The sequence below is a fragment of the Varanus komodoensis genome, unplaced genomic scaffold, assembly GCF_004798865.1.
Source record: "Varanus komodoensis strain SLA01 unplaced genomic scaffold, ASM479886v1 scaffold13_1, whole genome shotgun sequence".
NCBI classification, from domain to species: domain Eukaryota; kingdom Metazoa; phylum Chordata; class Lepidosauria; order Squamata; family Varanidae; genus Varanus; species Varanus komodoensis.
The window spans coordinates 12513947-12658125 of record NW_025335408.1 but is presented as its reverse complement, the minus strand read 5'-3'; the positions used below and the strand labels follow the sequence as shown (position 1 = coordinate 12658125).

The window sequence follows — 144179 nt, the reverse complement described above, 5'->3', positions numbered from 1 at the left end:
TGCTATTCTTGGGTCAGCATAAAATCAATAAGGAGAGCACACACACTGCTGAGAAAGGGGGTGGGGAAGATTGCTATACTGCAGAGGCTGACAATGAGGTGTGCAGAATGATACAAATATTTTAAAGGAACACAGTTCCTAAAAAGGTACACTGCAGAGGCTGAAGATATCAGAGATGTGCAGGCATGTTTATGATTTTGGAAAAAAATGGCATATACATTGTCATATTTTTATGCAACAGCCTTAGTTTTTTTATGGCCAAAGTTGTTCACAATTCTGGAAAGCTTGAAAAATGGTCTGCTAGCTTGCAGGATCTGCATCACTCTGAAAAGCCAGTTTTCCATGGATTCCACTGGATAGATTGATAGAAATTTGGTGTCATTTTGATCTGTTGAAGACATTCTTGTACACATGGTGGTAAGTGTTAACACAGAGTATCATGTTACAGTACTTAAAAAAATGCAGGAAGCAATTTTATTGCATGCCCCCATATGCAGGGGTGTTTCTTCCCCACAAAATGCATGAGGAGCAGCTGGGTCTAGAGAAGAAACAGTCGATCCTTCCTTTTGTTCCTGCCAAACTGCTGAATTTTCTCAGAATTATTATTAAATATATTTTTGAAGGGGGCAAGGAATGAAGAGCTTTAAGAGAGCTGGTGGAGATTCCCACAGGTGACATGGAGTCCATGGGTTCCATGTTGGGCACTCCTGGTGTGCAGTGTGACACAGTCAGCTTGGCAAGGGTACTGACCAATGCAACACTTGTGCCCATTATCTGCTACTGTCTCAGGTTTGCAGGATGCTAGTGTTGCATGGCCACATTAAAGCATGCCACTTTTCCAAGGCATCAACAACCTGTTAAAAATGTAAATTCATAAACATTAAAATTGCCTGCTAAGTGAAAGTTCACTGACTGAAGGATGACCCAAAGTAGTGGGTGGGGCCAAAGGAAAAAGGGGACAGGCTTAAAATACCAGCCTATTTTTGGTTAGAGTTCTTGTTGCCAGTAGCTAAGCCTTGAAAGAGAGATTTCAAGTTCTTAGAATGGAAAAAAGAGCGCATAAAAGCCAGGAAACCATCAACAATTGGTGGACAGAGAAAAGGCAGCAGTGCCTTACAAAGTGGGTGAAAACATCTCAGGAACCCTGGAGGGCTGGTCTGGGACCCCAGATGGACCAGAGTTGGCTTCTGAGCCTGAGCTTCTGCATCCTTGGCAACTAGTCCAATTAAAACCGAAATGTATCAATCAATAAAGCATTCTGAAAGCAATTCTGAGAGATATGCAGGCATGTTTATCCATGTCCAAGTGTTTGATGTGACTTACTTCCTAGCAAGTATGCTTAGGACTATAGTCTGTTAATGTAATTATCTGTCATGATGCAATACAAATGAAAAGGTCATTTCCAAGGGGGAGTTCCTAAAGATGGAGTGCTGTGTGATTAAATAAATACATAAATAAATATATTTAAAGATGCAGGTCTGAGTGTTCAAAACAGTGCTAGGAATGTAAAGTCGAGTTGCCATTAAAAATGCTGTGAGGTTTTTGCAAAGTTTTTCAAATTCTTTGGGTATTTTGGCACAGATATGGGATAATTTGGTCATCTGTGAAAACAGCCAGGATTCAGCATTCTTTTTATAACAAAAATGTTCTTTTCCAGTTACACTGGGCCAAAATGCCACGATCAGAATTTGTGGTTCATCCAATTTCCAAGCAGAGTTGTACAAAATATGATGCAGTATCTCCAGGTGCACATGGCTATTTAACAAATATTTCTGTTCCAAAATTATTTATTTGCATTATATTATAGTATATCCAGGTCTATTAATCAATCTATAGTTTGTTAAGTGATAGTTGAAGATAGATGTGACCTACATGATAATGTTACCAACAAACAGACAGGCAGACCTTTCTAGAAGCTTGATCATACCATAGAAAGTGGGCACCTATATTCCATCAAACAGAATCAGAAGCACTGGAGTACATGGTGAATAAGCTCCATCTCCACCTTCTTGCTCCATCTCCATCAGCTGCCATGATTCCACTGTCATCTCACCCGGCCAAGGCTGGAAAATGCTTTGCCCTTTATAGTCACAGTGACCGTGGAGTAGACATGTCACTTGGACAATACATAACTTCCACCACCATTTTGACAGTCCTCACTGTGAATTAACACCCTCTCCAGATGTTTTGTTTTGTTCAAGAAGGACAATGTGATTGACAAAGGACCGAAAGCAGCCTTCAACATCTTTTAGGCTGTTAAGCTGTGGCTACATAAATATTTCTGTGCACCTATCCATGCATTATATACCTATCTCTACATCTACATCTATAGGTTTACAATGCAAATTCTTGGCACCACATTTTGTGATGCTATTTATCCTACCTATCCTAGCGGCATGCTTCATTATAGCAAACCTATGTGCTAGCGGCGAAAGCCTTTGGACTGTGAAACAAAAGCTCTTCAAAGAATGGGAAGATTAGGACTTACTGCTCTAAACACGAGGGATGCAGAACTCCAGGGTCGAGGTCCAGTAAGACCCCACAGAGGTCCTAAGCCAGCCCTGGGGAGTTCCCCAGAAGTCCTGTCCACCCCAGTGGTCTACAACCTTTCCATCAACTGCTAATAATTGGGCAGTCTCCTAGCTGTTCTGATTTTTTCCCCCAATTCTAAAAGGTAGAAATGCCTTTCCTAAGGCTTAGCTCCTGGTGGTACAAGTTTTGAGCCAAAATATGCAATTTCATATTTTTGGTTCCATTCCTTTTGTCTTTGGCCCCACACTGCACTGAAAGGTGGCCCAAAGAACTTTTTCACCATGGAATTCAGCCTTTGGGCAGAAAGAGGTTTGGCTTCACTGTTAAATATTTGCATTTCTTTAGTTATTATCCTGCCTTTTTCCTTTTACACATAACCCAAAGCAGCTTATAATATTCTCCCTCTCCATTTTATCCATATAACAGCCCCGTGAGGTTGTTTAGGCTGAGAACCAGTGACTGGCTTAAAGTCACCCAGTGGTCAAGTGGAGGCTAGAACCTGGACCTCCTGAATCCCAGATCACTTCAACTGTAGCACTCCTACAGTTTCTAGCAGAGATATCTACTTAGTATGAATCACATTGAAATGCTTGAAAAATTAAAGATTCAGCTGACAGTTTTCCTTTCAGGATCAATATATAATCTATGTGAAGTCAGAATGGTATTTCCTCTGTGACACAGATTTGACTGTTCGCACTATCTCCCAATCTCTTTATTTCCCTCATTCCTTCTTCTGTTACTCAAGTGACCCATTCCCCAGCCCAAACCCTTTTGCAGGCATTAGACAGAAGCAGGAAAAGCCCAGTTGTCTCTTCTCAAGCTTAAACATACCCAGTTTCTAGTCCCCTGATCATCTGTGTTGCCTTTCTTTTAACTTGTTCCAATTTATCTGAATCCTGCTGAAAGTGTGGTATTTATAACTGCACAAAGTATACAAGGTAAGGTCTGACCACAGAGAGTAGAACAGAACTATTACATCCTGTGATTTTGGAATAATACTTCTGTTGGTGCAGGCTAAAGTCACATTTGCCTTTTTTGCAGCTTCTTCACACAGAAGTCACATATTCAGCTTGTGCTTAACTGCAATTCCACCAAAGCAGGAATTCCCTATTTTATACCTATGCATTTGATTTTTCCTAATCTCCATTAGTTTCTATTAATTCCACTCTGTAATTTTCTGCTTAGTTTTCTAAACTATCAAGGTCATTTTGACTTTGTTTCTAAGTTCCAAAGTATTAGCTTTCTCACACAATTCTGTGTCATCTACAAATTTGATAAGCGTTTCTCCACTTCTTCCTCCAAGTCATTAATAAAAATATTGACAAGGACCCAGGACCAGATCCTGCAACATTCCAATGGATACCTCCCTCCAGGCTGATAAGGAATCCATTTATGTACATACTTTGAGTATGATTCTATAACCAGTTGTGGATCCACCTATTGCATCATCCAACTCCACTGTTAAACAGCTTCTTAACTCGGATATCATGGGACACCCTGTTGAGTGCCTTGCTGAAGTCAAGATACAGTATGTCCACACCACTACTAAAGAAATTATGGGATCAAAAAAGTGAAATCAGATTAGTCTAGCAGGACTTGCTGTTGACAAATCCAGGCTGGCATCCAGGGATCATTGCATCAGTGTCAAGGTGCCTATAGATCATGTACTTTATAATCTGGTCTGGGGTTGTCATAGGTATTGATCTCAGACTGACTGGTCCATTACTCTCTGAATCTTCTTTTTCTCCCTTTTTAAAGACAGGTACGATGGCTGGGTTTGGATGATCACTAGGACAAAATAAGGCACAATTGCCCTTGCAGGTGCAGGTTCCCATATCACCCTAGAACCCTACAAGAAGCCATATGGTTTGGAATGCCTTTGAAGCCATACACACTACACACCTGTGTTCAAAAGTACTTGAAGCCATGTACCACAAAAGTAATTCCCGCAATCACATGGGTCTGAGATTTCATTCCAACTAATGTTAAACATAAATATCGATCAGATTATGGATGTTTTTCTCCTGTGCATCAGATCCACAGCTCTTCCATTAACTCTATAATTCCCTAATATAGTGCCACACTGGGGTATATAAATGCAGATTTAATAATGGTATTCAGTTGGGAATAGAAATTTCAGGATGAGATAATCTAGCCAAACTTCATCCACTTATTTAGCCACTTAGAGTCTCAATCTCTGGGAAAAGCTGGGATATAGGTTTTTTTTTTTTTCAATTTAAACCCAAGAAAGTCAAGGCAGTGTACATGTTTCTCCTCTTTGCCTTGTATCTTCTCAACAACTGCATGAAGAAAACTAGATTGGGAGGCTACAATTTTCTCAAAGTCAATCAGTGAGCTTCCTGGCTGAATGGGTATTGGTAGCCAGATCTTTCCAGTCGCAGATTAATACACTCACCACTGCAACACATTGGTATGGTGGAATTCCATGTTTTGTTCTCTAGAATAATAACAGTACAAGATAACTGATTGTATCTGCTATTTATTGTACAACGAATCTAAAAATTATATAACATTAGATAACACATAAATATATATGCATGTTTTCACAATCATGTATGCTTTGTTAATGTTACCTCCATGTAACAGGAAGCATTTAGACTAACTGTAGCTCCTTACCAATTCTGTGCGTCTTAAAAAATGTCACATGCATTGTTCTTCTAGGGGCACCTAGGCATCCTAGGGGCACTACGTCTACCTGAATTTGACTTATGACTATTTTTAGTATTTATATAATACTTAATAGGTGAAAGCACAGCTTAAACCAGGCTTTCCAGATATGGCACCCTGCAATTGTTTTGGACTGCAACTTCCAGAATTCCTGATTATTAGCCAAACTAGCCTGGCTGAATTGACATCTGGAGGGTAGCTGCCTGCCCTAAAAACTCTGACAGATGACAGAAGTCCACTTTTTCCAAACCTTAGGAATCAACTTTAGATTCTTCTTTTTTTTAAATTATCAGTCTATTACTAACAGTAGCAGGATCTAATAGCATTGCATCAAATCTATCAGAAAAACAGTTATCCAAAGACTGAACTATAAAACTATAGAACCAGGGTTTCCATGTGACACTATGGTGAAAACAGTCTAGATCAGAGGCATGGATTTGTATGACTGCTCATGGTATTTTCATGAGAAAAATACCCCAAATCAGCTCACAATTCTATGGTCTACACTGCATCACAGATCCAAATTTATATTATTAGCTCAATCATAATGGATGGCTAATTGTGATTTTTTTTATTTAACATTTATTTTTTTTATTTTTATTTTTATTTAAACACCCCAATCTCCACCTCTGCTCTAGGTGTTTGTGTTATGGAAAGGTGTATTTTTTCATGATGCACTCCTAGACTATGGAGATAAGCAGTAATTAGATGGCATATAGGTGGCATCTGTGCATGGATCTATGTTTTTGCACTGCACAATACTTTTCTTCATAAATGTTTATAATGCATTTTGTACACATTCATGATGGCTTTGATTAGAGGTCAGAATTATGTTTTTAATTTCTGTGATGTGGTATAGGTCTTTGTTTTTGTTGTGTACAGACATAACACAAAAGCATCAGATTCCTGCATTGTTTTAATGCAGCAGTGTATGGATATTGTTGTGATTCAACACAGCTGTGATTTGACAGTAGTCATGAGGTGTATTTTTGTAAAACTCATGTGTTCTGCGGATCAGATCAATGACTTTCCATGCTATTGTGATGCAACAAAGCTCTTTATATGTGGTTTTTCTTATTTAAGACCACTCAGAGTCATGAGCTGAGTCTTGATGCATTTGGTACTAAAGCCGCATAAAACCTGGTAGCACTGGATCTGCAAATCCAAGACCATGGGTGCAATCCATGGCACAATGGCAGACTTGGTGTTTCTCCATGAGAATCCCCACTTCACAGGATTTTGTGCACCACAAAGCCTTGTAGCCATTTTGCACATTGTGGATTATACACATACTGTGTATATGCCTAATTTTGCAGTAATATCCGTTGGCATAGCTCATCGGCTGCTTTTCGTTGGAGGGCCCGACCTATATAGTGACTTTCCTAGCAGGCAACTCCATCCTCTCTCTGGAAAATAATCGTCCTCTGACAACAAGCCCCAGGAATCAGGCTTTACTGGCCCGACCGGTACGTAAGCGCGGAAGGCCGCAAGCAGCGCCGCTCTCTGGCTCTCCCGCGCCGGCCCCAGTGTACCGGGGATCCGCGGCAGTCCCCGTGGCAGCGCAACTGCGTCTGCGGAAAACTTCCTCTCCCTCCACCTCCAGACCGGCGGAGAACCGGGAGGCGAAAGAACGGGAGCGCGGCGCGGGATGGCCCTTGGGCTCGAGCGCCGTCCTCCCCTCTCCGCCGCCTTTCTTGGACTCGTCCGCGCCTCACTCCCTGCCATGTTGGATTGCACGGCCGGAGCCGGGGAGAAGTTGGAAGTTTAGTGCTTGTCGGGAAAGCGAAAAAAGAGGAGGAGGAGGAAGGGAGAAGAGGAGGAAGAAGCTTTCCCGCCCCACCTCCTTCGCCCGAGCCTGCCGGGAGCGGCCTACTGAGCTAGCCCCCAGCCCAGCCCTGCCCTGCCTCCGGTTGCCGCCCCGATGCTGCCGCAGTAGTGAGGGGAGGCTGCCCCGCCGCCGCCGCCCTCTGAAGGGAAGCGGGGCCCGACCCCGGGACGAGGCCGCCGCGCAGGCGAGCCGCAGCCGGCAGTAGGAGCGGCCGGCGGAGGACGACGACGAGGAGGTGGAGGCGGAGGTCCCGGCCGGGCCTCGCCGGTGGCCGCCGCCGCCGCGATGAGCAACAACCAGCAGCCCCCGCCGCCGCGGCGGGTCACCAACGTGGGCTCCATGCTGCTCACGCCGCAGGAGAACGAGAGCCTCTTCGGCTTCCTCGGCAAGAAATGCGTGGTGAGTGAAAGAGGCTTCGCCGGGCCGGCTGGGCCTGCCTTGCCTGCCTGATTGAGAGGGGTGGGTCGGTGGGAGGCCAAGGCAAGCCCTGTCACTGGGCACGGAGGGACTCGGAGGCAGCAGAAGGGCAACATTGGCGCCTGCTGTGTGTGTGAATACTCCTGCAGAGGGCTAAAACCCCGATTTGAGTCATACCCAAGAGTAAACCTATTGGACCCTATAGGACTGCGTTTACTATGGCTGCGGCTCCATGGATTTCAGTGGATCTCTTCTGGAGTGTGACTCAGTGGGAAGCCAGACCCGAATGTCCAGGAACAGGAGTAATAAGGCAGAGTGCGAGTAAGGGTTTGGGGTACTATGTATGAATTCTGGGGATTGCAGTCTTTTGTGCAGATCCCGGGAAGCAAGTTTTGTTGACCTCTGCGGGACTTACTACTGAGTAAAATAGGTTCAGGATCGGACTGTGATTTGCATTTGTTTTTGGAAAAACGGAGGCGGCGGTTGATGGAAGGCTTCACGGCCAGGTTTCTAAGGGGGATAACTGCAGCTTTTCTAACCCGTTCTCTTTCTCTGTGGGGAATTCCTTGCTGGCATACCCTCGTTCGGAGAGTGAAGAATGTCCTTTGCCAAGCCTTTCCCACGTAACAGCTGTTTGCTTCCTTTTTTCTCACCCCATACCCTGGTGGGTTCCCCATTGTGGAAGTGGGAAATGAGCCAGGAAAGAGCAGTGATAAAGGGGCTTGGTGGGAAGGGAGGAGAACCCGTGTTGCTTCAGCTCATTCCGGAGAGCTGGGGTTAAGCATGCCATCAGCTTCCTTGCTTTTCAGCTTTGAGAGTGGGAGAAATGCTTGGGCATATATGAGTGCTTCAGTTCGATGAATCCTGTTAGAAAAGGAAGAGCAATCAATACCATGATTTCTTTCCCTGTCAGTAATTTCTGCCATGTACTCCTCTCTGGAGATGCATCTTTTGCAGGTGTATAATGCTAACATGTGGTTTCACACCTGTGAGTTTCGCCAGGCTGTTCAGCTGTTGCTAGGTCTCTGAAAAGATTATTCTTTTTTCCTTCTTCCGCTTCCTCTTTGCTTCTATCCGACAGGTATATTTCAGGAGAGACTATCCCAGTAATGCTCTTAGCTTTGCAATATGAGTGTGCCAACAATAGAGCTGTTGCAACACTTTTGTGCAAAAGGCCAGCAAGTTCTAGCCAGCCTAAATAGATATGCCTGAATTGCACCTGTAAGATTCTGTGAGCTTTCAGGAAATGAAGTGGCATGATCTGGACAGTGTTTTGTTTCCATTGGCACAATAGATTCACATGGTACATGCAGAGTTCCCCATGTACACATACTTCAGTGGAAAATCAGAAAGTACTATAAAAAGACTGAAAATCTTGTTAGAGTTTATTTTTTGAAAGGGGTACTTTTTAGTATCCTGTTACATACAAATATATGCAGACTTGAGAGTTCTGTATCGAGATATTTTTCAGATTTCTTTTTTTGATAGAACCAAACCTAAAATCATCACTTTAGTGTTTTGACCTGGGTTATCTTCTGAACTGATCTTTACAAAAAGATATTCTAAAATGTAAATATAAGGCAAGAATTCATTCATGGTTCTAAGTAAACCACTGCAGAGATGTACTGATTTCAGTACTGATTTCCTTACTGATACAGTACTGATTTAATCTTATTGGTTAGGAAGACTCACTGTAACTAGGCATTGATTAGATAAAAGGCAAATTTGAAAAATTGTACTAGAAGTAAGGAGTTGTTTAGGCCATCAGAACAGTGATTTGGATTGCTTAAAACTTGTGGTAAGCCATATTAATTGAACTTGCGTATTCCAGAAAGGATTACAGTAGCACTGGAATCTGTGGAGAGGCTGCTTGCTTGCTTGCTTGGATAGCTAAAGTTTACTGCAGATCATCTTCCATCTTCACCAGTGTCTCAGTAAATAATATGCTCTGAATATATTTTGTTTGTTTTGTTTGTGGTAATAAGTGAAGACTTAACTTTGTTTATTTCTTTTACAGTACAAAGTATTCAGAATCTGAATTTTGTTTTCCATCTTATCCCATTAAATAGAATATACTAGTACGTAGTCACTTTATCACATGAATTCCATCATTTTTTCATATTGTTCCTATAACTTTTGTAGTCATAGGTTCTAGGTATAGGTCATGCTGAGAGGATTTTTTTTCCTAAATCTGTATGATAAATGTAACTGAGCAGGAATTTTATTCTGTGGCTCCTTCTAACACCAACTTAGTCCAGGCACTGTAATGATCCCAACTTTCATAAACTTTCAACCTTCATATTTCTACAGATTTGCATGATGTAATGTCAAACTAACAAGTTTTAGACCTTTAAATTTTCAATAGCAGAAGAGACATATTGGTAAATCTTTCAGTTGTTTTCTTTCCTTCTCAGTACTTTGTGTACAGTACCTTAGAAGCATTAAACGTTAAAAAGACTTTAAAGTATTTTCTGAATAACTCTGACATTGGTAATGCACTAACTTTCCCTGGAGGAGTGCAGAGTTGCTGGTAAATTTCTGTTGGGTGCCAGGCAGTATTTACCTTATCTGGGCCAAGTGCAGAACATCAGCTTACTTGCTAGTTAATGGAGGAAAGGTATGCCTCACCATTGTGTTAATAATGCTGTTGGCAGTCCTCACCTTTTACAAGGTCAGTACTTTAGACTGAGGGTTCGATAGCTAAACTAATGACTAAGAGTTAGCAGTAATTATTATTCTGACTTCAGGCTTTAAAACAAATTGGGAACAAACAGGCACTGTTTGTTTGTTTTTTAATATGGTAGCCACTGCATTAGATTCTATTGGTAAAGAGAACATACATTTCTTGTAGGAAACAAGGACTGTAGTGTTCAGCTCACTCAATTGGCTTTAAAAAGATAACCTAATTTAATTGGCAACAGATCTTTTGTGGAAGTAACTACTTAAAAATACTACAACTAAATGTGGTCGTAGACACCATCTTCAAACCTCCCCTCCCCCAAAGGGTTGTACTTTTTCATCCCCCACTCAAAGTTAATTTCCTGTCAAGGCAGTGTAAGACTGGGAATGACGCCTGTCTGAAATGCTGGAGAGCTAAACCTGTCACAGTCTATACCAGCCTTCCCCAACTTGATGCACTCCAGATGAGTTGAACTGCTAGCTGGGGAATGATGGCAGTTATGGTCCAACCTGTTTCGAGGGCAGCAGGTTGGCAAAGGCTGGCATGATAGTGCTTAGCTATCCTGGTAACTTGTGTGACTTAGTGCAGAGTGGAAAAACTTCTTCTCCAAACTTCAGGCTTGCCTTAATTTTCTTTTTCTTCAGAAAAACTGTTTCATTTTTATGTAAATTTAATCAATGAATAAAATATCAGTCAATTAGGTGAATGCATTACAGAAAACCAAAATAGATTGTGTGGTTAACTGCAGGAAAAAATATTCAGGCTACCTGAAGCTCTTTCAAAAACATGTTAAGAAGAGTAATTTTAGAGCTAATATAGGCAACAATTTAACTATGCAAGTTAAGTATTCATAAAATGTTTTATATTGGGGAAAATATTTCAAATTCTTGGTCTCTGTCCTTCAGTGGTCTGAAAGTATATTGCAGATTCTAGGCAACTCAACTGACATGGCATTTGGGAGTTTTCCAGTCCTGCATCATATTCAAGAAACTGAAGAAATCTTTTTAAAAACTGGTGTTATTGACAACTGTATATTTTGATAGGAATCTTGAGAATCACAACTTAATTTTCTTCATATTTCCTAATAGCACCACTGTAAACTTGGGTCTTTTTAGTTGCTTAATTTATGCCTTTATTCTGTCCAAGTATAAATAAATGTTTATTCAGTATTTTATAGCAGCTGGGCCATAAAACATACAATCTATCTGTTCTGTAGTGTTACCACTATAAATGTTAGTATGCAAACTGGTATAAGTGCAGCTGGTATTCTGCATATTCTCCATGCAGAATATGGAGACAGACAATAGTCCAATAGCAAGTAATATGCTTGGCATGCAGAAGTTTGTGTGTTCAGTGCCTGGCACCTCAAGTGAAAAAGAGCAAGGAGCAGATAATAGAGAAGGACTTCCTGAGTCCTTGGGCAGACTGGTCTGGATGTACAGATAGTTTGATCTGTGTTCCAAATTAAGAATGCCATATACAAACGCTCAAATTTCTGTTAAACCATCACGAATTATATGTAGACAAATAAAGAAAGTTCATCTTTCAGCTCAGTACAAGCATCTGTTAACATTTGCCTTTTCCCTTTTTAACCTATTTCATTTTCATTCAGCTGTCTTCATTCCAAATTTTAATTAAGTATTGTCAAGTATGGATTCCTTTTATGCTGCCACTGCCATGCAAGTGTGTTCCAGGATTATTTCAAGGCAATGCTTCCACATGCTTGAATTTTATCAAAGCAAAGGCCATTTCTAGGTAGTCCACCTTCTTCTATTTTTTATTGCATGCAGTGCTACCACTATTGCTAAACACAGTACATTGGTATAAGATTCCATTTTAATTTCACAACTGAAACTATTAAAATATGCTCAATTTATTATGATAAAGTCAGTTGAAAGATGTCAGAAGGCTTTAGATTCTGAATGAGAATAATGGTGATTGCTTCATTCTGCAGGTGAATACAAACGTGTATTTGTAGAATATGCATGTGATAGGCAACATGCACATCCCAAGGCCTTGTTCCCAAGACCCCTAAGGCCTTGTTCTGTGGTCCTCTTGGTGCTCGGAGTCCCCCTGTCCCCGCAATCTGGATCTCAGCAATGGCACAGGCATGATTGTGGCGAGGTCTTGTGAGGCCGCTGGCCCATCCCTCCATGGAAAAAGAGCTCCTGTGTGCCCTTGCACTCGTCAGTTGGAGAGGAATGAGACATGCTGGGGAAAACTCATTGGCTCAAGTACAAGAAGTTCAGTGCACCAGTTCCAAGAAGGAAGGAGGGACTGGGGGTTGCTGGGTGAGAGAAACAGGGAAGAAAAAGAAGGAAGAGGAGCAGTCATTGGGCTTGGACTATGCTCAGGGAAGGAGCTGCCAGTGATCTGTGCAGAGATCACAGGCCAACAAAGTGTTATTTTTCATTCATGAATGTAATTTTCATGATTTTGTGGCCCCTGGGTTCCATGTTGAAGTCCTCATTTGGCCCTCAAGGTACAAAGAGCTGGATCGACCTGGGCTATATTGTTTAAGTGCTCTTCAAAAAAAAAAAAAAAGTATTGTATAGCCATGTCATTTTTATACCCTTCACTTGTCCACTGCTGACAATTCTGTCTATGATCTGCCCTTGTGACGTAGACTTAACAGACCTTTCTTTTCTAGCTCTAGTGAGATTCATCATCTGCAGCCAAGGTGAATAAAAATCAATGCTTTTTGAGGAAAAATCCATCTAAAGATAGTTTATCGTATATTATAGTCTAAAGGTTATTCATCATGAAATAAGAATTAGTTTTTAATTCTGTAGCATGAAGCTTTATATTCATGCAATATTTAGATTTTCTGGTAAATGAATTCCATTAATCCATTCACAATGTCATGCTTTTCCAGAAGTTTCTGTAAGATTATTGGGCAGGTTTTTCTATCTAGCAGATACTATCATAGAAGCTTGGTTTTACAGTTCTCAGAACTACAAATTTGTGTCTGCAGATGCCCCCTTTTACAGCAAAAATGCTATAAAATAAACATACTGAGTTGAGAAAAAGACCTTAACCGCATTGTTCTTTTGCAAATGTATGTACACAAAATCAGCTCCTTACCTCTTAAGTGCTAAGTTCCAAAAAATTCAATGAATAAAAGATTTTTGGAAGTGAAATAGATCTGCACAAGAAGCTAAGTGTGAGGAGGGAAGGACAAGCAATAAACATGAAAGTGAAACCTTTTGAGCAGAATACCACACAAGTCTTTGGATCTTTTTGTGTATAGCCTGAGATTTATCATATTATTTTTCCCTGGATAAGAAAAATGATATGACAGCAAGTCTTAAAAAAGACCCAGTTTGGGAATATTTTAATGAAGTTCCTCTACCTATGGGTAAGGCAGGCATACATGCAAATTATGTAGAAAAGCATGATTTATATCTAGTCTTACTAGTGAGACTATAAGTGAGTGAGACTTAACTATGTCTAGTCTTACCCTGCCTGCAACACTATGCTTTGTATTGTTTGCATTTTGATCCTTATATATTTTCCAAATGCTTAACTCCTCATACTTTGACAGTGTTCCTTTACTCCCCCAACTCCATCCTGCTATGCTGTGCAGATTTCATATAATCAAATATGTCTGGGTTCTACTGTTAATGAGATCTGTTGCCTAGACCTGGTGTTGGAAGCTGACATTTAAGACAGACTGTCAGTTTCAAAGCCAGCAAAATGTTCTTCATTGTTACATGAGCAGGCCCAAGATACATTTTTGTCAGTTCTACTGGTTTTATTGAATATGCATTGAGCTCTTTAGAGAAAAGGTAAATGGGTGGAAGTAGTTTAATAGTTATTATTTTCAAGCATGGAACATGGTCCCAGAACAATAGTAGCACACAGATTTGTGTAGTGGGAAAGGCAATTTGGATTCTTATCACATCATCTTAATATTCTACCAGCGATTTACACTAGCAACTAAGCTACAAAAGTATATGTGCTGTTTCTATTACTAGTAAAAATAAAAAGGCTTAAAGCTTTGTTTCTTTGGGATCTGTGCATTTTATTGTTAATGAACTGTTCTTTGAACAAATAGAAACAAATTTTGTCTCCTCTATAGCTTCTATAGCTAATAGAACACCTTTGTAGAACTAAGCATGTAGAACTAAATAAATGCATAGTACTTGAAACTTAGCAGGAGGTGTCTATTATTTATACTCTTTCAGTATTTACATTGTGTGTAGGTTGGCATTACTTTCAAAATACTTTCTTATACTTGCCTCTTTTCCATACATTAAATAAAAGAGTGAGACAAGGATGAGAAGGTTGGATAGATTGTCTTATTTCTCAGGAAGCCTGTAGTGAGTCCATTCAGCTGTTTTTTTTTTTAATTAATCCAAGTCTTGTTATTAACAGTTTATACTCAGAACACAGAAATTTTGGGAAACCTTAAATTGAGCCCCCGGAGGATGGTGGAGGACAGGAAGGCCTAGAGGAATGTTCTCCATGGGGTTGTGATGGGTCAGACGTGACTTCGCAACTAGCAACAACAAAATTGATCCCACTTGTACGTTGGCCCATGATAGGGTTGTTAATTAGAATTATTAACAATTAGTTTGGAATGAGTATGTGTTCAGTAACTCTGTGTGCTTTGTAGAGAGGCACCTAACCTGCCCTTTGTCAAAAATGAATGTTGAGAAACAAGGTGCGAATATCTCATCCTGGGAGTTTGAAGAGTTGGGTTGAAGAACAATGGCAAATGTGGACAGTACAGAGTCACATATTAAGCACTTTCAAAAGTTCCTTGAGCTAATAGTGTAGGTAACACTTCTTAGAAACAGCCTACGTCTTTGGTTTAGGAAGGATAGACATATAAGTACAATATCCAGTATTTGGAGTGCCTGCATGCTGACAACCAAAATATCAGTTGACTGAAAATTTTGGTACAGGCTAAGATGGTGGTATGCCTGAGCAATATATGTGAGAGGGAGAGCTCAAATCAATGTAAAATCTAATATTTAAATATAATATTAAATGAACAAACAAAGGTAGGATTAAGATCTGTGGGAGTAAAGTTGTCTTCTTCCCACGTATGCATGGTATTTGTAGCATTTCAGTGCTGCTTCATGGAAATCTTGAATAATGTTATTGTGGAGGTAGGATTCTTTTGAATACTTCTGCTGAAGTCCTACATTCATTTACAAGCATGGAGCCAAATTTTTTGGCCTTAATGACAAACCAGAATTTCTTTACCACTGTTGCATCTGCAGAATGTCCACCTGTGTCCTTCTAGTAAGGAAGAGAGACCCCTCAGAAGCTTGCTGTGTCCAATTTGTATTATATTTCATGGGCAAAATTACTTGAATTTACTTTGATTTGAATACCATAGTTCAGACAAAGTTGGAGATGGATGGAATTGAGACATGTTCTAGTCAAGGTATGATAAATATTTTCAGCTTGTATAGCCTGAGGATGTGGGTAGGATCTTGAGGATTAAGGCCTTGCCCTTTGGATCTATGTCCTTCCTGGCTTTTTAACGTTGCCCAGTTACAGCTTGATACCTGAAGCTCTTACTGCCTTTGAAAAATCAGTGTTAACTTCTTATTTAAAAATGCAGATTGGATCATCTGCTGCTGAATAACTATTTAATTTTACGAGTGTCATTGTTTAGTACGATACTGGCAAAGGTGGCTACCAGTTATCCCCACATAGTATTGGTTTATTTGAATTCATTTACGTCCAGCTTTCAACCTGCCTTGAAACAGAAGTGGCCTTAGCTAACTTGAAAGTTGATTTATGTCAGGGAATGGACAGTTAGAGTGCATGTCTCTTATTTCTTCTGGATCTCTCAGTGGCTTTCAGTCTCATTGACAATGGTTTCTTTATAGGTTCCCTGGCTGGTATGGGACTGGGGGGCATGGAGTTACAGTGGATTTTTCACAGAGGGGAGGGCCCAGAAAGTGTTGCTAGGGAATCATATTCCACTCCACAGCCTTTGATTTGTTGAACGTTCCAGGGTTTGTTCTTATTCCTGGTAGTTTTCAACACCTGCATGAAGTTACTGGGAGAAGTCACCCAGAGGTTTGACATAAAGTGTCATCGGTATGCTGATGGTAAAGCTTTACCTCGTATTTCCACCTCCGAATTCCAGTGAGGCTGTAGAATACTTGAATAGGTGTTTGGAGGCATTTCTGGACTGGATAGAGCTAAGAGTTGGAGCTTAACTCAGACAAAATGCTTATGGGAAACTCTGGAAAGAAACCAAGCATTCATGTTGGGTAGCCTTAATTCAGTGTTACTGCTGGAATGTCAGGTGGCATTGATAGACAGGAGTGCATTTCATCAGTGTCATCTGATTCACCAACTACATCTGGATCTGGAGAAAGCAATTTTTATGTAGTTATCCATGTTGTAACTTGTCTAAGACTGTTCATAAGCTTCCATTGATAAAGAATGCAGCTGAAGATGCAACACCAAGTATCTGCTGTATGACTTCCAGTGCCTTTTTGTGCCACATTCAAATCCTAAATAGCTTTGGACCAGGATATTTGAAGGACTGGCAGCAATCATAAAAAAGAAGGGAGGTCCCCTTATGGATCAGTAACTGGTTAAAAAACATAAAGAAGATTATTTCAGTGAATGTATATAAACAGTATGGTCCTGTAGAGAACTGTATTGGGACCAGTGCTTTTCAATTTAATCATAAAAGAGCTGGAAAGAGGAGTGAGGTGGCCAAGTTTATTAATGACATCAGGGCAGTTAAAGGGATTGTGGAAAAATCCAGAAATCCAAATTTTTCCAAACTAAAGAATGGGCATCAAAATGCAGCTCAGTGTAAGCAAATGTAAAGTAATACACATTGAACAAAAGATTTCAAGTAATTTCAACTTTCATCTTCAGGAAGTAGTTGATTGGTAGGCTGATGAAGATTTTGACTCAGTGTCTAGGTGTTGTGAAAAGGCAAACTCTGTGTTAGGTATAATTTGGAAAAGAGTTGAAAATAAAATGGCCAATACATACTGCCCTTATCTGTGGTATGACTGCAGTTAGAAACTGTAGATTTCTGGTTGCTGCACCTGAAAAAAGCTACTGTAGCGGTGAAAGGGGGGCAAATAAAATGATCAAGGCACAGGAGCAATTTCCCTATGGGAAAAGCTCAAATTGTTTAGATTACAAAACAGGCAAAGAGGAATGAGATGGGAGTGTACAGAATTATACATGATGTGGAGAAAGTGGGTAAGGAGACATAGCAGAGTTATCCCATGAAACTGATGGGTGGAAGACAAAGAACAAACAAACGAAAGTATTTTTCCACATAGCACATAAAGAAACTATGTAAAAACTATGTATGGCTTTAAAAGGAGATGGGATAAATTTGTAAAAGAGAAGACTATCAATGGCTTCTAGTCTTGATGACTGTGTGCCAGTATTGGAGGCAGTGTACTTACATACGCCAGTTCTGGGAATACTGGATTGGATGGGTGCTTGCATTCCTCTATCGAACCCTTCTCTGCCATTAAGATTAACCTTGAAAGCCCCACTCCCCAATGTACAGTTTAAAAGCCATTAGGCTGGTAGAGACAAAAGAGAGGTTTTTGCAGTGGCCCTACAGCTGTGGAACTCTACCAGAGGAAAATATGTTTTGTCCCCTTGCTGTGTGTGTTTTAAATAGATTTTAAAGAACTTTTTGTTTACAACTGCTTTTAGGGATTAATTTAATACTGGTTCAGGATCTTAAAAGGAGCTTTTTCCATTATTGCTCCTTTTAATATCTAATTATAGAATTTATGATTTTGTATTGTATTTATGATAAGTTTGTTTCTATTGGGAAGTGTTACTGCCTCATTTGGGCAAGGTTTCCATTTTCTGAAGGATGCCTTCTTGCCTCTAATAACTTCCTTCAATAATTTCATAAATAGTCTTCCAGTACTATATAAAAGAAACCACACATGACTTCTCCTTTTAAAATATATAAAGTTCATTTTAAAGATTTCTGATAACTTAGAGCATAACAAGTTAAAAGATAATAATTGGAGCCAGTACTATTTTTTCCAGAAAATATTTTTAATACTAATCTTTAGTCCACCTGTTTAGCGATATCATTCTAAAATTACTAGATAGATTATGATTGCAAAATCAGCGGGAGGCATTACTATATTGACTGACATCTGTGGTTAAGACTGTGAAAGACAGAACTTCCTGTAGTATTGTGGGTTTGAGTGAAATACCAGAAATTAACTTCCTTTTCTTTTTAATATGATAGCAGCTTGTATTCATGGTGGGTGACATTTGTCATTTTTATTAATGTGAAATACTTTTACTCTATCAACAGTGAACTTCAGTTAAAAGTAAATCTTCAGAAGAAAAATAATATTGTCTTCAGGAATCGAGATGTTGCTTTTTTCTAACCTCTATTTGAGCACTGTGAAAGGCTGAACTTTGAATTCTGCCATTTATTCCCACATGCAAGATTCTGAGAAGATAAAATCACAAAAGGTCCTCATGCATAGGAGTAATGTAACTCATAAGAAAAATCATAATTTTATTTAGTAAAGATCTGACTCAACACTAAGGTTCATATAATTGAAATAATCTAACTGAATGTACTGAGAATTAAACCTGAATTCTATTAGGCACATGTAGACCAGGACTTTTACCCATAGTCCATTCAATTTTTTATGACTCCAAACCAAAGGCTACCCTGTCCAGTTGAAACTGTTGTATTTTGATACACTACCCTGGAGAAAGTTTCTCAGAAAATTTGCTGAACACCTGATTAATGTTTTTAGTCTTGCTGCTAGGAAATACTGTATAGCAATTTAAGTACCTGAAGAATTTTGGCAGTTCATTGTTGTTAATGATGCATAATCCAACATGACTGTTTAAGGCTTGCTTATATGGAGGCCCAATAAGGGTGGTGAACCATTTAGATCTGTGTATGAATTATGTATCCTTACCACCATCTTCCAGACTGGCCAGAGAACTATGTTTTCTTAATAACCAATGACTCCTCTGAGTAATGAATGACTAGATGGTTCAAGAAATTTTATTTTACCGATTTACTCTTAGATAATTACATGGCATAGCATAATTTCATTCTATAGTAAGCATTTTGGTATTAAAAAAACCTCACAGCACATTTAAAGACTCACTAGCCCATTATGCCTATATTTATATCCCTGTACTGTTTTATGTTGATTAAAATTGAATTATAATTTCCTGGGTTATGTTTTCCATATGCTTTTGTGGTGTTTTCACAAACAAACACTTTGAGATTAAATGTTACTTCAGTTGTAATCTTAAAATGCCATGTTACATACTTCACTTCACAGAGCTGCATAGCCTATTGTAGGCAGCAAAATATACACATAACTGCCTTAAATCCAAAGGTTTTCTTCTACCATCAGATAACGAAAGGGAAGAAATTGATTGTGCAGAATGCTTTCAATAGACTGCAGTTTATGTGCCAATCTTGTAAATTATTGATGAACATTTTAGATTCTAGCATTTGTTTAAATGGAAGTATGTGTTTGTTCTTATTGCTCCTTGCCAAAACAGTACTTTGGAATGCATGTACCTAATGCTAATTGCTTTTTACCAGAGTTTTATTCCATTACAATCAGTTTGCACACTTGAACACTCTGACTGGGGGTAGACTCTACACTTGGAAGAAAATGGTTGCCTTCAACTTGTAAAAGCTCTCTCCGAGTTTTCTGAAAACTTGAAATGTTTCTGTATCAAAGAATTGTTAAGTATTTATCCAGAGGAATGCCTTGGAGACAGTGGAACAGTGATTCACCTGATTTGTTGTTTCTACAACTGAAGCCAGGGGGTAAACTATGGCTGAGGTGTATGAGCAGCCATGAAAGCAGGGATGATGTAGGGCTTGGTCCTGTTTCTCCCAAAATGCAGCATTCCTAGGTGGATATTTCAGACTATGAATCTGAACTGGAATAAGAGGCAGGTCTCGAATGCTTAGTCAAAATTCCAAGGCTAGCAAACTTCAAGATAAAAAAAGTGGTTGGTTAGTGCCAGATTGCTTTTGGTTCAGGGAGGACACACTGTAGAACAGGGAGAGTTGGGGAGGGGGGCTTTTTCAGCCCAGTGGTCTGATATCTCAGTGGACCTGTTAACTAACATCTGGTGTTCTTCTTTCTGGCCCACAAGCAGCACAAAGCTCTCCCTGAGGATGGAGCTTCTCTCTTTGGTGGGGAAAGGAATAGGGAAGTTCAGTTTGGCATCGAGTCCTGGTATGGGGAATACCTAATTCCACAATTAGAGGATTTAACTTGATGGATGTCTCTTGATAACAACCTTTATATTACTCTAAATCACAATGTCAGCATAATAAAGGTTGTAGTTACAAGTCTTCCATAATTGTAGTAGTTGTGAACTGCTGGGAAGGAGAGAAGCTGGGATAAAGAGATGTCATCTGATGATGGTGTTATCTGCATATAACATATGAGTGTTACTGTGTGTGGACGTTTGTTCCGCACTCCACATTGTTGTGTGTCTTTCAGTATGGTTTTTCGATGCAGACCTTAGTCATACAGACTTTCTAACTCAGACAGAAGCTTGGTTCTCAGTGAACTTACGAACCTATATTTATAATGAACAAATTCAGAATACAATCTTAGTCTCTATTGACTGAATACCCTCTGTATCAAAAATAATCAATGCACATAGAGGTTACTGTGTTAGCAAAAAGTGTTCTAGCCATGTTTTGTGACATAGTTCACTCTCTTGTGTGCTGGGATTTAAATTCTTTTTGCAGGAGGACTCAGTCATGAAAGCCCCACTTGTATTCTGGAGTGGTGCCTTTCAGACACAGATTTTTTTATCTGGTAAGTCCCTCTAAACACAATCTCTTTTGTGGAAAAATAGCATCAAAATGAAAACTAGAAATGAAATTTACCTACTTTGGTGAAAACAAAGCCTGAGTCCATCAAGCCGATCAGTTGCTTGTTTAATCTGCCATAATAGTGGTCCTGCAACACCTTTGTGCTGTTTTACTGTTATCCCATCACTTCCCTAACTGAAAGTTCCCCACAGTGTACCATCAGATTGTCTGAAGAGTATCTTCACAGGGTTGACAACCTTGTAACAGTAACTTCATTTCTGTTACATTTTGTAATACAACAAAATATGGGAAAGTTCTTCTGGCACATGTGCATACTTGCTTGTATAGTGCCCCACTTGATAGGGCTTTAAAACAGCAGCAGCAGCAGCAGCAAAGCACCTTGAGAAGGTCAAACACAAAAATTTTCTTTCAAAGGAAATTGTTGGCTATTTGGATTGCCATATGAGAATCTAGTTCTTAGAACTACTTTGTTGATATTACCATGAAGGTAGTACCAGTGTAAGGAAAACAAGTTTAATATATCGGAATAAGATACTTGGCAGTCAGAATTTGCAATACATGTTTTTAAATGCTGGTGTAGATTCATCTTGGCAGCTCTAACCCTTGAGATGGAATGCCTGTTCTGAATAAATTGCAAGTTCTGCCAGTAGTATGCAGACTTCCATGAACCCTGAAATGTGAAAATACAAATAGCTTATGTTACCCAGTCTTCCAGAACTACAGTTGCAGTGAAGTCTATAAATTACAGTATAATGTCATCTGCTTCCAGAAGCAGTTAATGTTTGATTTGGTAGAACAGAAGCAAACATAAAAAGCAAAAAATCTAGGTACTCAGTTAACACTGCCACCTTGGAAGTCACATGCATGTTCTTTCGTTTTTACCTGCAACTAGCACCCATGCAGGTCATGGAAGGGCTCTCAAGACAGAAGTCATAATGTCTAAGTAGCTTTAAACCTAGGCGTCTCTCATAAACAGTTCCTTAATCTTAGAATTATTGGCTTTGGCTTAGACAGAAGAGAAGAACAATTGGAATATACTTTATTTAATACAATTCTTTTAACTATGAATAAGATGTATGTACTGTCTACTATAAGAAATTTACATATAAATATTAATCATATTTAAAACACTGTTAAAAACAATTCCAAGTACAACAACAATAACAGCAATGCAAGAGACAGTGAGATAGACCAGTATATAATTTTCTTTGCAAGCAAGAAAATGCCTGGATGAGCAAGGAGCTGTTTAAATCATTCCACATTTTCTGCCTTCAAACTTGCATGGAGGGCAGTGTTCCAGAGAGTGGCCACCCCCATTGAGACCCTACCTTTAAGATACTTTGTGATGACATTACAGAACAACCAGCAAGGCTATTGGCATTACAGTTCTTTTAGCTGTTTTTCCTCAAGTCTGACTTTTAAGTTGTTACAATAAGAAAAAAAATCAGAAAAACAAATTAGACCTGGAGTTCTTTCTCTTGGTAGACTCAGAATTTAGTTGTTGTCAGGGTAGCCTCCAAAGGAAACTATTTATGCTCTTTTGCTAATAACTTTGTAAACTAAATTGTTATGTTAATTGTTACATTAAACAATGTACATGGGAAAGTACTGCAAGATGCTTGCAGTATCATCAATGTCATGAAGAAAAATGGCAAAATGCTTTCCTGATGTACTTATGAAAAGTCTCTTCTGTATGATGCATCTTTTTCTTATCCCTGTTGCCACTGAATGAGAAATTAGATGTTATTAAAATAACCAGCTTTTATCTCTAAACCTATGAAGTTTGCAGATCATTCAGCTGCCAGATCAAAATGAATTTGGGAGCCTGAGTCATTGTCCTCATTGTCTAGTTGTTATAATGCAACTAGACAATGATGAGATAACAACCCATCATAGGTTAATTAACTCTCAGGGCACCATGGAGTCTGCTAGTCACTATAATGCATATGCAAATCCTGGCCAGGGATTGCCAGCCATAGTTTGCCCTATCATGGAACTTGTGTGGCAAAGTTTATGTGAGGATTAAATAACCTTCAAATAAACCCTGCTATACAGATTCACAGGGCTCAACAAGCCACAGGCGGGACTTCCACGTACTCATACACTTTCCAGGTACTCATGATGAGCTGTCATGTTGAGTGAAGTTGCCCAATGCATCATTTATCATTCAGTAACTGGTTAACCTATTTTTTAAAGAAAAAAAAAAGTCCATCATGGCTTGTTGGCTTATCTGAACCCAGTTACTGCCTGAGTTGTTTTAGGTGGTATCTGGTTATGTACTTTGTTGTAGGTGTGGTGGATTAGAATTTTGTTGTTAACCAGTGTGGTGTGGTGGTTGGACTGGGGACCTAAGAAATCCAGTTCCTACTCACCCATGAATATTACTGGGTGACTTTGTACCAGTCTTTCATTCTCACCCCAATGTACCTCACATATTTGTCATTGTGAGGATAAAATGGAGCAGTGTAACCTACACTGAGTTTCTGATAAGAAGAAATAAGGTGGGATATAAATACCACTACCACCAAAGCAAATCTCCTTGGAGGAGATTAGTCATGCTCAACCATGAATGAAGTTATGCTGTGTTTACATTAGGAGACCGCAAGATGATGAGGTCTAAGTCTTAACATATTTTTTTTGTTTTGTTTTTTTCCTTTTCAGACAATGTGTTCTGCGGTTGTTCAGATTTATGCAGCAGATCGCAATGCCATGTGGTCAAAGAAATGCTGTGGTGTAGCTTGCCTCGTGAAGGACAATCCACAAAGGTCTTATTTTATTAGAATATATGATATCAAGGTGAGCATCTCTTCCATTTGCCATCTCTAATACACATTTTTGTTGATCATATTTTGTTAATGCATTGAAAAGCATGTGTGAATTGCATAGCTGCTTCATATCTTAAGGAACTGTACACTTTTTAAAACAGAATAATTGTTTGGTGCTTTTTGTGCTGTGGTGCATGTTATCATGCTTTAAAATATGCTTTAAAAGAGGATTCATGAATCCAAAGACAGAAGTATACATATTGAACCATGTGCAAAGCCAGAACTTTGCTTCCTGTTCCTGTTGTAGAAGTTTTTGTTAACACATGAACAGGCACAGTTATGCAACTTACCTTTCTGGCAATAAGAACTACTGAAGAAAAGATTCAGCTATGCATCAAACGTGTTTTGATATGTACATGTCCTGTCTTTGGAATTTGCCCAAACTCATTTTAACAAACGTTTGTGCCAATCCATGTCACCTGAAGATTTTTTCTGCTTTAAATTTTTGGATGTACAGAACACTTCCAGTTATACAATTGTAATATATTTGTATCAATGGTATACAGCTGCTGATAGAGTAGAGGGTACCAAGAAACTGTGCAGGCTTCTGGCACTATCTTTGGAATACTACTACACGTCGCTTTCCAAGAACATAGCACTGACTTTTCTTCTGTCTCTGAGGTGCAGTTACTGACAGGATGCAGAAAATCTGTTTTTGCTAACTTGCAGAAATCATATCAGAATATGGTTATAATCACCTGATGGTATTCTTTTCCCCCCTTCCCTTCCAGGATGGAAAACAATTGTGGGAACAAGAATTGTATAATAACTTTGTATATAATAGTCCTAGAGCATATTTTCATACCTTTGCTGGTGACGTGAGTATTTTACTTTTAAAAATAATACTTTTCCCCTTAAAAAGTGTGTTTTCTCTTGAAGTGTGGCATAAAATACCAACTGATACTTTTCAACTGAAATGTTTATATTTGGATACTTAATAATAAATAATACAAGCTATGCAATTTTAAATGATTTCTGAAAACTCAAAGTTTATGCCAGAAACAAGCAGTCTTGTTTCTAGTTGGCTTGTAAGTTAATGTGTACAGTCACATGAAAAGTTATAGACTTAATTCATAGTGACATCAGTACTAGTTAAAGATTTGGTGTCAGTGAGACTTAAGTACACGTAATGCAGAAAATGGCTTTGTCTCTATTCAGGTTCCTTGAAAAGTTGTGCTGCTTTGTTTTTCAGACATGTCAGGTGGGTCTTAATTTTGCTAATGAAGAAGAAGCTAAGAAATTCCAAAAGGTATTAACAGACTTACTTGGACGACGACAACGAAAATCTGGTAAATACACTTCAAAAAAAATACCGTTTTGCTTGGATAAAATTTAGAATTGATGGGAGTACCTATGGTTAGACATGCAGCTTCCCGCCATGTAGTGATCAAGCTTGAAAAAGGCTTCTGTTCAACCATTGACAGGCCAACATTCAAAGCTGTAGTGCGAGGCAGTGTATGATATTGGTAGGGTGGGGCAGCACAGGTGGAGAGAGGATCTTTGCATGTGTTTTTATGTGGGAGGAGTGTTGGGTATGTGAAAGAGGAAGTGAAGGGTTGCCCCACTTAACATTTTACAGAAGCCTGGGAGATAGGCCGGAAGGAAGTTCAGCTCCTGAGCTCCCCAGAAGAGGTTCCCCACTCATGATTTAGAAGAAAACATTCAGACACCTTTCCAATACTTGTAAGCTGTCCTGAGACACTTCCATGAAGGATGGGATACAAATGTTTTATTAAATTAAATTTTGAAAACTGGAAGCAGTAAAGCTAAAAAGATGCCTTTTTAGTTTCTCTGGAATAGCTAAGTAACAAAAGTAATAGAGATGGAGTTACAGAAGACCTTTCAGTGGACTACTTAGTAAAAGGTTTACTTGGATTCAAGAAATGTATTTATTTTATTTATTATGTAACACTTTTGTATACCATCGCAATAACCTCATGGCTCTCTGGACAGTATACAGTATGCATACATAATAATTACCAGTTGGTATTTCCAGACTGGACACATCTGTCCCATGCAAGTAAAACTAGCACTAGTAGGATTTTGTACAAATAAGTGGTAGATGGTAATGCTATATGGTAACATTTCTAAATACTGTTGTTCATTGTAACAGTGAGCTTAGGTAGAATGTCAACAAGAAATAGGTCCAGTGAGAGATAAGAGGGAGGCTTTGGCATGCTTGTGCAAATTCCAGGGTTTGGAGAGAGAGGGCAAAGCTCTTCTCTTGGAGAATTGAAGTAGGCTTCCTGGGCTTGAGGTTTCTCATCTCTGACCTGTTTGGATACATGGATTTGTTCAGCTTGCAGCATTTGGCTGTATATGAATCAAGTGCCATTCCTTTTTGTATGCACCTTCACATGCAGGTTTTCGCTGTCTTGGAATGCTTATTCTGCAGTTCAGTGGCTACAGATATGTACATATGTGGACATAGTTTAGAAACTTTGCTTTGGTGCATGTGTTGAAATCCCTTCATGTGTTAACTCCCTGTTCCAAGTACCATTTTTTTGCTATGAACCCTGGGGCCTGACTAGTCATTTCCGTGAACATCATCAAAAGAATAGATATGTTCCTTGCCTTTTGCTTGTCGTTTGCACAATGTATGATCTGGCTCCAAAGATGTTTGTCTTTGGATGAATAATATGTTGAAATAGACTTTTGCTGTCAGCTTTTATGCATAGAAGGGCAGTTCTGGACACCTTACCTTTCTTGGATGGAATTCGTTTTTCTGTCAAGCCACTAGATGGAGCTCTAAGTCTGTATAACACTGCAGGATGTAATCATATAGAATCGTTGTAACTTTCTTTCTCACAAACCGGTCAGGACTGCCTAATTTCATTTGCACTGTGATAAAGACAGTTTCTAATATAATGTCCAAGGTTGCTGACAGGGAATTTTAGGAACCTAAGGAGCTAATCTGAGAGGCTGGAGCAGTGAAACTAGTGACTGTTCCAAGGTGTTGTATGGTAGTAAGGCCCCTCCTTACATACAGCAGAACAGGAAATAAACCTGTATCGAACTGTAACTGCTTCAGAATGCAGTTTCAGGGGCTTACATGATGGAATGATATTCCATGAAAAAGGCACTCAATTCAGATATGTCTTGTTTCATTGTAAATGAATAGTTGAGTTTCAAGACAGGAGAAGTTTTAAACAAGAGTAAAATGCACTGATTTTAGATTTAGACTTCGATCCTAATACACACTTACTGGGCAGTAAACCACATTGAACTGTGTAACTTCCTGCTGAATAGTCTCGTATAGGATTGCATGATAGTGACTTTTTATTTAAAAAAATGTGCCTCCATAGCATGTTCCATGTGTGTACATTTGTGTCAGAGAAAGAAATCACTTGTTTGTTATATATTGGGTATGTGTCATGTATTTGTACATGCCTTTTCTTCTTCAACATACATTTCAATCTTTCCTTTATACCCAACACCTGCAGACTGCAAATACCTGTTAAATAATGGTAATACTGTTACCAATACTGTAATTGTTTTAGGTCTCCAGAACATAATATAAACATTTCTGTTTCTCCCAGACATCCCCCTTTCTTTCTTGAAGATAAAATATGTAAGCATTCTTAGATCTAGACAATAAACTAATTGCAATAATTATGTCTTTCTTCCAAAACTTAACAGTTAGAATTTTTGCTACTACCAGTTTGATGTGGATTTATTTATTTGAACAGAGTTGCATAGGAACAGCTTTATTTTTATCCTCTCCAAATACTCTTGAAACTAGTCTAAAGGTGGGAAAAATAAATATGCAAAGGGTTCTTGATCACTGAGATTTTGAGAAAAATGTGAAGAAACCAACATTCTCTTTAGGAACTGCATTTTGAATTGTGGCTTTTACTGGAAGCCCTACTTCTGAGCCAATTTTCAAGCTGGAGCAATAGCTGAGAGATTATTTGGAAGATATGAGGTCATCTGCCGGCCACTAGAGGAGAATTAGACCAGTTACTAAAACTAGTGAAACTTGTAAATCAAAGGTTGAAACAATAATAAGTGAAACTGAGTCCATATGTAATGATTCTGAAAATGAAGAAAAATGTTTTAACATCTTGCCTGAAAGGAATGATTCTGTTTTGTATCTTTTTTCCTTAACAGAGAAAAGGAGAGATCTTCCAAATGGTAAGATTTTTACTTGAGCTAACTTCCCATTTAAACAACTGTCATTTACTCCCAACTCATCTCTCATAAATGGAATTGTCTACCTGACATCTGTATCTGAATATGCATTGTACATTTCAGTTAATAATGTTTGGCTGTAAGATTTCTCAGTGATATTTCAAAATGTAATATGAATGGAACAGTGCAAGGCCACAAAGGCAATTGGTATAAAGAAATAAATATTAAAATTTAGTAGAAATAACTACTGTCCTTTGCATATACTGATTATGTGGAAATGGATTAGGAAATCAGCTTTAAACCTTCGCATACTGACATTAGGTTATCTGCAGAATTCACTCAGATATTTCAGCCTCTAATTCACAAATTCCTCTCCTTTTGAGAAATAGCTTTCTACCTTCATCTGTACCTCAGCAGTTTAGTATTTGACACAAATGCAGAGAGAATGTCTTTAGATACTTTAAATCAAGACTGTATTGTTGAAATGCTTGGCTAACATTCATAATAAAATTGTAGGATTAAACAAATTGGCATTAGTGGTTATATAAAATGTATTAGCAGTCATTTCCTGGGATTTGCGTTTTTATTCTTGTTTGTAATAGAAAAGTCTCTTCAGTGTGAAGCAGTTATCTTTGGGTTTACTGACCCTTCATCTAATGGTTGGGATAAAAATGGGGATTTGTCAGACTTAGTTTTAAAAAGACTTGCCAGGATTCACATGGCCCACTTTCATTTGAATATATGAGCTGGAATCTGATTTAGTCGGCAGCAGACTATCCTTCAGTAAGCAGCAGCGGAGAAATATACACAGTTTAACAAAACGCTACAATGTTTTGTACTACCTTTTCGGGGAACCCTTCTGAGGATGTGACAGACATCAACATTAGTGGATGCTTAGGACCACTATATTGTCACGTTCTTCCTAATGATGAACTTTATAGGCCTCTTTCATCTTCACTAATCGAGCTATCTACCACTGATGGAGAAGGTGCCTGTGTTATGATGGGGAAAATTTTATTGGATATAAATATGGCAGTGTTAGAAGAAAATAGAAGTTTGTTAGACTCATGTGTTCCTCGTGGACAACCAAAGTCTAATGAGAGTGGTAAGCATGGTTTTGTATCTGCTGAAAGTTGTCTCCATGTCTAGATATTTACTGATAGGTGTGATGTTTGTTGACAGAATGCTACAGTCCTGTACATGGAACTGACATGCTAGGATTGCACTGTACCACCAAGCAGAATTAAAAATAAAAATGAACCTACTACACTAGCATCAAAACAGTTTTAGCAGGAGCTAAGGAATTACTTCAGTTAAAATGGTCTAGTACATTGATTATACAGTGCCACAAGCTAAATGAACATGACTTGTTCACTATTCATTAGTAATTTTTGTTAGTAATTCTCAATATTAGTTATTAAATGTAATTCATTAATTCTTCATTGTTACTCATCTTTGTTTAGGTTGTTCATTATTTTATTATCAAAATATAGTTCTTCAGTTTATAAACAGATAAATAAAATGAATGTTGTGTCACCATAGGGCATATCCCAAATCTTTGATTCTTGAGAAAGTCTGAGATTAATGTTGTTGTAGTACCCTGAAAATTCATTTGGGGATTTGATGTCCATATTGTACTTGTTTGGGTGACTCAATATTGTGAACCACCCAGAGAGCTTTAGCTGTGGGTGGTATAGAAATGTAATGAATCAAAGTTGTCCTTGCATTTTTGTTTTTGACAGAAGGCACTTGTGTCTGTACCCTTGTCTCATCATCATGTTAGTATGTATGTATGTGTATGCACATGCATACTAGTTTGAAATTAATTTATCACACTTTTTCAAGGAAGTAAGCCTGATATTTCTTCCCTCTATTTTTTAATCTGTGCTGTAATTTTGTAAGATAGACTCAGAGAGTATATAGTATAACCAGGCTCTCAAAATGGGCAGGCGTTTAACTAGCAGCTATGCGGCATATGTCACTTGCATGACAGGGCTGGGCTGGGCTGGGCTATGTAATGTAATTACCTTCAGCAGAGCACAGCTTGTTTTGTGTGAACCTGGCCAGGCCTTGGGTTTGTGTTACACGTGACAACAAGCAACCCTGACCTAGTTTGCACAACAAAGAAGTTGCAGTGATGAGGGTAATTATGATGGTACAGTTGCTGCATGTACCATCTTGTGACCAGTATGTGCAGCAACTGCCTGCCAGTTATGCAAACCTGGTCAGCATCCAGCCTCTTTTCTCCCTTCTGCTTCTGCCCCCAACCTGGTGGGCCTTTTAAGCAGCGCGTGCAGTTGTCTATTGGAGAGTTCAAACACTTACCAGCATTGGCAATTTCAAATTGATGACATTTGTATGCACTACTACAAGCAGATCTTGGATTTTTATTACAGTTTCCTGCTTAATACTATTAATTATTTTTGCCTGGCTTACAGATTTAGAACAGTAAAGATATAATCCCATACCTCAGTGGGGGTTAGTCTTAAGTAAATAAGCATAGGATTGCTATTTTAGAAATGGTGAGTTTTTCATCTATCAGTGTGTGTATATGTGCTTGTGCTTGTGCTTGCACAGAGTGGCATTTAAACTGGAATTCTTAGTTTGGTGGGGGGCATTCAGTGTTATTATTTTGATTGCATTGAAAGCACATTATTGTGTCTCCTTATCAGTTTTATACTTTAATGAAACGTTAATGAGGTACAATTGCTTTTGACATTTTGGTAAAGAATCAAAACAAATGGTGATGGAAACCCTTTGACCTTTTGCTGATATGAATTATGCAATAACCAGCCATTTATTATTAACTGAGGGTAAATTTGCTTTTGAAATTTCCTTTCTTCCATACTTGAATTAAGTCCAATGGGTATAAGAAAGTTGGCCAAATTTATGCAAATTCATTATAAAATCTATTTTTACAGGTCCAAGTCTGCCAATGGCAACTGTTGACATAAAAAATCCAGAGATTACAACTAATAGATTTTATGGTTCTCAAGTCAACAATATGTCATATACCAAAGAGAAGAAAAAAGGAAAAACAAAAAAGAAGAGATTGACAAAGGCAGATATTGGAACTCCCAGCAACTTCCAGTAAGTTCCTACTTTTTTTTATTTATTGTAACAAATTAAGCAGACTTTCATGTGAGAAGGAGCAATTTTCTCTACTAATGGCTAACAGTCCCTCATACATAAAATAAGTGGAGTCCACATCAGTTTAGTTTAAGTTAAGCAATGCTTAAGTTTGGACGGGGGGAAACCTTTCACAGTGGCTTGCCCAGATAAACAGTAAATGAGAGGGAAAGATAATATAATATTGAAATCAGTATTAAAATCCACAGAAAAGATGAATGCAAGGTAGAGTAGTGAAATCCAGCAGAACCAATAAACGAAACTAGCTTTAGGAACATGCAGGGAATCCTGGAAAGATAAGTCTTGGCCTGGTACAAAAAAGCATCAAATTCTATACCTTCCTAGGTAAGGTATGCCATGTATGGTGCTCCTGAGCTGAGAAAGTCTTCTCCCCAGTTAGCATTCTGCCTACGGTATCAGAGGAAGGTCCTTGGTGAATGTAGATGTTGGACACTCATATGGTAGAAGGCAGTGCATGGGATCCAAGAGATAAAGGGACAAATAGTGCCAGAAACCACTATTCTTTAGGAACTAGAAAAATACTGCCTTTTAGGAGGTATATTTTGAACTTAGGGACGTTTCTGCACAGTCTTCAAAGATAGGTTCATGTTGTCATATCCAAAGCCAGAGGTCGCTTGCCATGTATAACTGTTGCCATCCAAGCCAGGTTCCAGGCAGTTTGGAACATTCCACATTGGGCCAGTTGTTAAACATGGGGTGGGGGTGGGGGTTACAGCTACCTCACTTTACAATGGATGCTACTGTTTTTGCTGTCAAAATGCTAGGTCATGTCCTGTACATAGAGTACTTCAAATACTCCTCTAAAGGCATAGTAAGTTAAATTTAGGAGTATAACTACTACTACAGATAACTGAATTTCTTTAACTTTATAATTCCACTATATGTGTCTTGGATTTCTTTTCAATTAAATACAAGCAAGCTTACATTAAGTAATCGCTATGGGCATAAATTAGTAATTTGAGGGTAAGAGATTTCAGCTAAATTCTTAGAAAATCTGAAATTCTTTCAGTGGTTCTTTGGATACCTTACTGAACTGATCAATAATTATCTGAAAGCCTCCAGAGAGTCAACTTGTCTGCTGTTGCAAATCTTACTCTGTACTTGCATGTTGTAGCAGAGTATTGGACATGTTCCAAGTACACTCTTGACTTTGGTGTGACAACAGTGAGAACTTATAGGTCTCTTGCATACACATCCTAAAATATACCATACAATCCTTTTGCAGCATAATGTGTTTTTATGATAAATAACCTGTGTTCCTCAGCAGACATATTTTCCAATCAGGATGAGAAAAGGAAGTTTGAAAATAACTTTTAGACTGCCACTAATGTCAAAATATCTTCTGCTAGAAATTTTATATGGCTGCAGTACTGAACGTAAAGTTGAAATAGTAGAACTGTGTCTGACATACAGCAAAAGTTCAGTATCATCAGATGAAGTACTCATAGCACAGGCTGGTCCACTTTTCTTAGTTGAATTTCAGTTGGTACAACATAAGGACATTGACAAGGTGCTTGAACAGGTTTATGCAGTCACTTCTGTATTGCAGTTTTCTCTCTACTGACTTACATAAGCCAGCAAGGAGGAAGCAACTAGCTGGGCCATGGAGATGATCAGTATCTCCTTGTGAGAGGGAGTGGTCCCATGCACCTGAAGGTAGCAGTGATGATACAACTAATGAAGAAATCTTCTCTGGACCTTGAGAACTTTAGACCAATAGCAAATGTGCCTTTTTTGGTTGAGTTGCTTGAGTGGGTGAGAATAGGGATGCATCTAGGCTCCATGGAATTCATCCCTTTAGCATTCATGGATTTCCTCTCCTGTTTAGCCCTGTCTTGGAAAGTGGGCTGGGCTGAAAGGAAGACTGCAAATGCTCATGGAATGAAGGTTTTGGCTTCCTTTTGTGTCACATGCAACAGCACAAAGAAAGGGCACTATGTGTGTGTCAAGGAAAACAGGTGCTGCTTGAGCACTGAGTGCACTTACAAGGAACTTACTGATTCATTATTGATTTCTAACCTGCCCTATTTGCCACATGGCTCCCTGGGTCAGTTGCAACTGTAAACTCTGTAACCTTTTCCATAGATTTGTTTTGCATTGACTGGGCAATTCTAGATTGCAATTGGCAACTTTGAAGATTTTGTTATTTCTAATTTTGCTGTCTGTCTGTCTTGCTTCTCATCTCAGACACATTGGACATGTTGGCTGGGACCCAAACACAGGTTTTGATGTGAGTAAACATAATGGTGGATAATTGTACACGCATTTTAGCAAGTGGGGCTTAACTTCTTTGGTACTCACAATTTATATGCATGGATGAGTCTTGCTGTCCTGGAACAAAGATTAGAAGATAGGCTATGGTTATTTGAATGTGCATTCTGGTCAAGACAGTTTTGCAATTGCATTATTAACCAAAGTTTAAAATGCTTTTAAGTTTAATATGTAAACATAAAGATGTCTGTTGAAAAAAGCAATTTATACCAATTTAGTAAGCATTATTTGTAATTATGTATTATCATGTAAAATTGTAGTTATAAGATTAGATGATGTGATGATTATTGCTGATTCTCTGTGAAACTTCCTGCATCTAGTTTTATAAGTAATACTTGTACAAGGTCCCTTGGTAACATTTTGTCATTCTATGTTTTTCTTTCCTTTTTTAATTTACAAAAATAAAAAAATAGAAATGTTTATAGAGACCAAGCACTTTTGGCAAACTCTGGTAAGTTGCCACAAAGTGTCCCCCCCCCACCACCCCCAGTGGAAAAACCCTTTTCTAATATAAAAATCTGTATGCCATTTTTTGCTGAAAATAAAAGCCAGAAATAACTTAAATACTCTTTCCAATAGGTTAACAATTTAGATCCAGAGTTGAAAAACCTATTTGATATGTGTGGAATTTCAGAGGCTCAGCTAAAAGACAAAGAAACGTCCAAGGTTATATATGATTTTATTGAAAAAACAGGAGGAGTGGAAGCTGTCAAAAATGAATTACGTAGACAAGGTGAGTCTTCCATTGCTCCATGCAATACACTAATCTTGCTCTATAATGGTTCCAAAATACATTAAGGCAGGTTGAGAAACGTTCTCTAGATGCATATACTTGTTAAATACACAACCATTACTATCTTGAGCACACTTGGAAGTGTTCCCCACTGAGTTTGAAAGAGACCGCAACATCTTACTTTTACTTAGTTGCAAACTCCATGGCTCACAACATATGCTGCTGTTACAGCATATGTTTGCTTTTGGGAGCCACTGAGCCAAAAGTAAAAAACTAAATCTTGAGCTGTATGTACAAGACTCCCCAAGGAGTATGTTACTTCTGCAAATCTTTTTTTTTTTTTTTTGGTAAATAACTCTAAAAAATTAAAATTGTAAAGTTAGAGAACACATAATTGAGATTGCATTTCAACACTTAGCATTGTACCATTACTACATATACCACAAAACTGAGTGTATTAATGTGCAACCCTCATTGGGCAGCCAGCTTTGATTGCAGGCTGACTGTCAGGAGAATCAAGCATAAGAAATAAGTGAGGGTAGCACGCTTCAGAGAAGTTAATGTATGTCGCATTTATGGTCTAGGTCCACCACGCTGGAGTGGTATGTATGAATTTGAATTTTTAAGGTTTGATGCTTTGTGGTGATGTGTGACTCATAAACATTTGAGCAACTTTACATAAGTTGATATGTAGTACATAAGTTGATACATAAGATTCATAAGTGGATATGCTGGCAGTTTTTTTGTATATAGTGGGCTACAGGGTTTTTTGTGCTACACAGCCTGAAATTGATTTTTGCTGAGATCACCTAACTTACTTATCTTACTTCTTCTAACTTTATCCTGTATAGTAGGATGTACTTAATAAGAATACAGCACTGTTTGAAGTCTGCATGATTTGGCTTATCACAAGAGGTTTTTTTAGTGTATTTTAATAACAAAAGTCTCTGTACATACAAGTGGTATTATTAGTCTTTGCTAGGTAGAATGCATTTGCTAATAACTGACTCATTAATAGGTTTTGTGAATGATCTGCACATTAATTATTCTGGGCACAAGGATAATGCTCAACAATGGAGATCATATATGGGGGAGAGAAAATTTTAATGGTATGATGTGCTGAAGCCTTTCCCTAGTGAGACAGTCCTGAAAAAATAACTGTACATACTAAGAAATAATTGTAGGCTTCACTTCATATATGCACACATATACCTGCCCTCTGTTCCTCCTCACACCCACCATAGGGGTGGAATAGTCAAGCTGCTGAATGAAATTTAAATGGAGAATTCTAGCATACTTACATATATATAAAAAACTCAAGTTTAACTTGATTATTACAATGTATAAAAGTTCACAGTGACTTAAACAAGAAGCCTCAGATTGCTTGACTGTTTCATAGTCCTTCATAAATGCATGCCTTGCCCACATATATGTAAGCCTTGTTAGCCTCCGTGTTGAGTTAATTTGCTGGATTTGACTTAGCATTACTGTCATATGCAGATGTTTACTTGACCTTCATATGAGAGTGGAATTAGACACCTGTACTCTGCCACCTTTATTGGATTCTGTGTTGCAGTTTATGATGTGTATTAAATCAAAAAGGTTTGTTTCATAATGACAAATGAGTAATCTTGGATAGTATATATGGGCAAAATTTCTGCTATTCTTCAAGTATATGAAAATGTAAGCCACTTGGTGTTACAGTTGAGTATCTCTGTCAACCAGGGGCAGAAGTCTTATACATTACATTTCAAATTTCTCTGGGTTTAAATGCAAAATATTAAACCTTATTGTACATAGAATTGGTTTCTTGAGATAATGTGCTACTATTGTATTAAAAGTGATACACTGCTTGTAAAAGCCTTTATCTAATCTTTTTGGATTTGATCCAGTCTTAATCATGCTGGTTACTTAAAACCTGTATTACTAAAGCTAGTACATTCATCTCTCCCATGTTTGACTAAATCTAGATCCATTTATCAGCATTTAGAATCATGCATATACATTAAATATGGATGTTCTATACAAGAATGTGGGAATAAACTTGACATTTGTTACTCTGTCTATAAATAATTGTTTAAGTTGTGCAGATAACAGAATGAGTAAGTTGCCCTGTGAACCCTAATCAGCTCAAAAGGCGAGTGATAAATTCATAAAAGAATAAGGGTGCAATCCATGTAACCCTCTGAACTTGGAGGATTAAGGGGCATCTTTTGCATGGCAGGAAGGACATGGAGCCAGAGGTTGCCTCTGCATTCATCCAGTCATGCAGAACACATTTATGGCCAGTTGTGGCATCCAAGTATCTGGTCTTAGAGCAGGAACAAAGGAGTGCAAAGTGCCATTAGGGCGCTTTATATATGGAGCATGTCTCCACCTCTCCCTGTCCCCAGAAGCCTATCTCTGAGCTTGTTCATGCAATATCAGAGCCAGACTGCTGCTTTCCACACTGGCTGTAAAGCTGGGAGAGGACATTCTGAGCTTAAAGCCCCAATTCCAACCTTGGAGAAAGTTTCTGAGGTCAGTTGGTACTCCCACAAAAATCCTCTCTAGGCTATCCAGGAACTATAGAATTGTGCTGTAAGTTAATTATGTATCCTAAGCTCAGATAGAAACTAATACAGATCTCAAAGAATTGACTGAAGTTGAACTGATAACATGACAGTACTTCCGTAGATGCAATGGCTGGATTAGTTGCATATCCTTTAAAATGGGTGACAAAGGGAAGTGAAACTACAAACTTAGTAAGGGATTTCACAAGGTAGAGGCAAGGTAAGAATGATGCTCTTGTAACTTGATGAAGCTCTGTTTTGATAGTGTTAATCCTTTGTGGGAAAGCTCTGTCTTGCTAAGCGACTAAATAAGTTCCATGTTTCTGGTTTGTGTTTGGTTTCAGCTCCTCCTCCACCCCCGCCATCTCGGGGCGGTCCCCCTCCACCACCACCACCACCGCATAGCTCAGGGCCACCCCCTCCTCCTGCTAGGGGAAGAGGAGTTCCTCCACTGCCTCCTGCAAGAGCACCAACAGCAGCGCCACCTCCTCCACCTCCGTCTCGACCTGGTGCTACAGTACCCCCTCCTCCACCAAACAGAATGTACCCTCCACCTCCTCCAGTTCATTCTTCCTCTGCACCTTCAGGCCCACCTCCACCCCCTCCCCCACCATCAGGAGGTAGTTCTGTGCCCCCTCCCCCACCCCCTCCCCCACCCCCTCCTGGTCCTCCACCTCCACTTGGTCTTTCAGTAGAGGTAGACCATCAGCTTCCAGCTCCTTCAGGAAATAAAGCAGCCCTCTTAGATCAAATCAGAGAAGGTGCCCAGTTAAAAAAAGTGGAACAGAACAGTCGTCCAGTCTCCTGCTCAGGAAGAGATGCTCTACTTGATCAGATACGACAGGGTATACAGTTGAAATCTGTGAGTATCTGTGGTTTATTTTAGTTCTGCTTGTATACTTCTAAGCCTCTAGCACACAAAAAGGTAATGAAACAAAATAAGTTATTATATTGCCTTACCTTAAAGATCTGAATTAGCATGGAGAAAAGTGTATGGATATGATTTAGGATGTTAATGCTAAAACCTGGATGAAAATGCATTTACCTTTATGTTATAGTATGGGAAAGGAGCTTTCCTGGGACTTTGACAGGACTTCTCTTTTCAGATGCTATACTCAAAGTAATGTTCAAAAAAAAAAGAAAATGGTAAAGCACATGATAAGGCTAATTTCAAAAAAACAGAGTATTATAAAATAGTTTTACATGAGTCTGCAGTATAGCTAAAGAGAGGCAGCTAAATAAGATTGCTAAAGATGTCCAAAACTCTGGTTTCCAAAAGAAACAGAATTTTGCAGCTGTTTCAGTCTGGCATCTCCATGTGAGGTGGACCTTGAAGAAAGGCATCATCAGAGCCTTAATTTTGAAGAGGTTCATGTTTTTGCTTTTTATGTCCTGCAGTAAATTTTCCATTTCTTTTACTCAGCTGTTCACTTCTCCATTATACCTTGCAATCAAGATTGTATGCACCTAACCTGGGCTGGTCCTATACAAGAACGTTTTGAAATTTTGGAACACAAACAGGCTGGTGGCCTGTGTTTCAGCTGTATTTCAAATGAAATCCTGTGGTTGGGTCAGCTTTGTTCCAACCTTCTGAAGGTGCAAGTGAAACAAGGGAAGGGGAATGTTTATTCTCTAATATGCCTCTTTCCTTCAGTCTGTTCTTTATTATCTGACAGACTGTAAAACCAGAAGTAAGTATAACAGAGGGGAAGGCTATGAGGTTGGAAAGGTCTTTACAGAAGTGAAGCATCATGTTCAGGATGCATTAAACATCCCTCCCTCAATTCCTCCCCTGTAAGTGCCCTGTTCAAACATTCTATATTTTTGCTTTAAGTGCATTTTTATATGTGTTTGGCAGAGGCAGTGTTTCTCCTTAAGTTACATATAACTTCTTGAAGCAATTTGATCACTCCATTGAATTCAAACAACATTCTTTTTCGAAGAAACTTATTTTGGATCTCGCATGTCCTCCTTTTCTCTTTCTGCTTCTTTCATTATTTGCTGCTTTCAGTTTCCATTAGGCTGCTCCCAGTACCTGCTAATTTATCAGTTAAAATGAAAACTTGGCACTGTTATCTGAGTATGCTAAGGACCTAGTCAAAATGCATTAACAAAAGAACTTAGTTCAGTTATTATTAACAGAGACTACAGCACTTTAACACCACTTTCAGTTCTATAATGCCATTGTTTTTAAACATTTGGTGCTTTTATAGCGTTTATACTGATTGAATATGAAGCTTTAAATCTTTCTTTTTACTTGAAGTTTTACTTTACCATTATTATTTCTTCAGGCATCTTCTGTTCATCTTTCAGGCTTCTTAAATAGTTGCCTCTTAAATATATTACTGTGTACATTCTTATGAATTCAGTTCTTTTCCCAAGGTGTCTGATGGCCAGGAGACAGCACCACCTACAGCTGCACCCACGTCAGGTATTGTGGGAGCACTAATGGAAGTTATGCAGAAAAGGAGCAAAGCCATTCATTCTTCAGGTAGATTATTAAATCTGTATTTGGTTCAGTCAGGTCTCACTAAGCATTAGTAAACTCTTTTAATTAATATGCATGTTTGATGTGTTGTGTGTACTAAATACAAAATCTAGGAGAAAAGGCTAATACAAAGTCCCATATTCAATTTCATGTGTAGCATGAAAGTGATTAACATTCTTTATCTGGAAATATCAACATATCATTTTTTAATAAATATTTTATTGAAAGTTGGCCTGTAGCAATTATTAAAATTCCATCAAGCAAAACTATAAGGGTCTAAAGCTCTGTTTTCAAGAATAGTCAAAACAGATGTCATTTATAGATTTTGTTTCCATTTCTGTAAATATCTTTTACTCAGGAAAAAGAGGTCATCTGTTGTGCTTCTGAACAGAATGTTTGTTTGTTTGTTTGTTTGTTTGTTTGGAGCACTTGTATGCCGCCCCATTCACAAAAGCCTTGGGGCGATAGTTTGCTTATTTGCAAGAAACAAATGGACAATAATAGGGGTATTGCAGATGTCTTTACATTGCATCAGAAGTTTTTAACACTGTCAAGAAAAATTGTTTTAGTGATCATCTGGCTGCAACATATAAAAGTACTGCTAAGCACTAATATAGGCACTGTATAACAGGTAGGCACTCTGCTGTGAAGCAGAATAGTAGGGCCTTTTTAGTGTTTGAGAAATAGCAGAAGACATTCATCTTTGTGCAACGCTGAAGAGGTGAAAGACATTTTGAACAAGAAGGGTAGGTAGCACTGTGGAAGACTGTATTAACTGTACATGAAATCCCCCCCCCCCACCCCAGCCAACTTTTCCACATTTTTTTTCCTTTACAACCTGGAATCAAAATGAATTTAATTGGCATTGTTAACACTTGATGTACTCAAAATACAGAGCTCCAGAAATACTGTAAGTAGTTAAGGGGAGTCCACCTGGGTGCTATTCCAATGCTACATGATCTCAGATTAAATATACCTATTTCTGTATGGCCACAGAGTATGTTCAAGAGTGTATCTAAACAAATAGCATAATGAAGACCAAGGATCTATTAAAACAACTCGGGAAGAAAGTTGTGGAAAAGCTCTAATTAAGGCTGAGTGTTTTTTTTTTTAATCCTCAACCATACACATCCCTTGAGCACCATTAAATCCATTATGACAGCGTGGGAAGAATATGGCTCAACCACAGGTGTCCTTCCACCTTTAAGGAACCATTTGTATTTCTGTCTTTTCACCTCTGTTCCATTTAGAAATGGATTCCCTGCTTAAGAAGGCAACAGTTTCTTCCATCTCACTATTATCTCAGCGTTTCTATACCAGACACTTCATGGGGCAGAAAAGGAATAGAAGGCCTTAGCTAATTCTAGACCTGAGAAATATCAAATCCTACATAATACTGTGAACATTTCTGATGAGTACTTTGTCCCCAACCCTTCCATTGCTGCATAAGAGGGATTGAAGGTTGCATGTGTTCACATTGTTATACGTGGCTCTTGTCAGCAGTATTTGCACTTTCTCATTGGTCCCCAAGCTTACCAGTCTATGTTTCTCTCATTCAGTTTAGCAATAGCCCAGCAATAGTCCCTAGCAGTGGTTTGTGCACACCTGTGTATGTATGGTCTTTAAGTTTACCCTTATTTGAATGATTGGCTGTTAGTCATGGCTACAAAGCAAAATTTACTCCATTCTATCATAGAGCTAGTGAGTTTTGCACTCTCCAAACAGATGCCCTCCCCTCCCGATTTGATTGTTCATAAGAATAAGGCCATGCTCCATTCAGACATTTCTTTCCTTCCAAGGGGGTATCAAGCTTTCACCTTAATCAGGATATTATACTACCTACATTCTTCTCTGCACCAGTCTTGCCAGTGAAATCCGCTCTGCATGCATTCAATAATGAGCAGGCCCTTGCATTCTACAAGTCCCAAACTGAGTCTTTTTTGTAGGTCGCAGCCCCTTTTGGTGAGCTGCAGGGTAAGAATAGAATTATGGCTGTCTCAGCTCAACAACTGGCACATGGGTGTACTGGTTTATGAGATCATGGGATTGGAGCTTCTGAGCTCTCAAAGCTCATTCTACCTGCATAATTGCAGCATCAGTTAATGTAGGGCTGGAATTTCACTGCCAGAATTGGATTGGACAATGATATAGTCAAGGGAAACTACCTTTATTTAGCATTATTGGACCCCCTTCCTCCTCTGTTAAACCAGCTAGCTGAGCACCCATATGTCTGATGCACCGAGACCACGAAGAAGAGAAACAGGTTGCTTACCTATAACTGTAGTTCTTCATGTGGTTGTCTGTGTTTTCACACAACCCACTGTCCCTACTTGAGTGTCCAGAATCGTATTGACATTTCAACCAGATGCACTGTCAGTATCGACACTGATGTCCACATTGGGATTGATGTGGAGATTTGTCTTGGTTCTGAGGGCACTATAGGCATTCTAAGGGGAACTGAGGGAACAAGCAGAAGTTGCTAGGGGCAGGTGCACTGGAACGGGGTGGGGAAGGGTTCCTACCAAATTGCTTAGTTGAGGAAGTTTCCTGAAATGAGGCTCCCTGGAGCTGCAAAGATGTTATATATGAATGCACAGATGACTGTTCAAAGAATTAAAGTTACCTTAAGCAAACAACTAAAAAAAACATACTAAAACTAGTTTTGTTGAGATATCTCTTATGTTCATTCTCCTTGTTATTTCCTACCGTTAGATGAAGATGAGGATGAAGAAGATGAAGAAGATTTTGAAGATGATGATGAATGGGATGACTGATCAATTTATTATATCATATATATATTTTTAAGGTGAAATACTAAACTACTTTCTGTCTATGGATTCTGTAAAATTATCATGTAAATGTTCTACCTATTTGCTGTATATTTTTGTTGCCTTTTGCTTTTTTATTAATCTGTGCAATACCTCATTTAATCTGTAAATGTTTGTCATAATCCTATACAAAGCTACTCCCTACTTAATGTGTACAAGTTTACATCAGGTTGCTCAATGTACATGTGAATACTTTCCATTCCATCAGTAAGGGAGTTTTAATGTAATATGCGAAATTGACAAACACACCTTAAATGTATTTAGTTATAATGCAAGAAGGAAAACACTATTTTCATACCCTACTTTTCTGTATCTAAATTTTCTTATTAAAACCTAGTATGACACTACATTCTTTCAACAGTGCAGTTCCTAGTTTTAATCCCTTCACGTTGGAAAGTATGCTTTATCAGCTATGGATGAGTCTGATAAAACAAAGAACAATTTCAGTTCATTACACGACAGTTCAAATTTAGCATTTAAGCTATGCATGAAACACAACAGTTAAGTGGTTATGAAAATTTCTCCTGATTCTAGGGCAGTGTTGTCTCCTATTCAGGAAATACAGACACCTGTAAACAGAATCTAGAAACATCCCCGTTGTTTTTTGATGTAAGCTACCTTTGTAATTTTTGCAACCACCTTTCACAATGAAGAAGAGTTTGCATTTATGGCAACTGCTGCAGTTATTTGTGTGTGTATATGTGCATACACATACACAAACAAACTGAAGGACTGTGGTTAATGCTCATTCTGATCAGTAATGGATTTAAATTAATTTTAAAATGTGTAGGGCATTGATATACTAATAAATGAGTTTAAATGGTGTAACTCTGCAGTCTTTATGAATTTTGGTTCAAACCCACACAACTAGGCACCAGATACTACATTTAGAAATCCATAACATTCAATCATGGATGGATGCCTTAAGTATATGCTTCTCCTAATTGCAATAAGCGATGGAGCATTCAGCCGGGGAGGGTGGGCTCGGTAGAATTGGCACAAGCATGAGTTTCTCTCTGATATTGCCTCTTCCCACCAATCTAGTTTTTGTATTTCTTCCAGTCAGATAGTTAAGACTGGGTGGCTTCACTGCCTGTTAACCTGTTAGTTTTGATGGTGCTGAGGTCCAGTTCAATATTCATCACAGGCTTCCCTATGGCCCTTCAAGCTTTATACGTCTGAGTTGCCCTGATTCCTCTTGACTCTAAATCTCTAGACCACGAAATGAGAGAGGATAGAGTTAATTGAGCTGCCTTTTATCTTTTGGGAGAGGCTTACTATTACAAAGTTCCTAAACCACTGCTTTTTATATGTACTGAACTTGCATATTGCAATATTGATTTGTCTTGCGTTTAGAAATAATACCAAGGGATATAATCTAAAAAGATGGAAGGCCCTATGCTTGGAATTGCATTCCAGTACATGATGGGAAAATATGAGTTCTCATCTTTACTAACACTAAATGTTTGGAGTATCTGCCTGTTTTTTCTGCAGTACTGCATTTATGATAGGCAATTGTCTATGCTAATACTGTACTTGCAGTAAGGCAACATTTGAATAGAAAACATTAGAAATATCACTTGTTGCACTGATGCAAAATGTTTCAAGTGAGAAATATTTGGAGTACAATTAACACATGCTTCTTTTCTCTTCCTTTTTTTCTTATGCTATTCATGGTATATTGGATAAAATTGTATTTACTGAAATCCAGTGTTGGCCTGATCTTGACAGGCGGGACCTGCATGATATGGCTTGATATCTAGGGCAGTTATAATGTACGTTGAGCATTTCTAATTGCATAAGGAGAACCGGATTTAAGAGGTTATGTTGATGAAACGGAGTGAGGTAAGCAGAAGCTAAATTATTCAGAGGAGGGTCATTTTTTTTCTTTTAAGCAGAAATAATGGAATTGGGGTATCTTTCTCCTAAAGCAATCATATTTATAGCATTTCCTGCTGCCAGAAAGACTTTTCTACTAGCATTTCTGCTCATAGCACTTGAGGGCTGTGAGCAGCGTGGCTAAAACTTGATTAAATGCTATATAGTGGGAGTAAGAATGTGTGCACATGGGAGGTGGTATTAATGGCCTTCGGTACAGTTTTTAGTGTTGTCTCTGAGTTCTGATACCATAAAGGGCATTTTAAAGTGGATACTGCTCAGGTGGCTTCCAAAGATGTTACTTTATAAGCATAAATTAAGCACATGCTTCTGGAGTTGAGAGAGTTTAGGAAGATTAATATTTTGGGGACATTTCCGTAATCCATTAATCACTTGTCACAGGCTTTTGTTCGTTTGTTTTTCCTATAGAAAGTTTATCCACATTACTGCAGAAGAGTTCAAATGTTTTGCTTTCAGTAGCCTATCGTATGGTTTTAACTTAAAGCATGATTGCAGTTACAATAAGGCTAAAAAGTCACAGCTGCATGTTTCACATTCTCCTGCTTCCACCGAGGGCAGGAGTGGTGTTTCAAGTCATTGAATCACTGCTGCTAACCGTTGTAACAGGGCAGCCTCATGTGCCTGTTAAACTGACTGTCCAAGTAGCCTTGGCAATTAGCAAATGAGCATGAGGACTATATCTCAACACTACGCTTAGACAATATCCGCTAGCCGCTTGTACTCTGAAAACATCTCAATCGTTCAGCTTTCCGTTTCATCAAATTGAAATTCTTGGTATGTGAATTTTTGTTTTGGCTTTCTTTCGTTCTTTCTTTTTTGAAATGTACAGTGAATAGGATGTTGCACTGGTGGCAATTCATCACGGAGCATAATAAAATTAATTTGACTCTGTATTGCAGTGTGGTGTGATTTTTTTTGTGTCAATTTTAACTCAATTTAGAATGTTGATTATGCTGTTTGAAGATGACTTTTGTGGTCAAGGACTAGGACCATACAGGTCAGCATTTCCTGAGCAAATACTTTTCATATTTTACTGGCTTTGGATTATATCTCTAAATAATAATAGATAATACAGTGCCCTCCTACCTGGCTCATTGGCAAATAGGACATAGAAACACTCCATGGATACAGTTACTCCTGCAAGCAAGCAAATTGCATAATGCATTAATATGCAAGGTTAAGTAATGGTTAAAGGGTTATTCAGTGTTCCAAAGCAAAGCCAACTGTGAGGGAGGAGCTGCAGATGCATATACATACTCCCTGCTCTTTCTTCTGCATTAAACTGTAAATTATTGCAAATATTTTGATTACCAAGCTGTAGAAATATCAGAAAATACACTTTCTACATATAAAATAATAGCTTTTAAATGGTCCAGCATGGCTGCTGCCTTCACAGGTTCTTAAGTTATTATCAAGGAATCTTTGATGTTTCTTAGAAGCATTGTAATGGCAGACTTAGATGTGCTAATAAATATATAAAAGGTTCTTAACCCTTTTGTTTTCAGAAGACAATGGTAGCTTTATGGCATCATAAAATGACAGCTACCACAATGCGCCTAGGTGGTGCTTTGGAATGGTTGTCCATGGCTAACCTGGCCAGTGCTGCCACAGCCACCAGCTGAAAGCGACTTGTTTGTTCCATTTAGCTACATGTACTGGCAGGCAGTGCCTATAGCTTTTTCCTCCTTGTGAATAGGCTGAAGCAATGCATTCTATTCCCCTTCCCTGCCAAGTGGCAGCAGAGAGGAGGGGAAACCTTGGTACTTCCAGAACACCTGCCAGATCCAAGGGGTCAGGATGAGGAACCCTACCCAGATGTACCCAATCATCCGTTCACTGTATGAATGACAGGGTGGCATAGAAGCTGCACTACATCTCTTTCTGGAATCCAATTTGCTAATCTAAACACCTGGCTTTTAAGTTGCAAAGCTGGCAAAAGAAGGGTTGGCTTTGACGCTGAGGTGGGCTGGGTGACCTTTATTTTCTGTACTTTCTGTTATCAAAAGAAATGTATCATCCCTAAAGTAGCACAATGCATGCTTGACTCACAGGGAACTTTAACTTCAGGAATGTAATGTACATCTGGGTTCCCTGGCACACCATATAATTTATGTGCTGCTTGACATGAATGAAAGCAATGAAATAGTTTTTGTGTAAAAAGAAACAGGACAACAAGCAATATTGTTAGCATCATTGGAGACTGCTTGAACAGAACTGCTTCTCCAGACAATGTAACATGGTGATAACCTTTTGATGCCCATGTTTGCCTCTTTCCTTCCTTATGCCTTTTTCATGTATTTTTCCCAGATTATAAGCCTCTATGCAGGAACTTACTTCTTTTTAAAATTATTCTGTGTAAGCTCTCCAGCTGAAGAGAAGGAAAATATGCTTTGGGGCAATCCTGCACATATTTTGACAGAAAGGCCTGTAATTCCCAGCATCTTTCAACCAGCATGGCTGGCTGGGAAGGAAGAAAAATGTTATGCTTTCCTTCGTCTAAAAGTGTAGGTTCGCACCATAATAACAGATATAAATCTAATTAAATTAATTAAAAGGCAGGTTATAAATCAAACACAGTATCTCTTAATAAGTAAACACTAAAATGAGATCATAAACATACATTGGTCACTCTGTTAACACTCTGTGAGAAATTAACTGAGCTGAGAAGGTAGCACCAATGCTGGTATTGGAAGATTTGGATGTCCTCTATTTGATATTTGAATAAAGTGTAAGTTGGAACAATATATTAGTCCAATGTTATCAAGTTGTTTTTGCTCTTGTTTTTTGCTGGGTGACTTGGTTTCAGTTTTACAGAAAATAGGGTTGGTAAAAGATGTGCATCCACAGTGCAGTAAAATCCTCGCTTGGGATGCCCTCCTATGAGTAAAAGGAAATGGAATAGTATATGAGTAATGCTTACTGAATGGTTAGAATTAAATTCTAGCCTCTGAATCACTCAATGGTTCTCAATTTGAAGATATATTTTTTCCACTTCTAAGAAGTTCTTTTTTCAACTACCAACCTATCTTTCTTTTGTCTTGAAATTGTCATCTTCTGGCTTCCATTAAGTATCAACACAAAACCCTGCACTTTAGCCATTTGTGTCAGAAATTGCATCTGAAGTGCTTCTACCAAATACTGACTCTGCCAGGTAAATATTTATGCAACCAGCAAGTGCCAGTTTGGTTTTTATTACTTCGCTGCCACAACTAAAAGTACTTTGTACCTTCACATTGTATTTTGCGTACATTAAGTTATAACAAAGCCAGTTAAATCCACAGTTAAAATAGACGGGTGTGAATATGCTGCAAGGTACTGTATACTATATGTAGCATTTTTCTGTTTTATTGTGGTTTGTGGACTACAGTTCAAGCATCAGTAGATACTTCAAAAGAACCTCAAAATCCTATCACTGTGAAAGGACTTCCTGACTGCATGTCAAAAAGGTCTCTAGGAATCAGCACTTCTTCGTGCCTCCCATATAATTTATATTGCACTGTCAAACAAATTATAAATTCTGCCAGTGTGTTCTTGAAATACAGCCAGCATGTCTTAGCAGCTGCTATTTGATTGATGCTGTGCTGCTAGTTGTCGTGCTTGCAGCATAGTCTAAGAACTAGATACAGATTTTAGTAATCATTCCGCATAATTTTCTGTGAACAGCTGTCTTGTCATTTTAGAGACTAGGAGTTCTTCCAAGAAGCACAAGGGCAAATAGCTCTTCAAATATGACCTCCTGCTTTTATTATTCCTACAGTGGCTGCTGTTCTAATTTTGTACTATCTATTTAGCACCATTGGAAGGAGAAGAATAAAACAAACCATTCACTCTTGTTAAAGGTAACAAGGCCTTGCTATCCTGGAAAGTCAATCTTGTGTCAAACACATGAATGAAGAAATCTTATGTATTCCAAAGACTGAAGCGCTTGAGAATTGCCAAAATACATGGCCAAAAGTGTCCCATGTTGATGAAAACCACAGAAACTGTTGAGATGTCTTCGTCATGTTCAGTATGTCATTTCTTTTTGAAGGTTTTTAGTGAGTAAAATGCTAATTGGAACAGGACACCAACAATGGAATGGAAAACTAACAATGAAACTGAAATATTAACTAATTTCATAGTTAACTTTTGGTGTGAGCACACTAATAAGGCATAAGCACTTTGTAAGCAGCTATCTGAGCATTTATCACATGGAATACCTGTTAGAATCCAGAGTCAAGCTACATAAGCTCAACAGAGGCGTGTCAAAGCAAGAGAGGCCAACCCTAATTTCTCCTGACAGCCAAGGAATCCTAATTTCTCCTATGACCTCAGGAAGCCATGGAACTTGCCTTTAACAACAAGTTTAAAACTAGAGTCATAAAAGGGTTGGGCTCCTAGATAAGCTAAATTTACAACCATACAAGTACAATCTCAAGTGTTAGCTAGAATGTGTACCTAACTGTAAACTTGTTATTGTTCAAAGTAGCTCTTTTATATGTTGCCATTTATTAAAAATGAATATAATATTTTTAAAGCTTTCCAGACTTTGTCCTTATAACAGCTTTTAGGACAGTTATTTTCCCATGTGAAAAATGGAATTATATTACTGAAGTCCACCTGGTGAGTCCATGACGGAAGCAAGCTCTATCTGGGACCATTCGGTCACAAAACTACACACACTTTCCTTTGTAAAATGAAAGAGCTTTGGATGTCCCAAGCCCTCTTTCAACCCGGGACCATATTCACTTTCAGGCATGACATGGCAGGGGTGTGTGGGGTCAAAGATTGGAACAAAAAACCCAGCATTTTTTATCTTAAATATCTAACTGCCAGTAGCTGAGCTGAACTTTAGAAGGCATTTCAGCCTTTTATATTCAGCAGAGCAGAGAACACATAAAAATTGAGAGGCCCTCATCAATGAGCAAGAGAAAAAAGTGCCATCCATATGCTAATGAGAAGCAGCAAAGATAGTCATCTGGGGAAACTAAGAGGGGTCAAATTTGGTCACTGAGCCTTCAATAGCCCTATTCCAGGGCTTCCAACACTTTTATTTTGCCATGGAGAAATGAATCTTTGTCTTGGGCTAACCTATTTTGTGGCTTATAAAGCCAGGAGGAAAAGATTACATTCCTTTATGCTGTTGCTGCTGCTGTTATTTTAATGATGTTTGTAGCAACGGAATTCCAGTTTTAGGAGACTCTATTTGCCTCCATGCTTGATGTTAGAGCTCTAGAACAGCAGGAATGTGGCAATATCAGACTATCTTCATACAATAGGAAACTGCAGGGACCAGAGAATTCTTTCAAGCAAAAGTTAAATGTCATGAATCTCTGGTAATTTGGCCATGCCTACTCACTCAAGAATATCTTGCTGTCCCCAAAAAACTCTGGCACTTCTCAAAACTGCACAGATTGTATGAAGTGCAGGAGGCTTTCAATATGTCCTCCACCTACATTGTGGCCTGACATTCCCTAAATGTCACATTTGAGGAAATTCAGCGGATGACTTTTTGCTTCACACTTTCAAGTTGGATAGAATCATTTCTATAAATTAGGCTGAATAATGTACCCAGAAAAGTGTGTGGGTGGGAGGGAGAGAGAGAGAGAGAGAGAGAATAATGACAGGAGGGGGCAGTTACATTTATCTTATAGGCTTGAATTATGGAAGGAAGACAAGTGTGGCTTTATTAATGCTGCAAGCTTAGTTTCTTGAACCCTGACAAGTTTTTTTCCTCAAATTATTCTCTTTTCCACTCTGCAGTCTTAAAAACAGTAGGTAAGAAATCTTTCAAGAAATGGAAGGCAGCTATAATTTGAGCCTTGAGCCTTCGCTTAAAATAGTTGGAGAACAGATGCTTTGCAAGCAACCAGTTCTTTCCAGCTTCTGATCTTATAGGGTAGACTAAGGAGAATTTCACCTAGGAGCAGATGCATAGCTTTGATTACCTTTTTGTCTATTGTTAATCTTTTGATTTTGTGTGCATTGAAATGCACAAACTAGATGCAGTCATCCCATGGACAAATTTTCAGTATATAGCATCTACAGCACCTAACTCCTTTTTTTTCCTGTATAGTTGGCAGTTTCTTAACAAAGGCAGCTTTTGCAGTCAGTACCATCTCCACTGTCTGTTGAAAAACTTCAGAGTATCTTAAGCACTGGATGTAGTTACCAACCTTTAAGCTTCAGCCCCCTTGTCATGACAGGGACAATAATACAATAGTTGACCTAAATCCCATAATTGTTGTAAAAATTACCTCAGTAGTATTAAGAGCTTTTGACATTTTGACAGTACTGCTGTAGAGTTCTAATACAGCATTTCCTTGAGGTCTTGAAGAAAGTGGTAGGGCAAGCGTACACTTAAGTTAATCAAAGAAACATACGCTTCTATGTAGATCAAACAGTAAGAACTGTTTCCTCTGCCTTCATGATGACTCAAAGGAGTAGAACAGAACAGAACATGAAGTTAAGTTGGCATGCAGACCTGAGGAAAGCTTGCACATTTAGTGTTTCAAGTATCCTCTGCAAAACTGAGAGATGTTGACACAATCTAATGATTTCTCTTATTACTCAGTGCAGAATAGCTTTCCCTGCATAATTTCATTGGTAAAAAGAATCATGTTTTCCTGTCAAAAAATTTAAGCACAGCATACTTCATGAGGAAACTTGTTTTTCATTCCAACAGAGTCCAGCAATATCATGAGATGAATGCTTCATTGAGAAATTTAATGTGGGCCTGTGCTATTCTGACTTCTGTCTCATTGAAAGTCAATACTTGTATACATTTTGTAGTTTAAAAATCTGTTATAACAGTAGTTGTTCATGCACTTTAAGTTACATCTCAGTGATGCGGGGATTAACAGATGGACAGCAAAAGTAGATACTGTGTGCCCTTACAGTAGCAAAGAGAATTGCACTTTAATGGTTTATTTAAAATATTTCTATACTGTATAGTCAGTTGGCTCTCTGGGCAGCTTATACACTTCATGCTTGGAAGGATAAACACACACCTCCATTCAATGGACTGCTGATTTTACTACTCTTGCTATGATTTAACATTTCTCTTACAGTCATCCATCTTACAGGGATGCTTCTTTAGTTATGTGGACTGCTTATATTAATGTATACATTTAAAGTGGAAACATTCAGTCCTCCCTAATTCCTCTTCTTATTGGATACAAGGTGACAAAGATGAATATTATGCGTGTGTGTGTGTGTGTGTGTGTGTGTGTTCTTTTCTCTCTCGCCTCTTTTCTGAACCCTAGTTTGTGGAGGCTTGGGATGTTTTTGTATTTGCATGCATGTGAGCGTGCAGAAAGAGAGAGAGAGAGAGAGTTCATCTCAGTAAGGAATTCCATTGGCATAGAAGGATGGAAAGATAATATATTTCTAGATTAGTCAAAAGCTAGTCACACTGTGTCTCTGTGTTGCTGAGCTCATGTTCTGAGATTAGTCCATCATCATATATTAAAAATAAATGTTCAGCCCCATGTTGAATAGTGCTACATTATACAGACAAGACTTTCCTCCATTCTGTACCTGTAACTAGCATTCATTTCAATAGTAGTATAAAGAAAGTACAGTCACCAAATTCTCACTTCAGTCAGTTATGTTAAGGAGAAATAGCAGGGTGCATGGATGGGCAGCATACTGAATGCACAAGTTCATTAGCATTTCTGGAAAAAAATCCTCTTGGTTCCTGAGAAGGGTTTCTGCATCTTTGGTGACAACCTATTTCTCTTGAGTGTTGTTGATCTGAGTACCTAGTTTGAAGCTGCCTCTTGTTACTGCTGTGGGCAAAATAATCAGAATATAGACTAAATGCGCTTGGTGTGAAGGAACTTGCATTGCTGTGATCAGATAAGTCTCTCATTTTCCTCAGGAATCTTAATTATTCCCAGCAGCACAGTGCATACTCGCATTAAGAAAAGGGTGCTCCATATTTTGCTGGCAATACGAGCCTGCCCATGTGTCCATGACAGCCATCAGAATACAAGATACAGTCTGAATAGTATTAACTTACCTTAGAGATTATAATTTCCCTTGGCCTTTTCTTTTCACTGATTTTCATTTTGCCTGTTCCTTCTTGTTCCAGACTTCATCAACTTGTTTGTCTTTGTTTGAGAGGTGACAGCAGCAGCTGGGGTGCTTCTGTCACTGAAGGACATTTTCTTAGTGCTACCCCTTTGCTATGATCCTGTAATACTGTGCAACTCATTGAAAGGAACATGTATCCTATGCTCAGACTATTCCTTCTTCAGCCCGTGTGAATGACCACTGTGCACAGCAATCCGCTCTGGGACCCCCCTGACTTGCATTTGGTTCTGCTGGTGAGGCACTGGCTGCCATTTTGGTTGCCTGGGATGGCAGAGAGTTCAGGGTGTGATGGCCTCAGAAAAATGATAAAGAAATCAATAATTTGTATAGCAATGAAATTCTTTAAAGGATTTGTTTCTGTGTTAGAGACATGTGCAAGAGCAATGTACCGAAAAATGTGGTATGCAGGACTTATGACTTGCAGCTTCATACAATGCAATTCTCTGTGAAATATCCCTGTGACCTCAGCTCCTGGACAGCCACAGCATGCAAGAACTACTCATGTCAATCCCCTTGATTAAAAGGAGGATTTCCTGCTATCATCACACATTCCTAACAATGACCAGCTCCGTGTGGAGAGACAGAGTGATTGTTGCAATCCATGTACTGAGAGCTCCTGGATTTTCCATCTGCTGCTATGCACACCCAGCATTTCCAGCATTTTAATGTGGTGGCCTTATATGAGATGGATTCACTCTTAATCTTAGGTATATGAAGAATTATCTTGCCTCATTGCTACATGCTCCCCTAACCCCACAGAATATTGCTAATGGGCACACAATGATTTAAAGATTGCTTGGTCACTTAAATTCAAACCACTTTTATTGTAAATTCATGAGGCAGACAAAACAACAGCACAGGTCACTGAACAATTGCTTCTCTGTAGAAAGAACATGTTCTGTGCTGCTTGGTATCAACAAGAGTATCTAAATAAACTATTTCTTCATAGAAATCTCATTAGATAAAAAAGTACTTTCCATATTTACAAAAGAAAAAATATGGATGCATCCTTTAAAGTGTTACTTGATATTCCATAGGTCTCTTGCTTCATATTATAAATCAAAGAGTGCGTCTTTGAAGCCATTTATATGAGTCTGTTGCATCACTGCAGAAAAATTCTGTAGCTTTCTCTTAACCATCACAGTATTTTCAATCCTTTCCATTATGTGGGTTTGGTTATCGCAAAGCTGCTGGGACTTCCACCTTAAAAAAATAAAAAGGTTTTTTTTCATTTAGAAATATTAATTAGAAATGAAACAATCAGGAGTTGTAATTATCAGGAGTGAAAATTATCTTTGGGATTGATTTTAAAGCCAGGAAAGTGCAGCTGAGAGGTTATTAGAAGGGGAGGCCCCCTGTTAGCCCATGAAAATCTCCAAGGTGTAGATGTCATGTAAGGAAGGAGTCAAAGCTCTTGGGTATTGCAGGAGTGTGTCAGAAGCATTTCAGATCCTAAGCCCCATTGTTTCCCCAAGAAACCAAACAAATGGATCCTAAACTATGTCAGCCAGGTAGTTTAGTTCTTCCTGTTGATAGCAGTAAAAAGAAAAACAGAAAAAAGGAAAAGAAACCTCATTCCTACCAAGTCATCCCCATCCTCCTGACCTCACCGAAATAATCCACCAGTGGTTTGAATAGGGCATTGCTCAACCACATGACATGACTGCTTGCCCCTCTAATATACTTCTTGCATAAAGAAAGTGCTCTTTTCTGTGATATTGGACCACTGTTGCTCATCCTGATTAATGGATACAGCAAGATTGGCTACCTGATGGCCAATCACTACCTACAAAGCTATGTTATTTTGTGTTTGCTAGACCTACAACATGTGTATGTATCAAGACTTCGTTGTTTTCAGATACAACTGCAAGGAATGCATCTGAGATTACATGTGTGGTTCCTAGTCATGTTGCACGTGTCATTATAGCTATTTTCATGCATTTTCTCAAAGGCCCACTGCACATCTTCCAAATGAGGACAACTTCCAGTGGGTTGTGTGTGTGTGTGTGTGTGTGTGTGTGTGTGTGTGTGGAGAAACAGAGAGTCCATGTTCTATCAAGCATATGTGTTCCATACCTGTGCAGCTCTTATTGACAGTTGATGCAAACTTTATAGAACCTAGCCATCTATGGGAAAGGATTGATTTTGCTCCCAGACCAGTATCTGAAGCCTCTGAATTCTACCACCCAGATTCAGATATTGGCATTCCTATGATAAGGGGCAGTTTTTCACATCTGCTGTCAGGGTTGCTCCCACATACCCTTAGAATCCTAACATGGGAGAAAGGGATGAGATGAGCAGAAACGCTTCCCATCATGCAATTGCAGAAAATGGAAGTACTTTATATAAACATGCCTGTATTCAAGAGCCACTTGCCATATTAGGATTCTACATCCCATTCTACCCCAAAATAAAAATAATGGTGTGTGGTAGAATAACATGAAATAGATGGTGTTATAGAATAATAAAAATAAAGGGGGGCATTTTTGGCTCTAGAAATGTATTAAAACATTGTTTCAGGGCCCGAAAATATATAAATGATGGTTGAATGGGAGGGGAAGTCACACATATGAAGGAGGAAGCAACGGGGGAGAAAATAAGAAAAAAGTTCTGGGTGCCCTTGAAAAAGGTTTTATCACAGCCCCACAAGTTTTGGAAATGTAGATTTCTTTTTTCAAAGGCTACAGAAAAATGTGAACACACAACATTCTGGTTATTTGACAGCCAGTATGGTCTGGTGGTTTGAGTGTTTAGACTGAGGATCTGAGAGATCCAGGTTCTAGTCTGCACTCAGCCATGAAGCTCATTGGATGACTTTAGACCCGTCACTCACTTTCAGCCTAACCCACCTCATTAGGGTTGCTGCTGGGTAGATATAATGAGTGGAGGAGGTCTGTATAAGCCTCCTTTGGTTCCCCATAAGAGAGAAAAAAAGATGTAATATAAATGAGGTGTAATAATATTGGCTACAAAAAGTATTAACACATTATTGTTCTTTATTGGCACTCAGGATGTTCCACATTTTCTCCCCAGTTGCTTGGAATTCTCTCTCTCTCTCTCTCTCTCTCTCTCTCTCTCTCTCTCTCTCTCTCAAATACACATGCATCTTCTCTCCACTGGTCATACTCAGGCCTACTCTTCCACTTTTAGTCCTGACACTGGAAATCTGATTTGCTCTGATCCATTTTCATTGCTAAAGACACCACAGCTGAGGGCCCTCAGCCATCCAGAAGTCCAGCAACTCCTCCTGTTTTGAGCTGGGCATAACTACACAATACATTTTAAAGCAAGAAGACCTGTTGTGTACTTCTCTCCACTCCCCAGACTCCCTTAGGAATTGAAAATGTTTTAAAACAATTGTATCTGGTTCAAGTGTAAAGTAAGTAGTAAGCAATCTCAAGGGAATAATTCCAGTCATGTAGCTTTGGAGAGAACTGGTCTATTTCAGCCAAAGAGGTGAACTTCCTCTGAAATGCTAATGAAATCTGTTCATTTGCATCCAACAGTGTTGATTCCAGGTGTGTGTTTGGTTTTTTTTAAATGGGGAAAGCCTTGAGTAAGTGCCCCCGGAGTTCCCACCTGGCCTCCTCTGTCTGGTCTCCTCCTCTCCAAGCCATAACTTTTTGCCTCTCCCTCTGGCAACACAATCCCTACAATCACCAATGGAATAGCACAAAATAGGTAGAGGCATTTGCATCATCTCTGCTTTTCTGTCATTGTTTGTAGTGATGGTGAGGAGGGGTAGGGGGAAGACCAGAAGACTTAGCAACCAGCAGAGTAAGCCCTGCCAGGTGCCCAGTGATGCTTACACATTACGTCTTGTCTCTTGAATGAAGAGTTCTCATTTTGAGGAAAACACTTGTTCTGGTACTTGGCTCTCCCAAAAATCATGAAATGTAAAGGAACCCATTTAGGAAATTTGGCTTTTGACTCTAACAAAGATTGTTAATACTTGAAACCAATCAAGCATGTCAAGAATGCAGAATATTTCTGCAACTAAATAAGGCTACTATCCTTAGCACTTTTTGGAGAATTCTACTTGTTCGGTCTCTCCTATCACTCCTGCTGTCTTCCAACTATCCAAATCTCCATAATTTTCTGAAGAAAAGGTTACTGAAAATGACTTTATCAGGGACTGATCAAGCTAATACTTTTTTGTCTATACAAAATAACTAATAATATTTTAACTCAGACTCGAGATATTTTTAACGGCACAATGGTACAAACCAAGACAAATGACTGTATTTTATATATTGTAAAAGTACGTTTAGAATTGTGTATTGCAAATTTGATGATAATACTAATCTCATGATGTCATCTATCATTCATGGATTTATTTTTTAAACCATCATATACCCATCACATAATTTGTTTCCCTATCTGAATAAGCTTCTGAAATTTTTGCGAATGGGGCAGCATATAAATGTTCCAAATAAATAAATGAAAATACTTACCCGCTTTAGCTGTTTTATACTGCTTGCACGAATTGCATCCATGAGATCACTGTGGAGGGATCTCATTGGAGTAGAAGGTCGGGAAGACGGACGTGAACCTCCTTCTAACTTCTTGTCTGGGACTGCTTTTAATGAATGTTTAATTTCTTTTAAGATCTCCTTTTCTTTTGTTTTGTTTTTCTTGCCTTTTTTCTTCTGTTTCTTTTCTAGAGCCCCCCTTTTGGCACTTTCCTGCTGTTTGATAACCTCAGCAATATTTCTTGTTGGTGCCTTTTTCTCTGGAACTATCTGAGGAGGTGGTGGTGGAGGAGGAGGAGGAGGTGGAGGAGGTGGGGGTGGGGATGGGGGGTGGATTTTAACAGGAGGGACATTTTTAGGTAACTTTGGAGAGGACAGAGGCGAATTTTTGGGAGAAGGCTGGTGTTGAATAGTTGAGACCTTTTTAGGAAGTTTTGGAGATGACCAAGGTGAACTCCGGGGAGATGAATAGGGTGAAGAACCAGGAGTTCCTTTTTGCAAAGCTTTAGTCTTTGGATTGCTTGCTCCATCCCAATTGGACTCTTGCTGTCTTTGTTCCTGCATCCGTTTCTGCCTTTGTTTATCCATGTTTCTTGTCAGAATGCTTGTCATACTGATTCTTGGTCCAGCAAGCTCAAAGTGATAGCCCAGCTTCACAATAGTAGTATTGTCCTTCAGAAGTTTAACAATGTCCATTTCAACCTGACTGCCCATTATATGCCTTTGATTGTGGAACCGGAATTCAGTTAAAACTTTGTTATTCTGCAAAGCCCTCATAATAGCTATTATTCCTTTGCCTGTGATAAAATTGGAATCAAGGTTCAGACTTGTTATATGCTGATTCACTTTTAGCATACCTGCAATAGCCATTGCAACATTGTCATCAGCATGTGTGTTAGCCAGATTAAAAGTCTTTACTACAGTATTGTTCCTGAGGGCTTGAGCAAAATGCATAAGCATTTGAGGAGTAATATTTTCTATGTTGTTTAAGTTGACCTCAGTGGTGTCAGGATCATTGTCCCTAACTTTTTCCAAAGCATCTTCAATCACAGTTGGATTTCCACATGGGTGCATGGCACCCATTCTGTAACTTAAGTCTTCTGCATCTTTTTCAGTGTGACCATTCGTAACAACTTCATTTTCATTCTTATTGCATGTTTTAAGTTTAATTTTGAGTGAACTTCTTCTGCGTCCAGTATTGGCAGTCTTTTTAGCCTCTTCAGCAAATTCTTTTTCCTCATTATCATTATCTGAACCACTTTCCTCCTCCTCTTCTTCTCCTTCTCCATCTTCTTCTTCCTCCAATTCTTCCTCCTCTTCTTTGTCATCCTTTTCTTCATCTCCTTCAAGGTATGCCTCCTCAGAGACTTCACTGTTCCTCCCTGTGAAATACTCTTCATTAATTTCTTCAGATTTGTCATCATCATCTTCTTCTTGTTCTTGTTGAGAATCCTAAAAGAGAATGAAGGTTCAGTATTTATCAGTGTAAAAACTTATCTTTTTTCTTTAGGGTTTCAATCTTTGGAATCTGGAATTCTGTAGTTTTGTGACATGGACACTTAATTGAGAGTATCCACAGCATCACTGAGAACAAGTCAAATAATATAACACTCTCCTTTATCAAGGAAGTATCATTTTATGACTGTTGCTTTCTTTGTTGTTTTTCAGCTTTACTGCATTCATGATTGGCTATACCATTACAGGTAAAACCAACCATGTCACCCTAAAGTAGAGGAAAAATATTGGCATTCAACAGGAAGGCCAAACCTGATTTAATGGTTTATTGTCCAGAAACACAGCAGAAGCTGGAATACCTTACAAGTTGTGGTTTTGGGGAGCAAAGGAACAGATGCATGAATGAGTTGAACCTAGCCTTATATTGAAAATATGCGGCTAGTGAACTGCACTGCATAAATAGCCAAGGAATGCCATAAAGTAAGAAGAGGGCTCCATATTATGTCTTATGCTATGTTTCCTGTGGACATTATTTCACCCCTGATAATTATGATTGTGTGTGCACATGCATCTTGTCTTTTTTCCGTAGAACATTATATCTGCATCCTGCTTGTTGTGAGAGGAATAGACTCTGTGAATAAATATAAGAAATGCTAAACATTAAAAAAAATTAAGAATGTTTGCCAAAGCTCTTATGTATTGTCTTGGCATTTCAGCATATAGCTACAGTAGGGAAATCTATTTTAGTGCTATAGCCTAAAAACGGCTTTATTTTATTTTTGGTAAAGCCCTGGAAGACCCCATTCCAAGGCAAAAGAGCTAGGATGAAAAGTTTAAAAAGACCAAAAATAAAAAAGCTCTGAGTAGCACTAACTAAGCCTTGGGAAAGGCATTTCAGCATTTTAGAACTGGGAATGAAGGTCATGGAGGGCTAGATTTGGGGCGCAGACCTGAGCTTCCCCATCCCTGGCTTATGTTATCCATTTCTGTGCCTTCTTGAGAATGTGTCCAACTCACCTACGTTTAGGAAGTTACTACATCTACCTCTCATTAACCACAACCTATGCATAAGCAAGTTCAGCTGTTTTAATCTCCAATATTTCACAATGAAGGAAACTGAAACCCAAGGCAGCCATGTCTGCCCTCTTAACTGGTAATCCAGTTTTGACATCCTTCCTCCAGCTGCCAACAGTAGTTGCACTACAGTCAGAAATTATAGCTGAAACAAGTGAAAAACCTGGGAGAACAAATATCACTACTAGCAAGCATGGCTGAGAAAATTCTTGAAGTTTTAGTCTTCTTGGATTGTTCATGTAGCTCCTGTGTACTCTCCATTATGTTTCCCCATTGGCCCATGAGGCATTCTGGGGAGTAGGAATCCCCAGAGATCCTCTGTCTCTGCCTGATGCATGTTACTGCTACTCCAGACATGAGTACTGTATGAAGCGCAATGCTGACTGCTCACATTCTGCCTAATGTTCCATTGCACTTCTTCTGCTAGTATTTGCACCTCTGTATGTATGTATAACTAGGGAACCACAGCTCTGTTGATCCCGGTTGGAATCTTCTGCATGTGCGCCTTGTGCCTGTCATGCAAAAGGATCATGTCCTAAATGTTTGGAGCTAAAGTTACAATAATAATTGTGCTTGAAAGGGAGAACAATTTCAGAGAAGTGCCAACCGGCCTCAAGTGAAGGCTGAAATTAGGTATAGAATTAACTGTGCTTGTGCCTTCTCAGATGAGACATAACAGTGCTTGCTATTTGGGTGTGCTATTGCGTTACACTGTTCTGAAGGCCTTGTTGCATCTTGATTGTTACTGTTTACTAGTTTCTATTGCAGAATTGTTTTTATAATCATTTATTTGTCACTGCTGGGCTGCCTGTATGACCAATACTATATTAATATTTTGATGGACTGCATACCAACACTCTAGCTCTAGTGCTTGGTTACATTCCTCCAGCTCAATTCTGATAAGCGCCAATCGAGAAGGGAGATAATTCCATGGAAGTCAACTGGAATGGTGTTGCTTTACATGGGCAGAGTACACAGCCCTATCAGTCCAGTGGTAAATATAGCTCTATAATCTGTATACTCCTTGGAATGTTATTCTCTCTTTAGTTGTTCCAGTTTGATGCTGTACAAAAACAAATGATAATGTTACAAAAGAAACAAAGGGACACAAGAGAAAAAAGACTACTTCCTTTAAGGTGAGATGTGTATGGCCAACTGCTGAGATATTGTCAGTTATAATTTTGGAAAACGCTTTTCGCTTATTTTTATTTTCAGTGTGTGAGTCATTTTGCCTGCCTGTTTCCCCCACCCAGCTTTTCATTAGAACCAGGATGACCAGGTAAAGAGAACATGGTCTCCAGACACCTTCTTTTAAATGAATGAAAACCAAATATAAAATAGACATTTGTTGCATACAGAGTGATAGGGAGGGGGAGGGTTTGGAATATCATGGTTCATGAATTGTTTTTCATACTTATTGTGATACTTCTTATTCTGTAATAGAGGAGTTTAACCTCAGGCCTAAAGATCACATGTGTCCTGCCTGGGCTTTCAACTGCCTCTTTCAGGGCCTGCATGTGGCCATGCCCCCTTCTCCTGCTCCAACCCATTTCCTCGAACACTGACCATTTGGTGGTTACCAAACTTCCCCCCTTCCATTATAAAAACTGAAGTACCTCCCCTAAGGCTGAATCCCAGCCCAGCATTTGACACAGTGACATACTATCAATCTCTTAGCTAAAATGTAGAATAGAAATTTGAGGATCTTCCATAAACATTGCAAGACCTTTTAATCTGGAGAAAATATGCTGATTTTTGACCAGTATAACCTTTTAAAGAAATAGGTTTCCTTTGAAGATCTAGATCTGGTGAACAGTAGACATAATACCCAGCTAAAAGGTTAAGGCTTTAATCCTGTATCCAATTCCTTGGGAACTCAGTAAGTATGCCTTTTGAGTAGGCATATAAAGGATTTTGCTGTAACAATCAAGCCCAGAATTGAATGTTCCTTCCCTCAACTCATCTCCTTACTTATGGTAATCTTTAGTTAAAGATGCTATTAACCAACCTTAACCATTATGTTGTGAGCTAGGCATTCCCTCCCAAGCAAGACAGATTCTCCAGCACTTCTTGTAAGCATCTTTATTCTACATAGAAGACTCTAAGCATACACAAAGAGATATTGAACCCTCTCTGTCCCCCTTTACCCAAAGCTTTGCTTATGAACCCTTCAGGACCTGTCTCTGGAAGGAGGGGCACTGTGGAACCAGTCGCGCCTGCGTCCTGCACTCTTAGCCCCTAATTGGGCCAGCCTGTGGCTGTGATGACAGGCCCTCAGGTCCACATCTTCAGGAGGCTGGCGTTCTCCATCCGAGAGACTACCCATTTCCAAATCTCCTCCCTCTCGTTCTTCTCCATCCCCACAAGAGGGAAGACTGGGCCCCATGGATGTCCTTGAGCCATGCTCATCCAGAGCAGACTCAGACTGATACTGCAGGATTGAGTCTGCAGGTGCAGGCTTGTCTATTACAACAACAATTCCATTATCAATGTGTGAGTTCCAAGCCTTGTCTGGTTCAGCCAGCACCTCATCATCCTCAGAGTCTGAGCTCAGTCCCACCAAAACAGGCTGTTTCTCACACATGCCTGGGAATCTCATCTGAGCGTGTGCACACGACACATTATGTAATACTAACCAGATCTGAAATACCTAGTTAAGATGGTGAATAGTTTGAATTTACCATGGTGACTGAAGACAATCCAAGTAAGGGCGGATGGCCTTAATACACAGCACAGGACTGGCTGGATGGCTACAATCATATGCCAAACACCATTCTTTTCACTGCACCAGACAGGAAAGAATGGTTAACGTTTAGAGAGAGAGAGAGAACTCAGTCCACCCTAAGGGGTTGTGGAACAGATTAACAAGGCCAAAGAAATCTGTGTGAGCATCAACCAGCCCTGAAATTCCTGTGATAGCCAGGAGCACACAGTTCACTGTTGGTTGTGGCTGCCTTCAGAAGGGAACCTCAGAGCCAGCTAGGCACACAGAAGCTGCCATGCAGTCTCTGGAAACTGTCTAGTGGTTGTGATGCCAATGAACTGATTTAAGTGTGCAGGAGGGCTTTGCATGCCCTTCCAGATTTCCTACCAACACAATCCTACCAACATTAGGCACTTTTCCATTGCATTTCTTTCGATGGAAGAGTCTAGCGTGAGCTCAGATCTTCCCTATAGGAATCAATCCTGCATAAAAGCACTTTAATTTAACAGGATCATTCCCATCTTTCCCACTAGTCTCTTCAGCACAGCCTCCACTCCTACTCTCTCGAACAAACTGCTTTTGAAATTCTCCTGTGCTTATGCACCTGTTTATAATGCTGTGCAAAGTTTCTGTCCAAGACACCAGTGACCCACAGAACACTTGTGACAAATTGTGTTGTTCTCTAGAGAAAGGATGAGCGGAAGGACTGTATGGGGACCTGCTAGTAGGTCACTCCATTATTCTCAGTTAGTCTCAATAAATAAATAAGCAAGGACTTTTCTATAGCAAATTATGCAATAAAAGCAACACACACAAACTGAAGGTTGGAGTCAACTGACACAAAGGGACTTCCCTGACCTCCCCTCTCTCTTGTAGCCGCCCTCCTGCAACCCACCTTATGTCTGAAATGTGTTCCAACCTGCCAAGGCAGATTTAGGAGACACATGGGGGGGGTAAGGAGAGAAGGGGGCAACTGTTCTGCCATCAGTCTCCTCCTGCTGGTAGAATGACACTGTTGGATGCAACCTAGCTTCTTAGAATGCATGAGCTGCATTAATGCTATAGATTTCTATTCTGTGTTAAGCATTTAAATTATCCATGCCATCAGGTTGGGGAGTAGGGATGAGTGCACAAGCTCCTGTCCACTGAATGCCATTCTTCTTGCACTCCACTGGTCACAAGTGAATGCCTGCAGGGGAAAACATTATCTACTGGCCAGGGCAGTGGGGGTGGGGGGTAGTTTCCATGTAATCTAGGAAATAATGGAGGGCAGCAAGGAATGTAGCTTGTCCCCATGTCTCTTCTCCCATAGCCATGTACGCCCTGTTGCAGAGAATAGCCCTCTGTTTGAAGGGCTGCCAGAGGGTAGTCCTCTGTTTTGAAGCCATGCTCTATTCCAAGGCTGCTATAAAGCTCCAGGAGAAGAAAGAGCCGGGTCCTGCGGGCAGTTTGAGCAAGACACACTCCTCATCGCAGTCTTACACACTATGGTCAAGTGAGCTGTAGATTTAGATTAAAATCATTATATCTAAATATACACTGATCCATATAAATTAACAATTTCACATGTTATGGAACTCAGTGTCACCTTTCTTTCTTTCTTTCTTTCTTTCTTTCTTTCTTTCTTTCTTTCTTTTGTGATGATTCTGTTCCTCATTTTGTGCAATTCATGAGTAGGTACCTTATCACACTAAATTGGCTGTACCTCCTTGCCTCCACTGTGGACCTGTTCTGGCTTTCTGAATTTCGTGATGGTGATAATAAGAAGCCAAGAAGCCAACACTTTGGCCTCAGCTGCCCCAGAGCATGTGACTATCAAGCATTGTGTAGATGAAATATGCCACTGAAGATTAAATACATATGTGTGGCAGCATCACATACCAGAGGGATGGGTGAGGTGTGGTTCTTCTAATGTTGGAACTCCCATCAGTTTTAGCAAGGATAGCTAATGGTGAGGAGTGAGAGGAGTTGTAGTCCATCAACATTTGGAGGGCCGTACAGTCTCCTTTCCAAACCAAAGATAATCTCTTCTTCATTTGAAGCTTGGTTAAGTTTTGGAATACTTCCAAAGCTTGGTTAAGTTTTGGAATACTTCCTCATGTATAGGAATGTATTGATTTTAAAAATGAAAACAAATCCTTGAACACAGCAACCTAGCATGTATGCATGTATTGAAGTGTTCCTATCTACAGCCTTAAGAGAGATGAGTGTTCTCATAAGCATTCTACCATTGTGAATATGTCAATCATCCCTCTCTGTTAGATGAAGAGATCTTTCATTGACATGCTGCAGTATTCTCACTTTCATTAAAAAAAAAGGCTACCATCTAGTTCAATAGCAAATACCGAGAGGAGAGCTGTTTACTTAAACAAGAGTTTACAATGAGAGGAATTATTTCTAGAAGGCTGTCCTACCTTTTCAGATGCCCCGAGTCTCTCTTTTTCTAGTAGTTTTCTGGTCTCCCTTTCCCAGTAGGCCATCAGTGCCTCCCTGCTGAAAGTTCCTGTTGGAGTTTTCTCCGTGAGACTCTTTTGCCTGTGCCCCACTGGAAGGCTCCGGTCAGGCTCAATGTCCTCCAGTTCTCTCTCCAGCTCCTTCAGCTCCTCATCAGTTAGAGAAGCAAGGAGCTCATCTTCATCTAGGTCTTCATATTTACTAAGCTCTCGCCTATAGCCAAAGTTCGACATGGTCCCTTCTTTTGTCAGGCTGAGGTAAAGCTGAAACTACAATGCCTCATTCACGAAAGCTGAAATCAAGGTGTCTGAATCTGGTTTGGTCAGCGACTGTTTCCCCAAGTAGCTGCAGCACCCTTTAAAAGTATTCCTAGGGGGTTGCGACAATGTACAGAAGGATGAAAGCATGCTCTGTTTTAAGCATCAGACGTCAGCAGGAGAGTTGAAGAGAAAGAATGTCCCGACACACCAGTGTCTGTATGTCTCTCAAACACCAGGATTATTGACACACTGACCATAACCATATTTAGCACAGTCTGATACAAGGAAAATGTACACTCATCTATGCACTTCAAGCCTGTGGGGAAATAAAACAGAAAGCACACTCGCAAACACTTTGTGCTCCACGGTTCTAGCACCCTCATTTTAATGGTTATTGGGAAGAGCAGGGTAGGAGGAAGGGCCAAGAACTATGCCAGGTTTAAGACTCGTAATCTTCACAAATGTAATATGAAGCCAGGAGAATACACATTCCCAAGATCATCGTACAACCCATTCAGCTGATGTCAGGCACTTTTTAAAAAATGTAGACAAAGTGGACAATGATTGCATCCTCTGTTTAAAAAAGAGCAAAAGCAAAGGTGGGATCACAATTTTATTTTTTGAGGATTTGTTAGGGTGGAGTCAGAACCTAATTATCCACAGTGTTTGATACTGCCTCTGATTATGCGAGGGAGCAAAAGAGCCCATTTTGTGGGCATAGTTGAAGCATTCAGTGAACTGATTAATGTGCAGATAAAAATGCAGCTGTTTAAAAGATTTAGTAGGTCTCTGAATTTTGCAACACAGTCCTCAGCAGATTACACCTATCAAAATATGCAATATCAAAATATATTTTGAAATAAAATAGACATTTTACTATATAAAATATGTGTTTTGAAAGGATTTTTTTAAAAAAGTGATTTAATGAGAAAAAAAAAACATGCGAAGTGAAAGGGATCAGGAAGATGCAGATTTGCCCATCTGTGTATGTTTCTGAATATCAGTTACCTTTTTGCAGATCCTGCCTATAAAAGTGACTATTATCACAATCTTTAGCATTTTAAAAATATGCAAGCAACCAATGGGCATTGGGTTCAGGATCTTTTTCAGCCAAACTGAAAGACTGTGAGGCAGAATGTTCCATCTTTCTTTGATGCATTCTGAGTATTGCAGTTGTTTGTAATGGAAAATAATGAACTTCAATTATTCCAGCGGCTTAACTATGCTTAACTATCCAGTAAGCTGTGCCCTAAGTAGATACCCATGTTTATATCCTCATATATTTTAATTTTAAATGTGTATCAATGCTACCATTAGAAGAAAAGTGACCAGTGCCAAGAGATAGAAGATATGACATCAAATCTTGGTTTATTACAAAGGTGTGATTTATGCATTTTGAATCCTAAGTGCAAACTAATATGCTTATCTTCAGGTCTTTCATTCCACTAGAGTTCAGAGCTTTTGGAAAAGCCAAGCTAACTTCAAATATCATGCTCATTGGAGCCTATTCAAACACAAAAGCTCCTCTCTGTCACTTAAAAACTTGCAATGGCTTTGATGCCATTGGCTGTTGGGAGCACCTCTCTTCAGTAGTTCAGTATTTCTCTTCAGTAGTTCTATCTCAAGACAGCAATTTTGGGAGAGTTTCATCACCCCAGCCCCCAGCATTTAAGATATTGTACAACCCTATTTTCCCCAACCCTATTTAATATCTATATTAAGCTATTGGGAAAAATCCCATCAATAACAAAGCCATCAGTATGCTTCTAACACCCAGTTCTGTTTCTTAGTAATGCCTGAATCAGTGGAAAGTGTGGGAGCTTGGGCCAGTGTCTGGAAGCAGTGGTGAACTAGAGGAAGAGCAGCAGAGTTTGAAACCTGGCAAAATGGAGGTTTTGTTGATGTGTTGTTCCCATGTCCCGGAACTGGGTCAGTCGCCAGGATGGGGTTATGCTGTTCTTGAAGAAGCGACTGTGTAGCCTAGGGATATTCCTTGATCTGCTGCCACTGGAGAAATGAAATATTTGATAGCTAGGAATTCCCTTTAGCAGATTTGATTGATAGGACAGCTACAATCATTCCTGGAAAGATAGCTTGCCCACTACAGCCCAAGCGCTGGAAACCTCCAAACCAAATTACTCCCATGCACTTTATATGGGCGGTTCTTAAGTTTGGTCCAGAAGATGAAGTTAGTGCAGACTGCCACAGCCGAACTGGTGATAGGATCAGCTTCTCACTGCCGCATAACACCTATGCTAAAGGATCAATAGCATATGTACTACAAAGCCAGGTTTAAAGCTTTGGCTCTTGTTTACAAAGCACCACACAATTCAGGATCAGGATACTTAGCATTCCTGATCCCCAACTTGCCTGTTCTGTTGCTGCACTCATAAGGAGATACTGCCCTGGGAGTGCCCAAGATTTTGGCATTTTGCGCTATGACAACGCAAAATAGGGCCTTTACTACCATAGTGCCTATGCCCTACCAGCAGTAATTAGGCAGAATATTCTTGGTTTTTTGTGTCTACAAAAAATGTACTTGTTCCAACAAGTTTTCCCAGAAGAGTTATCCTATCCTCCTTGTTGCCACGTAGTATTTTCTTACAGTTTTATACTGTATTGTATAGAACTATACTACAGTAGCAGTTTATAATATAAACTACAGTATTATAGTTTTATACTATATTGTTGGTATAGCACTTAGAAGTTGCTTTTAATGTGATTCTTAAATATTGCAAAATGAATTTCTTAAAAGACCATTTGCCGTTGGATTTCACTGAGCATACAAATGCACCACAATAACTTCTTAGAGATCTCCTAAAGGCGTTTCATCATGTTTTCAGATTTCATAGACCAGAGTGCAACACAGTCCTTTCCATTACCATAGGTCTCAAGTCCTAGACTACGGGTAAGCAACCTTTTGCCTCCAGATGTTTTGGACTATACCTCCCATAATTCCTGACCACTGACTATGGTGGCTGGACAGTTGTAGTTCAAATAATTTGAACGGAACCAGATTGCTTACTCAACCCCTGATTATGGAGGCTCTGGTTCTTTCCTCTTGCACCAATATGAGAGCTAGTCAGACAACAGCATAGAATTCTGCTGGGTCAAAAATTGCCTTCCAGCTTGCTGAGTTGGTGATGCACAGGGTTCCTAGACAAGACTCTTGCTGTCTCTGCAACTCCTCAGCTCTTCAGTTTGAGGAATTAAAAGGCACAGCTTGCTGATCCACCCCTTGCACAGATGTACTTTGTGTGCTTGCCTTTCCCTTTAATTGCGCCTCTCCCAGACTCTCCTGTTTACAGAACCTCACCTCCCACAAACCCTGAACACCCACAGACCCTAACAGCTGCACACTGCCATCTGATATCCACATAAGCCACTGCACTGGCAGTGTGTCCTTGCCTTTGAGGAAATCTGTGCCTCAGATTGGACCTGGTCCGGTTGACCCTGTGTAGCTCTGCCAATCTTGATATACTGTCAGGCTTTTCAGTGATCCATTTTCAAGTGACTGACCCTTCCTTATGTAGCTCTGTGCAAACCTGAGTTCCAGCACATCTTCTTTAATGGACAGGAAAAAAGGTCAAAATGGTGAGAGAAGTCAAGCCTTTCTGACATCTAAACATGGATGCCAGACAGACAGACTGATGGGGCAAGCTGTAAGAGATTTTGCCTGAGAAGTCATAGTTGAAAACTATGCATACTGTCCTGTCCTTGAGAATGATGTGTCATCGCCTACATTTAACAGTAGGATCAGCAAACAGAGCAAAACACATGCTGGCGGCACGTGAAAGAATAACTTTTCAGTGGAATTTCTTTGTCAAATGATCCCATTGTTCAGGTCATCTGCCTTGATGTTAATGTAAACACTGGTCAGATGAAAGTAAAGGCCTGTTCCCTTTGGTCTGATAGAGGAAGACAGAAACGAGGGTAAGTCTGTGTAAGACATGTACAAAATATTTCCTGTGGAAGTTTTGCCTGCCCACAGGTTGTGACACTTGATGCAAAATTCAGACCATGGCCAGTCCTTCTTGTTACACAGAGTTACATGACCCAAATGAAGGAGAAGATGATGGCATGCTCTGAAAGGACAACAAATCATCACTCAGTGCAGGAATGTGGACTCTCTTTCAGCCTAAGAACCAAATTCCATTGGGAGGTACATTTGGGATATGGGGTAGGCAGCCAAAATTGGGTGGAATCGGGTGCCACCAAAGTCCTGGCACATTCTGGAAGTCCCCGAGTTAGGATGGATTTGGCCTTCCAGGCCTGAGATTTTGCACCCTGACTTTGCATATCCATTATTAAATGTCAACAATCACTGAAGGACACTGTTTGGATTTTATGCCTCAGGTATTAAAATGTTCTGAGCCATCAGAAGACTTCTCCCATATTCTCTTTGCCAGCTTCAAATCAAAACATTTCCTAATGCCCCCAAACAGAAGGTATCATCCAGCTGTTCTTCTTCATAAAGAAACCTGGCTGCCTCATTCAAGGAATTGTATGTGGGTCTAGCTGACATCAACTTCCGTTTGCTATGTTTTGAAGAAAGAGCATGTGAAAAGCTAAGCTAGATCAGAGCAATGGTCCATTTAGTCTAGTGTTCCATTCTCACAATAGCAGACTAGCTGCCCATGAGATCCTTCAAGCAGTTCAGTCAGTACTTCTATATCTTTTTCTCCAAAGGTTTGTTAATAAGAAAAAGACTAAATGGTTGCATCATGTTTTTCAGTTGCTAGCTCTAGGATCTATCAGAAAGCATTCAAAATTCAAAGTGACAGCTGAAGTTTGAAAATTCAACAGCAATTCTTGTTCAGACTTACAATAGAAAAGCAATTAGTAGGAAATATGGGAATTGCTCAAGTGATGTCCACCACTGGAGAGGAATTTCTGGCCTGGGAGAAGTGACCACAGTCTCCTCAATCTAGCTAGCTAGTTGGAAGTAATGGGACCAAGTTAATTATATTCAATTTGTGGTTTTCTGGAGGAGTTGGATAATTAGTGCAAGTATGTTCCACAGACTTTTGGGATATTCAATCCCTGCTATATGATGTCTGAACCTTATAGGTTAATCATGAGTTAAACAATGCACAGGTAACCTAACTACCAAGTTTTCAGACATTTCATAGCAGTCCCTGATTGGATCAATTTTGGCAATGGTATCCAATACCTGGAAAAGGAACTGTGTGCCTATCCTGAAGGGAGTTGGGTAGAAATTGTTATGATCAGTATGATGCTTCATGGTATCTCATCCTTTAGTACAATTCCAGTTGTATCAACACATCTGCATGCTAGTCACTTTCACACACTGCCCCAGTTATCAGATGCCCTTCGTAATTTTTCCCTTCAATTATCCAAGATCCTGAGATTTTAATACAAAATCCTAAACTTCTATATAGGATTCTATAAATCCTATATAATACTGAACATATGTTTACAAGGTTACTGATATGAAATCATATAATGAGAGTGGATGAGTTTAGTTTCAGACTGATCGCTTTTTGTATACAAAAATATAGATCCTGTAAGTCTACCATATTACAAAGCTGACAATAGGATTTTGTTTAAACATCACTACAATGTTTTTCAAATCTAGCATATAACAATACAAGCTCTAACCCTATACTTACCCTTTAGTAATGCATAATCCTTGAGAAAAATTACTTATGAATGGCTGCAAAGTCAGCCGTTAACGAATTGCCCATCATTTCTGAATGGTGAACAATGGAATTCTATTTTGCCACTTCCTGCAATCCACAATGGGGGCACTTGCTCAGTTTCAAATGACTGAACAACCCACTGTGAGTTCAACGGCACCTAAAACAAGACATGGGTTGTTGGAGTGACTTGTTGGGCAAAGAGTTGAGAAGCTATCCAGGTATGCCTAATCCAATAATCCACCATGCTAGTTACCACAAGGGGTTGCTCTGTTTTGCAAGCCATGAAGGAAATGCTATTTGCCATGAAGAATGGATGTGAGTTAGGTTTTGAAATGCATATATCCTGATCAAATAATCTGCAGGGATAATCTTTTATATTCTATGGCTTGATTCACACTACATGGCAAGCAAGCCTGCATGGCTACCAGGTTTCACCTTTTTTCACCATGATGTACCTGAAAGACAATCAAGTAGTTTCAACACGATCATGATCCCCAGCTTCCCTGCTCAGCCCTACCCCCGTTGGCAATATCCCAGCAGCCTGCATGCCTGAAATTCAGTCCCAATGTGCTTTGCTCTCTACCTGCATTGCTGCCTCTTCTGCTATGGTCTGCACATCTGTCACAAGGCAGAGAAGAATGGGAGAGGCTGGATGGTGGGAATGGTTGTTGATTGGCCACTCTTTCCAGAGGGCTCTGTGGTAGTTGCATACCAGAACCATGGAAACCATAATCCTGAATCTGGACATGACAAATTAGGGTGGTAAAAAGGATCCACAGAACAAGCTATTTTTTTCTTATCATGGTTTCTAAAGACCAAATTGACCTTGATGAAATACCATGACTGGGTTTAGATAGCATGACAGGCAACAATGGTAAGATACCACCATGGCTTGTGGTGTCATCTGAAATCAGCCCATTATCAGGAAACTTCAGTTCATGTTCATAGGACTTGCATGATAATACACAGCAGAAGCAATCTACTGGGGAAATGTCTTTCATGCCTTCTGCATGCTACTGGAATTCCTACCTATAACAACCCTGAGAAAATGCCAAACAATAATGTTTCAAGGTTGTCTTGTAACTATGATGAGGCGACCTTGTAACATTATGGTTTGGCATCTTCCCAGTGTTTTTGTAGGTAAAGCCTAAAGAAAAGATACCAAAGTAATTCTTCTTACTAGAATAGAATCCATGCATTCACGCAGCCCACTCACACTCTGTGAGTGTTCCTGGCAAACTCGAATTACTCTTTGCTTTTTTGGTCTGAAAATAGGAAGCTGTAATTACATTACTTTTCCAGCCAAGTCACATAATGGTGTGTTCTCTCTCCCTCACACAGAAACACATCTGTGCTTATCCTCAGTGTCTGCAGGGATTCCTTGCCTTTGCAGTGGTGGAGACTCAAGGAAACTGCTAATAGAAACATAGCTGATGGCTCATGACAAAGGAGGTTTGCGCACTGCATAAACAGACCTTTCATGTATTCCAGCCAGGAATCTATCAGAAATGGTATGCCTTTCTTTCATATCTCTTTTTCTTGACACAAAATCAACTGCCACTCTTAACCACCCTTAAATACCCCCATTCCCCCATCCCCCTGCTCCCCCAAACAATTCCATGTTTGCCCGGAACAACCTTGGGGCCTAGTTCTGTGGTCTTTTACAAGGGCCATGCAATCTCTCCCTTCCTCCAAAATAGGCACAAGTCAGCAAGAGATTATGACCACATGCCTCACACGTGTATCACCCAGCAAGTTTGCTTCTGCTGCTGTCAACAGGGATAATTTAAGCACATTCAGATTGGAGGGGGGCAAAATAAAATACATAATGCATGTTTTATAGTCTCAACTCTACCTAGGAGTACTCCAGATATATTCAAGTGATAAGATGTGGAATAGCTTATTATTTTCTCATCCTTCAATGGCAAATGCATTTGTGTCAAAGTAGTGAATAATCATAAGGCAAACACTGTTTTCTATATTAAATATCCATGTTGCACTTTCCACTTTTCATGCCACTCTATATTTGCCTTGTTTTAAACATTAAGCAGTTTGCAGTGAAGTATTACAGTGACCATATGTCCTGTTTTATAAAGGACAGTCCTCTATTTGAAGGACTGTTGAGTCCAAGTCTGGTTAAAAATAAAGCATCATCAGAAGGAAGACCTGGACCTTGAAGTTGTCCATCAGCAGTTAGCACCTGCAGAGCAAAGCAAATGGACACACAGGCCACCTAGTCATAGTCTTCTATGGTAAGATATACTGCATTTCTATTAGAATTCTTAAATGTGTATCCATACATATAATTTAGTATATACACAAGCAGTTAACTCATCCTAAAGCCATTCTTTACATGGGCCTCTCCAACATGGAAGTGGCCAGAATTTCTGCACGGTGTTGGTTCAACTCAGCAGTGGGAAGACATGAAGACTACTCATCACAAAGATTAGACCAGTTATGGCTACCAGCAATTTTCCAGCCACCTGAGATGTGACATGCTGGTGAGTATCCTCTCTGCTTGACTACAGCAAACCATGCCTTGACTCAATGTCTCTTATGCATTACAGCCATCTCACGGAACTGTATTCATGCAGAAGCTTTTCCACGTACTTCTATATGGAGTCGAGAGTGTATGGGCCTTAGACCAGGGGCAGGCAACTTATGGCCCTCCAGCTATTGTTGGATTATACTTCCTATTACCCCAAATATTTGCCAAGCTGGCTGGAGATGATAGAAACTGGAGGCCAAGTACATCAGGGGTACAGGTTCCCAATTCCTCCATTAGACTGAAATGCTTTTTGCAAAAAGTGCAATTGCAGCAGTGTGGGAAGAAAAAACACATTGGCACAGGATTTGACAGACCCATCAATTTAAGCTATTTTCAGTGTCACTAGCCTGATACAACAGTTTCTCAGGATTTTGACACATTTATCTAGAGGTGACAGGGATCTAATTAAATGGAAATTCTTCCCCTTCCATCTATGTTCCCTTCAGTTAAAGACCTGGTGTAGCATATTACCCATATAGTAATTACCCTTCTGCCAGAAATGCACTCCAGGCAATGCACAATTCATAGAAGCACAGGGCCCAAAGACATATGTTTAACTTCTCTTTAAAAAGTTTTAAGAGAACCTCTGTTGAACTTTGAAACAGCTGTAGAGAGAGGGCCTCTTGTAGTTGGGGAAAGTGTGTTTAACTATTCCCATTGCAAAATTTTCCTAATCTGAATTTGCCTCCAAAGCTACAATTACTCTAACTGGGGAAAATACAGAAACTATATAGGTAGTGTATTTTCCCAGAGGGAAAGTTGTGACTTCTGGGGGATGAATTTAGACTGGGAAAATGACAATGGTGATGAGAGGTTAGAACACACACACCAACTTGACTCTGATGCCTTCTATTCTGATCAGCCATAGAGCTTCCTTTAGAGGTCTTCAAAGGTAAAGCTGGGGTGTCAGGAAGTCCAATCATCCACATCCATCTCTCACTGTCACATCTATCCAGCTTATAATGGTTAAGAGATATTGGCTTCTTGCCAGCTTCGTTCCACACTGCCACCCGTCTTGCCTCTATAATCTGGGGATAATAAATACTGATCAACCTTGCAGTGTTGTTATAGGGATTACTGAGATAAAGAAGGTTCAGTGCTTGGAATACTCAAAAAGCTGTATAAGAATTAAATGTTATTATAAAACTCATACAACACCACAAATATTTATTCACTGGCCAGCACATTTCTATTACGGTGATGCACATGTAGCAAAATGGTTAGAGTGCCAGGCCAGACTAGGGATGGGGATTTTAACCTGGTCTCCTGTTTCATTTACTGAGTGATCTTGGACCAGCCATTGCCTAATCTTCATCACAGGCTTGCTGTGGGTATAAAATGAACCATGCTTGAGGCCCTGAGCTTTTAACAGAAGGGTAGGGTAGAAATACAAAAATATACTTTCATTTAAGTCTTACATGAAATTACATTCATAACAACTATTCTACCTTTTCTCTAAAGAGTTCAGGACATCAAGCTTAGTTCATTTTATTTTATCATCACACTTAAATTTGAAATGCTTTAGTTCAGCTGTTCCTGGCTGAGAAAGCTGCTATAACAGTTAAAGGCCAGGGACATAGGAAGTTGACTTATACCAGATGAAACTCCGTCTACCACAACTGGCAGTGGCTTTCTGGTAGGAATCTTTCATATGACCATTGAATTCTAGAGATGCCAGTGCTGAACCTTCTGTATGCAAGGCATGTGTTGAAAGCCACTGTGACGCAGTGGTTAAGAGCACAGATCTGGGACTTGGGCAATCTGGGTTCTAGTCCCCACTCAGCCATGGAGCTCACTGGGTGACTTTGGGCCCGTCACAGACTCTCAGCCCAACCTACCTCACAGGGTTGTTGTTGTGGGGATAAGACTGAGAACAGGAGGACAAGAATGATGTAACTTGCTGCAAGTTCTTTAAAAAAGAAAAAGGCAGGATATAAATCAGATAAATAAATAGTGTTCTACCACCATGCTAACTAAGTAAGGCCCCTTCCCTACAGCTAGAGATAGTAACTTTTTCAGAGATTTATTGATAGAACGATGCATCACGGTCCATGGGATGCATACTTGCCCCACCATCATTTGTTCTCAGGTTTTTCTGGGTTTGTGCAGTGCTGCAGAGACATTTGAAATGACCAGTAACAGCAGTGGGCCAAAGGAAATGATGGTTCTGGTATACTATGTACCTTCAACTCCCTTGAAATGATTGAATGGCTGTAACTAAAGTAAACTACAGTAGCAAAGGATCTCTCATGACCCTAATCAGAAGACACAGGGAGAAAGTTGTTGGGAGTAATGCACAAAACACATTATTTTGAGAAGCCAGGTTTTAACTCCCCTTACCATACACACACACATTCCATTTAACTTAAATGCATTTCTATCAATTTGGAGCTCACAGTGCTTTGAAGTTTTTCAGTGTGTACTTCAACTTTGCACGAAAAACTGCCTCTATCCCTAGAAAGGGGGTAGAGGTTTTATTTCCAAATGGCTATTAAGTCTCAGTTAAACTTTAGCTATTTTCAGAAGACAAGCATGGGATGAAAGCCAGGAATAACTACAAAGCAACTGTAAAGTGTTTCTTTATAGAAACACACACATAGAAAATAGAAGTGGAGTGACCATGAATGCAGTGTAACTACTTCTGAGACATTAAGGCTGGGTTGCATGTCCTTGAACATTAACAAAAAAATTTCAGACACATATATTTGAGCTAAATCTGTACATCTAGTTCAAATATTTCTTTACTATACAGACTGAGTACCCTATACTTCAGTCAGTATCTTGGAAAAGGAAATGGATTTCATTATTGCTTATCATGAACCAAGCATAAAATAAAAAACTGCAGTTCTGCGCTATGTGCATTATGTATGTGCCAATAACCAGGATGTTCTTCTCCTGGCCACAGAATCTCCAGATGGAAGCAAAGAGCAAGGAAGAGGCATTTTAGATGTAATCATTTGTACAAAAATGAGGGGCTGTGAAGCACTACACCATGCCGCACTCAAGCAGCTGGGACCTTTCAGCTTTTTATCTCCATAAAAACCCGCTTTAAGAGAGACTGAATTCCACTGAAAGGACTGATTCTAACCATTTTGAGGTAGAGCAAATAGAATACTTGCCTTTCTACAAAAAGGACTAGTTAACACTCATGAGCTCCTTAACTTTGTGGGATGATTGACACACATGCACACACAGAGAACATTTTAAGATGCATATGCAAACTGAAATATCCAGAATTTAATTTTTATACATTTTGAGAAAGGCAGTTATTTTTATCATATGAAAAACGTATTGTGAGAGTGCTTCTGTTTGTGCATGTTGGAACCAAATAACCAAATGAGTAGAAGGAAAACAGCTACTACAGCTGTTTTGCAAATGCCTAAGTAAGAGTTTGTGCAAGAGTTCATCCAGTGCTAGAACAGGCAATGCTTGATAGCAGTTTTCATTCTTATAGTTGTGCATGTGGAAGAACATCTTTGCCTCTGGTTTCACTTTTTTCCACTCAAAAATAAAAGTGCACTTCCACAAGCGGGAAACTTCTGGACTCAGCCACAAGGCATACCCTTTGGGCACTTTCAACCTTGGCATGTCTACTTCCAAGTATCACTATTCCATCATAGGTTCAGTTAGGCTTAACAATGAAGTGACAGTGTCAGGAATTCTGACCATCATGCCATATGTAGCTCCCTTCCATAAAGATCATATTCTTTGTATAAGATATATGCTTTGAGAACTGGTGGAAGAGGAACTTTCTGCATTGACTGCAGCTGCTGTGTCTGCTCCAGTCCTATATATTTACGTATTTTCAGGCGGCACAAATGCTTCAGTGGACGAGGATTCTCTAAAAGACAAAAACAAAACAAAGAGAGTGAGAGAGGGAGCATCGCAATGCAAAATATTGCCTATTGGCTATGTGAGAGGCAAAGGAAAATACATGGTATGGCCCAACACACTATGGACAGCTAATATAGCATATGGCGGGTTAGGTTATCATAAGCAATGCAACCTAAAAATTCTCCATGGCAGGTTTGCGTAGGGTCTTATTTTGCCAGTACCCATTATTAAAAGGACAATGCCTCCCATATTGACATTAGACAAATGGCTAAATATAAACCAAGTGTTAACAACACATGATCCATGGACACCCCCCCCCCCCCAAGGTTGCCACCCTCCAGAACTATTTGTTTCTTTTTAAAGCACCTGGAGCAGCTATTTTGAGACATCTGTCACTACTATGGAGCGGCAGGGTCAAAATGATGCTGCAAAACACCTAATTTTTGCACTTTGGATTCTGTAGCCACTGCTAATGTGTGTGTGTGTGTGTGTGTGTGTGCGCGCGCGCGCACGTGTTACAGTACAAAATGGGAGATGTGGTCTCTGTGAAGGGGACTGATCCTTCATTTATGGTGTCATGTAAACTAATGAGTGCCCAGGGAAGATGAATCAACAGCAAGCATTCTGCCTGGGTCCACTGACTTTTGCCGCAGGTCACCCTACACCTCAAGTTCTATCCTAAAAATGCACACTTCTTAAGATTCATCTCTCCAATCTTACCTATCTCCACTTAGACAAATAGTACTCAAACCTTTTCCTTCTAATCCTTAGCATATTTTCATGGAAGTAAATCATGTTTATTCCAAGTGCATATGCTTAAGATCTGGAGACAGCAGCAAAATACATTCAGTGGAATAAATTTCCCTACGATATGTAATTTTGAATCTAATAAAAATATGCTCTGATCTTTTAATTATTATGTTATAGAAGGAAACAGCAGACATTCTTTTAAGGCAATACAATATATTTACCTAATATTTGTTGGATCTCTGCCCATTCTTTCTGGGTCTCCAAAGCAAACTTAAGTTTTGGGCATAGAGGAACGTAATCCATGTAATCTAGCAAAATGCGAACAATGGGTCCTACTAAATGTTTCATCCAAGGAACGGTAATAAAGTCACAGAACTGAAATGAAACATGTCCAGTAATACATTAACTTCCTCTAAACTGAGTATCCATAAACATATCAGAAGACCACACAAAATACAATATTCGAAATATGTCACTGAAGAAAACTCATTTCTGACTTGTTTTGTTCTCTAAGAGGACAATCTTATGCATGTTATGACAGAAAGAAGTCATAGTCCCGGGAGTCATGTGTAAATGTGCATAGGATTGTGCCCTAAATCCATTTGAGAGAAACTGGAATGTTATATTCAGAGATGAAAATGGATATATTATCTGATATCCATAAGTGCTTGTCCTATGGGCATCTCAGTCCACAAAGTAGCTGAACTAATGTTGTTCATACATTATTAATCGTGTTGTTCTTGCATTCTAAATTCATTTGTAATGAGAAGCTATAGATTTTCTTTAGCTGTATAGCACTGTTGCCTGCAGCAGAAATTATATCTTATGCCCCACAAAGAGAGCGGAAGTAAACAGATCTTTCCCCTGCTAAGGCAATTTTCTTTTACTCTACAGATATAGAGAGATTGGCTCTCTTTGCTTCTAAGAGCCAAGAGGCAACTAGGGTGCCCTCCAGCATTGACACCAGCAGTCTCAGTCAGTGTTCAGTGGTTCCACATACCATTTTTGATTGCACTATCTAATATCAGGGACCAGCTTCTTGCCCACATATCACTGTGCATGCTGTTGTTGGCATTCCAGCAATGGTTCTGCCCTGAGCTATAGTCACTGGTAGCACTAGTAGTCACTGGTGCCACTTGAATTATCATCTATTGGTGGAGAATCCCTTTTGCTGAAGAACTATAAGCTGATTTACCCAATGATTCAATGTTATTAATGACCCTATATAAATTTACTCTGATTAAATAGACTCAAGTCATTTGTAGACAGCTAGACCAGTTGTCCAACATTATGTCTGGATCCTAAGCACCCTTATCAACTAAGGAAACTGCATGTCAACATTTCCTTCTTACAGCAACCCTTCGCTAGCAATTTCAGTCTCAGTCTACACTTGGCCTTTGTCATCATGGCTAAAAATAGGAAAAGGGATGACTATTCATACATATCTAGTTCCTCTGGAAGCAAACAGTCCAATCATAGTAAAACATTTGTCATCTTAACTCCAATAGTAACCAGTCTAAAATTCTATACTTAGAAATGTTGATTACAGACATTACACAATGAGAAAAATCCAAGAACGTGCTTACTGGGTTATCTTTAATCACACAAGATGTCCATCCTGGTAATACTTCTTCTTCCAGAGTAGACCACACAAAAGAATGTCCAAAGATGTCCCCATGCATGCAGTCAAAACACAGATACACATCATATCCATGGTTCAGCAGCAACCTTAGCATTACCTCATCATTCAAAGCATACTGAATGGCACTGGGGAAATGAGTGTCATTCACACGATTAAAGTAGCAGTTCACATTGGCTCCATAAGAAAGAAGCAACCTTACAATTTCATGATTGCCAGCTCTCACTGCCACAAGAAGACAGTTGAGGGGGTCTCTGTTAGGGTCTGCACCAGCTTGCAACAATACTTCTGTTGAGAGAATGTCATTGTGGGAAACAGCAAAATAAAGTGCTGTTTTCCTTTCATCGTCATAACTTTGTGAAATATGTTCGGCCAGGAGGGCATTAACATCAAAACCATTTTCAATTAGAAGTTCTAGGCACTGTGGGTTTTGGCCATCTGCTGCAGAGTGAATGGGACTCTGTCCACTTTTCTGGATTGCAGTTTTGGACGTAACTGGAATGAGGAATTTCAAGGCCCTATGAAAAATTAAAATGAGTTTAATAGATGAATTGATGGCTGAAAAACACAATAGACTACTGCAAACCAAAAGTACAGGGCAGTATCCAACTGAACACAAGCACAAGCGTAAATGACATTATGCTAGCAATAACTATGTTGCATTACTGTAGGGGACACTTAGCATTAGCTGGTTTCTAGGGAATCCAGTGTGTCAATAACTACTATTGCTGTTACACAAGAGGTTCCTTATACTAGCACACTAGAGGTCCTTTACACTGTGGACTTTTTCAAGGACAAGCCATGTCAAGCTGTCAATTTTATGATATGGGAATGGAGGCCATAAAATATCTGATTCTACCATGTTTGTGCATTTGAGGTTTTTTTTTCTCTCTTGTTCCTAAAGGACCTTTTCTCCCTTACTCCAAATAAAGTTTTGTCAGATTTCATGATGCTTCTTAAATATAACACTCACTTACATTAGTGCTGCTAATTGATACTGTTGATGTTGAAATGATTAGAGCACTTGCGGGTGACTGGTGACAATAACCACAGGAAGGCACTGCCTGACATGACACCCTAATGCAGACCTGAGCCTATCAGTATTATTAGTGCCATTGTTCTTGTTTTCGTTTCTCAGCCATGCCACAGCTGAAGTTCTCTAGACAGATTACAACCAATTAAGAGAATAAAATTGCTCTTGTGCAGTTGTGAGGATGAAATACAGTGGCATAGTAGATCTGGTACCTACAAGGACCCAGCACTGAGCCTTCTTTATTAGCATGGACACTGATGTCATCTGCCACGGCCCTCTTCCTTCAGGCTTCCCAGTTACCTCTGATGGTACCTCTGCAGTTACCATCTTAACTGCAATCCACACAGTGGCTGAAGAGAAATGAACCATCCCAACAAAAATATTTTGTTCCCTGATGTAATGCAAAACATTTGGAGTAGGCATTAGTCCTGAATGGATAGTGAAGGGAGGAGATAAACTGTGTGATGAAATCAATCAATGCAGCTGCCTGAATTTCTGGAATATCCTTGAAGGTGTGACTAAGGGGCTTCACATGTTGAGGGCTTGCACCTCAAAACAGACCACCTCAGCAGCGATAAAGTGTGAAATTATCAACCCTGGGGGAAAAAATCCCAGAGGCAGACTGGTGGGGGGGAATCTTATTAATTAAAGCATGATTTAAACAATTTACAGTGCAATCTTATGCACGTTTACTCAGAATAGGTCTTACTCCCAGGTAAGGGCAAAAAGAAAGTTTTGGACTGTAAGTGCTTTGAAACAGGGATCTTCTTCTGCTTGGTCATCTGGTGAAGGGCCACATACATCAAAAGTGGTATATAAATAAGAAATCTGTCACCATTAAATAGAAATAATGAAAGTGTGATCTTTGCTCATAACTACAACAGGAAAGTTTCATACAAATGGCTACAAAGGAAAATGAAGTGTACTCACAGATAATGCCCTTCATAGGCTGCTCTGTGGATAGGCAGGTGTCCAGCTTTATTCGGCAGATTACCGCTTCCCCCATATTCCAAGAGCAAAGCTATACAGTCTGGATTACCACCTCCAGCCGCTTCAAAGAGTATTGATGAGCCATCATCAGCTCTAGCAGAAACATCACCACCTAGTGGGGGAAGGCAAACTAGCCACTGAAGCCAAAAGTATTGTGTCAATACATGAAAAAGGCCAGCGATTTTTACACTGGTCTATTATGATATTAAAGAATGGCCCTGGAAAGTACAACAGCAGAAGTAAGAGCTTAAAGACCCATACAGAAGGTATCCTCTGTCCTGCGTGATGATTACTGTCATGTCTTCACCGATGCCATCGAGGTAGGACTTTGGAAAGATGACAGGAGTCCCAATCAGCAGAATGAGAAGAGTAGCAGGGTTGAAGAAGTGCATTTTGAAGAACATGAATTACCTAACTGCCCTGCTGTCTGTGTTTTAAGAGGAAGAACAAATTTTTGTGCCATTTGGCCATCTAATATATGCTTACGTCCAACCCTCAATAGCTGGTCTTTCAAAAAAGAGCTTTTCTGTCATTTCCATAAAGGCTAAACATTCCATAGTGTTTGCTTTGTGCCAGTGGAATAAAAACCCCTTGTTGTTCTTGTGTCTTTGTTGTCTGCATAAATAGCAAAGGTAAAGAATCAAAACAAAATGAAATGTCCTGGTGTAGGGTTCCTTTGTGTTAGAATTGCCATCTCAGAGAAGTTGTCATTGCCTATTTGCATACATTGGTTTATTGCTCCACTGCACAGATATATGTAGTTTAAAAATGCCAAGGAGTAAGTTTAAAAGCAACACACTGGAAATCAAAAATAACATTTAAAGGATTCAGGCATGCCCAGTGTAAAACTAGATGGGTGCATAAGGCATAACACGTAGTCTGCCAGTGATTAAAGGGAGAGAACCCTCCACTTGGGTGATGTCCAGTGTTGCACTGGGGGACTCATGCATGTGCCACAACTTTCCCTTCCCGTCCTCCCCCTGCATCCTGGAATCTGTTCAAAAGACTCCCCAGCCCTCTGGAACACATATTATTTTGGGGCAGGTCTCCAGAGGGGAAAGGGCAATCTGTTGTACGAATTTCATTCCACTGGTGGACAGATGGCATTGGAAAGAACCAATTTGATTTAGTTTTAGTTTATAGATAATATACAAGGGTTTATCAATATTTAATATTTTCTATGCAAAGCCTTTAGATATTATATTAAACAGTATACAAGTTTTGCTAATATCAATAAGTAAGGCTAGTCTAATATATGGCTTTTCAGATTGCATTTTCTCCAATTTCAAAACATGAAAAGCAGCACACATGAATTATTCCACTGTATCTACACTATAACTGTGTGAGATAATATTAATGAAATGGTCAAAACCAGAAGATTTCATAGTTGAAACCCCAGTGTAATCTTCCCCAGCCTGGTGCCGTCCAAATGATTTGGAATGCAACTCCCATCAGCCCCGACTGGCTTGACCATTGGGGCTTATGGGAACTGTAGTCCAATACTTCTGCGGGCATTAAGTTAGAGAAAGCTGCATCAATGAAACCCATCTCCACTCGTACTATGTACCACACTATAGTCCCTTTATGGGTCAACCTTTATGGGTATTAAAAGCAAATGAGTTGTGTCCTCTAGGTCTTGGCTGGGTGGTCACAAAAATCAAGCAACCTTTTAATGCTTTAGGCCAATGGCATTAAATAGGAATAGGAAAAAAAATCAAAGGTACAAGAAATGGAGGAAAGGTCTTCCAAAAAGATCCCAGCTAGACATCAAGATTACTATTAGACAAACTGATACTTAACTTCACTAGTCCTTATAGATTTGAACTAAATATGAGGAGGAGGAGAGGCAGACAAGCATTGTTGTGGTGGAAGATAACACTTGAAGTATAAATAGTGTTGCTAACCCACCTTTATGAATTAGATGCTCCAGCACATCACAGTGGCCATATTCAGCAGCTGTGCCTAAGGGTGTTACCCCATATCCATCTCTCAGGTGTACATTCCCACCATTCTTCAAAAGAAGCACCACAAGGTCACTGCGACCTTGTTTGGCTGCTTCATGCAGTGCCGACCAGCGTTTTACACATGGCTGATTGATGGTGCAGTTGTACTCAATCAGAGTGGAAGCCATTTCATAGGAGCCCTGTCTCACTGCTTAAAATTTAAACAGAAGATAATGCTTCAGATGTTATGCTTAAAAAGAACAAACTGTCATTTGCAGAGTAAAGAATTCTTTTCTTTTTACTGAGTAAGATAAAGAAGAGATTGAACTAAGTTCAGGGATTCCCATATAAATCATAATTTAACAGAACATTCAGTATACCTATACAGATCTACATAGGCAATAACATAAATTTTAAAAGGGTGAATGTTTCCTCTTAATTATTTGGAAAATACAGTTGATTATGATGAGGGAGAATAATTATTTACTTGGTTAAGGATTCAGGATTACAGTAAGTCTGTTATAGGAGGGAGAATTCAGAGTTGAAAAAGTAGGGTATGGAAACAGTGGTTGGTTTAACAAATTTCATTTGAATCAAGGGACAAGAGCAGAGCACTGATGATGTGAAAAAGCTATTTAGAAATTATTTGTGTTTGTTTTCAAGGTAAATAATTCATGTGGAAGACTTTTGTGGCTGAGCATCTGTTAGTCTGATCATGCAATAATAAAGCACCGATCAGGTGACTTACCAGTTTGCATAAGCATAAAAGCTTAAACATTAAAAGAAACATAATATTTATTTGTTAATATTGTATTAATTTATTAAAATGAATTTTTAATTCATGTGATCCTATGCAACCATGGAATAGTGAAGGAAGAGGGAGCAGGAAGGAAATTTTTAATTCAAAAGTAACATTCAGAATGTTCAACGAGGCTTACTTTCTATATGTATATTTAAGATCTTTAAGATCTTTATTTTACATAAATTTAAAGTTATTTAAATCAACAACTCCAAAACAACCTTAGAAACATCCAGAAATGTTGGGACCACAAATAAAAGCAAACATTAGAATTATTCATTTTGTTGGTTAAAGAGTGAGCTTCAATATTCCAGCAAATGCCAAGGACAGGAATGCCTACTGTTGGTAGAACTATCTGAAATGCCTTCTTGGGAGTGAGAGATCAGCCTGCTGCCCAAGCACATCTACGCACAACTCCTCTGAGTGATTTATCTATTATTTCCTCTATTCTTTGGACACTCTCAGATCTGCCAGGAGAGCAGGTACTAAAACAGGAACAGGACTGGCTGTGTGATCCCACATATTTAGTCTATGGCTGAGAGCAGCAATTAGCAGGTCTAGTTTCTCCACTGTAAATAGCAACTGTAAGGACCCTTATGCTAGCACTGGGAGTGCACTGGACAGAGAAGGGAGTTAATTCATTTCACCCACACCACAGTCCTGATGAAAACTGCCCCTATGGAACTACTATTAGTTCTAAGAGGAAAGGCTGTCTTGACACCAGTGGAGGCTTCCCCACAAGGGTGAAAGCAGCTCCGGAGTGGAGAGATGTTTTTCAGCATGGTTGCACTATTTGAGATGGAAAGAGTTTACCTACTCCCAAGTACCCTCATTACTGTTCATGGTCCTCATCCTGCATGCCCTGCTTGGGAGTCTACCTACATTTATGTGAAAATGTGCTAGTTGCTCCCATGTAATTAACATCTAGTTTAGCTCTTCATCTCCTGCAGCAGTGGTGCTGCTCTTTTTGGAGGTGCAGAATAGAGAGTGAGCTCTATTTCTTTCTCCAAGAGAAAAGAAAAGCCATCATGGCTCTGCCTATGTACATTATACTGAGATCCCAATTTGTTACACTGCAAATCAAAAGGTTTATACAGCATCAGAATAGCGGGAAGATTTTCCCATGCCTTCAAATACCACCATTTTGGTGTACCAATACCTGGCGAAAACACCCAGCCCTTGATCCTTTGTATTCCTGAATCAGATGTGCTTTGAAAACAGTTAAAGTTCAGTACATAAATTAAGAGGAATATTCAGAATCAAAAAATAATTAAATGAAATGTTCAGGCAGCAAAGGGATGAATAGCAACAGCTCATGTGATTAAAAGTTTGCATGCTCAGTTTCTAGGTTTCCTCATGATGGTCATCTTTTGTTTATGCAAGAACAGACAGCAAACTAAAACACCAAAGCCACTAATAAAGTAATTACCTATCAGAAGAGGGGTTTCTCCTTTTCTATTGGTAGTATTGGGCCAGACCCCCTTTTCCAATAGAGTCCTGACATTTTTCACATGGCCAGATTTGGCTGCCAAAGTTAACGGTGTTTCTCCATCACATGTTTTATATTCCCACATAGCTTTATATGATGCTAGATTTAATTAAAATAGTGTTAGTTTATACATATGACATTTAAAATGCACATGAAAAAGATTTTAAATGTTTTAACTGGTTAGCCTATCAGTCAACAGTCAAGGTCTAGTGCACACACACACAGAGAATATGTGTGTGTGTGTGTGTGTGTGTGTGTGTGTGTGTGTGTGTGTGTGTGTTCATCAGCCACAGGTTATTGCAATGCAGAAAATACAAACATTGAATACATGTTTTTATTCCAAACAAAACAGGTTTCTAGATATGTAAAATAATGTTGCAGAGAGGGCTAAATCCAACACTGAATGAGCAGATTTCTACCCATGCAATAGGAGTTTCTCTCTTCCTCTACCTTACAGGCCCCTGAATTCTGCTCTAGATGCTGCTCAAAACCATTCTGAGGGCCATGCAGGAGGAGAAGAAATAAACTCTGCCAACAGTTTCCATTATGGGGAGGGAAGGGTACCTCTCAATACAACCCAGTGGATATAAATGCAGTCAGCCTGTATGCATGTATCTTTCACACATTGCCAAACAAAATAATAGATGGCTGGCACTGTCAACTTTGATAGCACTGATTACAGCCAGCTGCCTTCCTGGAAAAGGTGATTGACACTGTGCTGAAAGCAACAACCATGTACCTGTTTGGTAAAGTTCAGTGTCATGACAGAACCAAATGTTGTGCTCATATTTTGACTACTTACTTGATGGACTAAAGTCTCCTGGTGGGGTTTCTCTTCTACCAGCCTGTTCTATATCTAGACAGTGATTTCCTTCCTTTATTTCCTTCCTACGCCCGTGAGTCCTGCTTTACTACTGTGACCTTGGACTCCCAGCTATTAGTTTTCTGGCCTACTCTATCTTCCTTCTTTTTGTCACAACAGCTATTAATTTCCCTTCCCATGCTTAGCCTTTAAGAAAAAAAGGCAGGGACAACATGTATCCCTCCAGATGTCTTGGTCAACAGTTTGCATGATCTGTCATCACTGGCTTTGCTATGTTGAATAAATGGGGGCAGTGACTCTCTAGTTGTCTGCTTTGAGCCCACATCCACGTTTTGATTAGGCTTCCTGATGCCTGCGTTCAGATTTAAATTCAGACCATGCTTTCTGCTTCCCAGGATAGTTACTCACCTTGAATCCTAAGATGATCGTCTTCTACACTCTGTATAGGGATAATACACTACAAAGGCAAATCTGTACATACAGATGAGAATCTAGACAATCATCAGACCAAACATCAAGGAAATCAGTCATATTTCCTGAGATGCTAATTCTATCATGCTTTAGATTGGCTATCTCTGCTACTCTCTGTGACAGTCTGTGCCAACTTACCATCCAATATTACTTCAAGTATTTGCTGGATTGGCTGAGAAGCAGCTTCATGTAAAGGAAACCAACCTCTTTCATCAGCCTCATCCAAAGCATACTTATATTTCACATAGTTCTGAAGATCAAATATTTGGCCTAAAGAGAAAAATAACAATAATTTGATGTAAAATAAAACAAATGACCACCCTTGAGGAGCAACTTTTGTCTTACAAAACCAGGAAAGCTGTATACCACTTGAGGGAACTAATCATCTGGAAAGGCACAAGTAGTTAGCCTTGCCCAACCTGGTACCCACCAGATGTTTTCTCTTACATTTCCCATATGTCCAGATACAAGGGCCAACAGTCAGGGACAATGGGGACTGTAATCAAAAATATATGGAGAGTACCAAGCTGAGGAAGGCTGATGTAGAGGTAAAGAAAACTGAAAACAGTGGGGTTAAATGGCAGAAAAAGAAAAAGCAAAAAAAAAAAAAAAGGAAAAAGGGATACCATCTGGGATCATTCACAGTTAAATGTAAGTAAAATGAGTGCACAGCTAATTCAAAATAAGTTATTGATAACAATAAAATACATGTACCTTCTCTTATGGCAGCTACAAGTTTCCTATTTTGTCCACTGAGTGGCAAAAACCTATTGAAAAGATGGTAGAAGAGGAAAGATATAGTAATACCTCTAATTTCAGGAGCGGTTGCTATTATCACATTATACATATTTCATAGTTGAAGACTGGAAGAAAAGTCTGGCAGGATCAGACCCATGGCCTAGCTAGCCCGGCATTCTGTTCCCATAGTGGCCAACAAATGCCTAAGGGAAGCCCACAAGTGTAACACAAGCACAGGGCCAGCCATCTGATCATGCTCCCCAGTTATTTGCATTCAGAGGTATAGAACCTGATGCTGGAGACACCATACAGCCATCACAGAAAGCCAGCATGGCACAGAGGTTAGCCTGGGTCTCAGGCCATCCAGGTTCTCATTTCTGTTCAACCATGAAGTTCACTTGGTGGCATTGGGCCAGGTAGGATATAAATATAGCAAATGAATAAACGAAATTGTGACCGTAGTCACTGTTTCACTGTTGGAATCTTGAGAATGGCAGACGTGTTTTTGGTATGGGTGCCTTTATGTGCAATTTCTCGTCAACCCAGAGGGAAGAAGCAACCAAGTTGTTGCTATATTTTTCCACACTTGTGCCCAACATGTCTCTACATCAACCCACTAAGTTTGCTGAGATCCACCAAGATGCCTTCTCAGAGACTTCTAGGTGGCAAATTTTAGAGGACATGTTATGCCAAGATGCCTTTCCAGTCAATGCTACACATCTTCAAGCACTTGACAGCTTGTCATAAAGAGGAAGGCCAGGATCTCTTCTCAAGTATCCCAGAGCGCAGAACATGGGATAAGGGGCTCAACTTACACGAAGCCAGGTTCTGGCTGAATATCAGGAAGAACTTCCTGACTGTTAGAGCAGAACAACAATGAAGCCAATTGCCCAAGGAGGCTGAAGGCTCTCCCATACTAGAGGCCTTCAAGATTCAACTGGAGAACCGTCTGAGGAGAATGGTTTAACTTGATGTCCTGCAATGAGCAGGGGGCTGGACCTGATGGCCCTCTTGGCCCCTTCCAACTCTACTATGCTGCGGTCCTATGGTCTTTTGGAAAGGCTGCAAGGCCAATCACTTTGAGCTGCTTTTGGTGATCAGAGCAGAAGCAAAGAAATATTGGCTTGGTATGACTGGCGGAATTTCTCTCTTTAATGGGTTTCTTTAACCTTATTTTACATTTATTAGAAACAACCCAAGACCATCAGAGTGACACAGACTATAAATTTAAATAACAACAATACCACAGAACCCTTTAGCCCAATCTGTCAAATAACAAGGGATGATATCCAGCAACAAAGCCATTGCTAGCCCTCTAGCGAATTCTAAGCAATAGAAGAAACTCTCTAGATAGTAGGAGGAGTATACTGAGACAGCTCAGATTCATAGCACTAAAGATTCTGCACTGGGCTATCAAAACTGCTGAAATACCTTGTTTCATGGTTGGGGGAAGGTGTTTGCTGATTCCGTTCACTTTCAAGGGATTCCTGGATGCTAAATTGAATAGCATAATCAACGAGGTGGTCTTCATCAGAGGCCTCATTCCCTTCCATTTTGGAGGTATGTGTTAAAGAGCCGCTGTCAATCCACAAAAATAAAGCAAAAGTCACATTTCATCACAATTTTCTACTTTTCTTACCAAAGAACTGTTGGACTGGGACTTGGGAGAACCGGATTCTGACCCCTCACTCAGTCATGGCACTCAATGGGTAACTTTGGGCCAGATACAGACTCTCAGCCTAACCTACTCACAGGGCTGTTGCAAGGATAATATGAAGAAGAGGAGGATTATGAAGGATGCCTTGGTGCCTGTGTGAATAAAAGACAGAATATAAATAATAGGACTGCTTTGTTACATCCTCTTTGGACTACTGTAACAAGCTGTATGTGGGGTTGCCTTCAGTTTGTCCAGAATGCCATGGTCAGACTGTTGAGCAGAAATCATGTGACTCCCTCATTAGAAAAGCTTCATTGGCTTCCCATCTGTTTCTGAGTACAGTGCAAAGTGCTGGTTATGACCTATAGAACCTTTATATGGACTGAAATGGGGTTACCAGAAAGATTGCCTTTGCCCATACGTGCATCACTGGTGAGGGCCCTTTTCCTGGTATTGCCCCCATCAGAGGCATGTTTATTATGGATGTACAGGAGAGCTGTCTTGGGGGCTGCTTCCAGCTTCTGGAATTCCCTGCCAAGGGAAGCTAGGCGGGATGTTCCGTACTGTTTTCCACCAGCAGACAAGTATGTTTTTATTCGAGTAAGCCTTTGGCAAGATAGCTGTTCCTGTGGGCAGAGAGCTGTTATTATGCTTTCATTACTGCCCTTTGTGTTGTAATATGTTCATGAATGTTTTAATTATGTTCTTATATTAAATGTGGCCATTTAGTACTGTTGTTATCCACCTTAATTGCCATTTATTAGTAGAAAGGCTGGCTACAGTTGGTTTAGTCAACTATTTTGCATGCTCAAAATCTTCAAGACTTGGCATTGCATAATATTTGCATTTATTATATGAAGGCTGAGCTTAGGCGGAAACACAGCCTTGTCACTCCAATAGACAGCCCAAATGCATCACTCCTCAATTTCACATCTGTAGGCAGACAGCCAGCATCCTAAGATGCTTGCAGAGCCCAAACCTAGCTGTACTTCTTGCTTTCCCACTCAAACCGCAGTTGGTTCTTCTGAGGCACCTTGCCCTCTCCCACTAATGGGTGGGTGAGTGGATCTAGGCACATTATCTCATCTGATACTCACCTTGCCTTCTCAGATCCCACGGAGGCATATCACTGGAACTCCATGGGCTATTGACATTCCTTGGTCAAGTCCAAGCAATGCCTCTGAAATCTGAAAGCCAATGCAGAATATTATTGTTTGATATTTCTATCAAGTGGACAACAAAGGAGCAGTATTGACTTTGTGTTCTTGTACATTATAACATTCTTATAACTCAGCTCAAGTTAAGTACTTCACCTAAGTCAATGAGAGAGGATATGTCTAATTTTTATTTTTTGCTCCAAGAGTAATGATTTGCCAAAAAGATTTTTCAACATGCAGAACAGGCTATTCCTTGTACTAAAGTACCATTAATCATACACAACTGGTATGATTTTTTAATGTGACACAGGTGAAATTTATAAATCTTAGGTCATTAATGCAGAAGCATTATAGAAGAGGAGAGTAATAAACATGCAACCTCCAGTTATTCAAAGCAACACCATACATCATTAATCACAATCTGTATTTGGTTTACTACTAACATAGTATTCCTAGTTTTAAACTGCCATCATTCGGTTACTTTGACAATCTGCAAATAACTGGAGATTCTTACCTTTTGAAAGTTTTGTCATTGTTTCATTGGGCCCTGAATTTCAAACATGCAGGAATAGGCCTTGTGAGCAGCTAGGTCATGTCGTATTTCTAAAATTAAACACACAGTTGGTAGTTAAATTAAGGTCTGACCTTATGCAACTGAAACACAAACAGCCTGCAGGAAAGTATGACACATGACTGCTCTTAAAACTCCTCAAAAGTAATCTGAGGTCTGACTGGTATAAATAAGATTATTTGGTCCTAATTAGGCCAGCCAGCTCATTTTATAAGAAAACAAAAAAGTAGTCATCTTAAAATTGTAATTCCAATTAAATCAGTCCTCATATTCCCAATCAAAATTGAGAAAATTGCTTGGCTTAGACCATTTCAGTGAAGGGACTTCCATATTCAAATTATTGGGAGGGCTGAATTTATAACCGGATCTATGATATACATGATATGTACACACTCGACCATAAAGCCCTGTATAGGAATGGGAAACCTATTTTAGCCCAAAGTTCTTCAGTGCTACATAGCAGTGGTGAGCAAGGCAAAAGGATCCAGAGAAAAAAATACCAGCATTGCATACATTAAGGTTTTTACTGGCATTAAGTAAGCATTAGAAGCATTTCAATGGTTGGGGGAGTAGGGAAAAGAATAACTGAACAAAAATCAGATTTGGGAAGTAGTCCTTTGAGGAACCCCAGCTTGCCACAGTAAGACCCCAGGAGGACCTGATCTGCCCTGCTATCCTGAGATTTTCCAACCCTTCCCTGTTAGCTTGCTGCATCTCCATGGAAAGCTCATCAGTGTCTCTTAAGTGCTACAGTAATAGATTATGGCATTTGTGTGGCACATACCCCATCAGCACCAAACTATAGAGGATGCACTTCCTCTCTCTCTAGAAGAAAGTCATCTGTGCTTCTCCCTCTTCCAGCAGGAGTGTTGGCCCTGAGGTGCTAAGTCTCAGATCTGAGGGACTAGCAACCTCATGTGGCGGAGAGGTGGCAAGCCAAGCATAAGGCAGGGCCAAGCATCAGCTCTGTAACAACAGTGCAAGGCTGAGGAGCCCCACCAGTCCCCTGAGCAGTGAGGAAAGAGTGTTTTGTGTTTGGTGAGCTGGCTGCATGGTTTCTGTGCTTCTTTTTGTTAGTGTAGTTATAGAGGTTGGGGGAACAAAATGTGGCAGAGGAATGAGTGATGGATTGCAGCAGAGCAGGTATGTCCACCTCAGCAGCATCATGGGATGGGTGGAAGCAAGAGATTATTCTTCCGTCTTTGAGGAGACAAACTGCATCCTCAGTTCAGTAAAAGCAGCATAAAGGTGCAATCAGCTACAGGTTTTCTTTCTAGCAACTTGGATTGGTGGTTTTCTCTTCTTTCTTCTTCAAATTCTGGCCACCGCCATTTATTTTATTATTGGACATCAGCCGAAGAGTTAAATACTGCTCATTTATATTACAACTGTATATATGCATGAATTTGGGAAGACCCTGAATTGAATGATAAAGAGAACACCTGGAGGGTAAATTAATGGTGATGGGAGTAATCATTGTCTCACAGGCAGGGGATAATGGAAGAGGTAGCATAACACATCTGGAGGGAGACCTGCTGGGGAAGGCTGTTCTAGTCTAATGGCTTGTTTTCAGCTTTCATCAGCCAAGTGTGCTGTATGCAGATATAGTGTTAGATTAGAACTGGGACGAATTCACTACAAATACCCACAAAGCATACTGAATAAAAATAATCCAGTCACTGCCATTGCAGCACAATCCACCACACAGGATCATTGTGAGGCCACAATGAGCAGAGGAAATTGTAGGAATAGGGGAAACCCTAAATTCCTGTGAGAATGGGGTAGGGCAAAATGTACAGGATAAAATGTGTCTCTGGGAGATAAAGACAACAACCTTCCTTCTTCCACCAGCATTCCTCAATCCCTCCCCACCCCCATCATTCAGGAATTCAGAAAATGGAGGCAGTTTGTTTTCACTGATGCTGAAACAAATGTTGCACTTGTCTCAAGTATAAGTGGAACAGATCTCCAACATGAATACGTCTGAAAAACCTTCTCCATAAATGGACCTCATATTTAGCCTGACTAGCTTTCTTGAGCTATCTACTCTGACCATATAGTGATTGGACGGGGTAGAAATATCCCAAATAAATAAATAAATAAATAAATTTCCTGCTTTCCAGGTCTGATGCGATTGTAGCCAGGATTGTTTTGCTCTCTGGTTGCTGAATTAACATGGATGCTACTGAGTATTTACAGGAAATCTGTAAGCACAATAATAAGCAGTGGCTAATATTTAACTGTTAGGCTAGTAAGGGTGCAATCCTATGCATTTTCAGACAGAAAAAGGAATCCTACAATGCGCAGTATTCCCGGACTGCATCTTGATGGGGCATGCAGTTCCTAGAAAGGAGCAGTCCCGTAAGGTGGCTCCACATTGCAGGAAACAAAGCTTCTAATTTTATTTAACAAATTCACTTTCTGGGCCACAGGTAGCCGTTGCGTACTCCCTATGCTGCTTCTGTTGAGGAAGCCCAGTGTATTGCAGAGGCAAGGATTGGCTGCTTGGCTCCAAGATCCACATGAAAAGAAGCCCCGAAGAGACGAGGCGCGGCGCCGCCTTCCTTGTAGCGCCCGCCCCATCGCTCACTCTTCCTCTGCCCACACTTGGCATGCTCCCGCCTGCCGCTGCCGCACCAGCCTTCCGCTACAAGCTGCACTCCAGCCGAGTTGGACCTCAACTCCCGTCATGCCCAGGAGAGCACGAGGGAAGAAGGGCAACACCAATAAAAGAAACCCGGAAAAGCCCCGCCCCTAAACAACTCCACTTTTCCCGACAGCGCGCATCTGATTGGTGATGCTACGCTGAGGGCCCCGCCCCTGAATGACCCTCCCTAGAAGGGCGCGACGCAGCCTCGTGCGCATGCTGAAGTCAGAAATCCCATCCAATAGCGGGCGTGTTTTGCGGAAGGCGCTGCCGCTCCCTCCTCACAATGTGGCTTGAACGCATGCGCACTTGGCTGTCCTTAGCCTTGTCCTCTACGCGTCGGTGTGAGAGAGTTCACCCGGAGAGGCTTGTGCGCGCTTGCGCGCTGGCCGCCTACCTCGGGGGATTGCTGCGGGTGCCTGACATTATTGTTGCCTAGATCCCCCTTGCATGTAGCTTCTGCAATGGCTGGAGCCCTAAAGAAGGTGAGGGTGCTGCGGTGATTCGGAGGCTCGGGAGGTGACCCGGCAGGTTAGGACGGGTTGGGGAAAGGGATGTGAAAAAGAGACGGCTCCGGCCCTGCCAGATTGAAATCTCTGGTCTCTATGGAAACTCCGAATGAGATGCCCCATCCTTAGACCTTACTGTGCCCCCTAAAGCAGCTTTCGTAAGTCGGTGCCTCCGGATGTGTTGGGGAGGGCGAGCTTAAACCATCACAGAGTAACATATAATACTACAAGGCCCATAAGGCTTCCCTTGCTGGCAAAACAAGCATCTTTCCGAAGGCGTTTGTGTTTCCTCTAAACAATGCTCCACGACAGCACATCGTTTAATTAATTTCGGTTTCAAAAATGCCAGCCTACTCTTTGTTGTTTCTCCAGAAGATCCAGAGAAAAAATCCATTTGATAGTGCAGCTTAGAGCATGCCCTTCATAATTTTCAAGTTATCTGTTGAACCCTGATTTTATATTCCACTCATGCTGCACGCTTTGGCTTTCTTTCCAACTTGAAACTGAACGTTCAGGGATGGGATCCCCCCCCCCCCCGATATATCCTTGAATGATTGTTTGCAGACTGACATTTTACTATAGACTGTTTTCCACCAGGAGTTTCAAATTCCCCCAGATGTAAAAAGAAAATATGATCTTACTTTAAAGCTGTTTGTATTGCATATGTGTATTTATTACTTGGTGGAAAGTCAATGTTGATTAGTTGAAATATGTGAAGATCAAATTTATGTGAATATGTAAATCAATATTCAGTTTTCAAATCAATATTCAATAAAGGACACTAACAATACTTGAAGTTGTTCTGTAGTGGATTTCTAATGGGATAGATGCTTGTGTGTTTCTAATTCATTAAATCATGACTTAATATGGGGGAAGATTTGCAGTCTAGTTTAAGCATGGAAGGACTGAGAAATTACTGCTGTTGATTCAAATTAATAATAGTTTATATTGGCTAATAACTAAATCAACTTAAAAGGTAATTGGGAAGAATATTTATATCCCTTCCCTTCCCTAAGTGAATGTCTCTCTTCAGATAAAACTTGCTATGACATATAGTAGTATTTACAAATGCTCCTTTGGCTTCAGAAACATTATTATGTTTAGCCATAGGCACATTGAACTGATCATTCAGCACAAACAAATAATTATCAATTAAACTTTATTTAATGGGACCACAGTCCCATTTAATAATCATATCTATTTTTAATTTCTGCAGACCACTGGTCTTGTGGGATTAGCTGTATCTGAGACACCACATGAGGTGAGTATAACATAACCACTTATTTGAAATAGAAGTATGTAGAAGTGAAATGCTGCATATAATGTATATATGAAAAAGCATCCTAGGATGCAGACCTATGCAAGTGCAGGTCTGCAGCTCCCAGCATTCCTCAGTCAGACTATGATCTCAGACAATCATTAGTTGCGATTCAGAACTTAAATTCTATCAATTTATTTATTTATTAAAACATGTCTATGCCGCCCCTTGCCGAAGCCTCGGGGCGGCTCACAACATAGAATAAAATACACAATAAATGAAAACAATAATGATTAAAATATATACATTAGAATAAAATAAGCCGCCCTGGCCAAATAAAATTCAATAATATTAACATTTAAAATGCTGCTTAAATAAAAAGCATGTTGCATCATGGTTAATAAATAATACCAATAGCACAATACTATGTACATGTGGTCATTAAAAAAATCCTACAATTCCTGTCTCCAGTTCTAGAATCTTTTTTTCTGTCTAAATGTGCATAGGATTGTGTGCCACAGGTTATCAGGTAAATTTATTTATTTGTTTGTTTAAAGCTTTTATATACCATCCTTCACTAAAAAGTCCCAGGACAATGGTACAGTGAAATAAAAGTACAGCATCAGAGGACAAAATTCAAATAAAACCCCATCTTAAAATGCATTAACACTTAAAATATTGGAAAAATAAAAGGTTCTGGCCTGGTGCCAAAAGGGAAAAAAAAATGTCAGCACCAGACTCATCTCTCTGAGTTCATGTTCCATAACCATTAGGCCATGAAAAAAGCTCCTTTCTTTTAAAAAGTAGTAATTTTAGTGTACTTGATGTTGTTCTATTTTAGACCTGTAAAATTTTATTTTACTACTCTTTTAAGGTGGCTTAGGAAAAGATACAAACATAATAACCTGAAAGAATAGAACTATTTAGTTAAAGGCGTATGAAAACTAGACCATAGGAAAACACAAAGCAATCAATGTTATTTTTCTAAAAAATGAATGCATAAACACATGTGCACACAGATAAAATACATGGCTGAATTAATAACTGTGTGGCACCTGAAGGTTGTAAATATAAGGCTGCGTTTGCAATTTAAGGAATCTATTAATCCAGCTTTTGCTTTACATGCTTAGGTAGCATGAAGTGTTTTTCACCAGTTTAGGATGGCATGCTAGCTGTAACACTTTTGTATGGGGTAGACTGCCATGAATACTCAATCTGTAACATCCAGGCTCAAGAACTGTCATGTCTTATACATGGGACTTCTTCTGAAGACTTTTTAGAAAATTGAATTAGTTCAAAATACAGCAGTAGGATGCTGAGCAATATAGATTATATCACATTTTGCCAGTGTTGAAAGGGTGAGCATAACAGTTTGATATGCTCGTAGAATTCAGCATGTTCGTACCGGCCTATAAATCCATATACAGCCTGAGACCAAATTATCTTAAGGTCTGCCAGATTTCCTACAAAATTGTTCATATTTTGAGTGTAAGCATTATAAAAAACCTAAATAATCATAATATGTATGTTAACTCCCAGTTCATTTTAGCTATTTAGTTATGAAATTTATATACCACCTTGCATAAAAAGTTTAAATTGGCTAACAGTAATATACATTAGAAAAACATATCAAAGAACAATACCAATTAATGAGCAGAAATGGAAATAAATGATATTGGTATAAAATCCCATATTAAAAAATCTTCTAACAAACAAAACAAAACATCTAAAGAATTAAAAGCCTATATGACATGAAAGGTGTATAAGCTAACCTGCTTTTAAGGATTTGAAGAGGTAGACTTTTCTATGGCTATAGTCACACAAAGTGACAAGCTGTGGCAGAAATATCTTGTCATTAGGTGTGATTACCAGGAGCACGTGGTGCATTTTAGTTACTATGAATCTCCAGAGAAGAACAATGGTCCTTCATGTTTCCATGTTTCAGCATTGCTTCTCATTGTGTGGAGCTGGTTACGGTTTTCCACAGTGTCCCCATTTCCGACAGTGAGTTTGGCAGCAAGAGTGGCTGTGGCTGTTTCAGCCACCATTTTCTGCTGCCATGCTTACCTAGCAATGGTTGAGTTGTCCATATATGCCTGCCCGCCCCTTGAGATCAGCGGGAGAGGCCCTTCTCCGGGAACCCTCCGTGAAGGATATTAGGAGGGTAAGTACTCGGAGGAGGAGTGCTTTCTCTGTGGTGGCGCCCAATCTATGGAATGCGCTCCCCAGAGAGGTCCGCCTGGCGCCGTCGTTATTTGTTTTTTGGCGCCAGGCAAAGACCTTTTTATTCAAACGTTATTTTAATTGTTAATATTATTTTTTGGGCCGGGTTGACTCAAATTATATTGTTTTATAATGTGCTCATTTATTCATTATTGTGAGCCTCCCGAGGCTTCGGCAAATGGGGCGGCATAGAAGCCTTCTAAATAAATAATAAATAAATAAATCAGGCAGGGGGCTGACCGGCTTTCCCCATGCTCCCTATCTTCCCTCCCAGGGTGTACCCTCCAATGCCCAGTTGGATTCCCTAGTTTGCCCACCTCCTAGCTGAATTGCAGAGATGCCCATCTTACCCACCTGGCAGAGCCACGCCACCATGTCCCCTCCTGTCAGGCCTCCTCCACAAGCGCACTGTGCCCTTTCACATGAGGTCACACTGTCTCACTGTCCCAGGAGCCAGGTAGGCAGGCAATCTGGCTGTGCATCTGAGGGCACATGCCTGGAGGGAAGACAGAGCGGCAACCATGTGCAATTCTGTTGAGTAGATGGCAGTTGACTACCACTTCCCTCCACTCTGGGATGCGTGGGGGAAGTGGTAGCTGACTGAAAATCTGCTTAGGGGATGGTGCAGGCCAATGGGGGAGAGGCAGGTGGTGCAGGCAGGAATGGTGCATGCTGGGATTGGTTTCCAGCCATGGGTGCTGAATCTACCCACTGGATTCTTGATTCTTGAAGATCCTGGACACTTTTCAAAGGCAGTTCCACATAAAGTACACGGCAGTAATCCAGATGTAATGTAAGAAACATGTGTTGCTCTGCAAAAGTGGGCAATCAGAGCTTTTAATAAGGGCGGTTAGGAGATCAGTGCTGGCTGCTCTGCTGGAGGAAATAGTTTCTGAAGAAAAGAATGGATGCACTGGAGGCAGGAACAAATTGAAGACATTCCAAACCCACATCTTTACTTACTAGTACACATTAGACTGCTGCATTCAATGTGTAAACTTTAACTGTTATGTTTAAATTACTGTTTACTCATTGCCATTTGATCTTGTCAGCACCTCAGAATACTCTATACAAAAATTCTTAATGCCCTGGAGAACATTCCAAAAGATGCAGCGTATAGGAGGTATACAGAGAAAATGGTAAATGATCGGTTTCATATGGTAAATACAGTAAGTACATAACTTTTCAACATACTCATTTGCTACTCAGATAGAGATGATTCTTAAATGTGATTTGTGTTAGAATTATTTTCATTAAGTAGAACTTGCTGAACTTTGGTAACAGAATATTTGGGGGTTCAGTTATTCTTACAAGAGGATGGGTGGTTGCTGGGTAATTCTCCTTCCGTCCCAGACTAGATTTAGAGTGCTGTCCTACATGTCGGGTCATATCAGGCTTCCCATGAAGGTGAATATTAGACTGCAGCTGTGTTTTAGCTTCATCGTGCAGGTATCCAGAAATAAGTATTTATACATTTATTTTAAATAACATGTGTTCATAAGAAACAGCTGTGCATACTCCAGAAATACAGGTCAATGCCAAAATAGTGATACAGTGTTGTTATTCTTTGTAGTTCCTGTTATTTGTTTATCAGTATCAATACATATTGCATTTCATGGCAATTTTTATCAAATCATTGAAATACTAAATATATTTAACTTTTCACACTTTAAAAGCCACAACTTCCTCATGATGCTAACCTGAAATAGCTGCTGCTTGTTGAAAGGATATATATTTATATGGCTGATTTATATTTTTCTTTGCACATTCTGAGAAAAAATGCTATGCTAACCTGTCTGGCAATATCTGCAAATGACTATTTTTTTGCATCATTCAGTATCAGACACAGGAATATATTGTTTATACATATATTGTGGGACAGTTCTGAGCCTGAAATCTGATTTGTTCTTGAATTTGCAGGAACCTGATGTGGAAAAATTGGAAAATAAAATCAATTGTGGACAGATAGAAGAAGTTATTTCACAGGTAAAAATGTACAGTATATAGCAAAAATATATATTTTTTTTCAATTGCAGCAAGCATGGACTACTGAAAAAAATAAAAGGAATCCCAAATACTTGCTCAATAGATTAATTTCTTAACAAAAGGGGATGTGGTTCTTGTTTTCATTTTGCCCTGCAGAAAAAACTATAAAGTTTACTGTTAATAGTTAATAGCTGTCCTACACAGCATCAAATAATGCAATATTTAATAGCACTGTACTGGTAACAATGATATTGACAGCAAGCTCAGTGAGATTCACAGTAAGTGTTTATATGGTTTGGTGGCCTTAATGTGTTTTTTGCCAGCTATCGAAATGATTGTAAGAATGAGGACAAACACTCATTTATAATTTTCATGAAGACAGCTCACCAAGGGCACACTCCTATTGTCTTCATGGCAGGTGCCCATAAATCTCCGAATTCAGATGTTCACATGGTGGTGATCTTTGCCACCACTGCATTTTATCTAGTCAGCCTTCTTTGGCCCAGAAACAGGGAGGGAAGAAGGTTGGGCCACTGACTAGAATCAGTGCAGCTCCTCTACAGCCCCAGCCTTTTCCCCTCCCTGTCATGCCTCTCCTCCCTCCCTCCCTCCCATTGTAATGTGGCAAGGAGAGCAGCAGCCAGCACAGTTCTTTCCAATCTGGCTGCAGGAAGGCAAAGCAGGGGCTTGGTCTCCCAAACATCCAGTGTTTATTATTTTATTTATTTAATTTCTATACTGCCCAACAGCCGAAACTCTCTAGGTGAGTCACAAAACACATTAAAAAAAACCCAAAGGATACATTGTATCAAAACATGTGAACCTTTAATGGTGTTTTAACAATGCAAAATTTAAAACCACATATTAAACAGGAGGACAAAATTGTTCTCCCAGATGATGTTGGGAGACTGCAAGCTTATGCCTTTAGAGGGCAATCTTATGCATGTTTAGGGAGAAAATTCTACAACTCTCATCTATCCCAGTTAAATATTCTGGCATTAACACTAAGCTACGCTATTAATTAAACATTGTATCTTAGTTTTTGGCTAAAAAGCTGTAACCAAATGCTTTTTTCTTATGTAAGGAATATACAAAAGTAATACAGCACTTCAGTCTTGGAGCCACATGGTGATAACCATTTTTTAAATCCTTTTTCTGTCTAAACCACCCCTTAGACTGCAGATACTATTGCTTTAAATAGCAGTATGAAAACTGTTACTACTACAATTTTACGTTTCCTGTATTAGCCCATATTCTTGTATTCTAAATGCTTTCCCAAATGGCAGATACAGTACTGGCTGCAAAACCTTCTGATGTGTTCACAATTACTGAATCTGGATGAAATATGTACAGTGTTTGTTTATATCAGTGCTGCACAAATTAAACTACTTAGTAAGGAATTAGTAAATCTGTATTTTATATATGCAGTTAGTGGATCTCATGGATTTTTAAGGGGCCTTTTAAAATGATGAGAATTCACAAACAGTTATGACAATGTACATTGACTATTTTTGATATAGCATCATTGAGTGACTTTTAAAATTTGTATTTTCTCATCAGGCGGAAAGTGAGCTCCATCTAGCCAGGAAAATGGCACGATGGCGACCATGGGAGCCTTTAGTTGAAGAACCTCCAGCTGACCAGTGGAAATGGCCAATATAATTGTCTTTATTTGTAGTTCAGACTAGAAAAACATGTGATTAAATTTATGCTGGATAAAACTCTTTAATGTTATGTATAAAGTTACCTACCTAAAAGATTTGTCTGCCTCCATATTAATTGGAAGATCTCTGTAAACTTACTACATCATGGGAATTGATCTCAGTGATTTATCGATTGTAATCTTATGTTCTGTAGATATCTGCATGTGTATGAATTCTTGCAATGCATGACTGAGCCCGGCTGCCCATCATAAACAACAGTGGGCATGTGCTTGGGTTCTGTGTTCATGTTCTTAACCCAAGTGGACTGGGATGCACTTTTATATAGGAGGACTTTACAGACTGCTCATATATTGCTCTAGAAAAGCATCTGTATAAGTACCCATGTTGGTGATTCAAGTGGGGTGGGTGCAGCAAAGCCAGAATTTCACTGAGCCTTTCAGCAGTCCATATGTGTACAGACACCACTCACTTGGAAAAAAACTGGCCATAACTGGATGCGATATTAACCAGGGTTTCAGAGAATTCTGGCATACTGTCAACAGACCCTCTGTGGTTTATTGTGATGTCTAAACAAGGATCTCTGGCATCTCTTCCCAACTAAGCTGGATTCATAAACCAAGCTGTATGACTTGGCACGTTTGTGGAGAGGTAAGCCAGAGTTCATGGTTTAGATGTCACAGTAACTTGTCAAATTTGAGCAGCATACACCATGCTGGCATGTTAACCATCATTATGCTATTAATAATCCATATTTGTGCAGGTGATGGAAGACATCTTTATGGAGGCTCGCTGCCTCTGAGACATGCTAAGATAAATTTTGCATCTTTCTTGTGGGAGGAGTAGTGCCAATTTTAATTCTACATGCACTGAGACAGCAAGTCTGCCTGCTCACACTTTGTATAAATTAGGCTTTTTCCAAGTAAACCATTTCCTGTATCAGCTAAGACGTATAAAAAAGGTATTTTTAGAGTTATCCCAATAAGTTTTGACTGTGGCCTAGAAATGTGAATTTCCCAAAGCACCTGCCTGCCAAGCCAAAGTAACACTACCAGGACAGGAAGTCATAGGGCTGCTATTGATGAAAGGATTAGGAGCAACACTTCCCTATTGGCACACAAAGAAACAATTAACAGGCTGTTATTTGAAGGATATTTTGGGCTATTGTACTTTTTGAAAAGATACTATCTTTGAAATATATAATACGCTGTACTTCTACAAAGCATGACTGATTTTTAGTTTTTATTTAGGTATTGGCTGGGATCTGTACTTCCTTACTGCCATCTTGTAAAAACAACTGTGTCATTTAGAAACAAACTCACTAGAGGGCGTCATACCTTACCTGGAAAGAATGTGCTGGATGAAGATGGGAACTCAATACTGAAAAGAAGCACACTTTTAAAGCAAATGCTCTAAGCTCAAGACAGAAATATGACTGGACTGAATAGTTCTCACATTTTTTTGGAGGTAGCCTACATCTCTTGCTTTATTTTTAACTGATACGTTCCATTCTTGGTCTACTTGCAAAGTATTCTATACTGTAATCACATTCCTTTTCACATTAACCTAAACTGAACTGGAGCAATTTTGCAGTGCATCGAGTATACATCTGGAAGCCTCATGTGGAAACATCTTTGTCATTACCATGAACTCTTACTTTGCCATAGTGTGTCCCTGGCCTTGCAGGCCTCTTTTGAAATGAGCATTTGTCGAGCATGCTTATTTAAAGATTAAGCATAAACTGCCCACATACACCAAACTTATCTGGAAGTAAGCCACACTACCGTCATTTATTTCCAATTTAGCATGCACTGGAATCCCTAGGGCAAGCTACAACGTGGACCTCCTTGTCAAGCATGCCCAATCGCGGGCAACTGCAAAAATTCTCCATTTCCCCAATTACCAAGCGTCTTTTCCATTGGATCATATTTCCTGGAATTCGTATACGTAAAATAGCCAATGCATTCTCTCTAGCATACCCTTTGCAGTAATTACTAAATCACAAGCGGAAGCCCCAATCGCTTCTCTTTTGACCGCAACATCCCTTTGCGGACACGCGCCGTGGAAATCAGAGCCGCAAGATCGCGCGCTTTCTCGACCCGGGAGGGCCTAACCTCGCGAGACTTTCTGGTTGCTACGGATACACGACGCTCTCAGCTGCAGACGGCGAGGATCGGCTAAGCCGTGGGTTGCTTCGGAGAGTTTCGGTGAAATCCTCCTATTAAGGTAAATGTTATGGCCTTTGAAAATAAAAGAAAGGATGGAGGCACGTAATACTGGATAAGGCCGAGAATTCGGGGAAGAATGCGTGTTGAGCTTGCGGTGCGAGCAACTGCTGTTGTATGACTGGTTCAGTCCATTACTACAGTTCCCAGCGTGCTGTGCGCGGCGGCTATCTTTAAATGTCTTTGTTGCAGTAGCCTAAAGCCCTTTGGGACAGTACTTAGTGAAGGGAGGATGATAGAGGTTCCCACACAAATCACGAGAGCTCGTGATGCATTCTGTGATTCAGATGGAGCAATATACGAGATTTACTCAAATCTAATTGCCTCCGGACTAAGACTCCCAGAATTCCACAGCGGGGAAATAATAGGAGTTGCAGTCCAAATATATGGAGGGTACCAGGTTGGGAAAATTGCAACGTGTGATACCGCTTGACATGCCCCACGCCTTTAATGTAACAGGTGGGAGGTGCTAGTGGTACTGTTTCATGCCGGCGAAACACAGGATTTTATCATTTTGGATAGATGGTTTCCCTTTGCCTTTGACAGGTACTTGTAGCCTAACCTGGCGCAGCTTTCTCTGAGATTAAAAGTATTCTGTTGCGGGGCGGGTGAGAGTCCTGTTTGTCCAGGTTGTTATGTGCCATCAATTCGACTCCAGCTTATTACCACTCTATGAATGAAAGCCGTCCAAAATGTCTTGTCTGAGGCAGCTTCATGCAACTCTTGTGAGTTCAAGGCTGTGGATTCCTTTATGGATTCAGGCCATCTAATATTGCAGCTCCTAAAATTGAAACAAAGGCTAAGCAACAGAATTAAACTATTTTCACCTGACTTTTAAAAAAGGCTCATACATTATGTTAACCTCTTATGTGATTTTTGTGAGTAATATGATCTGTCAGTCACTCTTGATAAGCGAGTCATGACAGAATGGCTGCCTGTACTGTGCAGCCACTGTTACAGAGATAAGAAACAAGATCTGTCACAATAAGGAGCCTTTCATCTGAAAAAATTCTTTTAAGCTGCCCTTGAGGTAATAAAAAAAGATGAAGACTGGCTGATCCTGATGCCCTTTCCCCAAGGAAGCAGAAACATCCACAGATTTTGCACAGGTGTAATAAAAACACAGAAGCAAGGCGCAAAAAAAGTGTATACTGTTTTCTTAATATGGAATATGTATGTCTGGGGGAAGGGGGGTTGGCCTGTCAATTATAAAACAAGCACAGCCCATCACTATTAACCCCATACTGCAGCTTTAGGGAGCTGCAATTTTGAAGCAGCACCTTGTAGCAGTTCTGCAGTGTCATTTTCTTCAAGGCTGGTGGATTGCACCATAAAGAGCCAAAGAGGCTTTTTTTTTTTTTTTTTTTTTGCTATAGTCCAGGTTTTATTTGAATAAACTCTAGGCTGTTCTCTTAGGCTGTGGTTCAGGTCAGCAGTTGGTGCTTTCAACTGTTTTCTGATTCCTTTCAGGAAGCACACCCTAGTGTTGTTCTTTTATGTTGTTATGTCGTCTGTTTTAATATAGCAAGTTAAAGGTGGCTTAGATTGGGATAATTCAGCAGTGTATTCAACTGTCATAATGTAGGAAAGAGGTGTCTGAAGTGAGTTGTATATAGCAACCATGGAAATGTAATTTGATGTTGCTCATTCTTCCTACGTTTTTAAAAGGGCAACTCAGCTGAACAGAAGGCTGCAACATTGAGTGCAGCCATGATGCTGATGGGGTGGTCCATTTAGGACATTTTGTAATCAACATTCCCCCAGCTGCTTGTGACTGCAAACTGCCTGCTGGCAAAGGGATAATTTATTTATTTATTTATATTTTTGGTTTTCTATCCTGCCTTTTTCCTACAAAGGGCTCAAGGCAGCTTACATCATTCTTCTCCTCCATCTTATCCCCACAACAACAACCCTGTGAGGTAGGTTGGGCTGAGAGTCTGTGACTGGTCCAAAGTTAACCAGTTGACTCCATGGCTGAGCGGGGACTAGAACCCGGATTTTCTGAGTCCTAGTCCCATGCTCTTAACCACTACACCACACTGGCTCTCAGTCAATCATCAATAATCAGTCCCAGTTCAATCACTGGTGATTGGCTTTGCAGCCTGCACCCCCTTCCCAACTGCATTACTTTTCATTTCTCCCCTGAAGGTCCCCAAGACTACACTAACCTGTGACCTGTAACTCAATTCTCAGTACTGCTAAATAATGCTTGAAACAACCATAGTGAAAAGTGTATCTACCACTGCTGCCCTCCACTTCTTAGCCATTTTCCGTTAGTAACTGGTTAAATTATCACACACACTTCAAATTGTGGCAAAGGTCATTCTATCATCAAGGCCCCTATTTCACAGTCTAGTTTTAGAGCTCAATGGTAGACAGCAGCTTTATGCTTCTTTGACTTGCATGTAAGCACCATGTGCTTTCCCCTTCACTCTCTTCCAATATTTATAAGTTTCTTGAAACAACATACTGTCTAAATGCAATGCTCCCTTATTTGAAAACCTTCCGACAATCACAGATAAAGGAGTTCTGTGTGAGGTCCATCATCATTGGTGTAACAAATGCATTTTTCATACGAGTAATCACTTCTATAACTTAATACTATTACATTTAGTGCAACTTATGAGGTTGAACCCTGGTTCAAAATACGTTTTAATGAGAACTAATTTAAAATGTATTGTTTTATTTTTAAGTCCAGTACAATAGAAACTAAAAAGATAACCAGAAACTACAAGTAAGAAATGGATGAAAAAGGATTGTTTGCAATTCATTTAACAACATTGGGATGAACTTTTAAAATAGGTTCCAAGGTGCAGGGTTGTTTTTCCCTTCAGATGGTTAAAAGTAAACAATCCTTCACATGTTGAAACATGCTGAAATTGTTTTTGCTTTTCGCTTGCATGATTGTTAAAATGTCTACTATTTCTTTTAAGAAAATGGCTGATCCAGAAAAGGAGGCAAATGACCTGGCTGAGGCAGATGCCAAAAATGAAGTTATAGAAGACACATCTGTGACAACACAAGCAGAAGCAAATACACACTCTGTAGGTGTTACAGCAGAACATACAGATATAGCACAATTGCATGAAACAACTCCGCTAACAGAGCAGAATCAAGACAGAGATTTAGCAACACGTGATTCAGATGCTACTGAGGAACTGACTGAGGGGCTGTCCACTGCTGAACAACCCGTACAGGAGCCAGAAACTGCTGAGGAACGAGTACAGGAGCTGGGCACCACTGCAGAACTGGCTGCTACTGCAGAACTAGCACAGGGGCCAGCTATTGTTGAAGATTTAGTTGGGGACCTTGCCACTGCTAAAGAACCAGTGAGGGAGTTGGATGCTGGTGAAGAACTGAAGAGTGATATGGAACTGGCTGAGGAACCAACCTCTGATAAGGAACCCCACACAGAATCCCAGGATGAATTCCCAGAGACTCAGAAAGATATTTCAGATGTTCAAGATCTTGGTGCTGAAGTTACACCAACCACTGTGAAAACAGGTGTTCCAGGAATCACAATATCTAAAGACGTTTCTGAAGAGCATACAGATTTTGCAGTAGACATGAATGTGGCAGAAACCATGTTAATGGAAGTTTTGGAATCTGAAAAAGCACATTTTTCAGAAAGTACAAAAGATGCCACTGTAACAGGTATAAGGATTGTCAGATACCATAACGGATTACTGCTTCCTTTGTCATTATTAAGTAACAACAATAGCAGCTTATCCCCTGCTTTCTTCTTAGCTCTATCCCACCAAAAATGCTATTTGAAAAGACGACCAGCTATACTTGGTCATATTATGTAGCACAAACTGTATAACATTTTCATATTTATCTTTCTCTCAAGAACACATGAGAATCCTACAACATTATTTTATTCACAGTATAACCAAATGGGATAAGTTGCACTGAGAAATGACTGGGCAGAGCCTTGCACAGTTTATTTCATTGCCAAAATGGGATTTGAATCCAGGGCTTCCTGCTCCTAATCCGATATTCTAGCCATTATATCACCCTAGCTTTCAAATGAAATTACTAATACAAAGCATGCCATTCAAAAACACCAAGTTAGCTATAAATATGACTTGCAGGCCTCATGTGGCCCGCTGTCTTAAGCACAACCACTGCTGAGACAAATTGCAACACCTGAAAAGGCCAATTTTTAAACAAAGGTATTGTTTAAAAGCTAAATTTGACTTTTATTGTTCCATGGCTTTTGTTGCTGCCACCACCCCAAATTCAGCAACACAGTAGCAGGTGTCCCCTGAGGGCATGCAGCAGAGGATTGAAACTGAAATTTCATCTTCTGCCTTTGATCATGGCTTGGTACAAAATATGACTAATAGGTAAGTCTAGTTTCCTTTGGTTGGTCATGTTTTCGCAGGAAGACAAGGTGGGTAATTCTTATGATATTCCATAGAACTTCACCCTGATTTTAATGCATTTCTAGAGTTAGATTTTGGGCCGTGGAATAGCACATTGCTGTGTAAATACAGTCACTCCAATCCAATGGGTCCTTAATTATGAAATATATATAACACTTTGCATCATTGGTACACAATGTGCTTATAAAATGGGAAAGTAAAATAAGTGTATCACAAAATATAAAAACATGCAGCAAAATATTTTAAAAACACTAAATTAAATTCCACATCACAGAGCAACCACAGATTTACAGGAAAGCAGCAAGAAAATTACATTTTTCAAAAGCTGAATGCCAAAAGCCAAATGCGATAGATAAGTCATTTCAAGCAATCTAAAGGAATATAGTGACCCAGGCAGTTAAGACTCCCATGAGAGAGAAAATGCTACAGTTTTGGTCCCATAACTTGAAAAATACCAACTTCGGGAAGCTTCCAATTTTTATGGGTGAGGTATCCTCAGCAAAGCTTCTTTGGATAAGCTCACCATATTTAGCTTTCAGTCCTAAGTACACTTTTTAGGAAGTAAGCTCTACTGGTTTGTTTTGATTAATATAACTTTTGAGGCTTGTATTATGAGATGCTAATATAGGAGATAAAATTCCTTTGCACATTTATGCATTCCAGTATTCACACAAGATTGTATACATGAACAAGAGCTTCTGCATTCACTTCACTGTTGTGCAGGAACCTCTATGCAACTCTGCTTTTTATAGTTTAGTGCATTTCTAGTGACACTATTTTAGACATAAAATATTTTGTGCTGCCATGTATATACAGTAATTGCTTCTAAAAATAATAGCAGCTAAAGGATTAGACAGCATATTTCCAGTCCTGTATACTGCTATTTATTCAGAATGTTGTCCTTATAGTATCATTATAATGTATTCTTAGTCTTTCAAAGATTTTATTTCACAGATACATTTGCATTTAAAAGTTGTTTCATTTTTAAAATGTAACCATAGATAAGGGCAAAAGAGAAGGAAAAAAAAGGTACAGCAGGAACTTGACTTATTTTATCTGAGTAAAAAGTATATTCTCAGAGACAATTGCTAAAGAAATATGAAAATTGATACATTTGTTTGTATTTCAGTTAAATTCATGCTTCATCCTGATATCCAGATTTTCACTATGGCTTTTAACATTAATCGAACTGTGGAGCAAATCAAGAAATATTTTGCAACACGATTACAAATGCCACTGAATGTTTTACAGTTTATGTTGTTAGGTATGTATACAGTATTAAGAACTCCAGATGTGAAAAGTTAGCCATGAAAGTGCAGAAGTGAGGCTATAATCCTCACTTATGCATACTTATTAAGGCTTATGTTCTAATAATAGCACATACATCTGAGTAAATATCCTCATTTGGGGTCTTTGTTTTTCATCAATAACAGCAGCTTTTCATATGAATAAAGAAAAAGATGTCTAACCTGCCCCATTAGCCCTACAGCTCCCGGGGTGGGGGGGGGGCGGGTTACAACAACAAAATGCAAAATAAAATACAGAATAGAGTGAAATACAGAATAAAATACAATATAAAACAGCAATTACAAATAAAAAACATTAAAACCAATATCAGATGCATGAAACTATTTGACATACATGCAGTTAAAATGCTACAATTTAACAAATTAGCTTTGAAATAAAAATATTTTTAGTGATTTTAAATTGATTCTAAGTTGGTTTTAATGTTTTTATTTTTATAATGTAGTGATTTTAAATTGGTTTTAATGTTTTTATTATTTTTATAATTGTATTATGTAATTAATTATATATCATAGCATATTTTAATGTTTTTAATTTTCTTGTGAACCATTTGGCAATGTTTTAAAATATGGGCAATGGAATATAACTCTACTAAATAATTAAATAAATATATAAAGATGTTGCTTTTATTATTTGATTTTGAAGTGCATTTTGTTGCTATATTAAAATATACCAAAATAACAAAGTCACACATATAAAATGAAAGGACTCATATATAGAAGCATTGCTTTGGTTAATAACTCCCATCTTTCCCCACAATTGGTCATGCTGGCTAGGACTGATGGGAACTGTAGGAAGAAACAGCTGTCCACCCTTGCTCTACAGTAAAATGAAGAAAATATATGGTAAAACTCCTTTGTAATGTTCATGGGTCAAAAGGCTAATTTAGGATAGCAGTTGAAGTGGCATTGCCATAGGCTGCCCTGCCTTTGGTTGCATCTAAAGAAGGAAAATATTGATATTTTTGATGTGAAACCTAACCATCTTACCATTTACTTTTAGGGAGAATAGTTGACAATAGTGAAACCTTATGGAACCTTGGAGCGCAACCTAATGGAACCATACAAGTTGATATGTTCTCCCTTGATGAGGAAACCTTTCCAATCAAAGCAGCTAAACTCCTCCATGAATTCTACATGGCTGATGTTATAACTGTTAGAGTGCAAAAAGGTAAATAGCAATGTTTAAATATGCAGCCTAACTCATTTAAATCAAATATTACCCTGTACTACCCCATATGTAATTTAACATACTATTTTTATCTGAACAGATGCAGAAACATTTCAAGATATAGATGTAGAGATTAAAAGGCCCAGTTTCAAGAAGCCATTTTTGGGTGGATTTAGACATAAGCATACAGGCACAGAATATCACAATGCGGGATCACAGACAGATCCAAAAAAACGTTTGGACAAAGAATATGAAGAGTTTTGTAGGTCAACACAGGTAGGTGTGCAAGAGAATAAGCTAAGATAATAGCAGTACATTCCAATACATGTTTACATAGAAGTGAGCTCCATCGAATTCAGTGTTATAGGGTATAGAATAGTAGCATAAGGCTCCAATCCTATGTGCACTTCCTTTGTGATGATACACCCTGTTGAAATGAATGTGACTTACTTATTTGGAGACATGCATAAGATTGTGTTGTAACATGAATATGAGAAAAGAAGCTGATTTGGAAGCTAAGTATCTTCCAGCATTTTAGAAATGGATAATTATATGAGTTATTCCTTAATCTTTTCATAAGTTAGTCTTTTGTTCCTTTAATATTGTACATAGAGTCTAATGTTTTAGCACATCTTAATTTTATAACAACAACAATTTTATAATGTGAGGATTAAAATTAATAATTTTATTTCTAGACAGTTGTTGAGAGGAAAAGGCTGCAACAGACAAGAAATACAACTTCCACCCAGATGACTAAAATTGGTGTCTATGTGACAAATGTCACTGATAAACTTATAGAACCAAAACGGTATGTGACAGCTGAAGAATACCATGCGCGACGGCTTAAGGCAGTAAGTATTCAGGCCATCAAATGAATATAATTACACCAGCAGAGTAAAAGATCTTTTGATGTAGCAGTCCCACTCTCATTTACTTGGGAATAAGTTTCATTGAACTAAATGGACCTTACAAATGGGCAGACATGTATAGGATTGCATTAGGGATCAGAAATGTGATGCGTGAGGTTTACATTTAAAGAAGAATCATAATATTCTAGTACAGAAAAGGCATTTTTCTGATGTAAGCCGCCCAGAGGTGCTGTGGCACAAATGTTTTAAATAAATAAATAAATTCTAAAGTGTTATAACATAAATAATATTCAGAGCCATGTTTGCCAGCTTTGGATTGAAGAGACAAGCTGCAAATGTCTTGATTTATATGTCAACAGGGAGCGATTCACAATTATTATTGAAAGAAACTGAATTTAGACAAGCTTACATTCTTCTTCGCTGATGCTTTGAACATGTAAAACTTTCAAAAGCTCTGTGTCATCAAGATAGTTGTCAGTCAACATGCTAAAGTTTAGAATCTCTTCTTACACTACAGCCAACAATACCTTGAATAAGGTGTTTGGAGTTTATGCAAATATTTATGTACTTCCTAGGAAGCTTTCCCATTTTCTTTCATCCTGCACGTTCATTGTTTTAGTTAAGAGTACAATATGGCTCCATTAAATGCAAAAGCAGTCCTATCTGAATATGGTAGTCTTCCCTGCTTGAAATGCTTTCATATTAACATTTGGCACACGCTAACCAGGAAAATGAAACCAGCATTAAGAATTGCTGACCCACAAAGTATTTAACTCTATTTCATATTGTTATTTTTGTATTTTTAATTTTAATGTTTATATTTTTAATTTAATGTTATTTATTTTTAACTTATTGTTGTAAGCCGCCCCGAGGCTTCGGCGAATGGGGCGGCATAAAAATGTTTTAATAAATAAATAAATAAATAAATAAACTATGTAGTATTTAAGGTGGCAATTCCATGTACATTTATCTGACAGGAAACTCTGCTGAACATAGAGGGATTTATTTCTGGGTAAGCACATTTAAGATAGGACTGTTAGAGTACATCCTGCACTCCCATTCCAAAGCTCCAGTGGCTACCCACAACCACAATTCAAAATATCAGTATAGGTATTACTGATGGTTAATTTTATTTATTATTAAGGTTCAGACTATAAACTATATAATCAAAGTCACCTTAATCATTTGCATCACTTTAAAATGTACTAGTCTGACATGTAAAATATTTGTTGATAAAGCCAAGCACACTTGTTCTTCATTTTTGTAAGCCCTCCAATACATAAAGGAGATACTGAAGAAATCTGCACTTCTTTAACATTGCTTAAATATTTTGTTGTGTTTTCTCTCCTGTACTCTTCCCCTCTTTACAGATAATTGTAATACAGACCTATTATCGGCGATGGCTAGCTAAGGAAGTAGTAAAAAAGCTAAAAGAACAACTAAGGTTAAGATTGGAATGGGAAGAGCAAGAAGAGCTCAGAAAACAGAGAGAGAGGGCAGAAAAACTGCTAAGGGAGTATAATCGAAGGATGAATCCTAGAACAAAGGATGATTTTGAATTACTCTATCATGCTTTAGAATGTAAGTTGTTTTGAGAGATGCATTTAAATGAGAATTCTGAAATTTCCTTGGTTAAAAAGAAGTATACATAGTATCTTTACATTATTGGATTGTTTTCAGGAGATTTTATGCCAAACTATATTTACTATCATGAAATTACTGTAAAATATTTCAATACCATTCAGTAAAACTTGTAGGCTCCCATGGATTTTTGGATCTGTCACCAGATTATATTCAAGTCTAGCATGGCCTTAACCTTTGGGTATTTAGAAAATATCTGGTGTTGTCAATGCACTTTCCATTTTAACTAGCAGAATACTAATTAATAAACTGAATTCAAGAAAGAGGAGATAGAATAACTGCCATTGGCTGCAGTTCAGGGGGTATTATTAAGTGAGTGCTTTTAGATTGTGGTACAACACTTGTGTTGCTACTGGCAACACCTAGTTTATCTATTTATTCTGTGTCCCACTTTTCCACAAAAAATTCAAGATAGCTCAAGATAGCTCTCATAATCAGATATGTTCTATGCATTACACAGAATGGGATAGTAGGCATTGGTGCTATAATTCTTAACCATGTAACTGCAGGTAGATGCTCATATTTTTAATGTTCACAACATAAAATTAGTATATTAAATTGCAAAGTATTGTGGAGCTTTATGTCTGATATGCTTCAAAGAAGTAGGGAACATAAAAAAGAGAACCTATTATTTCAGGTGGTCTGAAGTGGTACTGTCTTGATTAACACTGCCTTATTCTGTATGATGTTGTAGAACAGTTCTGATTCTTTATCATTTCCCTTCAATTGAAAACAAAGCAAACGAGCTCATGTAAGTTACATTGGCATCATTCTTCTGAATGTTTTTTTATTTTCAAAAGTGAACAGTGATTTCGAATCAGAGTTTGATGGCTGATGGAATTCTTTTAAAGAATGCAGGGCAACATAGCACTTGGCCTGATCCAGGAAGGCATTTCTTACTTTCTTAAATAAAAGAGCTTACTGCAGACTATTTTGCACAGATTAGCTATGCCTTAATTTCAGAGATCCTTTGCACACACTATAACTTTGTAAACGTAAAACATTTGGTACTGTAGCAATTCTAATAAACAAAGCAGTAGCAGTCACCCAGTTTTTGGTGATGCTGGCAAAATTCTGTAGACCATTGAGATCTTTCTTTCTTGTAGCATATTATATTAAAGCTTAACATGATCTGCTTAACATGGCTTACTAGTTCTCTTTCAAGGGAGTCATCTGAGATAGGATTAAAAATATTTTTATTCTGTTACTCAGTTGTTATGTGTCATGAGCTTGTTTGTTGCTTCTTCAAAGTTATTCAAGAATAAAAAATATAGAGCAACATGAAAAGCATGCACCAGTATGAATAGTCTGGGAGGAATAGACAAGGTTCTTTGGAAGAGTTAATTTAAACTGCTATAATCTGGCAACGGATCTTTTCAAGAGAGAAAGCTGGAAGATTATATTGAATTTTCGCTGATCAAGAGCTGCATTCAAAATACATAGAGCATTATTGTTGAAATATTCCCTGTGATAGAATTTTTGGTGTTTTTCTTGTGTGAAATGCCTTATCGCTGCAGGCTTAGCCTTTCTGGGCAGTTTTACAACTACTTTCTGAAAAAGTTGTGATTTTTTCTTCTCTCTCTCTCTCTCTCTTGGTAAGTAGCTCTAGATACAGATAGGCTTCTTTATGAGTTGTTTGTTAGGGCCAGATTCAAAATTTGTTTGTTACCCCCAAGTGGGGTGTATGTTGCCCCTACTCTTAAGTGAACAAAAAAGTACATGTCAGAACCCCATATGATACTGCAGAATCTCTGTTGTAGACTCTCACTTGGTGTTGGGAGGATGCCTTGATAGAAGCTGTGTGCATAAGCCTTGACTCACAGTCCTGCTTCTAGCTCAAAGTGGAAGGGCTTTGAACCCGGCAGCCTCATTGCTGCCAAGTCTGCCTGTCTCATAATCCCACCCTGTTGTTTACTTCTGTTTTTGTTTGTTGTTGGCTGGTTGCTTTGTCATACAGTGACTGCTAATCACTTTTATCTTCATATGGGAAGTTAGTGATGAGAAATTAGTGATTATAGGGAGCACTTTTAAAACTTGCTGCTGAAGCTACTTTCTACACTCCTTTGGTAACAAGCTAAATTGCTATGACAGTGGATCAATGAGTTCATTGTCCTCCAAAGGTTTGTGAGTGGTGTGCCTACTGACAAAGCATTAGGAGTTTGTTTCTGGGTCAGATAGGGCAGATGACAGTTTTTGAAATATTGAGTTTGATTTAATATTTATTTATTTATTTGGAAATTTTGTATGCCAGAAATCTGAAATGTTTTCAGGGAAAGAGAAGGCATTTTATCAAACACAAGAATTATTGGACAGTAAATATGGGAATATAGATATTTTATGATATCTTCTGTTTGGACATAATAGTCTAGTCATGTACAGGCGTAAAAACTTCTTACATTGCTCCTTGCAACAGTAAAGTTTCTGACTGGCTGCACTGAAGTGATAGTGCAGACCATTTATTTGCTCTAATAGCCAAGTAGTTTGCACTCCATTTTCTTTGAGGAAAGAGAGTGCAACCATTTGGTAGGTTGATTGAGGAATGTGAAGATGTGCCAGCAGGACTGGGGATACAGAAGCAAAGAGATTGAAGTATGAGTGTAGACTAGGAAATGGAGTGAGAGAGCAAGATCGAAAGGGGAAATAGGGTGAGTATGAAGCTGGAGGAAAGGACAGAGAGGTTGCGAGGCTGAGGCAAGAAGGAGCTAATGAGAGGATTGTGGGGTGAGGGGAACCATGCTGCTTCAGATGAGGCAAGGAGGGAAAATGTGCTTCAGAGACTGGCCAGAGGAAGATAGTTGAACTAGGTAGTGGCCAGAAAAGTAAACATTGGTGGAGACAATGGATGGTGGAATCATGAGTCGAAGACAGAAAAGAACCAGGGAGAAAAGTGGGCTGAGGCAAAACTATCCGTAGAATGTTGTGAAGGGGCAGAAAATTCAATACTGGTGTGCAATGCAACCCTGAAGGAAACAGTTCCAATAAATCTGCTTTAAAAACACATATCCAATAAGCAATGGATTGCTGTTTTCCTTTGCAACTGCTGCCCCCCTGTGGATTCTCAAAAACTTTGTGGCATCAACTAGAACAGTGGTGTTACAGCATGCAGCCATTCCCATTGCAATACCCATTGCTGAACTATTCAAAATGAAGAACACTTATTTGAGATGTGTATAATATTTGGTATTCATTATCAGATACATTTTGAGAGAAGATTTTTATAAACAGCATTTTATGGTTTTAAAAATAGTTTTCAGAAATCTGAAGCAATTAAAAACTTGAAGATCCGGGCAATATGTTCTCGAAGACTATGTTCAATCAGGACCTGTGTTCAGATTCTAGCTCTGTAGTGGATTTACTTAGGTAGCCTTGGAGGATTGCCATTACTTGGCTTTAGTTCTTCATCTGTTTCTCATTAATTGGGTGGAAACAATAATCTACTTCACAGGCTTCTGCAAAAATGAATAAGAAAATGATTTGTGAGGAACACAGTATAGGTGCTATGGGCAGAATGAATTGGTGGCAGTCCACCAGCACTAAGCACATGGTATCAGCAAGGATGACTGGTAGTACAATAGGAAGCTCTCTCTGCCTAGCCCAGCTCCAGAGAACAGCTCAGACTAGAGCTTTTGGAATGGGGCAAGTCAGCTGAGTTCCCTTCTGCTGACTAATCTGGGTTAATTTTTGCTTGTGCTATTAAGTGCTAGCTTCCTCTGGCACAAGCTGCCATTCCTGCTAATGCAAGGGCAGCATTGGATACTACCCAGTATATGTGTGTGGGGGTGTAGCAAATCAACAGCTAAAGATAAATCTGCCTAGCTAAAGACTTATTGGTACATGCATGCTGGTAACAGAAGAAAACATCCTACATGAATGGCTAATAACCTATGTGAATGACTCCTAGCCATTCTCAATGTATGCCAAGCTAATAGCTAGCATTTATCACCCATACATTGAATCCAGCTTTTGAGTATTCCCTAACTATTTGCTATGAAGTGGTATTTATACCAGTGCCAAAAGAAAAAAAGAAGGAAGGAAGGAAAGGGAAAGGGAAAGGGAACCCGAATTCAGTATATGGCAGATGATGCACAGGCTGAACCTGGCAAAGACTGGGAGAAAATAGGCCTACCACACTCTATGCCAGAGTAAGAACAGACCTATTCCATAGGGATGATCTCTAATTGCAGTGGGAATGATGAATGACCAAACTACACAATGATTGTTGCTCTTCCTGTCCTTTTAAAAAAGCAGCCATGAGGGAATTGGAAAAAAAAAGTGTGATTTGGATTTTGGCTGTGGATCAGAGGATTCCTATGCTGATTCTCCAGTTCAAGTCATTCCTTCTAGGCAAAAGACAGGCTGGAGATTTGCATTGGAAAATTGACATACCATGGTTCTGATCCAAATCCCTCTTCCTTTTGAAAAGGGCATTGGGTGCTTTAATCATGGAAAGTTGATGGAACATCAAGTATGAAGATGAGCAAGGTAAATATTGTACCTTAAAAGGCAAACCCTGATGAAAATTGTGTTAAGTAAGTTTATTAAGTATTTTTATGCCACAGCTGAAAAGTGGTTATAGGAAACAATAATAAAACTTGTCATGTATTCACAGAGCTTAATAAAAAATAATTTCTGTAAAAATTGTAAGTGAGACTTGCACAGCAATAGCCACATTAAGGTGATTATGTATCTTGTAACATCATTAGCATCAGTATTACTTGATTGTAAATGATGTTGAAATAGTTCCATGGTAAGTCTTCTGCTCAAATGAAAAGTCAGAGGAACACTGTAAATAAAGGCTGTGTACTCATTAGAACCCTATTTAAACAAGTCTTCCCACAGGGAATTATTTTAAAGATATAGTATTCCCACTGGATGGTAGCAGATTTACGTTTATGTTTTTTGATTGCAATTTGGAGCAGAACATTGAGGGAGATGAATACTGGGTTTTTTGACAATCTAATAGTTCCTGTAAAGCTGGTGGAAAGAATAAAGCTGTTTTCTTGATTGTTGCAAGATATTTGAAGGTGAGAATGGAACAAAGTTGAGCTTCCCAGTTGTCTTGCTTTGTTGTTAGAATATATTTGTGTGGCTGAGCATTAAAATGATGTCTGTATGAGATCCTTTGTGTGCCTGCAGGGCTTATTTTTCAGACATCTTTTCTTGCACTGCATCTGAAGTGTACAGAGCACAACCTAAGGCTCAGCTGGCTTTGGTTTAAATGTTGATAGAGAAAATGAACCACAGCTACTTTTTACTGAAAGTAAAATGCAATAGACGAGTAAGCCAAAAATCTCATGGTGATGGGAACTAAACTGGAAGGATATCTGTGCATCTTAATTAATGTGAAAGGGAGGAGCTTAAAACAATCTACTAAATTTACATTTATTCTATGTGTTTGAAGTTTTAATAAATGTCATGTATCTGATCACAAATAAGCATATAAGGATATTTGCAGTAATTTTTCAGAGAGCTGGAAAATGGGATCAGATACTATGCAAAGTGTGGAAAAGAGAGATTGTATGTTTTCCCCTTATTTCATTATATAAGAGCTAGAATTTACTAATGCTCGTCCTGCAAAAAAACCTCAAAATCAGAGAAGTTCTTATTGAAATGCCTTGGAATGTTATTTGTTGTCTAAGGTCACCTGCTCCTTCATAGGCAATGCCATGGCTTTTCGCTCAAATAGGCAAATTAAAAACATACTGCCCCAAGCCCCTTCTTAGGATATGCTGAGCAGCATGAAACAGTCAGGCACACAGCCCTTGTCACACGCAGATGCAGAGTGAGATCTTACATCTTTGTTGAAGGTTCTGCACTGGATGCCCATTGACTACCAGGTCAAGTTTAAGATTCTGGTATTAGTTTACAAAGCCATGAGCTACTTCGGATCAGTATACTTGAAGACATGCTTTTTGTTTGTTTGTTTGTTTGTTTATTACATTTATATTCTGCCTTTCTTCCAAGTTGCTGAAGGTGGCATACGTGATCCTTTCCCGTTTCTCCATTTTATTGTCACAATAGTATTGTGAGGTTAGAACCAGTGATTGATCCAAAGTCAACCAGTGAGCTTCATGGCTGAGTGGAGACTAGAATTCCTGTCTCTTGAGTACCAGTCTAATAGTCTAATTGCCATACAGCATTGACTGTTGTTATCCTTTCTGAGTGCTGAGATCTGAAGGGACACATCTTAGAAATCACGAGTAGAGCTTTTAGTGTGTTGGTTTCCATTTTATTAATTAGTTCATTTTTATACTGGCCAATAGTCAAGGCTTTCTGGACAGTTAACAAAATGAAAGGAAAAAAGCACACATAAACAGAAGATAATTTAAAGCAACAAAAACACATAGCATTTGCACTTGAATCTAGATAGGAACATAGCAGTGGTAAAAAATAAAATGCAATATTTTAAAAATGTAATTAAAAAGTTAAACTGTTAAAATTTGGGAAACTAAAAAGGTCTTCACCTGGTGCCAGAGAGAATACAAAGTAGGTGCGAAGTGCCCTTTTTTGGGGAGCTCATTCCACAACCAGGATGCCACGACTGAAAAAACCCTTCCTCTTGGTAGCCACCTGCCTCACTTCCTTTGCGAGGGGCTATAGGAAAAGGACCTCCAAAGATCACAGAATCATAGAATAATAGAGTTGGAAGGGGCCAGAAGGCCCCTGCTGTTGCAGTACACTAAGTGACACCATCCTATTCAGATAGTTGTCCAGACACCTTTTGAATGTTTCCACCAAAGAGAGCCCACAACTTCCCCAGATAATAGGTTCCATTTTCATACTGCTTTGACAGTGAGGACGTTCTTCCTGGTGTTTAGTCTAAATCTGGTTTCTTTTTAACCCATTATCCCATGTCCTACCCTCTGGAATGAATGAGAAGAGAGATTGTTCTTCCTCTTTGTGACAGCCTCTCAGGTATTTCTAGAGTGGTTACCTAAAGGAGCCTGGTTACCTGGTTACCTAAAGGAGCGCTTATGTCCATACGTGCCCTCCCGCTCCTTGAGATCAGTGGGAGAGGCCCTTCTCTGGGAACCCTCCGTGAAGGATATTAGGAGGGTAAGAACCCAGAGGAGGGCTTTCTCTGCGGTGGCGCCCAATCTATGGAATGCGCTCCCCAGAGAGGTCCGCCTGGTGCCATCATTATTTGCTTTTCAGTGCCAGGCCAAGACCTTTTTATTTAAACATCATTTTAATTGTTAGCTTATTTATTGATTTTATATCTTTGGCCAGGACATTTCCAATTATATTGTTTTTATATGATTAATATGTATTTATTGTTGTAAGCCGCCCCGAGGCTTCGGCAAATGGGGAGGCATAGAAGTTTACTAAATAAATAAATAATAATAAATAATAAATAGAGTGTTATCATATCACCCCTCGGTCTTCTCTTTCAGCCACTTTTTAACTGGTGTATTTGTTTTTATTCTATTTTTGTATTTAGTGTTTTATTTGTTGTACACTGCTCTGAAATAGCAGTTTATAAATTCTCCAATGAATAAATATATAATGCATTAAGGATACTTCCCTAGGAAACTTTTATTATACAATTACCCTGCTTAATTCTGGAAATTTACAGGAGATCCAGATGTCATTGTTTTCATCTTGTAACTCTCCTGTCTTTTCCCACTACTTCTTTCTCTTTTCTTTCCACAAAAAAAGCAATTTGAATGATAGTATTAAAAGTGCTGTGTCTAGAAGCAGTCAAAGTTGCCTTTTATTCCATTCCTTTGCACTGGAATTCACAATGCATCGGCTGACTCACCAGATTCTGTCATATGTTAACTCCATTATTATGGAAGATCTAGATGGCATCCCTGCCAAACTCCTGCATTCTGTTTTCTTTATTGTTTCCTGTCTTTTTGAAAGCCTGGTTTGTGATAATGTTTATGTTTTGTAGAATAATTTCATTACAGCAGCATCCTGACAAGTGTGAACTGGCAGAGCAGTATTACCACTTCTGAAAAGAGGAGTGAAGCTGATAATGCTGCGATTAACAATGCCCTTCCATTTCTTGGTTGCACTCCCTTTATATCACCTTCTGCATGGTTTCTTCAGCCATTGCTATTAAGTCTCTTGAAATGTTTAAGGGAAAGTGAAGAATGGGTAGGGCATGGGTAGCAAGCTCCTGTGTGTGTTAGGTAAGGAGCTAAAAGGAGCCCAATAGTGGGACCTAATTTACAGGAGAGATTTAGTTGTGAGAATTTACTGGCTAGATCATGGTAGGAAGAGATGCTCACAGGAAGATTGCAGATGTTTATTAACAGCTGATTAGTTCTCTGGTGGAAGTAATATAAAGATTCTTCTTAAAGAAATGGACCACTATCCAAATCCATTGGCTGCTCAGCACCCTTTCCCTTCCTTTCTGCAAGTGTAGAAACAACTTGGATCAAATTGCAATTGTTCTTATGACAAGTGCACCTTGACTCTGTCAAAGTGTACCTATAAAAGATCAGTAGGAAGTTAATGTTCCATCTTGGGAATTTGCAGTTTAGGAAGCAATAGGAGTTCACTTAAGCAAGGCTGGTGTTCAAGATCAGTATTGTTGGGCAGCTGCTGAAGGTCTACACCCTCATGAGATTCCCCAAGTCTGCCCCTCTTTACCATTGCTTCTTGCTTGTTCATCCACCTTTCACTGTGGTCCACATAGCAGTGGCGCTGTAAAGGAGAAGCAGCAGATATTACTTCCTGCATGCACATTTGCTTTCTGCCTGTCAAGGAGGCAGATAGTAGCTACAATGAGGCTGAAGAGGAGGAGCTGACAACAGTGCTGGTGAGAAGGTAGGCTGAAGAAGAGTACTCTACTGAGGGTGTTTTGCCAAAGAACCTCAAAAACCCGCAACCAGCACTGTACTGAAGCATATGCTTTAACTGTTTCTAGATCAAGTTTCTCAATCACTTGCAGCTCCAAGAGGATTAGTGGATTTAATTTGAATTTGAATTTCTGTGCATCTGTGTTTTGTGAGGATGCCAAATTACCTGTCACTACAGCAAAACCACCCCACTGAGTATGCAGACAATTTATTTTTCTGTTCCAAGAATTTGCCCATTTCACTGGCATAGTTTACTTTATCAGACAGCTGGAGAATTCAGAATATTGTGTTCTTGTTCCTATCCAAGGAGCTATTAAAAATAATGCACATCCATTGGTTCTGTCTCCAGCTGCTGTAGTTCCATGTGTAGAAAAATGACATTCTCTGTTCCTAAGGAGATTATTAACCTTGGCACAGAAACCTAATTGGATAATTTATGGTCTTGCTTGAAGTATTTGTCTCATTTATCAATGCTCCAGTAATAGAATGCTGTATTCTCATTTTAATGTGCTGGTTTTGCAGTGTATAATAACAGCATTGGGATACTGTTTAGGACAAATGCAGTTTTTTAGTTATAGCATTGTGAATGCATAGCAATCTCATTTTAAGCAATGTAATGTTCATAAAATTGCAGTGTAAATACTACATGTATTCAGATAGCTGTATGGGATATTGATTGAAGGACATAAGGAACGTTAGTGGTGCAATATGTAACTGGATTAATTCACACATTAAAGATGAGTTCTAAAAAGAAGTTTTCTCAAAACTCTTTTTGTTTCTGTTGCTGGATAAATGTACCACATGAGCCAGATGATCACAAATACGGTGAGCAGTAATTCCTGTCATCACAGAATGACATGCTTCCCCACTGCACTTGCAATTACAGGGATTACTGCTGTCACCAGCCATAATTCCGCAGTTCACACATAGACAGGGATGCTTGCATCTGTTGATATGTTGAATAAAGTATTTTGTTCAAACCGGTTCAGAGTTCATTATGAAAAAGAGCAACAGCACCTATTTTGAGTCACGTGAGCACATGCTTCACATTTAGAAATGTTTTGAGGATCATGTCCTCTCTCCACTCAATGTGCAGGGTAGCTTCTCTTGTTTTGGCATTATATTGCCAAAGCAAACTTTTTGAAGAACTCTCTGCCAAAAGAAGATCTCAAATGGTAAAGAATAACTGCTAACCAGTACCAGATCTGGGGCACATGCACTGACATCAGATGAAATGAGTAGCGAAAATAATGCAGGTGATGAGGGCTTGTGCCATGCTGAGAGGAAAGGTAGCCTAGCACAGTGATATGCCTACATGCCTCCTTGTCTCTAGCTGTGTTGCTGCCTGTTTCTGAGCTAGGGACATGGGAAGCTGCATATGTACAAGAATGTGTGCTGTGGTGACACTGTCTAATTCTTGAGATTTGGCTTGTGGCAAGTAACCACTGCCATATGATATGCAGAGAAGGAACAGGGGATGCACAACTCCATGGACCATGGGGATCCATAAGTACATATAATCCTTGAAGCAAGCTTTCCACACAGTTCTTCTTGTATGCTTGGCTATCCTAGTATATTAAGGACTATGGCAAAGGTGGGCAGGCATCAACAAGTACAAAATACCAGCAGGTATTGAAGAAGTCAAACACACACACGAAACAACTCATTTTTGCAGTGTATATCTTTAAGCTTAGAGTACCAGAATGACACACAATCTCTTTTCATCACTGCTTAAGCACCAAGCTAACATAAAGAGTACATTTCATATTGATGCCATGTGGAAGCTAAATCAGAGGAGATAAGATGAAAGAAAGAAATAATCTGTCTTTGTGTTGATACAGTATGGAGGCAAGAAGAGCTTGAGCGCATCAACAGCACTTTCACTGGAGCTGAACGGAAAGCAGCTCTCTGTGGACTTTTAGAAAAGGAGGCCCAGCTGATTGCTTCCATTGGAAGGCACAAAATAAATGCAGATGAAGAGAACCAAGAGAAAGCAGTCCTGTTCTTTTTGGAAAAGGTCAGTGCTATAATTTCATTCAGAATACGAAATGTACCCAGAGTTCAAAACTTGAATTAACATCAATAAACTGGCAGCAGACCGAAGAAAAGCATAGTAATTAACTTGACCAGTTGAAGATATGATTTGTGGACTTTATGCCTGCCTTGCAGTAAAATTGGCCATTATGTACAGTTATTAAAAGCTTTTCTGTATCCCCATAAAGATTGATAGGCACTTCTTTTCACCTAAGAATAGAGAAACCACAACTTACATCTTAATCTGCTTGTGTCATCTTATAGTGAATACTGTGCACAATACAACTTTCAATTAGTTCTACATTAGATGCTTGAGTGGCTAAGTGTTTTACAGTAAACTCATTCATACATCTTTGAGCTTACATTCTAAGACAACTTGCATAGATGGACTTTCTTACAATTTTCAGTTTCAGATCAGGCTGTTTCAGAGATGCATGGTAGTCTAGATTTTGCATTAGGACTATAATGAAGAATTGTTACTTTCCATGCTTTTTTTTTTAAAAAAATCAACTTTTAATATATTTGTGTTCTCAGTGGTTGATCCCAGAATTACTGGAGTTAGGGTTAGGGAAAAGTCAAAGTGGATTATAGCAACAATTCTGTTCTTTTTATATGGGGAGAACACCAACGGGGACACCTAGTGCCGGAAACCTCTTTGTTTCCCTGCTTTGCATCTTCTGCTCAGGATGCTTAAAGATGTGGTGCAATGAGGCTTCAGTTTGCCACATATGGCTTGACAACATGACTTGCCTAAAGAGGTTTCATAATGACATTCAATGGAAATTCTATGCTGCAGTCCTGTGAAGCGCCTATCTGCATCTTGCTTTCTTCATGCATAGCGAGAAGAACTATCTTTTCCCTAATGCCCCTGTTCCTCCTTCTGGGGTCCTGCTGTATACTGCAAACAAAGATAGCATCACAATGCTTGATCACGTCCAAGATCACCAGTGAACGCGTCACTGCAAACATCTAAATTGGCTCAAGCAGTGGCGTAGTGAGCTATCATCTGAAAGCATGGAAGAGTTGTCAGATGCTTGTTTCACTATAGATGCAGTGTGCATCTTTCAGCACACATCCTGCTACATTAAAAGGGCTGTATGAGTGGTCCTTATACAATTCAACCCAACAACAGTGATTTAGTAGACTGGTTGATTCCAGTATCTGTGAAATACTAAATGGATACAAGTAAGTTAAACTTCAAGTCATTTGGCATTTACTGTTTGGTTTAATAAGTGAATTGCAAGTTTAAGTTGTTATCCTCTATAGTGCTGTACTGGTATAAGAGTCATTCAGTGGTAGTATCCTTCAGAGAGCAACTGGATCAGCTCAAAATACTCTGTTGAATTTGTTAATTGGTACATTTTGTTCTTCATATTCTGGTTCTGTGAAGAACTATTCTTCAGTATAAGTTTTGGTCACTGTGATATTAAAAGAGGAGAATTTAGAGGTAGGAAGCAACTAATTGATCAGTGCTTTGGATTAAAATCAGATCATATAAAGAATAGTATAGTGGATAAAAGAGGCTACTGTTTTTCTGGCACAAGCAAAAAGTATATCAGAGTGGGATACAGATTCTGCTGCTGTTTGCAGGCTGCAAGCAATCACCTTCAGAAGTGCCCAGGATTATGTGCAGTCTTTTAACCTGAGCAGGATATAATGGAAGCCTCAACTATATAAAGTTATACCTCCATGTGGAGGAAGAGTATTTGACTGCTGCAGTTCACATGGGATTGACAAACTCATTGGCACGATTTAAGGCCTGGCACCCATTTCTTAGATATGTTTATCTAAAACTGAGTTCAGTGGGTGTCTTTGTAACAGGTTAATATAGGTTTGCATCCCAAGACAGGAATAAGAGAATTAGGCAAAGGAAGTGGATTTTGGAAATGGAGGATATGAAGCCAGGGAAGGGATTAGCAGGTATATGAAGGAGGCAGTGATCTGGCCTGTCCTGAAGAGGGCATCCCTGGACCCAGAGGTGGCCACCAACTTAGATCTGTGGCCAATATTCCATTTTTGGGCAAGGTGGTAGAGCAGGTGGTGGCAGGACAACTCCAGGCACTCTTGGATGAAACTGATTATTTGGATCCATTTCAGTCCAGCTTCAGACCCGGTTATGGTACTGAATCCGCCTTGGTCGCCCTGTATGATGACCTGTGCAGGAAGAGGGACGGGGGAGTGTGTCCCTGTTGGTTCTCCTGGATCTCTCAGTGGCTTTCGATACCATTGACCATAGTATCCTTGTGGATAGGCTGGCTGACTTGGGAGTAGGAGGCACTGCGTGACAGTGGTTCCACTCCTATCTGGCCGGCCGATTCCAGATGGTGGTGCTGGGGGACTATAGCTCTGCGCCATGGCAGCTTTGCCATGGAGTCCCACAGGGCTCTATTTTGTCGCCCATGCTATTTAACATCCATATGAAACTGCTGCGAGATGTGATCAGGAGGTTTGGGCTGCAGAGTCATCAGTATGCTGATGATACCCAGCTCTACCTCTCATTTACATCTGCTCCAGGTGAGGCAGTGGTTGTACTGAACTGGTGCCTGACTGAGATAATGGGCTGGATGAGGGCCAATAAACTGAGCCTCAATCCAGATAAGACGGAAGGCCTGTTGGTGGGCGGTGCAGGTCTTCAGGTAGGTGATTTTGACCCACTCCTGGACAGGGTAGCACTCCCTCTAAAGGACAGGGTCCGCAGCTTGGGAGTACTCATTGACCCAGAGCTGTCACTGGAGTTCCAGGTGGCGGCGGTGGCAAGGAGTGCTTTTCTACAAGTTCGACTGATCCATCAGCTGTGTCCTTACCTGGATGAGCACTCCCTAGCAACAGTGATACATGCTCTGGTAACTTCCTGCTTGGATTACTGCAAAGTGCTCCACATGGGGCTGCCCTTGAAAAAGTTCTGGATACTTCAGCTGGTACAGAACAGAGCAGCCAGGCTGCTGACGGGGACCGGCCGTTACTCTCACATAACACCAGTCCTCTACCAGCTCCACTCGCTCCCAGTTGAAGTCTGGTCCCAATTCAAGGTGCTGGTTTTAACATATAAAGCCCTGAAAGGCTTGGGACCAGGTTACCTGAAGGAGCACCTCTTCCCTTACATGCCCTCACGCCCCTTAAGTGGGAGAGGCTTTGCTCTGGGAGCCCTCTGTAAAGGAGAAAAAAAGAACAACTACCCGGAGCAGGGCCTTCTCTGTGGTGGCGCCCAGAATATGGAATGCGCTCCCTGGAGAGGTGCGCCTGGCGCCGAGTTTATATTCTTTTTGGTGCCTGGTAAAAACCTTTTTATTTAATTGCTATTTTAAAAGTTAATATTTTATCATTAACCTTCGCTTTTTTGTTTTTGTTTTTATATAATTGTATGGAATTGTCATTATTTTATTGGTTTTAATTGTACATTCGTAAGCCGTCCCAAAATGTCGAGGCATGTGTTGATGGCATATAAAAGTTTTAAATAAACAAACAAACAAATAAATTTTGGAATACAGGGAGGAAAAGTCAAAATGTAAGATGACCCCAATTTTGCATGTCTGGGAGACAGGAAAGATGACAGCAGTCTGACTTCAAACTATTAATCTGAAGAAGCTGGGTGCATAAACCCAGGATCTTAGGACCACACTAGATGTGATGCATGGAATCTATAATTATAGGACTTTAATTACAGTTTTAAAATAATAGCTACAGAGAAGCCTGAATCACAGTCCCTTTTCCCACCTGCCATTTTCTCTAAATTTCCCCTTTCCCAAAGCTGCTATTGGTGCTGTCAGAAAAAAAGAAATGCATGGGTATGGACCCTAGTCCCATGGCCTTAACTTGATTTTCCAGCCCTCACATTATTGACCATTTTTGAAAAAAAGTTCATTTCTTGTATTGGACACGGTAAAGAAGAGGATGGTACTCAGCCTATTTCAGTTTCATATAGAGAAGTTTGCCTAAGGCAGTCACCTAGCAGGAAACTCCACTGTTACATGAGACTAGAACAAAAAAGATCCAGGGTTTGGAAACACTGTCCTGTGAGGACAGACTGAGAGAACTGGAGACTGAGTGGGGACATGATATCCTGCTATCAGTACCTCAAAGGTTGTCACAAAGAGGAAGGTCGAGATCTCTTCTCACTAGTACCAGAGTGTAGGACACCAAGTCATCAGTTCAAGTTGCAACAACCCAGATTCAGGCTAGATATCAGGAAAAGTTTCCTCATTGTCAGAGCAATAGGACAGTTGCCTAGAGTGGTTGTGGGCTCTCCCACGCTAGAGATATTCAAAAAGAAACTGGGCAGCTATCTGAGTGGGATGGTGTGAACTTAAGTCCTGCAACGGCAGGGAGTTGGACCCAATGGGGTTGAAATGACATGGATGTAAAAGAGTGTGTATGTGCGGAGGGGGGGGGGAGTGCTGATCAAATTTGCAAATGACACCAAACTTGGTGGGATAGTTAGTACCTCACAAATCAGGATTCAGTGTAATATTGACAGGATAGAGAACAGCATGAATTTCAGCAGAGATAAAATGTAAGGTTCTGTGTTTAGGTAGGAAAAAATAGGTGCGCAAGTGCAGGTTGGGTGACACTTGGGAGTAGCTGGGAAAAGCATCTAGACACAAAACAGCAGTGCAATCTGGCAGCTAAAAAAGCTAATACAATTTAGACTGCATCTGGACAAGTAGATCTACTGATCTAGAACACAGGAAGTAGACCAGAAGAAGAAATCATATCACTATACTCTGCTTTAGTCGCACATTCTTCTAGAATTCAGTGCCCTGTTCTGGCCATCATATTTTAAGACAGATATTAACACACTGGAAAATATTCAAAGAAGATGGTGACAATGATGTTGAGGCTCCTGATCCTAGAGAGTTGAAGCAAGTTGAACGACTTAGGTATGTTAAGCCTGAAGAAGAGATAATTAAGAAGACATGATACCATCTTCAAATACCCAAAAAGCTGCCTTGAAAGGCAGTGGATGTGCCTTTGTTAGAAGTTTTAAGCAGAGGTGAATGGCCACTCATTGGAGGTACCTTTGACATCCTTTCCAGTTTTGTGGGACCATGTACTACATGGGATCAATTTAAAATTACAATTAAGATCTAGGCTTCCACTGCCAGATCGCCTAAACAAAATTATCAGACATCTACAAAAATAGCCTTGCAAATAATACCAAATACTTTTCAACTACATTGTTATATGTTTTGTTATTTTATTTCCAAATTGTCTTTATTTATTTTGTGTAATTTTTCATTACATCCCTTCTATCTCTCCTAATTTTGGGTGTATCTCCCCATTCCAATACCCTGTTCTGCATTCATATGCTGCCAACTGAATGCAATTTACAATAAACCTGCTCTCTGAAGCAATTTAGATAACAGGATTATTGTAAATTCCATTTTTAGCCGCCAAACTAAAAGGCAGAAAGGCAGAGCTGGCAAAAGAATTGGGGATATTCAAAATTTCTTGCATAGTTTTTGAGCTTATAAAAGAGTCCCCAAAACAAAATGGTTTTGGCTATGGATGAAAGGAAACATTAACTTTTTAAATGGATGTATTGTGCAGTCCTGTGTGGATGCCTGTAGCCCTCCAAATTCAGACGACAATGGGCATCCCGTGCATGGTTGGAGGAGCTCTTCCTGCTTTGCAGGACAGCTACACTGCTGATTTTGGCTAATTGCAGTACTTCAACAGGAGAGACAAGGAGGCGGAGGCACTGACAATATGTTGCATCTTGACAGTGCAGTCTCTCTTCTCCCTGTCCCCCAAGATGCTCCCTAAACCTCTACTCACAAGTCATTCTTCAGTCTTGAAGAAACAGCCAGTGCAGTTCTTTCCACACTGACTGCAAGTGGGGAAGGGCGCTCCAACCATCTGAGGTTAGAGCACTTTTCCAAGGTTGGAGCTGGAGCTCTGAAAAGTTCTGTGACCCTCTAAACACTATGTTTAACATAAGCAGAAGAATCCCAACTGAGCAGTAGCTTGTATCCAAAGAATATGGGGAGATTTCAGATTGCATGTTGGGGTATCCCATCCACTCCTCCCTTTTCAGCCCCCTAACTTCAGCTGCCTGCTTCTAGGCTTTGGGGAACTGACTGGAACACTTTGTTGAGTAGTGTACGGAGCTTCAGCTGGGAGAGGCTGATGGAAGCAGAGACATTCACTTGTGTGAACAGAAGTATCTTCAGTGCTCTATAGCATCTTTTTGGATCCAAACCTATGCTGTTTAAACTCTGTGTGAGCGTATGTCTATGTGTATGTATTAAGCTACAAGACTGAAGAGACAGTTTCTCAGCTGAGTAAATTAAAACTGGTTGGTTGAACATAAAAAGTCATCTGTGAACACTGACTTTAAAAGACAACAACGGCTTTGACTGCCATCCTATAGACTTATAATACTTAATGAACAGTTTGCTTTATCCTGCATGCATGGGGAAGCAAACTAATAAACCTTTAGAAATGCTAGAGCAACAGTCCTCTGTTTCTGATTGTTTTGGCATTTACTAGCTCTAATTGAAAGATTCAGTACTTCATTATTTAGACAAACCTGCTTCCTGTCAGATTTTTAAATCAGTTTTGGCTTCCACCCATCAGTTCCAATTATCAGCCCCTCATTTAATTATAGAACTAAACCTACTAAGAATCTGTCAAATTCTCTCTTATGAGCACCTATTTATTTATTTGTGCTTACATAACTTGAAAATTAGATCATTCCTAACTGTCTACAGATTTGTGCTACCAAGAGGAAACTCTGGCTTTACATTTGAGTTTTGTATGCACAGGAGCAAAGCTGGGAATAGTGCTTCTTGAGCTCAGAATAGCAAAGGGCATAATCTGTCCCTCTCTTTTTAAATCTGTTGGTATGAACAGTCAAGGCACAGAGGGTGGAGAAGGGAGGGTTTGGTTTGGGAGTGTGAAGGAAGGAACCCTTGAGCTAATCTGTTCTGCCTGAAGTTTACTGAACAGGCTGGGAAAGGAGAGAGCAAATATTGACACAAGAACTGGCTATCTCCTGATATCGCCACCACCCTTGCTCACCTGTCATCCTACCCTTTGTCTTTGCTGGAAAGTAATCTGTCACCCTGAGCTGAGCATTTATTTTATATACAAGGAGCTTAATAGAAAGACTAATGCTGCCTTCAAATAACAAAAGCATACAAGGGTGAGGTGACTTTGTTTATTATAATTCTTTTGCCTCCAATTCCCTCTGAGGGTATATTATGCATCTCCATATTATGCTACTGCATAGAACCTACAATACATAGTACCAGGACATAACTGTATTCTTCCTAAGTCAAACTTTAAAATGACTGTTGTTTGTGCTCAGGTATATCTAAAATTAATTTCCTAGAAGGAAACTTTATTTGTCCCATCCTATCTCATCAACTCACCCCCAGCCACCTGACTATAAATTCAAAATGGCTTCAATTTACTTTCATTATTCTGAATATTTGTTCTCCATTGACATGTGCTAATATCTCATGAGGCTACTTTCAGGTAGAACAACAACCAAATGACAATGGCATTTTTTCTGGCATAAGATTTATGTTTAATACCACTACAATATGTAGAAACTCAGCATGGACTTGTTTGTCAGTAGTCATTACATTCCAGTAGAATATTGGTAGAACATTGATTATTTCCAGAAAAGAATTAAGAGTTTCCATAACTCAAGAGTTTTAGCAGCCTTGATGCATTTAGAAAGTGCTATTTGTTCACCTTCATCTTCAATGAACCAAGTGTAGTTCTAAGGAACAGACGGTTCTGAGAGTGAAATTGAGTTCAGAGTCCTCTGTCTAGCCAAAACTCTGCAACCAATAGCTAGGAAGGGCAGAAGGAGCACAGAGACTTTTACAACTCTTCCATCCTTCATTTAAAATATGTGCAGCTAGATGTACCTTTTGGCTTTCTAGGTTACTTCCCAAAGAGTGGGTGGGAATGGCAATGAAGAGACTTTTGGATCAACCAAATGTAAACATCCCTTCTTTCTTTCCCCTCACTCATGCTCCACCCTATTTTTCCCTCTTTAACTTCTCTTCCAAGATTTCTTCAGGGCAGTGCAGTGGAGCAGGAAGGATCAACAATTGAAGTGCCTCCTCTAAGGGCATAGCTCTGTGTACAGCCATGGAGCAGGAGAGCTGGATCATCTGCTGGATTACTATGTAATCTGTAATTCTAATGAGGGAAACATTTTTAGCTATATTCTGGCAGCAACCTGTGATTTATCCACAAAAGTAATCCAGAAGAGCAAATGGCCTCTTTCTTGCTTGTTTTCAGTTATGGTCTGATTTTACATTTATCAGAAAGCATGATTTTACAGTAAACCCACTGAATGTGAGTGGTAAATGTAAAAATTAAAAGAAAATGTTCCACATTTTTCAAATAGCTGCAAGTTTCTTGGGATAGCAGTGGTTCTTCAGATAACTCTTTTGCCAAGTGTCAAGTGTTTAGAAGAACTCAATGAATTTCTAAGGGTAACTTTTGAGCTTTGCACTTCTTTCTTCTGTCCATCCATTCATTCTAACTCAATGATACAAAATGTTTCTGAAGTGTGCAGCACCAAAAAAATGGAAAGCCTTTGATGGCAAAACCACAGAGATGGATACACAGTTCACACTGCGTGCCAGGGAACTGCTTGAAATTTACCGCAGCATTAGCATGAAGAACCTTCCCCAAGATGAGCGTCTAGATGTGCTGCTAACACTGAAGCATACAGTGAAGGTATGTTTCAAGCTTTTAAAGAAACTCTCTGAGATCACACAGAGCATGTCAGCAAGTGCTGAGTATTTGAAAGGGCTATTCTGCACTCATGAGCCACCATCTGTGTTTTGTACAGTGTATACTGATTGCTTACTGAATTAAGAAATTAGGGCTGAACTCCTAAGCATAGTTACCTATTGAGTAAGGCCTACTGAACCTAATGGGACTTGCTTGCATAAAATTGTGGTCTACTACTGCAGTTTTAATTTCTGAGCACACTGAATCCTTAGCCAGCATGTCAGAAGTCACACTTAAGTGGCACCACTCACTTTCCTAATGGCTTTAAACTTGTATCTCAAAAGAGCCAGTGCGTTTTTCTGAACACACTGAATCAGGAAGTAAGTTCCTTTGATTTCTCTGTGTCTCATAGCCAGACTAATGTTTTGTTCACATGGTTAGCAATTGCATGAGTGTCCTTTTAAATATACATGGCTGGTGTGTGGGGGAGTCAATTCGGATCAGGTTCCTAATTTGGAAAGTAGAGGGGCTTCACCCTTTACCATATAGTTCCAATATGGGTTGGGCTCCCTTCACCTCCTTTTTTCATTGGGTGATAGACGTTCTCATTCACTGTAGTCAGTGAATACTTCATGCATGTAATAATACCATACATTTGATCTAGACTGGACAGGCAGGTGTTGAAAGTCAGTGAACAGTGGATGTAGAAATCATTAACATTTCTGACAGCTAGTAATTTCTGGCATCCTGAATGGTAACTGTGAAAACCCCTATATTCTGATGAAGTGCAACAGTGTCGCAAACAATGTCTAGTATGTTGACACCATGCTGGGGCAGCTGCATTTGTTTACCTAACATTCTGTGATACATATCTAAAAACCTAAGCTCTCTCTAAGAATAAGCAAACTGGTTCAAACACAGCGGCTCTTTCGAGATACAGGTTTAGAGCCATTAGGAAAGTGAATGATGCGACTTCTGATATGCTGGCTAAGGAGCTAGAGTTTAGAGAGCTCAGGTTCCCCATCATTCCCTTCCAAGGAGCATTCCATGTAACATCTAAATAGAGGCCAAGATGCTGCCTTTCAAGCAAACCTTTCTGCAATTAACTCTGCATATGTGATGGAGCCCAAGGCTGCATTCAAGCAGGTAACATGTAACAAGTCAGATTAGATTTACTGTGGGGCTATCACTTTAATTTCTCCAGATGTGCATGTTGCCTTTCTGTGTTTTTTCTGCTTTCCTTTCCAAATAAACTCTTATTTTATATTTGGGCAATGCACTTAACTAAACAGAGAATGTCAATAAACTCTTTCCCATGCAAAGGACCACATGGCTACAAAGATGCCAGTTGTATTTTTAGGAATCTCACAAGGTGTTTTGTTAAGTTCTGTGTTTCTTGGCTTTGAAAAGAACATTCAAGGCACCTTCCTTTTAGGGTTGCAGTTAGGGTTGTGTCCCCTCCCAGGACTTGACTGAAGGGAGTAGTTGACAATTTGATCTGATTCTTAGCCATCCTTTCTGCATGAAAGACAACTTACAGGCACAATTAGCATTGACCAAAGCTATATTTTATGTGACAGTAAAATAAAACACATAACAAAAATGAAATAAAAATAAAAAGCAGCATCCAACCTAATAGATACATTTACTGACCAGCCAGTCCTGACCATAGGACATTTGGGAAGGAGTAAACCTAGCCTTGGCAGTAGGGCTCAGAAACTCCCTGCAGATGTGTCAGAAGGTTCATACTGACTAGTAGTGGCCTATCACTTATTATTCCTCCTTCCAGTCCATAACAGAAACCAGCTGAAGCTACTCCACTGAGCAAGAATGATGTATTATTCCGTATTTTTTTTGATGTCACATTTCCAAAAGAGCTGAGCTTTAATATGCCTTGGGGCATGTATCTTATCTTATCAAATTTACTGTCAGTTCTGTGCACATATTTTGCTAAATGTTTTGTTTCCCTTTACAGGAACACAATTGTAAACTCACACATGAGATAGTGGAATTAATTGACAGAGAAGCAGACCTCATGATGAGGGCTGTGAAGGAATGTAATTTACAAGGACTTCGACAAAGGATATGTACACTGTTTCTTCAGTATATTAAAACACCACTTTTTAACCCTCAAGTTGCTAGATATCTCAAGGTATTTTTCCTTTTGCTACATTTATTACCAGTTTATGATAATCTGATTTTTAGCTAAGCAAAACTCCATACTCTAAAGAGGCTACCCAGAGGCAGTTGAATTGGTGGATAACAGATAAATTAATACTTTCCCTATTCAGTTAATATTGCAATAAGAAATTTCTTATGCTCCAAGGATAACGATAGAGAAATAAGGGAGTTAATATGAGCTATACTAGGAGTAGTGGTCGTTTAACTTAAGTCCTATTCAGTTCACTCTAAGTACATCTACTCTAACAATGGATACAACCCATTGTATATGAAGGCACTATATTAAAGCTACGTATCGGTTATTATTGTTGCACAAAGAATGCTAATTCACACCATGTAAGAAGGAAAGAGAAATACCAAGCAACCTTGAAACAATAAAATGAATTCATGACATAAGTACCTAGGTAACAGGGCAATCCTCAGACTCAATCTCATTGCATTTAATGGGGCTTACTTCCAGGCTGTGTGCATACAGGATTACAGCTAAAGTGTGCGAGCTTAGTTCAGGTTTCACCCGAAGAAAAGTAAATGCATTAAGCTATGCCAGGCACAAATGGGTGTTCCTTAAGCCATTCAGTGTTTCTGCACCATCTATCTTTGGGTCTGCATCTTCTCAGTAACACAGTCCTAGTGGTCCATATTGATACTTTCATTCTTTTCAAAGTGTTTTATATAATTCAACAGACTATTTTCCCCTTTTGAACTAATTCTCACATAGCAATCTTCAAAAATATGTTCATAATCACTGGGTTTACTGTATAGAGTGAGGGAACAGATTGCATTTGACAGACTGCATGCTGTGCTACAGCAGAACTGTTTTGTAGATATATATTTCTTCAATTAGCAAAGGTCACTTTGCATACAATTATCAACAGCTACTGTGGAACAAATTGAGTCAGGTTTTAATTGAGACTGGGTTTAAAGTTGACACTGAGATAACAGTGATTGTAGGCCAGTACAACTTGGTTGTTTCTGTCACATTATGCATTTAATACATTTTTGCCTTGCTACTAATTATAAAACTTGTGCTGTTCATCTGTTTAATAAAACTAAATTGATAAGGCATTGAAGTTTTGCAAACTTATATTTAAATATGCAACTGTCAATTACATAGTTGTTTCTTTTACCATAATTCTGAATTGTGGGTGAGTGTATGTGTGCACATGGATTCTCTTGAATCAGGGCATTCTCCATTGATTTCACTGGAAGTAAAAGATCTAATAATGCAACTGAACGTACACACAGATGAGCTTCCTCCCTCAAAAAGAATGGGAGAGCTATTATTGCTGGGAAAAATTGGATCACTCTTTCTGGACCAGCCTAGTTTGAAAACAATCTTATGATACCTTACAATATTTGTTTTCCTTGCAGGTTCCACCAGATCCAATGAGGCTTTATCACAACATTCACTTTTGCCTTGGCTGCAAACGGTATTTGCCTTCTACTGATTTTGCCGTCTCTGCTAGTTCACACACTGTTGGCCGGTGTCGCATGTGCTGCAAGCTGGATAATGATGCTCGTAAGAGGGAAGCGTTTTTGAAATACAAACATATGCTCCAAAATCTCCGTGAATCTGAAGTAAATTACAAGGATGGTGCTAAGATTGCTTTCATAATACAGGTATGCAGAGAACAGGAAATACTGATGTTAAAGTTAACATTTGAAAAGTACAAAACATGACAGAAATTTGCATTATATTTTAACTTTATTAATCATAGAGTATAAAAGTATTTAGATTACAGAAGACTCACCTTTTGTCACGTATATACATTCTTATCTTTTCAATATATTTTCCTAACTGGGAGAAACTAAGATATACTGCAGTTTGCAGCTACTTTTCTCACTACGTTTATAATTACTGTTGTAGTAAAATAAAGTCTTACATTTTTTAATTTTAGCACCTTACTAAATGATACAGTTTTCTGTCCCCCTAAGTTATCCTTAATATTACATATTATTACAAGAGAAAAGCAAGTTTAGGTATGATGGATACTGCAAATTCTCCCAAAATACCTTGGTGGTTTTCATCCAGTTACAAACATCCTCTTACGCTTAAATTCCCCATGGCTCAAAGTTCTACAAATTTCTACTTGTCAGAATACCCTGAAGTTTTGTTTTGGTGGCAGACCTTTTATGGTGAAGCAAAGATAAACCTAAATGTCAGGTAGTAACAGGAGTTTGGTGTCAAATGAATACAAAAGGCAGGGATTGCAAAAGCCTAGTCAGCTGAATTTCTTTATCAGTGGCAAATGAAAGCAATGGGACTTAGAGAAGTAGATGAAGTAATTCCAAATAAGTTATAAAAATATAATTCTGACAAATGAGTAGCGAAGGATTTTTCAACTAATGAAAATAAATGGAGTAATGCAAAGACTTTTTTTTTCTTGCAGAACCCTCTTCAGTTGCACTCTATAATACTGTTGAAGTTTTCACTGTTATTTCATGATTGCTCACAGTGACTTGGTTGCTCAACATGCTAAGGCATGAGGGGTGATTCTTAGCATGTCTTTTGACTCCCCTTTACTTCCTGGAGGGTGGTTTATATAAGCCACCCTGGGGTAGTTTATAAAGCAGCCCAACTCATTACATCTTATAGTGGAGTTTAGCAGTCTCTTTCACCCCCATGGTTTAGTGTGTCATCTGAAACCAGGTAACATACCAAGTCATGGTCAAGCTGAAAGCCTATAGAGTCACTTGGCAAGGGGAGCACGAAAGGGGTCAAGGGACCACTCTAGCCAAGGGGTTCTTGAGAACAATCCTGCTCTCCCAACATAAGCAGAGACTCCACCATGTGCTACTCACTCAAACCCTGTTTAGGGAGTTGGGAAAGTGGCAGAAGAGGAAGCCATGTGGCTTCACTTCGCTTAAGGAAATGGCTGGGTCCACATACTGCATCTTGCTCGAGTTGAGGATGAATTACTCTTCTTGCTTCCTTAGAAGGGAAGGCAAATAGAGAAGCTCTAGACCCCTGCTCCATTTCCCTCATTTCCTGCCATGATTTGACAGTCCTTTGCCTGCGCTGTGCACTGCCTCCTCCAAATCCTTCTGTGCTTCCTTCAGTGCTTCTGCAGTTTCTGTGGGATACTGGCAGGAGGAAAGGGGATGGAGGAGGGCCCGACCCCCATTGTGTCCAAGTGTCTGCCAGGCACAGGGAAACTCATTAGTAAAATTCCAAGGGGATGTCATGTAACAGTCCCTGCCACACATGCTTGTCATTGCATATAAACAGAATTAGCTGTTCTTTTGAGAAAAAAAGATTTATACTCCACTCTATGTGAGTAAATAATGTATCCTTGGAAAGGATAGTATTTCTGGTTTATTTCTCTGATCAAAAGAAGTATATGAAAGCTACTTATAGTTTCTTATTTTTAACACTCCTTTTGAGGTTCATGAACTTCAGAAAATTTAAAGTAGCATGAACTGAAACAAGCTTATCAAGTCTTCTCACATGTTCTGTTCCTTGATTTGAGTGCGTTCTTTGAAACATAATTTTTCCAGTGTTCCCATTTCAGACCTCAAAGGATAAAAAACAAGTGAGAAGGAGTGGGTCCAATTTTCATTCTCAGGCCACATCTTTAGAAGCAGACACTGGACTCAGCTCCAGAAAAGAGATATTTCATTGCAGAGAAAATCAGTTTTACTTGCTACACTGCACCCCTTCCCCTCATAGCAAACTCCTGCCCTGCGGACCTATCTGAAGTTTTTACCATCTTTCTGCAGCCTGCTCTCTCTTCCTCTCCTAATCTTGCAGCTACAACTGCTTAGCTGTAGGAAGGGACACATATTTCTGTTCCACCTACCATAACATTCAGATTATTAAGCATTATTTTATTCCATCCCATTTCACATGAGTTTGGAACTAAAATGTAAATTAAATGTGTGAGTTTGCAATTATAAACAACTTACATGAATAGTTGTACATCTTTTGTTTGAATATTTACATACTATATACATTTTTGCCAGCAATTTTCCTTAATAGATCCCCACTCATACACAGTTTTACCCAGTGTACATATTTTTGTATGCGGTAATATTGTATGTAATATTGTACTGTAATATTTCCTCCTTGTACCAAAAACTCCTTCCTGCTGGAAGAAATCTAGCATGACAGGGAGAAAAGTTCTAGCCCAGCTTTTTCCCTGTTATGTTGTTTGCCTGCTTGCAGAAAGCTTTTAACAAATTCAAAAATAGTTTATTTGGAGTCTTGCAGTGGTACCTCAGGGCTTCTTTCTGTTGCATCAGTAAACCCGGTCTCAATCATTTACTGTTCATTTTGTTTATTTTTATTCAGGCCTGTACACTTACTAAAAGAGCTTTGGTTATTAGAGGGTATAGAAAAATAATAAAATTATTGCCATCAGATAGGCTACAATTTAGGTTAAAATCCCATTGAACATATTCATATACCACAGTTAGAAATGTCAGGCTGTTTAGGACATATGCAATACATTTTAAAAGATTAATAGCACCACATATTTTAGTTTTCGTTTTCATGGATCATATATGTCTTACAATTTGCTTAAACTGGGTTTAGTTTCTTCATACTGAGAAATCATGCTCTTCAGAGATGATTTTTTAATTGCTAAAAATAGGCAGTTATCTTAAACTTCATGAAAAGTATTTATCTCCAGTCTGTGCTCTGCATGTATTTGGTAGACTTTCCTCTCATCAACTCATATATACAGCTAGTGGCAGAAAATTTGTATTATTTGTATTCTGGTCAGTCAGATCAATGGATGGATATTTGTTCCCCAGTCCAAAGCAGTTATAAAGTCTGCTGCTAGAACTGTCCTAGAGCTTGCTGAACACAGACATTGTGGCATCAGGAAGTCTTCATGGCCATAATTAAGTTCTGATTAAATGCCATAGCTAATATTTGGAAAATCTGGTCCCACAGGTCAGCTTGTTTAGTGATACTAAATATTTTGCCATCTTCCTGGCTAATTTGCTTAGTAATTTGTATGCGTTTCCAGGTTTTAATTGCATTTGTATTTATTTATTTATTTATTTATTTATTTATTTATTTATTTATTTATTTGTGTGAGCCGTCCTGAGGCTATATAGCAAGGGGACGGCATACAAAAACTTTAAATAAATAAATAAATAAAATATTTGTTGTAAACACACTTTATTGGACTTTACCTTGATGCTCATAAGGTATGGCCGCAATTACCAGATTCCAAGCATGTCAATGGTTGTCACACCATTTCCTGACATCTTACATAAGGTTTTCCAGTTGCTGCTTTGCTTTATTAAGCTGCATATTTTAAAATGAATGCGTGACTGGCTTTAGCAGGCTTTTCTTGATAGGTCTTAAAAGTTATATGGGTTTTCAACCTTTTATGGCAGAATATCTGCTGTACCATAATCTGTACCATAATTGTGCAGTGTGTAAACCACAGCAATGATTTTGATGAACTATTCCAATTATAAAGTCAGCATCTTTTGTCAAATTCCCTCTTGAGAATTCAGGCTTTTTCCTCCATATATCTGGGAACAGAGAGTACTTGGTTTTGGAGTGCTGTAACTTTGAATTGTGTACAATCCATATTTGAGGATTTGACTAACTGAATCATTAATTCTTTTTAAACAGCATGGATTTGGTGTGGGGCTAGCAGCAATAAAATGTTCTAACAACAAGCTGAGAATCAAAAAAGCTGCCAAAAGAGAATGCACAATTTCCATCTGCAGAGAGAGCCTAAAATAAACATTTTTAAGCTTGCATATTAGGCATGTTTGTCTTGGAATAATTAAACTGATTGAGTGTTATCACAGAGAGAGAGATTGGGTTTTTCCAGTAGCATTTCAACCTTAATTAAAAGTTCAGAGCCACTGCATGGTATATAATAACATTCATTCAGGATATAAGCTAAATTCTATATGGATGTAATGATTGCTTTAAAATAGAATATGCTCAATTCTTTGACCTCAACTTCCAATTGCAGCAGCAAGACCTACAATATATGATTGAAAATTTCTGGGGTTCTCAGTCAGTTCTTAGTGCATGGGATAACCTTTATGACCTGGTCATGGTCAGATGGAATAAATATCAAGAATGGTCTCCTTGGAACACTATTCTCCTCAGAAAAGATGAAGCTGAGTCTCACCTCACACTAAATAATCTTGAAAAGGTATAAATCTTTTGCTGAAATTTTCTTTCTGTGTTATGTTAAGTACATTCTGCCCCACAGGAGAATTCTGCTGTTTGATGAAATGAAAAGCCGTTTTCCTGACATTTCATAGAAGTGTTATTTAGTGTTTGGATGGGCTTTTGCTTCTTCTCATGAAATCTGAGTTGTGTTTAGTGCCAGCCTTTGTAGAATTTCACATTGTATTAGTTGGAGCAGGGCAGACTATATTCTTCTTGGGATATTGCTTTGCAAAGTTTCTTCATAGGATCCTTGTTCACCTAAGTGCTTATCCCCATTTTCAAGTCCAATGGGAAATCCAGTATGCATCCGAGGGGCTTGTATGCATGCAAGCACAGAATGAGTGCTTGTGCAATTCTGTTGCGGTATCTTGATTTGCCTTCAATTAAGAAAAAATATGCCTCATTGATGTTCACAGTTTGAAAGCTCACCATATAGACATTTGATCAACAGAGACTAGATTAAGTTTACTATTTTATTTCATTTACTAAATTTGGCTCTTTTCCCCTTTGCAGGCTTATGAGATGGTGTTCATTCATAGGATAAAGCACAAGCATATTCTTGCAAGGAACTATTTCTCCCAGTTTCCAGAGCTGGCAGCCGCTCTACATAGAGATGACAAGCAAACCAATGTAGAGGAAGCTTTAATAACAAAGTCTTTAACACCTGGTCCATCAAACTAACATTTTCAGGATATATAAAGGTGTTTGCTGATCTAATGCTTAGAAGAACTGGTCTTATCTCAATATAAAGAATTATTCACTTATTCTGTCTTAATTATCTGTTGTTTCTTAATTGACCATTGGCAAACATGAAGGCTCTGTAGAAACAGAACTACAGTTAATAAAATAAACCTGTTGCAAACAGTAAAACCGGCTATTAATGCATATGTTTTAGCAGGAAAACAGTACTTTTGGATATAAAACCCCTCGATATTTATGATATGAGCTACATTTTAGGATAACATAAAGAGCACCTTTCCAAAATTTAAGGAACCATTAGAACTTTATCCACTGTCAACATTAAACACCAAAATTGTAGGTTCATTCTGGGAGCAAAACCAGTGATGGCTGGTGGCTTTGATCTCAATGGAACAGTGTATATACACTCCTGGTTTTAGTTAGCAGTTGTAAAGAGTTATCTATGGTGCCATTCCCACCCCCAAATTAGTTTCTCCATGCTGAATAGTTCCTTTAAAATCATATTGAAACCCAGAGTGTGTACACTACCCTACTAATATTAAAGCCACCATGTTCTGCTGAGCACAACATGAATCCTTCCAAGGATCAGAAGAATTCCACTGACCTTATTTTTTTCCTTACGTTACTTCTATATGTGTCACAATTCTTTCTTTCACAGAACAAGAACTTCTAAAATGTTTGCTTCTGTCCCTATGTACTAGTGGAACATCACTGCAGACTGAACAGTTTTTATCTGATGCATTCAGAGGCATTTCTTGTGTGTAAAATCAATCTTTTCCTGCTGTTTAGACCCACTGAGAGCACAGAAGCCACAGCACAGATGCTAAAATGTATCTTGTATGTTGCTTTAGAAAATGGAACTGATTGAAATGATACATTCATACACAAAAGTCAAAAGTCTGATACTATTGTACACTGAATTTACTTAACCTTGTTTACTGCAGATGGCTAGACAGCAAAGCAAACCAACCAACCTTTGGCAACTTATTGTCACAGAAATCTATTAGAAAGGACACCATCTTCTTTCTTTGGCAGAAAACGAGGTCATACCAATGCTTACTGCATCAGATAATACAGTGTACAGTAGTAATTGAATGTTCTTGAAGAAAACTTGAGATAAAGAAGTTTTTCTGAAATTCCTAAGAAATGTGCTTGCTGTATTTGTTATACATTAAATATTTATTTTAAAAATAAAGCTTACCAAGGGTCACTAGGTATTGCAGTATAAGTCTATTTTGACTGTCAATAAACTAATGTTTGAGGCATAACATGTGCACAGGATGGAAAAGTAAATGCCATTCCCAAAGCACCCTTGACTGGATTTCCTGTTTACTACTAGGAATATGTTCACCTTTGTTCCTATCAGTTGCTCTTTTTTTGTCTTTTTGTTTAAGCTCAGGGTGGCTGCATCAATCAACCCGGTAATCCATTTACAATCATATCTACAGGCACTCACAACCTAGAGTTGTCATTGTCAAATCTGAAGTAATATGGCAGATAAGGTGATTTGCAGTTAACTTGGAGGGAATGCTGTATTTCTGCAATGTGTCAAAAGAGCTGTTTCTCAGCCCTGTTGAGCTGGTTGAGTGTGTTCTTTAAGGTGGAGAGGGATGCACATCAATTTCTGGGACCACCTGTTAGACATGAGTTAACTGTACCCAGAGTTGGATGAGGTCCCTTCACTCTACTGAAACAGCAGGAGTCAGGTGAAGAAGTGCAATTGGGTACAAAGGATACATAGGCCAGTACATAACTACATTTTAATTATCATAAGTTCAGTAAAGAGCTAGTCTCCTCAGCAGAGCATAGTGTGGGGCTCAAAGAGAATGCATACTGCAGCTGCAAGAATTGCAGTATGGTATGTTTTAGCATAAAGTACAGTTTAGCAGTTCCTTAACTGTAACTCTCAATTAGTGAATGTAGCTTAAAGACTAAGAAAGATGATGCCTTTTGAAATAAGCCAGCTAAATTGTTTCTACTTCTTTACATTCATTTTTCCCACAAAAAATTTAAAAAATCATAATTTTAAAGTAATTATACCATTCAGATATGCAATTTTTCTATAAAACCTGTTTTCTTAATATGCCAGCCTATATTTGGTATGGTGCATCTTCTTAAAAATGGTCTTAAATGCTCCCTTTTGACAGGGCGGCAGGGGAATCAGCTGAACACTGCGGCTCCCTTCCACAGAGCTGCACAGCTAGGTTCTACTACCTTGCTTGAGGATGGCTTAGGAACTCCCCCTCCAGTTGAAGGGTTCCTTCCGGAGCAGCAGGTGATGGTGCCTGATCAGTCCCTTTGCCCGCTCTACTGCACTTCAGGACATGAACCCTGAAGTGATTGCATAACAACTACTGCTTGCCAGCCACAATGATCCAAGCTTGTCTCACAAATATGCTTGTTAAAGAAAGGAGGCTCATTCCTCCCTGTGGTTTCTGCTGGGATGCTGCCTGGGTGACTGAGAAGAAATGAGTTGGTGAGAGACATGCCACGTGAGCCTCATAGTTAGGTACCCTGAAGTAAAAAAGCACAAACATGGTAACTATGTGGGATTGCTTGTCATATGTGAGTCCAGCCAATAACAAATATCTGTAACATGACTTGTCCAAATAATTTAAAACTTCCTTATATATCATATTTCTTATGTACCACCCCTGAACTCTGAAAAGTTGTGATCTCATTTGCCAAGTTACGGAAACCACAGCTCTAGTACAGGCATGGCCCTAAGGTCAAGGAGCAGGTCCCGTAAGACTGATAGCTGTTTTGTAGTTCTCCCCCATTCTAAAACATTGAAATGCCTCTCGTAAGATTTACTTACTGGCAGGGGGCGAGTTCACATGTCTTGCTTACCAACCCTGGCAATAAGCCAAGTGGTTAGCTGGTTAGTAGACTATTGGGCTCTCTGTGGTTTATTGTTCTTCTCCTCCTTCCCCCTTGGTCTCCCAGCCAGGATTACAGAGAACTCATTTCCTCTCCCTGCTGTGATTGCGAACTATTGTTGGCCTGCCGAAGAATTTCCCCCTCCCCTCCTATTTTTTTCTGGAGATAGTGAACATGTAGCACATTGGAAGTGTTGTTACTGCTTGCTCTCTTTCTTCCTGCTGTAAATGTGCACATTTTTTTTTAATTTTTAAATAAATTCTAGTCAGACTAGTGCAAATTGTCCAGATTTCATATGCATGCTTCCCTGTCTAGCCCTACTTAAATCTGTGTGTTTGTTATGGTGGGGTGGGGTATGGTGTGTTTTAAAACTTCACTTCAAGCAAATGCCAGGGAAG

General features: G+C 39.3%; 5 protein-coding genes across 8 annotated transcripts; 3 read left to right on the top strand and 2 right to left on the bottom strand.

Annotated features, from left to right (window-relative positions):
- Positions 1 to 6879: 6879 nt before the first annotated feature.
- On the top strand, positions 6880 to 44737 carry WASL (WASP like actin nucleation promoting factor). Of its 3 annotated transcripts, XM_044423047.1 has the most exons (12): positions 6880 to 7447; positions 23629 to 23763; positions 24524 to 24610; positions 24985 to 25081; positions 27903 to 27926; positions 30845 to 31013; positions 33261 to 33303; positions 33924 to 34077; positions 34662 to 34679; positions 36974 to 37491; positions 39012 to 39120; positions 41830 to 44737. In XM_044423047.1, exons 1-12 carry the CDS (start codon positions 7334 to 7336, stop codon positions 41889 to 41891), a joined length of 1530 nt encoding a protein of 509 aa, XP_044278982.1. In that variant the 5' UTR covers positions 6880 to 7333; the 3' UTR covers positions 41892 to 44737. The 3 variants fall into 3 exon arrangements, with proteins under 3 accessions (XP_044278982.1, XP_044278983.1, XP_044278984.1); XM_044423048.1 differs by lacking the exon at positions 34662 to 34679; XM_044423049.1 differs by lacking the exons at positions 6880 to 7447; positions 23629 to 23763; positions 24524 to 24610; positions 24985 to 25081; positions 27903 to 27926 and adding an exon at positions 27949 to 29028.
- A 7987-nt stretch (positions 44738 to 52724) lies between these two features.
- LMOD2 (leiomodin 2) lies at positions 52725 to 64822 on the bottom strand. The gene is made up of 3 exons (XM_044423094.1): positions 64040 to 64822; positions 56375 to 57844; positions 52725 to 53123 (listed from the first exon to the last, which is right to left on the bottom strand). The coding sequence occupies exons 1-3, from the start codon at positions 64310 to 64312 to the stop codon at positions 53097 to 53099; spliced, it is 1770 nt and encodes a 589-aa protein (XP_044279029.1). The 5' UTR covers positions 64313 to 64822; the 3' UTR covers positions 52725 to 53096.
- A 10943-nt stretch (positions 64823 to 75765) lies between these two features.
- On the bottom strand, positions 75766 to 90490 carry ASB15 (ankyrin repeat and SOCS box containing 15). 2 transcript variants are annotated; one of them, XM_044423112.1, is made up of 11 exons: positions 90388 to 90490; positions 89814 to 89903; positions 88491 to 88637; positions 87036 to 87088; positions 86460 to 86591; positions 84968 to 85126; positions 82705 to 82950; positions 80737 to 80908; positions 78721 to 79291; positions 77356 to 77509; positions 75766 to 76391 (listed from the first exon to the last, which is right to left on the bottom strand). In XM_044423112.1, the coding sequence occupies exons 3-11, from the start codon at positions 88610 to 88612 to the stop codon at positions 76219 to 76221; spliced, it is 1782 nt and encodes a 593-aa protein (XP_044279047.1). In that variant the 5' UTR covers positions 88613 to 88637; positions 89814 to 89903; positions 90388 to 90490; the 3' UTR covers positions 75766 to 76218. The 2 variants fall into 2 exon arrangements, with proteins under 2 accessions (XP_044279047.1, XP_044279050.1); XM_044423115.1 differs by lacking the exon at positions 84968 to 85126.
- A 2917-nt stretch (positions 90491 to 93407) lies between these two features.
- Positions 93408 to 100826, top strand: NDUFA5 (NADH:ubiquinone oxidoreductase subunit A5). The gene is made up of 5 exons (XM_044423102.1): positions 93408 to 93576; positions 94817 to 94861; positions 98134 to 98250; positions 99002 to 99067; positions 100628 to 100826. The coding sequence occupies exons 1-5, from the start codon at positions 93556 to 93558 to the stop codon at positions 100727 to 100729; spliced, it is 351 nt and encodes a 116-aa protein (XP_044279037.1). The 5' UTR covers positions 93408 to 93555; the 3' UTR covers positions 100730 to 100826.
- Positions 100827 to 102545: 1719 nt separating this feature from the next.
- On the top strand, positions 102546 to 140937 carry IQUB (IQ motif and ubiquitin domain containing). Its single transcript, XM_044422932.1, has 13 exons — positions 102546 to 102954; positions 105887 to 106607; positions 108471 to 108605; positions 109649 to 109816; positions 109917 to 110092; positions 110512 to 110667; positions 112056 to 112266; positions 122978 to 123153; positions 131703 to 131873; positions 133846 to 134022; positions 135423 to 135671; positions 139997 to 140182; positions 140716 to 140937. Exons 2-13 carry the CDS (start codon positions 105890 to 105892, stop codon positions 140881 to 140883), a joined length of 2691 nt encoding a protein of 896 aa, XP_044278867.1. The 5' UTR covers positions 102546 to 102954; positions 105887 to 105889; the 3' UTR covers positions 140884 to 140937.
- The last annotated feature ends 3242 nt before the right edge of the window (positions 140938 to 144179 follow it).

Coding starts and splice junctions, on each gene's coding strand:
- WASL (XM_044423047.1), top strand. CDS start 7,334: ATGAGCAACAACCAGCAGCCCCCGCCGCCGCGGCGGGTCACCAACGTG. Junction 24,611..24,984: donor TTCATACCTTTGCTGGTGAC/GTGAGTATTTTA, acceptor TTTGTTTTTCAG/ACATGTCAGGTGGGTCTTAA. Junction 37,492..39,011: donor AGGGTATACAGTTGAAATCT/GTGAGTATCTGT, acceptor TCTTTTCCCAAG/GTGTCTGATGGCCAGGAGAC.
- ASB15 (XM_044423112.1), bottom strand. CDS start 88,612: ATGGAAGGGAATGAGGCCTCTGATGAAGACCACCTCGTTGATTATGCT. Junction 82,951..84,967: donor AGAAACCCCTCTTCTGATAG/GTAATTACTTTA, acceptor TTAAATTTTAAG/CAGTGAGACAGGGCTCCTAT. Junction 79,292..80,736: donor GCCTATGAAGGGCATTATCT/GTGAGTACACTT, acceptor AATTTTTCATAG/GGCCTTGAAATTCCTCATTC.
- IQUB (XM_044422932.1), top strand. CDS start 105,890: ATGGCTGATCCAGAAAAGGAGGCAAATGACCTGGCTGAGGCAGATGCC. Junction 131,874..133,845: donor CACTGAAGCATACAGTGAAG/GTATGTTTCAAG, acceptor TTCCCTTTACAG/GAACACAATTGTAAACTCAC. Junction 134,023..135,422: donor AAGTTGCTAGATATCTCAAG/GTATTTTTCCTT, acceptor TTTTCCTTGCAG/GTTCCACCAGATCCAATGAG.
- NDUFA5 (XM_044423102.1), top strand. CDS start 93,556: ATGGCTGGAGCCCTAAAGAAG. Junction 93,577..94,816: donor TGGCTGGAGCCCTAAAGAAG/GTGAGGGTGCTG, acceptor TAATTTCTGCAG/ACCACTGGTCTTGTGGGATT. Junction 98,251..99,001: donor GGTTTCATATGGTAAATACA/GTAAGTACATAA, acceptor TTGAATTTGCAG/GAACCTGATGTGGAAAAATT.
- LMOD2 (XM_044423094.1), bottom strand. CDS start 64,312: ATGTCGAACTTTGGCTATAGGCGAGAGCTTAGTAAATATGAAGACCTA. Junction 57,845..64,039: donor GACTCGGGGCATCTGAAAAG/GTAGGACAGCCT, acceptor ATTCTCTTTTAG/GATTCTCAACAAGAACAAGA. Junction 53,124..56,374: donor GTATAAAACAGCTAAAGCGG/GTAAGTATTTTC, acceptor TATTTTTTTAAG/GTGGAAGTCCCAGCAGCTTT.